At 35.7% G+C, this 131,812-nt stretch overlaps 3 protein-coding genes and 2 long non-coding RNA genes across 11 annotated transcripts; 3 read left to right on the forward strand and 2 right to left on the reverse strand.

Moving 5' to 3' along the window:
- Positions 1–33,675: 33,675 nt before the first annotated feature.
- LOC125665602 (phosphatidylcholine translocator ABCB4-like) lies at positions 33,676–88,976 on the reverse strand. 6 transcript variants are annotated; one of them, XM_048898315.2, is made up of 28 exons: positions 88,784–88,868; positions 79,835–79,904; positions 74,175–74,771; positions 73,748–73,902; positions 73,192–73,458; positions 72,318–72,489; positions 70,746–70,870; positions 70,012–70,189; positions 69,525–69,749; positions 64,791–64,916; positions 63,822–64,025; positions 61,766–61,936; positions 57,192–57,353; positions 55,251–55,278; positions 53,565–53,633; positions 52,160–52,326; positions 51,300–51,455; positions 48,776–48,877; positions 48,114–48,191; positions 47,806–47,889; positions 47,377–47,580; positions 46,402–46,502; positions 44,006–44,143; positions 43,404–43,560; positions 41,786–41,983; positions 40,821–41,027; positions 40,381–40,527; positions 33,676–37,391 (listed from the first exon to the last, which is right to left on the reverse strand). In XM_048898315.2, exons 3-28 carry the CDS (start codon positions 74,406–74,408, stop codon positions 37,191–37,193), a joined length of 4,056 nt encoding a protein of 1,351 aa, XP_048754272.2. In that variant the 5' UTR covers positions 74,409–74,771; positions 79,835–79,904; positions 88,784–88,868; the 3' UTR covers positions 33,676–37,190. The 6 variants fall into 6 exon arrangements, with proteins under 6 accessions (XP_048754272.2, XP_056008306.1, XP_056008307.1 ...); XM_056152331.1 differs by having other exon boundaries at positions 79,820–79,904; positions 88,784–88,864; XM_056152332.1 differs by lacking the exon at positions 88,784–88,868 and adding an exon at positions 81,507–81,667.
- On the forward strand, positions 39,453–40,119 carry LOC130051054 (uncharacterized). The gene is made up of 2 exons (XR_008799462.1): positions 39,453–39,591; positions 39,819–40,119. It is a non-coding gene; the product is annotated as an uncharacterized LOC130051054 (long non-coding RNA).
- Positions 88,977–89,013: 37 nt separating the features above from the next.
- On the forward strand, positions 89,014–104,462 carry LOC125665604 (UPF0047 protein YjbQ-like). 2 transcript variants are annotated; one of them, XM_048898321.2, is made up of 7 exons: positions 89,014–89,664; positions 92,664–92,698; positions 94,476–94,495; positions 95,291–95,330; positions 101,891–101,932; positions 103,006–103,123; positions 103,436–104,462. In XM_048898321.2, the coding sequence occupies exons 1-7, from the start codon at positions 89,487–89,489 to the stop codon at positions 103,477–103,479; spliced, it is 477 nt and encodes a 158-aa protein (XP_048754278.1). In that variant the 5' UTR covers positions 89,014–89,486; the 3' UTR covers positions 103,480–104,462. The 2 variants fall into 2 exon arrangements, with proteins under 2 accessions (XP_048754278.1, XP_048754279.1); XM_048898322.2 differs by having other exon boundaries at positions 89,014–89,634.
- Positions 98,557–100,266, forward strand: LOC130051053 (uncharacterized). The gene is made up of 2 exons (XR_008799461.1): positions 98,557–98,944; positions 99,415–100,266. It is a non-coding gene; the product is annotated as an uncharacterized LOC130051053 (long non-coding RNA).
- Positions 104,463–108,097: 3,635 nt separating the features above from the next.
- On the reverse strand, positions 108,098–115,834 carry LOC125665603 (serine/threonine-protein kinase TNNI3K-like). The gene is made up of 3 exons (XM_048898320.2): positions 115,773–115,834; positions 112,889–113,038; positions 108,098–112,159 (listed from the first exon to the last, which is right to left on the reverse strand). The coding sequence occupies exon 3, from the start codon at positions 111,971–111,973 to the stop codon at positions 111,152–111,154; it is 822 nt and encodes a 273-aa protein (XP_048754277.2). The 5' UTR covers positions 111,974–112,159; positions 112,889–113,038; positions 115,773–115,834; the 3' UTR covers positions 108,098–111,151.
- Between the last annotated feature and the right edge of the window lie 15,978 nt (positions 115,835–131,812).

Consider the following 131,812-nt stretch of genomic DNA (forward strand, 5'->3'; position numbering starts at 1 on the left):
ACTATGTATGAGGCTCGTGACTTCATCTACGCTCTATACAGACTGTGTATGAGGCCCATGACTTCATCTTCACCCTTTACAGTACTATATATGAGGACCGTGACTTCATCTAAACTCTATACAGTACTATGTATGAGGCCCGTGACTTCATCTACACTCTATACAGTACTATGTTTGAGGCCCGTGACTTCATCTACACCCTTTGCCCTTGGGGCCATGATTTTAACAAACTTGTATCTGCAATATGTCTAGAAGCTTTCGTGTAAATTTAAACATTTACTGACTAAAAGGTTCTTGAGAAAAAGATTTTTGAATGACCATACCCTATTTTTGTGTTTATCTCCCCTTTGAAGAGAGCATGATCTTCATTTGAATAAACTTGAATCCCCTTCACACAAGGATGATTTGTACCAAGTTTGATTGAAATTGGCAAGTGTTTCTGGAAAAGATGTAAATTGTGAAAAGTTGAAAGCGACAATGCCATCGACAGACAACGTACAACTTTGTTAAGAAAAGTTCATTTGAGTCCTCGGCTCAGGTGAGCTAAAAAAAAACAAACAAACCCTTAAGGTAGCTCACTACACCCTGAAAGCTTTTCTCAAATCAGCATGAAATGATTTAATTCTGAATGGTAGGATGATATACAAGGAGAACATATCTTAAAAAGGCAGAAAATCAACGATTTTGGATAAAAAACATGATTTTCAAAAATTTATTTCCATGAATATGAAGACTGGTGGATTTGGACTTGAGACCTACAGGTCACTAACCCCGTGCTTTATCCACTCAGTTACGATGATACGTATACAAAGAAATCAATTGATAGAAATATCTTCACAAAACATTTAAATTGCCGTCTTGTGACGTATTGTCACAAAAAGTTTTAAGTCTTGGCGTAATGAGCTGTATATGGAGTTTATATCTCTCAACTGATTCGATACGCAAGAGCTGGTTCTGTGTATAGTCAGGTTTGATGGTACAGGGGTTTCAACCTAACGTGTTTCATACCGACTGTTAGACCATTCTTGGCACACTGATTTTGACTACGCATATCTTCGTTTACCTGATCAAGATATAGGGCTCACGGCGGGTGTGACCGGTCGACAGGGGATGCTTACTCCTCCTAGGCACCTGATCCCACCTCCGGTGTGTCCAGGGGTCCGTGTTTGCCCAACTATCTATTTTGTATTACTTATAGGAGTCATGAGATTCATCAGTGTTCGTTACCTTCACCTTTCATGCATATATATATATATATATATATATGTGTGTGTGTGTGTGTGTGTGTGTGTGTGTGTGTGTGTGTGTGTGTGTGTGTGTGTGTGTTGACGCATATTTACAGGGACCACACAAATTGGCAGTATAAGATGGGGGTAATCGGTTCGTAATATAGAAAGGACAGTCAGGCCAGGGGGACGGAGCCAAGCCTGAATAAAACAGGATTAGATATTGGGCGGTAAGTAGGGGGGGGGGGGTAAATTCATCGACTTATTTCGAAACGCTGGGTACCTAGCTACCCTTAAAAATAAACCTCAATGTTTGCTTTCCTTGTGGGGCCAATGATTTGGTCCAAATTTAACTTTCCAAATTCTTGAATCAATTACTTTTGAGCATCGTTGATACTGCGCTGGTTGGTTCTCTCTACTTCCCCGTATTTTGTGGAGGCACTTCCATAATGTTAGCCCTATGGAACAGGCAGGAATAGACTGAATAGGGGAGGGGGGGGGGGGGGGCAGCTGAACAGGTATTTGATGGCGAGGGAATATCATCACTCATCCTCAATCCATAGGTAAGCTATACTACGTTTTTATTCGGTGGGGCCTGTTTACCCGACTTATTTATTTTCTCTTTACAAATAGGGGAAATTGAGTATTTTGCAGGTGAGAGTAAAGGCCAAGATTTCCCTTGGATATGATTTATCACAGGGGGTGGGGTGGAGTATAGGCAGTGGCACAGTGGTCATTTATTATTTGAAGGTTCCTACCCCACCATGTGGCGGTGGACAACCTCACTGGATTTTTTGCAAGTGCATAAAATTCATTAGGTTGCCCAAGTGGCGAAATCGTCACCTTCAAATTGTATGTTATATTGTGATGTTGACAGTTGATATGTGGATGTTGATTTATGAATTATTTGATATTGACAATTTCAATAAGGTTCAATACAAGTTGAATACAGTATTGAATACAATGTATGTTGATTGTGTCGGTAGCTTGATTGTGATTACCCAGCAGGCTACTTGCCCATTCGGACCACACAAAAATGTTGTTGTTGGGGGGTGAGCCCTGTTGTTCGGCGGTCCCACCGTTGTTGGTTGTAAATGTTGTTTCTGACCACGGTGGCCATTATCTGCCAAACAATACATTGTTAGCGCTTATATGTTGTGTTTCATCTCAATAATCCATGAGGAAGTATATCATATGATATATGTATAAACAATTCCCAATATAAGCTTATGTTTTGGGAAAGCTGAACTTATGATTTAATGCAGTCTTAGATAAGAAGAGATTCTCTGCAGATACTCTGTATGGATGATATCTTTGTGGTTTGTGGCCCTGGAGGCCCCTGTTTTTGTTATACATTTTAACATCCCATCCAGAGTGTGATTGTCAGCTTTAAATTCTTTGTTTCTTACAACATCGATGGACCTACCCAAATCCTGCAGGTGTCTATTTACTACAGACCTTAAACTTTTCAGGGTATTCTTGTGATAAGTCGCAGCTTGAACTTCAGTTAATTCTAAAGACCGTTTTTTTTATTCTTTAGGCTTTGCCTCACAATAAAATTTCTCAGTCTATTGGCAAGGAATTCTGCATTGACTGTCGAGAAGTCAAGACGTTCACCAAAGGCTTCCAAGTGCCAATCTAAAAATTGATTGGAAATATTTTTGTAACTTGCTAGCGAGATATTGTTCATATCCGTATTTCATTATTTGCTTTAGCCTTCTTTTGTTTTTGTTTAATTATTTATTTTTTAACTATTTTCCTCCAGTTAGGGCTTATTTGATTTCTAATACTTTTCGGTTTTACTATTATGTACATACTTTTTTACTCATGAATTTGTTGATCAAATAAACAGGAAAACAGCTAAAATATTGATAATAATATTATTTGATTTGCATGAAATGTATGCTACATTTCAACTGTACTTTGAAATAACTTGATCCCCCATTTTCTACTCCTCTTTGTTGATGCAGATTGCCTTGCATCCTGAAATTCTCGCATATCATTTTCAGAGACCGTTTTGAATCTTTTGGGTGGTGGGGGTGTTGAAACAGGCACACCTGAGCAGGACAGGCCCTCCATATCTGACATTTGCAGATCCTGCTCCATTTCATTAGTTTCCTCAACACTCTGAGGTGCCATAAATGAAAGATCTAGTAATGCAAATATATCATTCTTGCAGAAAGTACAATTCCACATCACCCATATCAAAGTCCCCAAAGTCGGCCATTGTTTACATACGAGTGATCAGGAGTCAGTGTAGCAGACGTGATTCTAGACATACATAAGTAAGACAATGTTGTACAGATATGTTTTTATTATTGATGAAAGTCCACTGCCTGGAATAAAAATGAAATCATAAATACATTTTGTGATGTTGATTTCATCTATTTATAGACTTCTGTAATAAGCGGAAGCGATGGCTTGATGTGTATTGCCTTAGTAAAAGTAGTATACCGGTAACCTACTTTTTTATCATCAAATATTCATACGCACAGCTGTGACCTCTGTTGACCCCGTAGTGGATTTATGCAGAGATAAATACACATTGCTCGTAAAAGTGTTATGTAGGAGAAAACAGTTGCAAATGTAAATATATAACATTAAATACATGTACATACAAAAATTAATTTAGATTTAAATAAATTATACTGCTCTACAGATAAATTAGCACTCCATCCCTGTTTTATCAACATCTGCACAAAATGATAAGGTAAAGATAGCGAACAATGATCAATCTCATAATTCCTGTAAAGAATACAAACTTCAGAGTATTGCAAACACGGACACTGTACATACCAGAGGTGGGATCAGGTGCCAGGAGGAGTAAGGCCACACCAATTTGTAAAACAGTTCTTCGGATTTTCAAACAAAAAAAGTGAGGCGAGAGGACGAAATTATTTTACAAATATTATTTTTAATTTTGGAGATAAAAATTATAAGGCGAGCGAATACAAGAAATATAAATATTTTTAATTGAATGAAGTGTGATTTTAAAAAGCGGGCGCCTACAAATAAAGATCTAAAATCATCAGATATCATTTGTTTACCACATAAACTTAATATTTTTCAACTTTGTTGATATAGTTTACAATAAATAAGAAGTATTTCAGGTTTCAAAGACTTATTTTCTTTATACCTAATGCATGTACTTTGCAACATTAACTGATAAGGTCTTTTTGAAGCATTTTATTTAAGTTTCATTTCTACAAACTTTCGATTCAGATATATGCATATTGCTAGGAACACATCCAATTTTGACATTCATTGCAAATGCAATATCCATTGCATCGCTTTGAGGATTTTCTTGAATTTTGATATGACATCACCAAACCTTTTGTGAATTTGTCGTTAACTGTCGGTCCGGTTTAAAATAGTCATCGATCAGTACCCCTTGCTTGTTGTAAGAGGCGAATAAATGGGGCGGTCCTTCAGATAGGACTGCAAAAACTGAGATCCTTGTCACATCAGGTTTGGCACGATAAAGATCTCTCAGTGCCATAAGCGCTGAGCATAGGCCTAAATTTTGCAGCCCTTCACCGGCAATGGTAACGTCTTCATGTGAGTGAAATATTCTCAAGAGAGACTTCAGTCAATATATAGGCTAATCAAACAATCAATCATATGCTATCAATGTTCTCTAAATAGTGGCATCGAATAGCGCTTCAAAAATTTCATCGGCTTCCAGTTCGATTCCAGCATAAGGAACAACTTCCAATCCAGTGTTATGAAGTATCGTACATAATAGACATCATGAATAACTAAACCGTATTACACTGTTAGGAAATTTCTCGAGAGCCCGCGCTTCTGTCATTTGTCAGCATATACATCAAGGTTATTTGTGTCCTTGTTGTAAAAACTAAAAAAAATATTTACGGATATGTTTGAACACGCTGGCGGATATTATTTTTTGATAATACATGTATTATAATTTGGATTTGTTACAAATAGAAGCGGCGATTCCGACGAACTAGATTACAAATTGGCATGGCCTAAGCATCCCCTGCCGACCGTGAATATTTTGCTATCCTTAGCTACCATAGTTCATGTGTAATTACACACATCATACAATGCCTTGTTTTCTTTCGCCTTCCTTGGAGATGTTTCAGTTTCTTTACACCTTTCTCAGCCTCTATCTTCTATTGGCAATCCAAGGACTATTGCCTCCTTCATGAGGACATAAACCATAGGTAGTACATGCCAAAACTGACAATGATAAAGAAAAACCGCTAATAAATCAATCAAACTTTGTAATGAATTGAAACCTTTCTGGAAAAAATACTTTCAAACCAGACACTTGCATATATTGTTAAAATAATCTAGAGCTGTCCCGGCATGGCTGATACACTGTAATCTAAATTACTGTGAAAACATTAACAAGAGATGTTTGTAAAACACATATGCCCCCCATGGTGCAAAAATTTGAAAGGGTTATACACATCATTTAATTGACAGTAGTATATCAATTCAAAATACTGAGCAGACAATATGTTCCTATGTCAAGAGCAGATTGACCATGTGACCTAAAAATCAATAGGGGTCATCTTCTCCTAAATATGTACCAGTGTACCAAGTTTGATGTCTGTCAAGCAAATGGTTCTCAAGATATTGAGCGGACAGTATATTCTTATGTCCAGAGTAGATTGACTCTTGACCATGTGACCTGAAAAACAGTAGGGGTCCTCTTCTACCCATAACCAACCCACATATGAAATATAATTATGATCAAGTGAATGGTTCATGGTGAACTGGAAATAAAGTCCATTTATCGGCTATAATCAACCGTCAAACATCGTCTACTGCTTCTCAAATGCGAGAAATCGCGATGTTTGACGGTTGATTATAGCCGATAAATGGACTTCATTTCCAGTTCACCATGACGATGCGAGAGGTACATGCAAGACCTTGACAGAGTTGCTTCTAAACGGTAGGGTTCTAATTATCATATTATATCGAACTTTTCGCCGAATTTTTTAAGCGATGTAGCTGATAAAAAATAAAACCAAGATGGCGGCGTGATAAGCCTTGTGAATATTATGTTTACAGGAAAACAAATTTTTTATTATAGATATTTAAAACGTCGAGTGCCTGTGTTAGAAACTGGTCGAAAAGAAGTTGTAGAATCATTCATCAGGCTGGAAAATATGGACTTATCTCCATGTTGTGTCTTTGACTAAATCGGACATGTAGCAAAAGGTAGAAGAGGTGGGTTGTGTGCCAGAATGCTCGATCCTCTCCCATGGGGACTCCGGACGTGGCTTGAAACTATGCTTTAAACAGTTTCAATTGCGTAAATACCTAAGTATTGAAAGATTTGTTGTATAAGAAATAATTGTCATATCTTAATGGGTGTAAATTAAATACACATGTATCACCTAAAGCATTGAATAATACCTATAAGATTAAATAAGGAATTCGTTGTAAAACTGATTTGTTCTACATGTATATCAGTTGTATAAGAAAGCAGCAATCGATACTCTTGCGTTTGTTTTCTCTCCAAGATAAATTAAGCCTATAACTTTCGAGAAGAACTATTTTTTATACAAGAAATATACACACTGATTTATATATGATGATTTATTAAGTCGCTCAAGAACGAGTCAAAAGAAAAATGTCAACAAAATTATGTGCAATACATACAGTGTATCGCAGTTGTCATTTACTTGAAGTTAATTATTGTTGCTTTACACAAATAAACGAGTGTACGATAACATAAATGGAATCAAACTTTAAATTTAATTAAGGATACAAACTGCTGAAAAATGTAATTGAAACTGAATTTATATTTACTAAAATCCTCCTAAAGCTTTTCCATCATCTCTGCATTACATGTAACTTCTTATATAAACATCAATGGCGAAGGTCATACATGGTGAAATAATTTTAGTCAAATGGATTGATTGATTGTATCTTGCTTAACGTCCTTCTCAAGAACTTTTGACTCATATGGAGACGTCACCAATAAAGAATTTAGAAAAAGTACACATAAACGGCTTACGTATTCAAATTATGTGTTTACAATCGGATTCACGGGCGTTTCGGCATTTGAGTTCACGGGCTTATACACTCTCCCTTGAAATACATGTATTTTTTTTATTATCACGTTTCAGACAAAATTGTTGAAATCTAATTGGTCAGATCTTGGTCATGCACATGACTCCGTGAAAAAAAACACCCGTATTATTCGAGGAAAATCCGTATTGAGCGAGTGGTGTGAATGCTAAATTGAACATTTTCATCAATAATTATCGATGATCAATATAATTTTCTTCATACTGGTTGTTTACTATATACATTTAGGTTAGGATTCTAAATATTGATTATGTTATGTAAAACCTTTCACTATTTTGACAAGAAACCGCTGGATAATACTAACCTTTGATTGACAGTAAAATATTTGCTAAAAACATGACTATAAAATCATTGACTTCGGTACTGTTTAGATTGTCACTACTTCGTTCATGGTTAGAAACTGGTCGAAAAGAAGTTGTAGAATCATTCATCAAGCAGGAAAACATGGACTTATTTCCATGTTGTGTTTTTGACTAAATCGGACATGTAGCAAAATGTAGAAAAGGTGTGTGTACGTGTCAGAATGCTCGATCCTCTCCCATGGGGACTCCGGACGTGGCTTGAAACTATGATTTAAACAGTTTCAATTGCGTAAATACCTAAGTATTAAAAGATTTGTTGTATAAGAAATAATTACCATATCTTAATGGGTGTAAACTACATGTAAATACACATGTATCACCCAAGGCATTGAATAATACCTACAAGATTAAATAAGGAATTCGTTGTAAAACTGATTTGTTCTAAATGTATATCAGTTGTATAAGAAAGCAGCAATCGATACTCTTGCGTTTGTTTTCTCTCTAAGTTAAATTAAGCCTATAACTTTCGAGAAGAAATATTTTTATACAAGAAATATACACACTGATTTATATATGATGATTTATTAAGTCGCTCAAGAATGAGTCAATAGGAAAATGTCAACAAAATTATGTGCAATACATACAGTGTACCGCAGTTGTCATTTACTTGAAGTTAATTATTGTTGTTTTACACAAATAAACGAGTGTACCATAAAATAAATGGAATCAAACTTTAAATTCAATTGATTTTGAGCGCGATGCTCTAACCACTCGGCCACGGAGGCCCCTCTCTGTCCTCCTATGAGGTTCACTTCCAGTCTATACTTAGCTGTAGCTTTATGTTTCCACGCACCATGTACATAATTGACATTAATTTAATTTAGATTAAAACAATACAATTCAATCCAAATATAAATGACCAAAAAAAACTAAATGCTGAATGATAGAATTGAATGAATATGGGTTGCTCTACAGTAACTTAATACAATTACACAAGTCGTCGTTCAAATCGTAGCATCCGCTGCAATGACTACAGCTAGTTAAAACTTTTGAAGAGAGTCAAAGATTCTAACTACCAGTACTGGCGCAGACGAAGGGTGGATCTCGATCGTATATGTAGTGGAATGATTGATTGTATACTGTTTAACGTCCCTTTCGAGAATATTTCACTCATATGGAGAGGTCACCATTGCCGGTGAAGGGCTGCAAAATTTAGGCAGACCTATGCTCGACACTTACGGCCTTTGAGCAGGAAAGGATCAAAAGAGAGTTGGACAAACACGGACCCCTGGATACACCAGAAGTAGGATCAGGTGCCTAGGAGGAGTACGTATCCCCTGTTAACCGGTCACACCCGCCGTGAGCCCTATATCTTCATCATGTAAATGGAGTAATCCGTAGTCAAAATCAATGTGCCAAGAACGGCCTCAAAATCGGTATGAAACACGTCAGACAACATTTGACCCAATGACAGGTTGTATTTGCCATTACATGTATAACGACCATAGAATTAGCAAAATAGTGACTTCAAACGAGACTTTTGATACCCCTGTAACATCAACTTAGATATCAGTAGCTTGCCTCGATTTGAAAGTTGATCATCCACAGGATCGAATTAGCTGAGAGACAAACACCATACAAAGGTGATCATATCATGAACGTGTTTTCCATGTGCTTGTAAACAATCTACATGTAAGTGCCCCCTAAGGATTGTCTTATCAACCTACGCAATTAAAAGCTTATTCTGACGTAAACCTTTTGTTTGAATTGTCTATCCTATATATTATTGTTGTGCTAACTCCATAAATAATCCATCAAGTTACCTGTGTCTATTCTTTTTTAAGAACTGTCCCTTCTTTTAAGAATGGACAAGTGGTTTTTTTTTTTAAATCGGAATAGACAGTTACAACAAACAGAATGGAGAGTGCAAGGTAAAGATTGGAAGGTACCCAAGGAGAAAACAACAAATACATTAAATGCCACATTTAATTTACGCATCTTCAAAACTTGAACTTAAAGGAACATTGCCAGATTTGATTTTCAATTCATCATTGGTATTTCCAGTCCCTGGTACTTTCCCTTGTTTCTCTTCCTCTGCATTTAGCGTGTCACTACTTTTAACATTTCCACGAATAATCTTGCTGATGTCTTGAAGTTGGATATCGTTTGTGCGTTTAAATGACCGTACAACACTTGATATGTGACCTTTTTTTCTCAGTTATGAGTTGCTGCTGTAGCACACAAAGAAATATTGGTAAAATGGCCTTCAAATCCTGCTTGAAAATAAAGCTTTCCTACTCTTTTTTGAATAACATGAACGCCAACATCTGAGTCTGCATACCATGCATTCTGGGTTGTGTTATAAAGCATCACATCGTCCATTTTCAGGCCTGAAAAATAAATGCTAAATTCAGAAAGTATGTAAAATACTAGTAAAGCAAGCCCATAAAATTGTTACAGGGTGATGTTTAAGACTATTTGCCTTAAGTAAGGTATTTTTCATACACCAAAACCGGACATCTCTCTATAGCATTCTTGCTATGGCATGCCCTGGTAACCTTTACCTTTACATTTCTGTGCTGTAATCCTCCTCTTTTGCTTTTGGAGACGTCCTCTTTGTATTCAAGATATTTGGTTCCATCAGTCTGTGTACAGATGGTGATTTGACTGTTCGGTCCAACTCTCAGGTTTCTGTGCTCTTGCCCAGCTCTATCAGTCTGTGAGCAGATGGTGATTTGACTGTTCGGTCCAACTCTCGGGTTTCTGTGCTCTTGCCCAGCTCTATCAGTCTGTGAGCAGATGGTGATTTGACTGTTCGGTACAACTCTCAGGTTTCTATGCTCTTGCCCAGCTCTATCAGTCTGTGAGCAGATGGTGATTTGACTGTTCGGTCCAACTCTCGGGTTTCTGTGCTCTTGCCCAGCTCTATCAGTCTGTGAGCAGATGGTGATTTGACTGTTCGGTACAACTCTCAGGTTTCTATGCTCTTGCCCAGCTCTATCAGTCTGTGAGCAGATGGTGATTTGACTGTTCGGTCCAACTCTCAGGTTTCTGTGGTCTTGCCCAGCTCTATCAGTCTGTGTGCAGATGGTGATTTGACTGTTCGGTACAACTCTCAGGTTTCTGTGGTCTTGCCCAGCTCTTAATGCGAAGTGTACTCCCAATAAATAAATGACTGTCTCCAACAATTTTTGAGGATTATGTGTGTGTAACATCTTTTAACACAATAGCCATTAAAGAAAATGCTGAGCTCCCTTAACTTAACAGTGACTATCTATTCTGTAAAAGATGAACTTACTATTGCATGTATGCTACCCGGAACAATTCATTCTGAATACAATACAAGTTTTCTATATTTTGTTTATTTGATTCCACCCCCACAGAAAGAAAATCATGTTTTAAGTAGGAGAAAGGCCTCAAACTGTCCATTCTGTGAACGAAAGAATTAATCACGAGCCTACAGTATTTCTCCTTTACATAGTTCCTTTGTAAACAAGTTATTATTTCTACAAAATTTCTTAATAAGGTGTACAAAATTTAAGAGAGAATAACGTCTCCATATGAGAGAAATATTCTGGAGAGGAACGTTAAACGATATACAATCTATCACAAGGGAGAATAATTCATTTCAATTGGTCGGTTACTGATGACCATGAATATTGACTTTGAAGCAGTATATATTCAATATCCGCCTATACACATACTGAGACTCGTAGGGCCGCACGTAAAGAATGGATGCATAAGTGCGGATTTGCTACGTTGAAATAGGTAAGGTAACTAAAGAAAGCTGTTCTCAACAAACAAAAAATGACTTAATTTTGACGTCTATGAAATTCAATAACAAATTACTTTTATCGTTTGAAATCAAAATATACAGGAATTTTCGAATTAAAAATGTAGGACAAAATGTCACAGGACAAAAAGTCAGTTTTATAAGAAAATAAGACAAAAATTCACAATCAAAATTTTTATGAAAGTAGGACAAAATGTCACAGGACAAAGAGTCACAGTTGATAAGAAAAAAATATGATTTTGATATATATTTCAAAACATATCTGTTTTTTTTGTTTTTTGTTTTTATAAAGTTTAAGAAATATATATGCAAAAGTTATATTTTTTATGAGAATCTATATTAATTTTAAACTTCAGATTTTGATAACAATTATAAAATTGTTATTCCCTTTTTCATATTTATTGTAAAATATTATTTTGATTCTTAAAAAGAGAGATTTTTTTTATTAAGATAAAATAAAAATAAGCTTTGACGTGATCATTTGGTTTAGTATACTACATACATGCAACCTGATGGCAGAATTATGGTTGGCTTCCTTTCACTCCAGATTATTGTCAAATCAAGAGGTAAACGAACTGTCAAACAATAATTGCTACCTGTACATAAACAAATTAATGATTGTTCATTTCTTATCATCTAATAATTAACTGAAAGTGCTAATTGTGGCAAAACAAACACCAATAAGAATGATGACGTACATTCCCTCCTACTTACTACCCACTGAAAGAAATGTCTGGTGTCTGATTAACAGCTTTAGTGAGCATTTTGGGTACCACCTGTTATTGTTAACTTAAAAGTATATACACATGTATGGGGTCTTATTTCTTAAGTCATTTTTGTGACTTGTTCTACCGATTTTGTGACTTTTTGTCCAGTGACTTTTTATCCTGTGATTTTGTCCGTATAGTGTGAAAGCGACGATCGATGTTTATTTTGTTAAACTTTTCTCGAGTACCAAGAGATTTGGTGTCCATCGAAGCGAGGGACCAAATCGAGTGACGAGAGAAAAGTTTAACAACATACCTACATGTAGTACATGTTTCACACGAGAAATGAAAACTCTTTGTGGTCTCTATTTAATTTATAATAACCCTTCCGTATTTTTTATCATTTAATCAAGAGCATCAGCATTTATTATGGGATTAAACATTCTTTTTGAAGAATTTATCGATGTGTAAACTCCGGACATTTTATTCACAAACTGAATAAAAGTGCGAAGCACTTTTATGTTAAGTTTGTGAGTAAAAATGGCCGGAGTTTACACATCGATAAATTCTTCAAAAAGAATGACATTGTTTGATTCTTATAATTCCAATTCATTCACTTCATTAACAATTGCAAAAATTTGAATAGTTTCCCCGCACTATGTTATTGGTTTTCAGGCGTGTATGAATACATCGCGTTTTCGGATTTATTGATGTATAAACTCTTGTTCAGCTTTATTTTTGTCCAATCAAAACACTTGTAATAAATAACTTTACATTGGAATTATCTTGATTTGGACAATTTTGTATTAGCTGGGTTTGATAATTTGTGTCCCCAAGGGGAGTTTCCCTGTATTCAACAGCCAGGTGAGGGTACACAGTGAGTAGTTTTCAAGTATTTTTAGGTTTTTTGTAAACATTCAAATATCTCCATCCATGTTTCAAGAGTGTCTGCCATGTCTTTTCAAATGGATTTAAGCTAATAACTTACTAAAACTATTCTTTTGGACATTTTGGGGCATGATAAAAATACTTCTATGCATTTCCTGGATATCATTTCTGAAAATGATCTCGAAAACAGGCTATTTGAGTGACCAACAAAAACGGATCAGATATTCTGATAGAGTGATATAAAACTGTCCCTGTGGCTTTTAAATTTGTATCAAAGGATAGATTGTTGGATGCATCAGTTTGTGACCGAAACCCGAACACAAGATGGTGAGAACACACCCTATACTATTTTCATGAAATGTTAGTGATGGAGCATAACAGATACGAGAGAGAGAGAGAGAGAGAGAGAGAGAGAGAGAGAGAGAGAGAGAGAGAGAGAGAGAGAGGAGAAGAGAGAGAGAAAAGAGAAGAGAGAGAGAAGAGAAAGTGAGTGATAGAGAGAGAGAGAGAGAGAGAGAGAAAGAGAGAGAGAGAGAGTATCATAAGTAGAACATGTCTGATCTCTTGTTTCTGTTGGTCGCCTAAGCTACTCAAGTTTTTGTGTTTTTGTTTTAATATTCAATGCTACATACTAAGTATCACACTGGTAACTGACGCACTGTATTCAGAAAGCGCGACGCCCTTCCTTGATTGTTACCAATCAATGATAATTATTGCATGGTTTACTTATTGTCAATACAATGGCACGGTTACTCGGTTCAAGCCCAGTATTCCGACGGTCCTATAGTCCGACGGGCCGGTAGTCCGACGGTCCGATAGTCCGACGGTTCAATATTCCGACGGTCTGATAGTCCGACATGTTGACCATCACCAAAAATTTTAATTAATAGAGTTAAATTTATTCATGCCAGGCATTATTTTATGGAAATTACCAGAAACCGCCAAAATCGACACGGCCTGATTATAAATCAGACAATCAATTTCTGACCAAAATCATTCAAGTGTGAACCTACGGCGGCGTAGAAAGGCCATATATAAATATATTATTCGTTCGGACGAATTAGCTATTTGTTTGGACGAAATAGAAAATCGTTCGGACAAATTAGCAATTTGTTCGAACGAATTAGCTACATGTTCGGACAATTTAGCTATTTGTTCGGATGAATTAGCTATTTGTTCCGACGAATTAGCTATTTGTTAGGACATATTAGTAATTTGTTCGGACGAAATAGGAAATCGTTCGGACAAATTAGCAATTTGTTCGGACGAATTAGCTATTTGTTCGGGCATATTAGTAATTCGTTTGGACGAATTACCGATTTGTTCGGACGAAATAGACATTCGTTCGGACAAATTAGCAATTTGTTCGGACGAATTAGCTATTTGTTCGGACAAATTAGTAATTTGTTCGGACGAATTTGCTATTAGCTATAAGGCAACGCCAATGCCGTAGTCAAACATCGTAAAGTGTTGGTAGGGGAGCACAAATGGGATTCAGTTCCAAAAATTTCCATATAAACGTCATGAAGATGGCGGCGGTAACCTACATAATCACCCCAACCCCTGAAATAACAAGCTAAAAATGGTTGGAATCCCTACACTCTGCTCAGTCTTAAAAGTTTGAAGTAGGTCTCAAGTCGCCCCCCCCCCCTCCATCCCCGGGCAAAAGTTTATTAAATGAAAATTTTCTGTATAACGGGGCATAACACAATCAATAAGGAAATAAATTTTTGTATGGGACGACAATGATGCAATTATGCGCCAATCAGAGCCTATCTAAGTTTTTCAACGCAAATCTGGATATCCGAATTTTATACCAATTTTATGGTATACCTTTCTTTATAGCAAATAACAATTTTTGAACAGAAATTTCTTGCACTAGAATTAAGGGGAGGGTGTTATCAAACAACATTATTATAAAGATGAGGATCTCGTTTGGGGTCCCAGAAGTGTAAGGAGGGGGCACATACAGTAAATACATACTATTGTCCCCACCCCTACCTTTGAAAGTGTTAAGGGGCACGAGCAGGCGCGTGGCCTCGTTTTTGAAAGGGGGAAGCTGGGGGCCAGCCAAAAAGGATTGGGGGGGGGGGCAGCCGGACCAAAAAAAGTTTTAACATGTAAAAAAAGAAGAAAGGGAAATTTTTTAAAAAGTGGGGAGGGGATCAGACCCTTCCCCCCCCCCTTCTGTTGCTACGTCCCTGACGAGTATCCGCTGTCATCCCTCCCTACAAGCCTATAGATATCTGTATATATATGTATACCTACATGTATCTACATAGCTCTCTATAAAGACACGATGAAAATGTTCCTTAAGTTCAGCATACATACATACAGACAGACACACAGCGAGTAGGAATGAATGAACCCACGGGTGATGGAGAAAGGAAGGAAGCGTAATTAACCGTGGGTTTCCGACGATGCCGAAATATATACATGTAGATGTAGGTGCGAAACGAAACGAAATCTACCGAAACGAAACCCACCGAAACGAAACGCAACAGATTGTATAACCGAACTCTTTTATCTTAGGTCCCTGTGAAAATTACCACATGTAAATAAAATTCGCCTCCCCTTTGATGTAGGCTTTCAGCTTGACAGTTTTAAAAGCTGGAAAGGGGGGAGGTGGTGAGTAAGCAAAATGTACATATCCGAAGTTGATTAAATACCATGTGCAATTAATTTCAGATCCATAAATTTCAGAACGGAGAGTTACAGTCTCAGAGGTCTGGCGGAACACACTAAACAAGGGGTGGGGTCGCTTGCGTTGGATCCGCCTTTGGGCATAGATACATTATTTGAAGAAACTGGTGTCTGAGAAATTTGAAAGCAGGAAGAGCTCTTAACCTTTTATTGCTGAGGTGCGAGTACTTTCAATAATGGAAAAAGTTACATAGTATACCATATTATATGAATGCAATTAGGTAAGATATATATACATGTGCTATTAAAAATTATTATTGATGTGAAGTGAGTCTAAATATAACTCTATACATTTGTAGTGTTGCTAAGACGGGGAATTGAAAACGGGACGGAAAACAGAATTTTTTATGCAATAATATCAGGAGGAGGTCAGCATTTTGTAAACTCAAAAGGCTTATGAACAAGGGAAGCAGAAATTACAAAGAGAACGGTAAGACATACTCAGAATCCACAGTTTGATATACTACTTACAAATACACAATATCCACATGTAAACATAGATTTGTCTTTAGAGCAAAAAATACTGAAACGTGTATTTATGCCGAACTGTAACCTTCTGTTCTAAAATTTATGGATCTGAAACTAATTGCACATGGTATTCAATCAACTTCGGATATGAACTTTGTGCTTACTCACCCCCTTCCAACTTTTAAAACTTCGTATCTGTCAAGCCGAAAGCTTACATCAATGGGGAGGCGAATTTTATTTATATGTGGTAACTTTAACAGGGGCTTAAGATAACATTTTTAATTATTATAATTAATAGAGTTCGGTTATACACCATTTACAAGGTTTGTTTAATTTTTTAAACACCAATCTGATTCCACGCACAAGTACTCTGAAGTTGAAATAAAAATATGCTAGAGTTCCTCATTGACAATATCTTCGTGGTATTTGGTGATCAGATCTTTCAGCAGTCCGTTAGAATTCCCATGGGCACGAATTGTGCTCCTTTGTTAGCTGACCTGTTTCTATATTCATATGAAGCAGAATTTATTCAAAAACTTCGAAAAATGTCATTTTTTTGAAAATGACGAAGTTATATAACAGAATAGCTAGTGGGGGTCAGAATGAGTCGGAAACAAATATACAAGAACATATGTATCACATAGGTATGATTATGCAATCTGACCCCCTACAACACATAATGAAATATCGAAATAGAGCTGCCTGCAATCAAATAAGGTGGGTTTTACAAATAAAACAGCTCACACAAATCAAAGTGGAATAACAAAGGAGGATGTGTATCAAATTAATTTTCTTTGTGTACACAAATACTTGAGCAGTCTTTGCACTCCCAGCAAGCAAAGAGGAATGACCAATTTTGAAAGCGTCCTTACGGCGCGCTGTGATTGGTCATCAATGTAATAGGCTAAGTATGGGGCCCTAAAACAAAACATTACATCACCTTAAGTTTGCCTGATCGGAAATTTCCACCCAAGACAGCGACGATAAGAAACACACCAATGTGAGGCATCCCAAAAAAAGGGAGCCTCAAACAGAAAAAAATTCATACCCAACATCCATTAAAAGTGAAAGAAACAAATTTAACATGTTATACAAAACATATATTTACCATATTTTACTTATCCAAAATATACACAATAGAACATACACAATTAACACGTTACATAAAAGTCATCATCTACCATAATTACCTATTTATATTCCTTAGTTAATGTTTATATTCCTTAGTTAATGTGACTTGCCAAGTAGTCTTTGCTTGTTACTTGATAAAGGCAGTGGAAACAGGACAGTGAGGTGAATTGAAAAAAAATGTCATGTATTTTGAAAATGACGAAGTTATATAACAGAATAAGCTAGTGGGGGTCAGAATGAGTCGAAAACAAAAACACAACAACATATGTATCACATAGGTATGATTATGCAATCTGACCCCCTACAACACATAATGAAATATCGAAATAGAGCTGCCTGCAATCAAATAAGGTGGATTTTACAAATAAAACAGGCCACAATCCAATTGCAAATTGACTGATTAGACAGCGATTCCATGTAAACATTTCCCCGCCATTGCCGATTTCATACTCGCTTTCTTCGCTACATTCTTACTAGGTATTTACATTGCTATTTGTAAGCACTGGTGCCTAAACCAAAAGATACTGTTTAAATGTTAAGACTCGGGGAATTTGTCAACATCGAAATAAATGTTGTCCATGGTGAATAAAAGTTGAGCTTTTAAAGATATCTAACACTATTTTCACAATCATCTGATCGTCGAAGGTCGCATGTGACGTCAACATACCACGTGACTATCTAATTAACGAGACTTTTTTTATATTAGAGCTTAGATTTAAATCCATATTGTGATTAATTAGCCTATCGCAAAATTTCGGCCAACTAACAATTAGGTAAGGTGAAGAAAATGAACAGTGATTAATCTCATATTTTCTATCAGCAATACAAAATAGAGAGTTGGGCAAACAAGGACCCCTGGATATACCAGAGGTGGGATCAGGTGCCTAGGAGGAGTAAGCATCCCCTTACGACTGATCAGTTACTATATTCATAAGAAAAACAAAATGCATATAATTTTGTATATTTTGAATACATTCGATATGCCCGATTAAATGCATATTCTAACGAGCTTAAAGTACGTCAGGAACATTAGAAAATAACTTATTTTCAATAGAAATATTGTTTGAACCTGAAATCCAAGAAACAAAAATATTTTTTATTTTTCTAGAATTTGAAGAAGCGTTTGAATGTTTGATAATGTCTGTGATTTAAGTCATTTAAACATTAAAATGCTTTCTTTGTTATTTCATTGACTGATGAGGTACATGTAACTAGCATTGCAGAAAAAATGCATAATTCGCGTAAGCGATTGATGCAAATCTTACTGCAATGATTGCTACCTTCAGCACCCGATGAAACAAAGAAAAACATTTTAATGTTTATATTCATACTTTTATGCATTTTTTAAAAACACACTAGAATTAACTACTAAAATATTATATGGTTGACCCATTCGTACGCTAAAGGGAACTGCCAATGCACCCTTTGACCTTAACGCTCCATATTTGGAAATGGTCATGCAGACAGGTTATTGTCATATAACATACGAGTAAGGGGCCAAATATACGATCTTATTATGCCTCCTTCAAAGAAGAGTCTATCCATTCTGGACATAGGAAGATGATGTCCGCTCAATATCTTGGGAACCCGTTCACAAACATTAAACTTGTTACACTTGTACATTGTGAGAAGAATATGACCTCTATTGATTTTAGGTCACATGGTCAAAGGTCAAACTTGACATAGGAATATGCTGTCCGCTAAATATCTTGAGAACCTTTTGCTTGACAGACATCAAACTTAATGGACTGGTACATTGTAAGAAGCAGATGGCTCTTTTAGATTTTTAGGTCACATGGTCAAAGTCAAGGGTTAAACTGGACATAAGAAGATACTATCCGCTCAATATCTCGAGTACGCTTTGCCTGACAGGCATCAAACTTGGCACACTGGTAAATCCTAGGGAATAGATGTCCCCTATTGATTTATAGGTCACAAGGTCAAGGGTCAAACTGGACATAGAAAAATACTGTCCATTCAATATATTGAGAACTATTTGTTTGACAGACACCAAACTTGGTACACTGGTACATCATAAGGATTAAATGACCCCTATAAAATTTGGGTTCATATGGTCAAAGGTCAAACTTGACATAGTAATATATTGTCTCTTATATCTTAAAAATCATTTCTTTGTTGACACCAAACTTGGTACACTGGTACATCCTGAGGTGTAAATGACCCCTATTGATTTTTAGGTCACATCATCAGTCCACTCTGGACATAAGAAGATATTGTCTGTTCAATATCTTGAATTGGTTTGGCACTTCTATCAATTAAATGATGCATGTGTATAACCCTTTTCAATTTTGCATCATGGGGGCATATATGTTTTTCAAACATTTCTTGTTTTGTATTTGCACTGCATTCAGATCAAATTAAGAATTTCATGTACATGTATAACAATAAAACGCCAGAGTATTTCTGATATGAAAATGGTTTTTGAAAGGATGAAAATATGTCAGCTTTTTTGGTTTTCTTTGCACCTCAATGATCTGTGATGTTTTCTGAATGAATCAGGTATTCAGTGTTCAAACGAAAGCTGGCTGCTTTTCACATTATTTGTTATTTTATATGCAGACGACACTACACTGATAGTAGAATCCGAAAAAATGGATTTACAAAAACAACTGAATAGCTATAAATACTCCAAAAACTGGAATCTAAAAGTACATGTTGATATATCTAACTTATTCATATTTAGCACAGAGAAACAAAGAAGTTGAGGTTACTGATGTATTTCAATACCAAGTGGTAGACCGTTCTTTGCACACTGATTTTGGTTCCGTTTACGTGATCAAGATAGAGGGCTCACGGCGGGTGTGAACGGTCAACAGGGAATGATTCCTCTTCCTAGCTACCTGGTCCCACCTCTGATGCATCGTTGTCTACATTCTCTTCAGTCTTGAACGAGGTTGTAGACAAGGAGATCGATTGGCACCATATATCTTTATTATTACAGTAGAACTGTTGGCAATAACACTTAAAGAAAATCGAAATATTAAGGGTATAACTGTGGCTGGAAGACAAAACAAATTAGGCCAGTATGCAGACGACTCTTTTTTAACGTTAGATGGCAGTGAAAAATCACTTAGAGAATCTATGAGAGTTATTGATATGTTTAGAATGATTTCTGGACTACAGTCAACTCTCGATAAACCGCCACCTTTTGTTCTTATGAAATTATGGCATTATAACGAATTTGTACGTTTAAATATTTCATTATCACAAGCAGTTTGGTCGGGTAGCAAATCAGGTTCGACTGAAACTTTGTGTAATAATCTGAAAATAAAATGGGGAAATAGCAAGTTTAAGCTCCTCGGAATAGTATTTACAAAAAATCTGGAAGACATGATTTCATGTAATTATCAATTTAAAATCAATGCCATTAAAAAATTGCTAGGTTTGTGGACTAAACGAGATTGAATTGGTAAAATCACAATTATATCAAAACTTTAGCACTCCTAAGGCTTATACACTTATTTTCAGCATTGCCTGACCCACCTAAACAACTACTGGAAGAGTTCAATAAAATATTTTTAAAATCTATTTGGGGATACAAGGTAGAAAAGTTGAAAAGAAATACAGTCGCGGGTACTTATGATGAAGGTGGACTAAACATGGTACATTTCCCATCTTTTATATATTATATTAAGCTGAAATGGGTCAAAAGGTACCTTGCAGATAATGAGGGTATATGGCAACATATGTTGCATAGTATTTTAAATCTTGGAAATTCTGATTTCATTTTTGACCTATCCAAAGAAAAACTCAATGAATTTGTAAATCATATTGACAATGTGTTTTGGAAAGATGTGTTTAAAGCACTGTCAAAAGTTAAAGAAAGCTCTCTTTGTGTGACAGATTATTTGAATTTAGATATAAGAAACTTTGTTGATGTTACAAAATGGAATTTTTACACAAATAAAGTTGACAGAGGCATTAAGACCTTGAATGATTTAGTTTTGCAGAATGGATCATTCAAATGTTTTAATGATGTAAAAGATGTGGTTGGTACAAAGAACTGTTTGAGCCATTATTGTCTTATTTATTTCAAAAATACCCCAAAAAAACTAAAAGACAAATTGCTGCTTTCAAAAACAAAGTAAATCATGAATTGTTGAGTCCAAATCAATGCATTGTACAGAACATGAAGTCTAGTTCTAATGTAATTTTTATATCAAGTTTTAAAGGAAAAAGAAAGGGAGCCCCACAACTCAAAAGAGAGAAGTGAGAAACTTTTCTCACATTATCACCAGTGTGAGATAGACTTTACCCATGTGAGACAGCCATGTGATATTTTTCTGTCTCACACTGCTGCGACGTCATTTGATTGTGACGTAATATATTTTCTATGATTTACGTTACACGGTGAAGATTTACGGTACACGATGAAGCAAAAATATGTTGCATTGTTATCTTTAAATTTTAATGTATATAGCTTTCTGGTGAACATCCTTAGTTTTTTTTAGTTTACACTTACAGTGTAAACCATTTTCGGGTATGCTCTTTTTGCCTATCTAATTAGTTTTTGCATCGAAGTTCAAATGAGGATTTTGATAATTTAGTATTTTCTCAAAGCTCCTAAATTTATGCACTAAACTGTAGGTAAAATGTGAGAAAAATAATCCTTCATTATTAACTCGTGTGGGATAGGGAAATTCCACCTCTGGAACAAGATTCACTGTCTAGGACTCGGCAAAGCCTCGTCCTAGACTGCGAATCTTGTCCCCTCGGTGGAATTTCCCTATCCCACACTCGTACTAATGAAGGATTCTATTAATCTCAGTGAAACTATTTCAGAAAAATGTTGGGAATTTTATTATATGAATGCATCATTATACACAAAAGAATCCCGTGGGGATCCAGGTTAGAATAGGTCCTCAGTACCCCCTTGCTTGTCGTAAGAGGCGACTAAATGGGGCGGTCCTTCGGATGAGACCGCAAAAACCGAGGTCCCGTGTCACAGCAGACGTGGCACGATAAAGATCCTTCCCTGCTCAATGGCCATAAGAGCCGAGCATAGGCCTAAATTGTGCAGCCTTTCACTGGCAGTGGTGACGTCTTCATATGAGTAAAATATTCTCGAGAGGGACGTTAAACAATATTCAATCAATCAATCAATGCACAAAAGAAATAAAATTAATTTATCTTCAATACCGTATTCTTATGTGTTATATAGCTACAAACTCTTTCCTTCGCAAACTTAAACTTGTAGATAATGACTTGTGTTCATTTTGCAAAAGTGAAAGAGAAACAGTCACTCATATTTTTTATGACTGTGTGTATGTATCTGCCTTCTGGAGAGATTTTGTGAAATGGTACAATGCATTTCAAAAAAATTATAAAATCACAAAAAGAATTGTGTTACTAGGCAATATTGGTGGAAGTTGTTTGGAAAATGTTCTTCGTTTGTTAGCAAAAAGGAACATTCATTACACCAGATCACAGGGCTCAAAACCCAAAATGTCGGATGCAATTTGTTTAAATACTAGGAATTTATAAAAATATTGTCAAGATGTATTTCATAGTAAATCCAAAATGCTTGGTCAATGGGCATTGTATGATTATATAATGGACAAGTAGTTTGCTGAAAATCATGATAATACATTTATATGAGAAATAAAATAATGACCTTTATCTTTGAATGTATATATATATATATATATATATATATATATATATATATATATAGTAGTTTGCTGAAAATCATGATAATACATTTATATGAGAAATAAAATAATGACCTTTATCTTTGAATGTATATATATATATATATATATATATATATATATATATATATATATATATATATATATAGCTAGGTCTTAAAGTTTATGGTTATTTCGGATTTTAAAAATGTCGGTTGAGCATCACTGAAGAGATATTATTTGTCGAAATGCGCATCTGGTGCATCAAAATTGGTATCGTATATAAGCTTTATGTGTGTGTGTGTGTGTGTGTGTGTGTGTGTGTGTGTGTGTGTGTGTGTCATTGTTGTGGATGCAGAAGGTGCACAGAATAATTGCAAGTGTGAATGAGTGAGTGTGGATTACAGTTTGCATGTTTGTATGTATAAATGTGTTTAAAATACAAAAATAAAACATTAAAAACAGAAGTTTATGTTACTGATGTATTTCAATACCATGTGGTAGACCGTTCTTTGCACATTGGTTTTGGTTCCGTTTACGTGATCAAGATAGAGAGTTCACGGCGGGTGTGAACGGTCAACAGGGGATGCTTACTCCTCCTAGACACCTCGTCTCACCTCTGATGTGTTTGTTCTAAATTTTCATCTTTTGATAGGATTTATAAGATTGATCAGTGTTCGTTATCTTCGTTTGTTATACCGATATGTTCGCTGTATCTTTATTCGTAATAAACGAGTTTTACTGTATTCGTATGTTTGGATGATTATTTGTAAAACCTTTAAATCAATGTCATTTCAGTTTGGGACATTTCCACTTTTTCGCCAAAAGACGGACTGTGGTCATTGGTGCCGTGCTACGTGGAGGACGTACACGCCTCGATTTCACAGAAGCTGCAAAACGGCAAATATGAATGAATCGGTCAGCCAGGGGTGTCGACAGAATACTCCCTTAAACTGTTCCCTTCATGATGAACAACAGAACCATGGCTCAGTACCTGTCATTTTACTCATATTGCTCATTGGAATTCTGGCTCTTCTGTTCAACAGTGGTATATTAGTTGTTATTGTCAAGGAAAAAAAGATACGACATACATGTAACCCGTACCATTTCTTCGTTGTTATGTTGTGTGTGAGTGATTTCATTGTAGGACTGGGAATCATTGTCGCTGTTCTTCGCCATTTCATTCCAGCTTTTCAGAAGAGCAAAGGTGTTACGATATTGAACACTCTTTTGATGACAACAGGCCTCTATCTGTCGCTCTACCACACATTCTTGATAAGCTTACAAAGGTTTTTAGTCATATGTAAAGAAAATTGGAATTCTCATATCTTTTGTCAAAATCGGAAGTACTTTGTATGTGTTGGTGGTTGGATCGTCATAATGATAAGCAGCTGTGTCCTTATTTCGCCGTCTCCGAAGGAGATTTTCCCCCTTGATAGTTTCAACATATTGAAATATGTCTACAATGGTCATTATAAGGCATACACAGTATATATAAGATTTTTAACGATGTTTCTGTTATCTTCTACATTGATTTTATACCTAGTTACAATTGCGTATGTGCACAGAACATACGCGAAAATTAGTCCCATCGGCGACTCCAACAATTTAAGTGTTATTAAAATCAGCGTTCAACCGATTGAGCCACGCCCCACTGGAAATATAAGTACACCTTACATTGTGCAGAAACAAGTCAACGTCGGTATAGGAATATCACGCGTTCAACATTCCAATCAGATGGTTGCACTTAAACGTAGAAAGGTTGTTGGTACATTGCAGCTGGTGGGTCTGCTGATCATGGTCCTTCTGATTTTTACAGTACCTCTTATTGTAACACTGTCATGGTTTGATATTCTCTCTGCTAGAATCAGGGGAATATTATATGGTTTGTTTGGTGTGAATTCAATGTTGAATCCATTCATATATGTGTGGAAGTTGGTGGATATCAGGAGAATGGTAAAATCAGCACTGGGTTGTTTCAACAGATAGAAACACAAATATGTACATCAAAGTCGCGTTCAGCAGACTCCATTACTTGTCAAATAGAACGATGTGGTGTAAAGTATTCTCTTTAGAGAAGTCGAGAGGCATAGCCTTCATCGACTTCTCTTCGCAAGCATTCATGTTTTGATTCTGGAAAACGTGTAAATGCAGGAGTTGGTGACGGTTTGTGCTTCGACCGACTTTTCAACTCTGATGTGCCTGGATTTACGTATAGACAAGTTGTTTTCAAACATTTTTCACAGTAATGCACAAAACTGTCATAAGGAAATCAACACTTACGTGCTTTTAATCCATTTTCAACATGTTCCCTGTCCCGGGATTACGTTAACTTTGTCACAATAGGGGACCAGTTAAGAAATGGCTGACGTAATCAGATGCGATTTAAACCCGGGACAGGGGACATGTTGAAAATGGACACGTAAGTGTTGATTTCCTTGTGACAGTTTTGTGCATTTCCATGTTTCTCGAAGGCTCCAATTTTGTAATAATGTTACATGAAAACATATTTTACTTAATATTTGCATTTGCATCTATGAATTGATATTTGATTGTGTGAAATTGAAATGACCTTGAACTTGTAACACGTATCGTCATATATTTAGAGTTTTTCAGTATGTGAATTGTATACAAATGTACCATAGTACCACCGTTTTAGAGACAGATTGACATGTACATTCCAAAAACCCATAAATGGCAATAAGGTGTGTGTTGTGAAAATGTGTAATTGGTTGGGTTTTTTTTATCCTTTGTTCTGCACGATTCAAAGTTGTTCATATCTTAATGTCTTCTACCATGGCAACCAGGAGTCAAGGACACATACATGTTACAACCTTTGTTTGATATGTTCTTTTATTGTCAAGTCATAATGACGTGTAAACTCTTATCCTGATCAATTAACATATTTGCAAATTATTTAATAATTATACACAGGAGAGAATTAAGAAAATGTCCCACTTGAAGTAAAAATATTTCCATTTGATATCTAATAAAACAATATTTTTTTTACAAACTTAATACATGTAATATCGGTTTGATGTTGCATTATTCTATTTGACACATGTAATGAGGATTTTCAGTTGGTTATATAAACGGTTTTAGTTGCTCAGAAAAATTATACAATGTACATATGCCATGGAGGTGGCCGCTGGACCCCAAAAGATAAAGGGATACCTCTTAGGTACGACCCCTCCCTCGAAAAGGCGGAGTTTTAGCACGCAATGTATATAATGCGCCACCTTTTTGGTATTATTAGTGGTTTTATATGTCTATTGACCGGGATCAATTTGTGTAATTTACATGTTTATTTGCTCATAAATTTGCAAACCTAGTCATTAATAAGCGGTTGTTTGTATTAAGTTGTCCCAGCCAATTAATTTTGTATATTTTGGTCTATTACGTCATTTTGTTTGAACTTGGTTTATTACTTCATTTGTTTGATCATGATAATAAATGACATGTTCACTTAAAATGTTGTGTTTTTCATTAGACATTTCAAAGATTATCCAATCACAAAATCTGACTACGGAATGCCAGAGTTTTTGCTCATATTAATGGGGTTTTCTATTTCAAAATTGCGGAACATAGATGATGTTTGGTTTCTTTGCCTGAGTAAGCGATACACAGTCTACTCCACCTGTATATTGAAATCTCTTATATTGAATGATCTGTTATACCGAAGTCTCTTATATTGAATGATCTGTTATACCGAAGTATCTTATATTGAATTATGTGTCATATTGAAGTAAATATAAATCCCCAGTAACATTGTTTATGAAGTTCAACATGAGTTATACTGAACTTTGGATATAATGAACAATTCCGGTCGGTCCCCTGAGGCAGCAGGGGACAGTTTCGCACTATAGGCCCGTTTAACTTTTTCAAAAAATAGAAATACCCCATATTTGAAGTGATATTACATGTGTAAAAATGTATACAATAATTTTAGGATGCATGTCAAATGTAGCTGAGTGCTTAATAAAAATGTTGATATACAACATGTAGGTGTCACCATGATTCCTAACATATAGATGGGAGCAAATACGAAACTAAGACACGTGGTCAGTTGCTGAAGAAATTCTGGTGAAAACATGCAGGGTCCAGCAAAAGATATGTAGCTGTGAGGGAAGGTGGGTGGCCCCATATGAGAGGTAGATTTTTGAGAAGGGCAGATAGGGTTCTTGATTGTGCACAGTGTCTAAATCCCCATGTTTGGTACTGTGGGGGTGGTGCGGATTAGCCCAAATGAGTGAAAATCAAAGCAAAAAAAGGGGAACCTGTTCAGAGCATGTTTTGTGCACCAACACCAGTATTTATAGATGACGTGTAAATTAGGGTCATAATTTATTAACTACACTAATATGAAATACAAGTATTGACATAAAAGGGAAATGTGATTTTTCATTAGTCTGTCATAATCTGACTTTGGTGTATACCCCCTATCCACATGTTTCAAAACCAAAGAAACTGTCCCCTGCCACCTGAGGTAGCAGGGGACAGTTTCGCACTATAGGCCCGGTCAACTTTTTCAAAAAATGGAATTACCCTGTATTTGAAGTGATATTACATGTGTAAAAATGTATACAATAATTTTAGGATGCATGTCAAATGTAGCTGAGTGCTTAGTAAAAATGTTGATATACAACATGTGGGTGTCACCATGATTCCTAGCATATAGATGGGTGCAAATACGAAACTAAGACACGTGGTCAGTTGCTGAAGAAATTCCGGTGAAAACATGCAGGGTCTAGCAAAAGGTCTGTAGCTGTGAGGGAAGGTGGATGGCCCCATATGAGAGGTAGATTTTTGAGAAGGGCAGATAGGGTTCTTGATTGTGCACAGTGTCTAAATCCCCATGTTTGGTACTGTGATGGTGTGGGGGTGGTGCGGATTAGCCCAAATGAGGGAAAATCAAAGCAAAAAAGGGGAACCTGCTCAGAGCATGTTTTGTGCACCAGCACCAGTATTTATAGATTACATGTAATTTAGGGTCATAATTTATTAACTACACTAATATGAAATACAAGTATTGACATAAAAGGGAAATATGATTTTTCATTAGTCTGTCATAATCTGACTTTGGTGTATACCCCCTATCCACATGTTTCAAAACCAAAGAAACTGTCCCCTGCCACCTGAATTTCAATATATCCGGAGTAGACTGTACATGTAATCATTCGCATTATGTTTGAATCTGCGTGACATGATCGGGGGAACTTCCGGGAAGCTCTGGGATTTTATTTAAAAATGTCATTTTGTTGCTTGTTGTCTAGCTTAACGTAAGAAACGTTATTCACGAGTCAATCACGTTATAGCACACGTTCAACGAACCCGATGGCATTTTGCTGAATGTTGTATACCTCTCGTCCATACTTAAGACTGATTGTTTGAAAGTAAACAACAAAAATTAAAAATCAACAACATGCGAATCGCAATATTACAAACAAGCCATTATATACAAAAGAATGCTCGGGGCTCGGGGGAGAAAAAGCTTATAGTTACATGTATATATATATATATATACTGCGTTATGATTCAGTCGTTTAGTAATTCACGCGAGATTTCTGTAGATATTACAGATTACAATATTATTAATTAATCGCGATGCCAATCTTGACTGTATCTATCTAGGCCATTTCTTTTGTGTGATTGTGGATCATTAACGAGGGTAGTAATATATCGAATTTCTTACAACAAAATGCAAATTTTTGTGTGACGCATGTACCCAGTCACATATTTTTGTCCTGTTTTCCTGATAAATTATTTTAAATATGAAAGAATACGATGTCGTCATGACCTTAGAATATACGCACAATCTAACGCTATACAACATTGTACACCCTTCTTATGAAATATTTTTGATATTCATTTACACGACAAAACTCGATTCCGAATATGTTTAATAAGCATACCTCTAATCATAGACGGTTATGCACTGATGTGTCTAATAATTTCAGGGCGTTCAACAGGATCATCATCTTCGCAAGCCAAGTGTCCGATTCGCTTACTCTCAGATGCAGGATCATGCGCCGACAGATTTGTAATATTTATCTCTAGGTGTCGTTTTTGTTCTTGTACACGTATATATCCATGCATAGGCGGATCCAGGAATTTGTGAAAGAGAGCGAGGGGTTCTAGCACTTGATCTTTTAGGTACTTTTCACAACCTCCAGTCCCTTACTCCATTTGTGTACATAACATCCTAGGGAGATCTTGAGACAGCTTATACATGAAAATGCTTGCTTTGTCTACTACCTGTTTCCAGTAATGCTAATTGTCATATTCAGATCTGATTTCTCTATGACATTCAAAAAACAATGAGTTAAAAGTTTCTCCAAAGAAGCCGAAGATCTGCGGTAAATGGTATGGTGGCTGATTTGTGCCACTTTACAATTTGTCGTCTTTTCATCATTTCGAGGCGTAAAGACGACAAAACGAAAGACGACAAAACGATAATTAGATACTTTTCTCCCCGAAATAACGAAAAGTCGACAAAAAAAAAGATTTCCCCATTATTTTGCTATCTGATATTCTAGGAATTCAATATGAAATTTGCTGTGTTTTCGATAATTATTAATTACATATGTACATATACAAAAAATGAAACATCTAGAATTAAATCATAGTTCGTATGTACTTGTATTCTACTGAAGAAATCTTTTTTTTTTTTTGTAAATGTTATACCAGGCATGTTAAATTGGAGGTTGGGGTGGGCAGGGGCCCTGGTCTCTCCCCCTTTTACAATTTACTTTTTCCGTTATTATGATGTAACCATATTTTTTAACCAATCAAAATACTTCTAGTGTAAAAATGGCGGAAAATGTTTGAAGAGATGGTTGGGGAAACATAATTTGGCGTAAATGTAAATCCAGTCTAGCTCGCATATTTTATCAATTTATTATTTTGTTGTTTTTTTGGGGTTTTTTTTTGTTTTTTTTTTTTAAATACCTGTATACACTTCACATGCGGTAAACGCAAAATCTTCACCCGGGATTGCTGTAAATGGTAAGATTTGCTTTGGCGGGCTTACGGTTTAGGAGAAATTCCTTAAGTATTCAAACTAATAAAAAATATTGGAAAGAGAAATCTCTTTTTCTTTGAGAGATATCTCTTTCACTTTGAGAGATATTTCTTTTACTTAGAGATATATCTCTTATATTTTAAGAGATATATCTTTCAATTAGAGAAACATCTCTTTCACTTTGAGAGATATCTCTTTCACTTAAAGAGATATCTGTTTTACTTTGAGAGATATCCGGGCTCTTTTACTTTGAGAGATATCGCCTTCATTTAAAGAGATATCTCTCTAAGGATGTCTCCCAAAATATAAGAGATATCTCTTTAATCGTTGTGAAAGACTTTGGAAAATTATTGAATAACGGAATACATGTAAGTATAGTTTAAATATATGTTAGTAAAGAACTTGATTTATCAATTTTCAGATTATATAACTGTATACTGTTTAAAGATATATATGCAAGAATTACTAATGACTTAAAGGTTTCTCGAGCTAACAAGAGACGTTAGCAATGCAAATTATTGATCAAATAAGAATAAATTGAGAAATATTTGAACATATGAGAACTATTTACAAATCTAACATGAGAAGAAATATTTTAACGATTAGAAATTATTTGAACATATGAGAACTTTTGAGAGTTTGATAAATATTGATTTTGCATGACTGATATGTCAGATGATTGAGAAATTGACATCACATGTATATTTGAGATAATTTGAAAAAGAAAATACATATACATGTATACAAGAGCAAACACGACAAACACACTCTGCCTGAGTCAAGATATCTTCTGAAAACTTGAGCATTTCGTTAATGATTTATAAGACTTTATTATTGAAAACTGTGATACTACAGCAATTAGAATATATACAATATTTTTTTGATAAATGAGATTCATAAAAAAAATGACTATTTCAAACATATGAGGCATATTTGAGATATCTTTTGAGAACTTCACCAATCTATTATAATCCATTTTGAAATAAAATAAGATTAAAAAATCCATATGAGAATATTTGAAGCATATGATGAATAATTAATTTCAAATATCTTTTGAAAAACAGATGTGATATTCTTTTATCCAATCTATACACACCGGTACACATAAAAATCCAACATATCTGGTAATCATATCATGTAATAAAAAAGTTCATTATCTTGACCAGTAATAAGAAAAACAACATCTATGTCTCTTCTCAGGTTAATATTTATTCTTTTTTTTTTTTAAAGGAAGTTAGTTTCTGAGCTTTTGAGCCCAAATGCGCAGGATGCTACAACTAAATATTTAATGGTTCAATACTGATCCCACTGGTACAAACATGTTACACATCTTTTATTGAACCCTATCCGGTTGAAAAGAGAAGTGTGTCCATTCATTTTGAAAGGGTTTTGCAGGGACTATATTTTGTTTTAAAAGGATTGATTAATCAAAAAGTTCTAAATCTGCATATTACAGTTTCTGTTTCATGCAATATCTCTTCTATTCTTATACTCCTATACCTGTATTTCAATTTTAGAATTTATGATACAAATAGTTGAGACTTTGAACTAGATATAATGTTGCAATTAATTAATTTGGTTGGTATATTTTTCCAAACAGAACAGGTTTTCAAAAAAGTTTAAATTAATTTACTCGAAATTATGTATGAAAATTCAGTATTTTCGCCAATAATTTAAAAATCTGGTCTCTAACCCCCACCTTTGTTTTAGTTCCATGTTTTAAAATTTCAATACAAGATCTTGAAAATTATGTGAAATTTTAAAAATTGACCTTAATCCAAATATGTCCTTTTAAACTCTCAAATTCGATATCATGAATTTTTTCATATATCAAGTCTAAAAATGTCATAATTTATTTCCATTAATGGCATTAAACTTTTTTTTTTTTTAAAGTTTAATGGCGTTAGAAGACATGAATATGTATCTATTTTGTGTAATGATTGATTTATGTTGTTGTCACCTACAGACAAATCAAGTTTAATTGAATAAATTTCAAGTAAGTAAGTAAATAATTTTTATTTAAAGTCGGAACTATATACAGGTAAACAATAAACATGAGCTAAGAGCTCTTTAACCGACTATATAGCATTAAAAAAACCCACAAAGCACTAATGATATATAATTGCATGCATAGACATAAAAACAGAAATTTGAAATAAAACAGGACGCATACATGTATACAGACATCACAAGTCATGCATATATATATACTAACAAGTGCAGAAAGTTCATGTTTAGAACACTGTAGCTCAATAACAAGCGTTGGGACCCCAGTTTTTCTTTTGAATTTTCTAATTCTCCTTCAATATAGAAAAAAAACACTTCCCAAAAATTGACATTACTCCAAATCTCCGATGCAAACTTCTTTAATGACACAGCATGCTGGAGTTACATGGCTATGTCAAAAAGAATAGGCCAGACTTTAATGAAAAGGTGAAGATAACGAACAGTGATCAATCTCATAATTCCTATAAAATATACAAATGAAGAGGTGGACAAACATTGACCCCTGGATATACCAGGTGTGGGACCAGGTGCCCAGGAGGAGCAAGCACCCCCTGTCGACCGGTCACACCTGCCGTGAGCCCTATATTTTGATCAGGTAAACGGAGTAATCCGCAGTCAAAAATCAAAGTGTAAAGAACGGCCTAACAATTGGTATGAAATACGTCAGGCAACATTTGATCCATTGACAGGTTGTATAATATGCCATCATCCTCAATCATTTTTTTCCTGGTTAGAGTAGGTCCATTGTTACTGCACCCCTTGCTTGTCGCGTAAGAGGTGGCATAATGGGTCGGTCGATCCTTTGGATGAAACCGCAAAAACCGAGGCCTCGTGTCACAGCAGGTGCAACACAATAAAAAAAAAACTCACTGCTCAAAGGCAGTGCATGGATACGAGTTTCATGTTCATTTTATTCTCTCACGAGAAAACAAACTGCTCATTTATATGGCATGATCTCAATTCAATTTTGGGAACTGCACTTTTAAACTATTATGTACACGTTACCTCTTTTGGATTTAATAAACTCTCCATGAACTGTTTTACCATTACTAAGTATTATTACAAAATGAATCGCCATTAATGATTCTCATTTAGGCAGTTACTATTTTAAAGTCACTTTAGCCAAGATTTTCCCCAACACACGCCACCACCGTCTATCAGTACTTTGATTCAGACAGAGATTATTATCTCACATGATTCATTGTTTTAGTTTCTTGATTATTTCATCATTACTGAATACATTTTCATGATTTATTATTGTTCCCTCACAGACGGCGTTTTCGTGAAAAAGTGTTAAAACAAGGGTACCCCCTACACCAGATCTAAATCAGTAGCGCATCTGCCTACCCCTGGCTTCTGTCACTGCTTACTCTCCTCCACATTGACCTCATCAAGGTGTTTATTGACCTCATCAAGGTGTTTATTGACCTTTGAGGGATATTATTCCACGCATGAGTTGATATGGGATATAACCCTACTGTCCATTCTTCACCTTTTCATGCATTGCAAGTGAAACTAATATACATGTATTCAAGACATAGGGCTCATGGCAGATGTTACCGGTCGACTAGGGATGCTTACTTCTCCTAGATGCCTCATCCCACCTTTGGTGTGTCCAGGGATCCGTGTTTGCCCTACTCCTGTATAGGATTTATGATCCATTAATCACTGTTATAGCGAAGACTATAAAAATAACAATTATCATAATCCTATTTATAAACATCAGATTTTTATTGTATTTTGTACATAATAAATAATAACAATCATCCTTGATTATGAACAAAAGAGAAACCAGAACTAAAAGAAATCTCAACTAATGACTGATATCTAAACATAAAATTCAGAACCAAAAGAAATCTCAAATAATGACTGATATTTAAATATAAAATTCTTGAACAATACCGAGGAAAAAATACAGATTTCATGAGGATGAGATTGTTAGTATGTATGAACACAAGTACACTATAATATCATATTAATCAATGAAAGAGATGCAACATAAACAAGAACTAAGAGATTCTAAATCCTCAAGTCAGAGAGACTCCTCAAGTTTGCTAAAGTTCACATGAAATACAAGATATTTGGAAATCTGGGGTTTTGCAGATAGAGTGCATACAAAAGAGTGGGAGAACCAAAAATGTTACACCCCTACCCCCCATTCTTAATTACCCAAGAACACCTTAGGATGCAGACAATCTGAATCACCAGGAGTTCTACAGGTTGCACCATTCAGCCAGGTGGTAGCCGATAAGGCTTGCTTTTATTCACAGGCAATAGTATCGCTTAAGGTTCGAAATGACTATAGCAAATTCAAACCCAAGCGATACATTTGCCTGTGCTTTTATTGAGGAATGCTGTCATACACATTAAGCACCAAAACACTCATCTCGTACATTGAGACGCATCTCACCCAAAACACACATCTCACCGAATCGTTCATCTCACAGAGACACATCTTGTACATTCAGATACATCTCATACATATACACTTTACTTAATGACAATATTTGATCAAATAAATTTCAGTTTTGAAAGAACATGAGAGTATGAACTTCAACATTTCACGCCGTCACGCTTCGTGAAGCGTATTCCGTGATTTTTATGACATCTTTTTGCCTTTGATATTTTTTTTTTTACAAATTCTAATGATCGCCATTTTCTCATGCATGCAATAGAGAACAATGCATTAGACCTCGAATGAAACACAATACTTCTATTACAATGGTTGAGAATTCCGAAACAAATACAATGTAAATGAAGAATTAAAAAAATGAATTTCACATATGGAGATACACGAGGGTAAGAACTGCAATGCTTCAAGCCGGTATGAAGCACCACAGTTCATAACCTCATGTATTTTCAAAAATGAAATTTATAAAAATAAGATAAAATTCTGAAGTTATTGTGCGATTGTTCATAGTTGTACAACATATAGGATAACATCAAGCATGATGTGCTGGAGAAGTTGTGTGAACATGTAAAACATGCCCCAAATCATGGCCAACACAGCAAACTGACATTTGACCTTGATCTGTCTCAAAGCTCTGACCTTGACTTTTCAGTTTAACATGCTGTTGTCTGAGTGCAGATACACAGACACACAACCTGATCTTTGCTATTTGGGACATGAAAATGGTATTAAAGAGTAAATGATACAACTTGTACATGTGTTTGTAAAAAAAAAAAAGAAAAAAAAAACCTGGATACAAATTAATACTGGTATACATATATATATGTACCATGTTTTGAAGCTAAATATCTAAAGTGCGTATACATGTAGCTAAATTCAATGCTGTTTTCAGACGATCTTGTAGACAGATTGCAGCATACATAAGACATTAAATGTTACAGCTGTATATGCGACTATAAAAATATAAATAATTCCTTAAATATATCACAAAAGATCTGTCATTTAAAGTATAACAAAACAGTTGCACACTTTTGACCAATAAAACAGGCCCGGTTTCCAGTCTTCACGAAAACATTTAAAACTTGCTGGCCAGTCGGACCAGTGAACTGTCTTAATTTACTGGCCCACAGTGAAATTTACTGGCCCCCCAAATTTTCATAGTACATGTTTATCATATACATTATGGAATGCATTGTAAAATTGTACAATTAATTTACTGAAACTATGGTTATTACTCATATTCATATCCACCCTAAGACATCCTTTCTGTCTATACCAGGAAAACGACACCATACACGGTATTCTCTCTCTCTTTCGATTTCTCTCTTCACCCGCAAACAATACTACAAATTCACGTATTTTTCACAAACATGAAAACAGCCCGAGTGCACCTTAGGGAGTAGCCTTCTCTACCAACATCAAATGCAAACAATTGATTGATTCTATATTAAACTATAGAAATTGCATAACATCAGAGATAACTGCAGTTGACCAAGTTAATTTTAATTGGACAATGCAATAAAGCAGAATTACCAGTGTGCAGCCAGTGCGATACAGAATGCGGCCATTTTTGTTGTTTCAACAAGTTGTTCGTTGAATATTCACGCGAGCAACGTACAAGTTATCTTGACAATTACAGTCTTTACTTTAAAGAAATAAACAAACCACGATGTCTAAACACTTACTCTATGTGCTATTTATTGATTTATTTTTATTTTGATGGTAAATTTAAGCAAATATCTAAATCCAACATTATATTTAATGTGACTTACAAAAAGTCTACAAGCCCATCGGACTTCCTGATTTTTATTTTCACTGACCCGACTGTAAAATTCACTGGCCTCGGTCTTCGGACCACTGAGTTTTCGTGAAGATCAACAACAACAACAATATGCATGACTGTCATAAAAAAATTTAAGTGTTCATTTCGGTACCTGTCATTCAAAAGTGCATGTCAAATAATTAAATACGTAAAAAAGGCACATAATGCTGAACACTTCAACATATAAATGCACGAAAACCTGAGAAAAATTATTTCTTTGCACGACACAGATTTCCATTATTGTGGAATCATCATTGCTTGGGGGGATGGGGTGTGTGTGTGTGTGTGTGTCAATATTTGCAGATTTCATAGGTCACCCTTGCCCACGAACATTGAAACAATTTCAAGTTTCTTTTTCATAACGTTAATTTTTTAAAATCCCAATTACATGTACATTAGGTATCTATACATTGTTATTTGACACAGTATTTAGTTCATGGAGACAATAATTGAGTTGTTTATTCCCCAAAAAATAACAACTTGTTAATTATTATCATAAGGTATGTACAATGCAAATACAAGCAGTATGTGTCTCATTTTGATTGGACAGTCACAATTATAATCGAATTACAGTCTAGTGTGTCAGAAAGTGCCTGGAATTGCATCAGTTTTCGCTGCAACTTTTCTGGGACAGGTCTATCAGAGAGAATTAGCATGAATTGGTTTTAGGGTTGAAGATACTTATGAAATTACATCCCCACAAACCAGTAAAATTTTGGTTACCCACAAACAATGATGATTTTACAATACGGGATATACCTCCAATAACACATAAGCATCACACACAAAACATGATTCTCCAAGAATAAAACTTGAAAAGTTTCAATGTTTATATATATATTATGTGTGTGTGTGACATTGTTACAGTATTTGTCTTTCTGACCAGACCATTTTTTGTCTGATCAGGGCAGCTGAACCATATTTTGACAGAACACTCCTTTAAAAAAGAAAAGAGCATTTTGTGTGTTGTCATTGAGGGATATCAGGGACGTCTAACTTTTCTTGACATTGTGCTGGTTCAGCTTCCAGTAAACGCCCTTCATCGACAACAGTTCGGAATGCGTTCCTAATTCTACAACGTTGCCTCTATGTATGATGGCTATCTTATTGGCGTTCTGTATTGTAGAGAGTCTGTGGGCAATAACAATACACGTTCTGCCTTGTCTGGCTTTGTCCAGGGCTTCCTGAACAATCTGTAAACATAAACGAACAATACTGTTAAAACACTTATTTTTGTGTTACACTGTAGAAACACTTATTTTTGTGTGACACTGTAGATATAGAAACACTTATTTTTGTGCGATACTGTAAGAACACTTATTTTTGTGCGATACTGTAAAAACACTTATTTTTGTGCGATACTGTAGAAATACAAACACTTAATTTTGAATGATACTGTAGAAATAGAAACACTTATTTTTGTGTGACATAGAAAAACTTAATTTTGCATGACACTGTGGAAACTTATTTATGTAGGACACTGTAGTAACTCTTTATTTTGTGTTATACTGTAGAAATACTTATTTTTGTACAATATTGCACAAACACTTATTTTTGTGCAATACTGTACACTTATTTTTGTGTGATACTGTAGAAACACTAATTTTTGTGCAATACTGTAGAAATACATGACCCCCCACCCCCCTCCTCCCCCCACCACTGAATTTTTTTTTGAAAAGAATCATTCAATGTGAACAATGTTTTCAATCTTGTGCAGGGTTTTCTTTATTAAAAGGATATTAAGATTCTGATGTTTATGAAAAATGCATTTTATTTTTTCATTCTTTAAAAATTTGTCGATTAACTCATGTGAACTTACATGGTTTTGAGTAGAACTACACCAGAATATTTAGATTAGCAGGAAATTTTTTTTGCTTTGATATGAGGTTATCAAATATCCTGTAAAGTGATGTGTGATTACAGATTTAATTAGAAGGCTATATTTAGCCACAACCTCGGCAGACTCTACAAGTTAAAACAACTAGGGTAAAAGTCACTGACATAAATATGGACATAAAGACACGCAGCCTGTCTAAATTCTGTACGACTTACATATTGAGTAACTGTTTAGATAGTGGTTTATTGTTACAGCAAACTTTAGAAATTGTGTCATTATAATTGTTTTGAAAGTCATATACATTAGTTACATTTGTATATCTAATCTATTTAAAAAGATTTTGTAGTAGACCTACATGCAAGTTATTTCATTACTAACGCATTACAATAATTAATCTGTCGCACAAGATATCGCAAATAATATTGCTGATTCATCAAAACTGCAATTTCATGATATAACAAGTTTTTGCCTTTCAAGTGACAGTTTATTACTTGCCCCCTAATTTAGACATCTTTTAAATTACAAAAACTTGGTATTGATGCTTGAGGTCACTTCAATTTTGTTTATTTACATTTATAACACTTCTGATTTTTTCATTCCATTGTTAACATTCAGAATACCTTGGATGACATCCCATGCATAAAGCAACTACGCATTCATGGTAAGTACATACATGTATCTATTCACAGTATAACTTGAAAACTTATATATGACCCAGAATAGCACCAGGACTTTATTATTTGGATAAACAATAATTCATTTGGTTAGAATACGTCTTGATATATTGTTATTTTGTGATTTAGAATCACATCATGCATCACATTAAAGAAAACACGAGCTTGGGATTATCAAAGTGGCAACACTTTTTCGGGTGCCTGTGCTTATATTGAAAACCCTGGCATACAAAGTGCTATAGGCCAAAATATGAATTCATGCACTTGAAATAAATCCATATATATGATAATAAGATATTCTTTTTGTGATAATATGATTAATATTATTTCCAATTCATGATTGTTCACTTGATAAATTTCCAAATGCATACGAAACCTTGAGAAAACTTGTCAGACTGAATACTGCACAAGTAATATTTCACTGGACAAACACATACATGCCAACTTTCCCGATTTAGGCGGGATCTTCCCGATTTTACCCTCTGGTCCCGCTTTCCCGATCGGGAAAGCAAAATTACCCTAAAATCCCGATTTGAAATTTTTTCCGACCAAAATTTCCGATTTCACGATTGAAAACGAGTTTGAAAGTGGGATAATCGTGAAATCTCGTGACCAGAATTGGAAATCCCGCGTCATTTCTGAACTGGCCAATCAGAAATCGGGACAATAGTCAGCCATTGCTGTTTACCTGTGTCGCATGGTGTCGGGTTGGTCTGCCTGTGTCGGGGTGTTTATTGGCATGTTTTGGTAGTAATTAATCGGGAAGACGGATTTCAAATTGACCTATCCTTTACACAAACGTGAATGACAACGATGCTAGTGTCACCACCAAACAATCGGACATTCCGCCTCTCGCTGACAGCATCCAAAATTTGCAATAAGGTACGTCAAGTATATATTTTTTCCAACTATAATAATATAGGCTATCCAAATCTATCCGTCTATAGCGATGTATTATATAGTCTATATAGTGTAGTATTCATTAAATATACTTTGTGATACGTAATTCGCACAAGTCTGTACTGAATTTTTTATTTAGCAAGTAGCCTTAATTTACAAGTAAAACGGAATATTTTGATGTGTTTTTTTTTTCCTGGTAATTATTTCAGATGTCATGGGTGCAAAGGTTTTGTTCGCAAACTTCATAGCAGTGCAGATCACTCCTTTTTTGGTTGCAATGCAGATTATTCCACCAGTCTCTGCAAGCCCATGTTTACAGACAAGCAAGATCGCCTTTGCAGTCGTACCTAAATGCATGTGCTTTAATTTAAATTTTGATATATAGACCGGCCAATGTTTATTGTATGGTGTAAAAGGATGCAACCTTAAATATTATTTGATATTATGTATGTGACTTGTTGGAGAAGATTTTTTGCTGAATAGATGATTTTAATAAAATATTAATGTATATCTTTCAAAGTTTTTTTTATATAGTTAATGGTCAAACACATTTGATGTTGTGTTAATATATGATACATTTACAATGATTTGATTGATATTTTATTTGAAAGGACAAATATTTATTTTCATGCTAAAATGTCGTGAATTTTGAGCTTTGAAAAAAGGTCGTCGCGCGCAAAATCCCCCATGGGGATTTTTAAAAGTTGGCATGTATGCAAACATGAAGAGAATTTAAAACATGTAATTAAAACACACTTTAATTTTATTTACCCTTTCACTCTCAGTATCTAAGGCTGATGTGGCTTCATCTAACAATAAAATACAAGGATTTCTGACCAGTGCTCGGGCTATAGCTATTCGTTGTTTCTGTCCCCCGGAGAGTTGTGTTCCCTTGTCTCCAACACTTGTATCATAACCCTACAATTAATAGTAGCATCATCAGCAAAAATTCTCAAAGACTATATCATTCTGTAAAACACATCATCATTATATTCTATATTCGAGCCCACTTTGGCTCCACTGGTAGAGGACTAATATTAAGCTGGTTCCCCTAATTTCAATTTATCTGGAGTAGACTGTATTTTGGTCAAATACAGATAATCTATAAATATTCTTCCTTCTATAAATATTCTTACTGATTTTGGAGAGAAAAAATACATGCAGACATGAAATTTAAAGTTCACATTAATTTCAATTTAGACCAGACTCACGTGAGGTAAACTCTCAATGAAGTTATGGATATTGGCATTTCTGGCTGCAGTGATAATCTCGTCCATCGGAACCTCTCTAGAGTTATCCCCATAAGCAATGTTTTCAGCAATACTTGTGTCAAACAACATAGGTTCTTGTGATACAATCCCCATCTGTGACCGTAGCCACTTCAAGTTCAGTGATTTTAAGTCAAGGCCATTTGCTGTCTGAAATTCAAGTCTTTAATCTATAGATATGTACCATTCATGAACAGTGTACATGTATACCGTATGAGTGGAATTTTAGGGGTGACACAAATTTAGCAATTTTCCCACAAAAATGGGTAATATACTGTTGAATCACTTTAATTCGTGGGGGCCAAAGTTCGTGGGTAAGCAAAATTTTGCTGGTTCGTGAGGACGTAATTTCGTGGGTAAGTGAAACGATGTCACTAGGAGAGATAACTTTACTTGGTTTAAAAAAAATGTTCCGAGGACACGTAAATTTGTGGGTAAGAGTGACCTACGAAATCCACGAACATCAATTCCCCACGAACAATGATGATTCCACAGCTAGCTTACAGTATTTAGCAAGATAGCGACTTTGATTCCAAGAAAGATAACTATTACCTCCGATATGGAATAAATTGTTAGTGATATTCAATTTTAGCGATCTTATCGCACACGCTAATAATGACAAAATTGAATCCTTGCTAAAACTTCTGCCTATACGGTATACACATGGCTAATACTAAATGAAAATGGACTCCAAGAAAATAAGATCGATAACATTTAAAGTATTCCTCGGAAACAAGAATCAATTAAGAATTTGCTTTCAATTTCCTAATCTTTAAGGTTATTGACAATACTTTCATTGTCCTATAGATTTATCATAATTATGCATCTTCCTTGAATGATCTAATTTGCATATTACGTTGTTAGATTAAGAATAGATATTAAAACTGCAGTATTTTATTTTATCTCACCACTGAACCACTACTTGGGTCATAAAATCGTTCTACCAGCTGAACAGTCGTGCTTTTGCCACAACCACTGGTGCCAACCAGAGCGAATGTCTCCCCTGGCTGCACAGAGAGACTGAGGCCCCCTAGCACTTCGACGTCCGGCCGGGAGGGATAGGTGAAATGGACATCCTGAAACTTTATCTCCGCAGTGAAGGACTTCTGTAAACAAAGAGAATTTTTTCAAAAAATGAAATAATGATTTGAGAAAAGTCATTTAGGGCCCTGTTAGAAAGTTAAGTCAGCAATTACATGAGTATTTTGGCATATCTAAATTTGGCGAAATTGGGCCTGACGCACTATTTAGCGTAATTATGATATACCCTTTGTTCTGTGTTTGATAATTAATGGATAAATAGATATTTTCATATTCTAACGCAGCTTTAAATTAGTACTCTTGTTTTACCGACAAAGGTGCTAAAATAAAAGAAGCCCACCAAAATAAGCACTTGTGCAGTATTTACTGCTACCGTTACCTTGACATTAAACCTACACTTCAGAATCCATCATATACCCATCAACGTTTCATTTTTTGATATTGTGGATTTCACAGAGTGTGATCCGATTTTCCGGATCACCACAGTGCTTTTCTGATTCCGTATCAGTATCCTCTGAAACGGTTGACGTCACAATGCATCAACACAACATTTTTTGGTGGAAAATATCGACCGCATCACAAACAAAAATGTGTATACAAAATATCATTTCACTGTATGTCTGTGTTTTTGATAATTTGGATTACATGTATTATCTTACAAATGTGGAATTAAAAATACATGAGGAGGTATTTAATAAATTGATCATTACTACAATTACTTGATCCCAAGAGTTGGATCACGTCTCGTTTACAGGCATGGATCATCAGATCAAACTCAACGCTTCGCATCTTGTGTGATCTGATGATCCATGCCTGTCAACTCGACATGATCCGACTCTTCGGATCAAGTTAATGTAGTAATACTATATATTTACAACACACTTTATCAGACAGGAAATTTAACTTGAACAAATATCAAACAAACTTTAGTATATTAAATTACATGTACATGCCATATTCATGATTTTGTATAAATTACATGCTATATTTATAATTTTGAGAATGCATATCTGATTCAGTTACTGCATCTTCACAAGTCAAGGGTTATTGATTCGTTACCTCGCACTAACCCTTGACATCAGTGACTATATAAAAGTTAGTGCGAGGTAACGAATCAATAACCCTTGACTTGTGAAGATGCAGTTACTGTAGAGTCTTAAATATACACGAGGAATTTATTATCGCATTATTCCGTGAGAAGCATCATTCATGAAATAAAATTTGTTTTTAATTAAATTTTCTGTTGCTAAAATACACAAGAACTCTTGATTAACAAAGAACTAGCAAATTCATGATCACGTGATTTGACGTATACGCATGATTTCACCATATTAAGTACTCGCATAAAATAATGAATCTCTACAGTACCGGGTATTTTATCACGATTCCCCATCAGCTTTCAATATTTTGTTCTCAATGGTTCAATATGAGTTCTGCAAAAGACCAGCATTATTTTGTTATTCTGTGTCCCTACAAACACATTACCGGTTTTTGGCCTTCTTCTGTTTGGGCATCAATGAGAGGTCTCCTCTCGATGATGGAGAAAAGTCGGGCGGCTGCTCGTCTCCCCTTGGTGAAATCTGGTGCATTAGATCCAGTTCTTCCGACATGCATCCCACCAAATATGATGGCTCCAAACACTCTGTATATATATCAGGGATTTACAATGAAGGCAATGTTAACAGTATCAGGCAACGAAGAAATAATAATAACAAAATAAAACCATTAGGTGTGGGTGGGGGTGAGTGTTCAACTTTCTTAAACTTAAGACAATTTTGACATAAAAATGTTTAAAAAGATATGCACCATTTCATTGCAGTCTTATACATTAATTACAATGCGTAAGTGGCATTTGCACAGTGCTCACAAAACGTGGGTGGATGCTACAGGTCTGAATATAAAGTACCATAACTCCAGAATGACAAATTGGAAAATCGTCAACAAAGGATATGACTATATGCATAGGACAGTAAGCCACTGAATTGGACAGATGGACATACTGATGGAAAACTCTAGGACTTGCACACATCTTTAATGCTAAGCCCTTAATGATTACCATAATTTCCTTTGTCAAACTACACCCTTACCTGAACACATCCTGGAATTCCAGTCCCCCGATCACCAAGTAAGCACCAAAGGTAAACGATGCCGCATAGGCGAAGTATATAAAACACTGGGACACAGCAAACACCAGACCATACAGGGCCGCTCGCTTAATCCCAGACCTGTTAAACATAACAAAAATACATACAGGGCCGTTCGCTTAATCCCAGACCTGTTAAACATAACAAAAATACATACAGGACCACTCGCTTAATCCCAGACCTGTTAAACATAACAAAAATACATACAGGGCCGCTCGCTTAATCCCAGACCTGTTAAACATAACAAAAATACATACAGGGCCGCTCGCTTAATCCCAGACCTGTTAAACATAACAAAAATACATACAGGGCCGCTCGCTTAATCCCAGACCTGTTAAACATAACAAAAATACATACAGGACCACTCGCTTAATCCCAGACCTGTTAAACATAACAAAAATACATACAGGGCCGCTCGCTTAATCCCAGACCTGTCATATCAAAATTACTTACAGGGTTGCTCACTTAATGCTCCTTTTCAAGATGAATGAACCATTCAAACCCTCATGTGAGATTTCCCTATTCCAGATGAATGAATCATTCAACCCCTCATGTGAGATTTCCCTATTCCAGATGAACAAACTATTCAACCACTCATGTGAGATTTCCCTATTCCAGATGAATGAATCATTCAACCCCTCATGTGAGATTTCCCTATTCCAGATGAACCATTCAAACACTCATGTGAGATTTCCCTATTCCAGATGAATGAATCATTCAGCCACTCATGTGAGATTTCCCTATTCCAGATGAATGAATCATTCAACCACTCATGTGAGATTTCCCTATTCCAGATGAATGAATCATTCAACCACTCATGTGAGATTTCCTTATTCCAGATGAATGAAACATTCAACCACTCATGTGAGATTTCCCTATTCCAGATGAATGAAACATTCAACCACTCATGTGAGATTTCCCTATTCCAGATGAATGAAACATTCAAACACTCATGTGAGATTTCCCTATTCCAGATGAATGAAACATTCAACCACTCATGTGAGATTTCCCTATTCTGGATGGATACTCATGTTGGACTCTATTATTCTTAAAATCACAACACAATGAAGAGCTAGAAGAAGCCATGAATAAAATAAACAAAAGTACCATCATAGGTCCACAAATACACAGCAAGCACATTAGCAATAAACATCCACAATCATACCGATATACATACAGAAACTACATCCACAATCATACCGTTATACAGAAACTACATCCACAATCATACCGCTATACATACAGAAACTATATCCACAATCATACCACTATACAGAAACTACATCCACAATCACACCGTTATACATAAACTACATCCACAATCATACCGATATACAGAAACTACATCCACAATCATACCGTTATACAGAAACTACATCCACAATCATACCGTTATACAGAAACTACATCCACAATCATACTGTTATACATACAGAAACTACATCCTCAATCATACCGTTATACAGAAACTACATCCACAATCACACCGATACACATACAGAAACTACATCCACAATCATACTGTTATACATACAGAAACTACATCCACAATCATACCGATATACAGAAACTACATCCACAATCATACCACTATACAGAAACTACATCCACAATCATACCGATATACAGAAACTACATCCACAATCATACCGTTATACAGAAACTACATCCACAATCACACCATTATACAGAAACTACATCCACAATCACACCGTTATACAGAAACTACATCCACAATCATACCAATATACAGAAACTACATCCACAATCACACCGTTATACAGAAACTACATCCACAATCATACCGATATACAGAAACTACATCCACAATCACACCGATACACATACAGAAACTACATCCACAATCACACCGTTATACAGAAACTACATCCACAATCATACCGATATACAGAAACTACATCCACAATCACACCGATATACATACAGAAACTACATCCACAATCATACCAATATACAGAAACTACATCCACAATCACACCGTTATACAGAAACTACATCCACAATCATACCACTATACAGAAACTACATCCACAATCATACCGTTATACAGAAACTACATCCACAATCATACCACTATACAGAAACTACATCCACAATCATTCTGTTATACAGAAACTACATCCACAATCATACCGTTATACAGAAACTACATCCACAATCATACTGTTATACAGAAACTACATCCACAATCATACCGTTATACAGAAACTACATCCACAATCAAAGCACTATACAGAAACTACATCCACAATCACACCGTTATACATACAGAAACTATATCCACAATCATACTGATTTACAGAAACTGATGGACCTACCTGTATATACTGTCTACATGCCCCGAATACTCGTCCACAAATGTCTTTTCTCTTGTAAGTGATACAACAGTCCTTACATTGTCTATGGTCTCTGTGCAGACCTGTCAATAATAACGTTATAATAATTATACACCTCTTAATTATATCAGTAATTCAGAAACTGCTTTAAAATAAAATTGTTAATCTAAAACTCAATGAATCAAAAATGAAAGTTGAAAGTAACAAATTTTGCTTGTGAAAAATCATGGCTCCAAATCTGATCAAGTTCATTTGATTTCATAATAAGGGGGGGGGGGGGGGGGGGGGGATAAGAAGTTCTGCAACACCAAGCCCTGCTGCAGGTATAGAGAGTGTATGAATGAAATACACAAAACATGGCACTAAATATACACATTCACATTAAGCTTTTCATTGAGAAATGCCTCTCTGTCCTGAAACCATTTAATTAGATACATTTTATTCCATTATTCTCTTCTCACTATATATAAAGTGGCGTCGGTGGCCTAGTGGTTAGGCCGTCAGACTCTCGATTGAAACACAGTACTCTTTATATAGTAAATTCGACCCCAAGCGATGCAATTGCCTGTGGATCGAAAGGTCGTGGGTTTGAGTCCTGGCCGTGGCAGGGCCGACGTTGTGTCCTTGGGAAAGGCACTTTACATGAAATTCCTCACTCCACCCAAGTGTAAAAGGGTACCTGGCTATAGACAGTGAAAGATATTGTTAGAATGTTAGTGCTCTAGTGCTTGTAATGGCAGCTTGCACTGTATGCTACCTAGGAGGCTGAGAAAGTTCCAGATTGATATAAGGTCTGCCGGGGTAATAATGCATTGTAAAGCGCTTTGAGCAGCATACGCTGGAAAAAACGCTATATATAAAACCAATCATTATTATTATACACATTCGCAAGCTTTTCATTGTGAAATGCCTCTCTGTCCTGAAACCTTTAGATACATTTTGTTCCATTATTCTTACCTTCCCGGCCTCTTCCATGGCTTTCTTATCTCCCTTCGCAAAACCAGCCACCAGCCTGGACTGGACGGTGCCCACAGCCACCATAAGAGGCATGAAAGCCAGAATGACCAGGGTCAGTTTCCAGCTGAAGATGAAAGCGACGATGAGGGCAGTGATGATACAAGCCAATGACTCCAGCACCTGACCTATCTTAGTTCCTGTGGCCTGCAGGCAAAAATACAATCATGTCAAATTTTGACACAACTCCGATTACATGTATCTGGATACTTTACATTTATATATAATTATACATGTATATAATTTACGACATTTCTTCAGAAACATTTTTTTTTGCTGCATGTATCTATTCATTAATGAAAAGATAAAGTTCTTTGATTTTGAGATTTGATGATTTAGATGGAGATATCGAATATATTTCACATGACTTACCCCCTGAACAAGTGCAGCATCACTGGCAAGCCTCGTCGTTAACGCACCAACACGGTTCTCATGGCAATCAAAAAAGCTTATATCCTTCAAAATGATTAAAATATTTCTGGTACAGCAAATGTTATATCCATTGTGATAATCCGAGGTCAAAGTATATACTAAATTAGCAAACAATTCTACCTGTATATCATATTCCACATAACACAGATTTCTCATGTATTATTCATCTAATCTGAGAACAACACTTATCATAATTAAATTTGAGTACTTTGCCATACGATCCACTTGATTAGATTACATTAGATTACCTGCCAAACGATCGACTTGAATGCTAGTTTCCTCATCCTCAAAGTTAAATCAGAGCCGGCTTTCACAAAACTAATGGACTGTCAAGGAAATATAAAACATCTGTGAAAATACTTTTTAAATTTTATATGCCTTCTTCAATACACATCACCCTGACAATGATTTTGTGAATTTGGAATTATTTCTCTTATATACATGTCAAACAGGGTAGGAAATGATGAGCTCCTCATACTGTACTGGTCAGTGTGATTCTCAGACAGGCACAATGGCCCAGAGGTCAGGCAAACTTTAACAGCCAGACGTGTACAACCACAAAATTCCATTTAAGTATTAATAAACTTCACAAAACTGAAAATCATGACTGGCAAATTTTGAAAATGGCAGTTTACTTTTACATCTACCCAGATCTGCAAGGCTCATATAATTTCAAGGAGTTTCCAACCCTGATGTAGAAGTAAATAAAGTTAACTGCCAGGAATTACCTGTATTGCCAAATTCATTATACCGACACATTTTTAAAATCACAAACGATTGCACTCAGTTGAATGAGAATCAATTACTCTATATCTATGCATCTGTGACGTATTTCCTTCGGAAATTTTGTGACAATGTATTATTCATTCTTAAAATGACAGAGGAACACAAATTAAATTGAAAACATTACCAAGATTAATCGAAGCAAGGAATTGAAGACAGCAATGCCGAATACGACACCCACTAATATTCCCGCTATCTCGTCCTGCTCCTCTTTTGTCATCGAGAACACCTGAAAAAAGTACAGACAATTTAATATTCCTCCAACCTCGTCCTGAAAAATTACAGACAAATGACGGTAAGAAAAAGATGTACAGGTAACTCTCGAATTATCGCCACTCAATTCATCGCCATTTTCGTTATAATGCCGCATTTTTCTAGGAACATTTTCCCTGTTACTTAAAACTCTCGTTAAAACGCCAAATTCGCTATCGCCATTTGCCACAGTGTTTTCATTACAAAATTCCATTTCAACGTGTTAATTATCTCGATAAACCGCCATGGGTGTACATGGTCAGTGAAGCAGTAAATTGGTCATTATCGATCTCCGGCGTACACCTGGACAGAAGGATCCCAGTAATTGCTGTATTGAATAAATAACTCGAGATGAACTGTAATAAAGTTGTTTATACATCATAGAAACACATTTCAATTTAGCTATGGCTTCGCCACGAAAGAGGCGACATCTTAGCAGCAAAGGATGCAATTCTTGTCAACCCTGAGTCCCTGATCCAATCTCTAAAGGCTCGCCTGCCAGGAAACGGCACTGCAGTGCACTCAATACTGACTTAGAAAAGGCGTTGTTTATGTGGTTTACGCAAGTCAGGACAAAAAAACCCCAACATTCCTGTTACCGGGGATATGATAATTGAAAAGGGAAAACAGTATGGTGCAGAGCTAGGAATATCCAATTTCAAATATTCTGAAGGGTGGCTAACTCGTTTCAAACAACGTCATGGAATTTCTTCCAGAATTATAAGCGGTGAAAGTGCCAGAATTGATGTGAGTTTGATAACTGATGGCCGGAAAGAGGCAATAGAAGTAATGAAAAATTATGATTTGAAAGATATTTATAACATAGACGAGACAGTATTGTTTACCAAATGTTACCCGATCGCTCACTTACATAAGTATTGTAAATAGAGGAAAGATAACTCTTACATATACAAGAACGGTAACTATATTTCTTCAAGATGGCAGTAATTCAATTCATCGCCAAATTCGTTATAATGCCATAATTTCATCAGAACAAAAGGTGGCGGTTTATCGAGAGTTGACTGTACGCAGAAATCTGCATCAATTCCATCGTCTACAGTCCCTTCATATTTGACAATAATTCATACCACTCATAATGCATTAATACCGCTCTTAATAATTTATGCAATAAATATCATAACAGTTAATTGCTATTATAGGATTAGGAAATCTCTAATTCATTCAGAAGATGCTGATGCTTAGAATGATCATGCTGCTGGTGGAGACAATGTTAAGGTGAACACAGCAGATTACCTTCTATGAGTTACCAACCTTGTGAGAACTCTCCTCAGTTTAACCGGCACCATCGATTTATCATTATGTACTGATGTCAAATGGAAGATATACAGTGCTCCCTCGAAATATTGCCAGCTTTTGTTCAAGACGAATTTGGGTAAAAAGTTGGGGTGGCAATTAATATAATAACGTATTCACTATTCCTGACAATTCACTGACCAATCAAAAGAAATTCAATTCTGTAAATTATTTGGGCTCCATTCTGTATAAACATTTAGATAACCTTGAATCTAATTCAGCAATTATTAGTAATTAACCTGAACATCTGAATATCTTGTCCAACCTGTTACAATTTACAGCACCACTTTCAACGTAAAGGTGTGATTAAGAATGGGTGTTACGTAATATTGCATGGCATTATTATCGATAGTAAACCCTAAAAAAGTTGACCATTTGTTCGTGAAAATCACCTACATATGGCATTATGCGGGGTTGGCATTATAACGGGGTTGGCATTATAACGGGGTTGGCATTATAACGGGGGTGTTAACATGGGAGGAATCTGTTCTTTAGGATTTTCAGGCAATAAGTGGGTGTGGCATTATAACGGAGGACAATGTATCAAGGGAGCACCAGACATACAGTAAAACCTCGTTATCCCAAACTTGATAGGACTGAGAAAAAAGTTCGAGAAATCCAAGGATTCGAGGTATTGAGGGTAAAATACTTAAAGAATAAGTGGTTGAGACTTCTGAATCACTTCAACATATCCCTGGTATTTGAGATATCCGTGTTCTAGATACTGAAGTTCAACAGCTACTGTATATCGAAATGTGAAGAGTGATGCCATCTGTCTGGCTTTAATTGGAAGACTTAAAACTGGTTCTCTGTTGATTAATAAGACACATCAATCAACAGGGAACCAGTTTACTGTAGAACTTAACTATAGTTTACAATAATTTTCACGTAATTTTACTAAATTTAAAAATTCAAATTAAATCAAAATTTCTCCTGAATTCTGTGAAGCTTAATACTCAGAATTTCCCCTATTCTCACACCGTTTTAACAACTTGCAGTACTCATTTGAAATAATGGTACAACGTATACAAAAATCATGCAGTGTTATATTATAATTTCTGATTGGGTGTTACATGTATACATACTTCCAAAAACTCTGCCATCAAGAAGGAGAAGGCAGGCTGCAGAGCACCCACAATTACAGAACATATACTGCCCACTGTAATGTAGAACCACTCAGGAGAGTTCATCTTCAGGATTTTTCCAATCGGAGCAAGAGACGTATCGCTTTCCGCTTCCTCCTAAAATTAAAAAAAAAATGTTTCTCAGCCCCTATTAAAAGATGCTACATACCAATTTTGGTGATACATGTAAATGATTGAGTAGTTTCCGAGAAGGTGAAACTATTCAACAGCGAGGCATGAATATTCAACAGTGAGGCATGAATATTCAACAGTGAGGCATGAATAACAGTATGGCAACCACGTGACTCGGGTGATCTTAAGAATTCAGTGTCTGCTGACAGACAAATAGTCCCGCACTGTCACACAGACAAAAGTCAAACATTTTACTACTGAGAAAATTTAGGGTATACCTTTCCCCCTTTGACAACAAATGAATATTTCCCCTTTCACATGTAAAAATTTACCTTCAATTGTAGAAACGACACATGATAGTATGACAATTTTAACAGATATCACTTATTTTATATATTCAAGTCATTTTTTATAATTATCAAAGCCTTAAAATATAGATACGTCTCAGTAATCAATCAATTTAATATATTCCTGTTTTGAGATATTATAATCTGAGGATGTCCTCCACCCCACCCTCCTCCCCTGGAAGCTCAGGACTGCATTCTCAAAAATTCCCCTTCAATTGAAATGGGAGTAACATCTAAAAGCTGGATAAAACCTGAATTTCTGAATCAGTTAATACATGTATATAACAGATGCAATTAATTCTGTCAATTTCCTGTATGCTACAGCGATTGCTATGAACTTGCCTCCTCTTTGTCTTCAGTACCCTCATAGTGACTGCTTTTGCTGTGGTGACTCATAGCCGACATCTGTCTTTCCATGGGCACATGTTGAACTTTGACCTTGTGAATTAATGAAGCATGTTCGTCTGGTTCTTCCTCATCAAACATCCCATGTTCTAGTTCATCAGCCACTAAGGAGACAGAATTCAAAAATAAAATATAAAAATACTTTGAAATTAACATAGGAAATACCATCAGGCTTTGTCACAATGACGTACATTTATGATCAAAGTTTTCTTACCACAATAGATACATACAGTATATCGTACACAATTTAATTTTTACCTGTGACATAAAAATCACTGGAAAATTTTGAAACAGAAGCCCAGCTGCATAAGCAGTCATATTTTCCAACCAACCCATTACTCAATTTTTAGAATTAATTCCCTTATTTGAACAGAGTATTGAGCATTTTTTATGTACACATATTCCTATGAATTTCTAATCATATCTGATTTGATAGTGTCATTCTACGTGAACTAAATCTAAAAGTAGATTTCAAGAAAATTAGTGTGGCTTCTAGAGTGCAAATTCTGGATTTTCTGGTGACAAATGCTACAATAAGACTAAGATTGACTAAATAAAGCATTGTGAAAGGACTGTGGTCACAGATCTTTTTCTACAACATATAATGTGCAGTTACTTACACAGTACAGAATAAAGTGGTACTTGTATAATGTACTACGTGACACAGATGTCTCCTACTGCCTTCTCACATTGACAAATTTCATTATCATGCAGACAGAATATGGCAAAACCTATTCTCAATCAGCATACATGTGCTTAATGTATCAGTGAAATGAAAATGTTCACCCTCATGCAAGAACCTGAATTTTTCCTTGTGTCATACATGCAACCTTTGACCCTAATAATCAATTCCACATGCAAGATCCTAGTAACAATGCTGTAGATGTTCCAATGATTGATGGATAAAAAACCGATTCTGACATGCCGAATGCTTCCATTCACTTACTAAACAAGGCTTTTCATGCACAAATGACATCACAAGTTGACGTAGCTATAAGCTGGGAGTGGAACAACAAAACATACAGAAATCAAGGTTTATGCGATGTGGAAAACAGTCAGAAAGGCAACTCGTTACGCAATAATTAACACTTAATTTTTACTGTAAACCAACTTCTAAAATCAACTGCATTCGTACATCTAAAATCATTGATTTTGCAGAATGTTATTTCCGTAAGTACACAAAACTGTATTCCGCGAGTACATGAATAAATGGTTTTTGCATGACCATTGGCAATAACTTAAATTAATTGAACATTATTTTTGAAAAATCTGTAGCCTTTCTGACCATCATCTGCAGTCTCCATGCTGTCACAGACTATAAACATGAACATGACACACTTACCATGTTTTGAACTCACCCACGCCAGAAATGAGCTCATGTTAGGTGAGCTTTTGTCCAGAGATAATGCAACTAATCAGAAATATGAATCGAGTTAAAAAAAATGGTAAAGAAAGATTTTTTTTTGGACATATTAATTGTGGCAGTGCGGATTTTCATGCAATGTCGACCTGCTACAAAATTCCTCACCATGATCATGACAGACAGGTGATGAAATCAGAGTGTCATAATGATATCATAACAAGAGGCCCATGGGCTACATCGTCAACCTGAGTTAACTTAACCCATATTTAAAGATTTTCCTTATATATTCGCATATAATAAATTGATCCCTATTGTGGCTCCAACCTACCCTCGGGGGCCATGATTTTTACAAACTTGAATCTGCACTATGTCAGGAAGCTTTCATGTAAATGTAAAGTTCTTTGGCCGAATGGTTCTTGAGAAGGAGATTTTTAAAGATTTTCCCCCTATATATTTTTATGTAAAACTTTGATTCCTTATTGTGGCCCCTCCCTTCCCTTGGGGTGGGTGGGGTGGGGGCATAATTTTAACAAACTTGAATCTACATTATGTCAGGAAGTTTTCATGTAAATATAAACCTTTCTGGCCCAGTGATTTTTCAAAAGATGACTTTTTAAAGATTTTCCCTATATATTTGTATGTAAAACTTTCATCCCCTATTGTGGCCCTATTCTACCCCCAGGAGCCATAATCTTAACAAACTTGAATCTGCACTATGTAAGGAAGCTTTCATGTAAATTTGTACTTTCCTGGCACAGTGGTTCTTGAGAAGAGTTTCAAAGATTTTACCTGCATGTAGATCTTCACATAAAAAACTTTGATCCCCTATTGTGGCCCCAACTTACTCCCCGAGGGTCATGGTTTTTACAAATGTGAATCTGTACCATATCAGGAAGCTTTCATGTAAATTTCAGCTCTTTTGGCCTAGTGGTTCTTGTTTTTTAAATGACCCAACCATATTTTTGCATTTTTGTAATTAACTCCCCTTTGAAGAGGGCATGGTCCTTCATTAGTACAAATCTGAAAGCCCTTCACCCAAGGATGTTTTGTGCCAAGTTTGGTTGAAATTGGCCCAATGGTTCTGGAGAAGAAGATTTTTAAAAGTCACCAACGTATTTTCACTATTTCATTATTATCTCCCTTTGAAAAGGGGCGTGATACTTCATTTGAACAAACTTGAATCCCCTTAGTTCATCCAAAGATGCTTTGTGTTTGATTGAAATTGGCCCAGTGGTTCTGGAGAGGAAGTTGAAAATGTGAAAAGTTTACGATGACAACAATGACGGACAACAAAATTTTGATCAGAAAAGCTGACTTGAGCCTTCGGGTCAGGTTAATAGCTACAAACTGAAAGAATTAAAATTGAAATAGAAATCTATCTGATAAGCATTATAGGTGTCTTTTTCATGATAATTATAAAGTTTGGCTTTCCATTGAACAAATGATTGTGATAAAATCTACAAAATAGTTTCTTGCGTATTATTCTTCACAACCACGTGTGTTTAGTTACAATGCTCCATGTATTTCATAGACGACAATAATTTACTGAAGTTCAAAACAATTTCAAAAGAAATTTAATTCGCAAGAAATGGTTCAACATTAGTCTAGAAAATAATGCTTATAAAAACTGTTACAATTATAGCTCTTTTGATTGTGGTACTGTACCTTCTTCAATTTCTTCATGAGGCTGGGACTGTAAACAAAGAAACAAAATTTAAAATTCCAATAAATTAAATACATTTGTGGTATTCCTTTATTATATAAACATATACATGTATACTAGGGTTATCAATATTTAGTAACCGGTTCCTCACCTGCTTTTCTGATTGAATACTCATAATTTTTTAAGTTACAAACCTGCATAAATCATCACGATTTTTTTTTGTGTACGTATTTTTTGAGATCTTGATCATTAGAAGAGGGGGAAAAGTCATTCAAACAGTATTGATGAACATCAATGAAGTTCAACATAATCATAAAAAAAATACAGAATTTTTAAATGCAACTTTGGTTTTATTGCTAAATTGTGAAGTGAATGAGATAGGACCTTTGATGTCATCATCCTTGATACGTAAATTGTACGTTGCAAATACATCATACATGTACAGTGAAACTTCTCTAAACCGGCCAGCTGTCGGACCGAAAAAAAAAACGGCCGGTTTAGAGGGGTGGCCGGTATACCGAGAATTTAGCATTTAAAGACATTTCAGCTCAATTTTTATTAGATATTTCATTGATATAACACAAGCCATATAATATGGTGTTCAAGGACTATTATTTCACTATTGGAAATAAAACAAAATAATTTACTAACATGTTTATTTTCAATTTATAGCACTAAAACTAATTAAACATGAAGAAACATTTTTACATTGACATGCATAAATAATGGAAAACATTTCGTTTAAATAAAACTGCATTTGATATATGTATAGAAATCTGTAGACTAGCAGCATTTATGTAGAATTTCGGCTTATGTTTTAATAAACAAACACATTGCAATTTGATTGCTGCAATTAATACACAGAGTAGGTACAGCTCACTTTGATATGGGGATCTATGATCAATTATCGACGGAGATCAAACTAGTCCGCTTGTACATGTACCTACAGGTAATTATTACAAGAAAGAGTCTTGCTGCAATCATCTAATTTTAACTAAAAATTTATAACAGGATACATAAAGAAAACACAGAGGCCTATTATTGGAATTCCTCTTACCTATAAAAACTCTACGTCCATTGCTTACATGTATATCGTTAAAAAATTTGTGTTTTGACATTTTTGAAAAGTACAGTAGTAAATATATAATTTTAATTTAGATGTTTTTTAGGAATTTTAAGTCTATGAAAACCCCCCAAAAATCATTTATCTATTGAAAATTATCATTAACAGTCATGGGTTTGTTGTTTATTCACTACCGCTTATAGCCATGGTGCAACAATATAGCGTATTGATTGTATTCATTCAATATGTGCATATCTGTTTATAACATTTCGTACAGAAATTTGAAATGGTCACTTGGATTAGCCAAGCACCAATTAATACCCTGGACAGCACAGGTAAACTATAGAACTTATAGAGGACATTTGTGTTTTTCACACCTCCGGTTGATAATTTCCCACCTGGCTGGTAGGTCAGTAATTTTTCGCACCTGGCCGGTCTTAATCACCCCTCTGGCCAAATTTTCTAGTCTTCAAATAGTGGCCAGTATTATATGGGTAATTTACACTTGTTTGTTAACAACTGTACTTTAAAAAGTGGCCGATGTCCGGTTTACAGGGATGGCCGGTTTTGTGAGACTTTCTTTGTAAGGAAATGTTAAGGTTTCTGCCGGGACTTTGAAAATCAGCCGATATTCAGGGAGAACTGGTTTTCTGAGGGGCCGGTTTGGAGAAGTTTCACAGTATATCTTGTACCATACCTTCCCAATAAATCAGTTCAACTTCACAAAATTGAAATTTAAAGGTTTTGAACAGAGGTGTTTAATACATATCTGTAGCTTGACCAGTAAACAGGTGTTTAATACATACCTGTAGCTTGACCAGTAAACAGGTGTTTAATACATACCTGTCGTTTGACCAGTAAACAGGTGTTTAATACATACCTGTAGTTTGACCAGTGTGTAGTACAATCCTTTCCTGTTCATGAGGTCATCATGACTTCCTCTCTCCTGCACAAGACCATCCGCCATACTAAATATAACATCGGCATTCCTAACCGTGGTCAAACGATGAGCAACAACTATGGTGGTCCTACCTATTTCTGCCTGGAAGAAAAATCAAAACACTATAAAAAGAGATATCTACATTTAATAATCATATAAACACTTACAAGTCTTAATTCGTTTTAGGAAGATATTTCAATTTTCAAAATGCATGAGGGTATGAACTGTGATGCTTCACGGCGGCATCATTCATGAAGTGCATTGGTGCTTCAGGAAAAGTATGACGACTAGCATTTAGTCTAGCATTTTGCGCCCTGATGTATTTTCAAAGTTTGTTTTTAATATTTACATTCTACTTTCATTTCTGTCACTCCCAGCCATTAAAATAGATGTCCTACGGTACTACATCTATTGGGCTGATCTGTATTCATGCATGTTCATGCCTTGTTTACATCTGTAGCGTAGTGTTCAGGAGGAAATGCATATCATTACAATTTGTAAATGCCCATCCCTCACTTCACAGCTTGTGTGTACTTAAAAACAATTGATAGTTCGCTGGAATTTCTTTGCCAATTAAAATATTATTAGCTAAAATTGTTCATGTAATTAGCAACTTCAATTCTTAAAATAATTTGTGATGTACAGTCCTAAATAAATCATATAAGTTTTTTTTTCAATTTACATGTACAGTACAAGAAGTCTTAGAAAGTTTTCTTAAGCGTCAATAATCACTAATAGTCTATAAGGTAACTGATACCAAGGATAGTCAACCATATGAGCCCTAACTCATCCGCAGTAACTGTTGTTTATTTTCAGTATACTGGCCATCCTTCAAATTCGGCCAGTTCATTTGTCCCATAGTTGCCCAGACTGTGTATGAAGGATGCTCACTGTATATACCCTATAATAAACAATATATTTATTGCCGGTAGATAAATCTAACGTTTTCATCGAACACATGTTTGTCTATTTATAGTTCATAAGACTTAATTTATGCATTGTACACCTGTAAGATCGGTTTTGTAGAGCATGCCTGGCATGATCCGTTTTTCAAGCTCAAGCTCAAGACTTGGCGTTCTTCATATGCTTTACACCACCACTTTACACCACCAACCCTTCCTCCGCTTTACACCACAAACCCTTCCTCCACTTTACACCATCAACCCTTCTTCCACTTTACACCACCAACCCTTCCTCTACTTTAAACCATCAGCCCTTCCACCACTTTACACCACCAACCCTTCCTCTACTTTAAACCACCAACCCTTTCTCCACTTTACACCACCAACTCTTCCTCTACTTTAAACCACCAACCCTTTCTCCACTTTACACCACCAGCCCTTCCTCTGTTTTACACCACCAACCCTTCCTCTGCTTTATACCACCAACCCTTCCTTCACTTTACATCAAACAACCCTTCCTCGGATTTACACCAACCAACCCTTCCTCCACATTCACCACCAACCCTTCCTCTGCTTTACACCAACCAACCCTTCCTCCACATTCACCACCACCAACCCTTCCTCCACTTTACAACACCAACCCTTCCTCTACTTTACACCATCAACCCTTCCTCCACTTTACAACACCAACCCTTCCTCTACTTTAAACCATCAGCCCTTCCACCACTTTACACCACCAACCCTTCCTCTACTTTAAACCACCAACCCTTTCTCCACTTTACACCACCAACTCTTCCTCTACTTTAAACCACCAACCCTTTCTCCACTTTACACCACCAGCCCTTCCTCTGTTTTACACCACCAACCCTTCCTCTGCTTTATACCACCAACCCTTCCTTCACTTTACATCAAACAACCCTTCCTCGGATTTACACCAACCAACCCTTCCTCCACATTCACCACCAACCCTTCCTCTGCTTTACACCAACCAACCCTTCCTCCACATTCACCACCACCAACCCTTCCTCCACTTTACAACACCAACCCTTCCTCTACTTTACACCATCAACCCTTCCTCCACTTTACAACACCAACCCTTCAACCACTTTACACCACCAACCCTTCCTCCGCTTTACACCACCAACCCTTCCTCCACTTTACAACACCAACACTTCCTATGCTTTACACCACCAAACCTTCCTCCACTTTACATCACCAACCCTTTCTCCACTTTACACCATCAACCCGTTCTCCACTTTACACCACCAAACCTTCCTCCACTTTACATCACCAACCCTTTCTCCACTTTACACCATCAACCCGTTCTCCACTTTACACCATCAACCCTTCCTCCACTTTACACCACCCACCCTTCCTCCACTTTACACCACCAACCCTTCCTCTACTTTACACCACCAACCTTTCCTCCACTTTACACCACCAACCCTTCCTCCACTTTACATCACCAACACTTCCATCACTTTACAACAACAGCCCTTCCGCAGCTTTACACCACCAACTCTTCCTCCACTTTATACCACCACCAACCCTTCCTCCACTTTACACCACCAACCCTTCCTCTGCTTTACACCACCAACCCTTCCTCCACTTTACACAGCCAACCCTTCCTCCACTTTACACCACCAACCCTTCCTCCACTTTACAACACCAACCCTTCCTCTACTTTACACCACCAACCCTTCCTCCACTTTACACCAACCCTTCCTTCATTTTACACCACCAACCCTTCCTCCACTTTACAACACCAACCCTTCCTCCACTTTACACCACCAACCCTTCCTCCACTTTACACCACCAACCCTTCCTCAACTTTATACCACCATCAACCCTTCCTCCACTTTACACCACCAACCCTTCCTCTAATTTACACCAAAAACCCTTCCTCCACTTTACAACACCAACCCTTCCTCCACTTTACACCACCAACACTTCCACCACTTTACAACAACAGCCCTTCCTCAGCTTTACACCACCAACCCTTCCTCCACTTTACACCATCAACCCTTCCTCCACTTTACACCACCAACCCTTCCTCTGCTTTACACCACCAACCCTTCCTCCACCATAAATCACCAAAACTTCCTTCACTTTACACAACCATCCCTTCACAACCATCCCTTCCTCTGCTTTACAACACCAACAACCCTTCCTCCGCTTTACACCACAAACCCGTTCTCCACTTTACACCACCAACCCTTTCTCCACTTTACACCACCAACCCTTTCTCCGCTTTATACCACCAACCTTTCCTCCACTTACAACACCAACCCTTCCTCGGCTTTACACCACCAACCCTTCCTCGGCTTTACACGATCAACCCTTCCTCCGCTTTACACCACCAACCCTTCCACCACTTTATACCACCAATCCTTCCTCCACTTTACAACACCAACCCTTCCTCGGCTTTACACCAACCAACCCTTACTTCACATTCACCACCAACCCTTCCTCCACTTTACACCACCAACCCTTCCTCCACTTTACACCACCAACCCTTCCTTGGCTTTATACCACCAACCCTTCCTTCCTCCACTTTACATAATCAACCCTTCCTCCACATTCACCACCAACCCTTCCTCCACTTTACACCACCAACCCTTCCTCTACTTTACAACACCAACCAACCCTTCATCCACCATACACCCTTCCTCCACTTTATTATACAACGTATAAATAAATGCACAAGTCTTTTACCCATAATCAGTGTTGTTATGATTTTGAATTAGGGTAGAATATATTTTATGTTCGTTTGAGACTGGGTTGAATTAGAACATCATTTACAGTACAAAATATGTTTCATTAAGATGAAGTTTTTCGTGTTTCCAGGAAGAAACGTTTTACATAGTTACCGGTTTCTGAGCCATTATGCAATATTTAAAATATTTACAATGTTTTTGCCTTCCATACCTTTACAAATTGTCATGATAGCCATTTTCTCATGCACAAGCTGCAGTTATGAACATTGCATGTATGAATCTTGATAAATATTAGGATGTCTATTTCAACAGCTGGGAATTCCGACAGAAATGAAAGTAGAATGTAAGTATTATAAATGAATTTCCTTAATTTTTGAAAATACTATAGGATTAAACATTCTTTTTGAAGAATTTATCGATGTGTAAACTCTGGACATTTTACTCACAAACTGAATAAAAGTGCAAAGCACTTTTATGTTAAGTTTGTGAGTAAAATGTCCGGAGTTTACACATCGATAAATTCTTCAAAAAGAATGTTTGATTCTTATAATTCCAATTCATTCGCTTTATTAACAATTGCAAAAATTTGAATAGTTTCCCCGCACTATGTTGTTTGTTTTCAGGCGTGTATGAATACATCGCGTTTTCGGATTTATTGATGTGTAAACTCTTGTTCAGCTTTATGTTTGTCCAATCAAAACAATTGTAATAAATAACATTGGAATTATAAGTGGGTATGAACTGCAATGCTTCACTCCAGCATACGACTTTTCATGAAGCCCTAACACATAAATGAAGAATACTGGTGAGAAGACAAAGTTTATGCTCTCATGTATTCAAAAATTTGAATTCATGTTTTAATTATCATTTAATGAAGAATAAATGATTTGCATACCCTCTCCAAAGCCTTTTGAACCACAGCCTCGCTTTCATTATCCAATGCCGACGTTGCTTCATCAAGAAGTAATATTTTGGGGTTCCTGACAAGAGCCCGGGCGATGGCTATCCTTTGTTTTTGTCCTCCACTGAGCTGGGCCCCTCGGTCTCCAACCAAAGTCTCGTATCCCTACAAGACAAATTATTTCGTTTTTATATATCAATAAAGATGAGCAGTCATTCAGTTTAATCATTTGGTTTAATCATGATGTGTAGCACATGTCTCACAAATGCAGTGTTAGTGTAACATGGAGATATCATTAAAGGCTTCAGGGATCTATTAATTGTTCCTGTAGGTGTACTTATTTTAGAGGTAATCATATCGTGCTGCTTCTTGTTCACTAACTCATGTTTTTTGCTAAATACAGCCAAACCTCGTTATCTAGAACTTGATGGGACCGAGAAAAAACTTTGAGATATCTGAGGATTCGCGATATCGAGGATAAAATACTTAAAGAATAAGTGGTTGGGACTTCCGAATCCCTTTGACATATTCATGGTATTTGAGATATCAGTATTTGATATACCAAATTGTATATGATTGAAACATCAAGATATCGTGATTTTAAATCAAAATTAGGTTACAGTTTATTTCCATTGATCGGCCATTTTCAGTTTCATTTAAGATAGAGTAATTCATACTGGCATTCTTTATCATATAAATATGTTAGGAGGTTCATACCACATATCAAAATGATGAAAAGATATTTTACAATGAAATACACCGCCACGGCACAATATGCCCGTTAAATGTTTGTTAATCAAAACAGATGAGTGTACACTGGACAAAATCATGTCAACCTTGGTAGGACAATTCACTTGTCAATACATGTAGAACTCATAAAGTACTCAGTCAACCTTGGTACGACAATTCACATGTCAATAGATCTCATTAAGTACTCAGTCAACCTTGGTATGACAATTCACATGTCAATAGATCTCATTAAGTACTCAGTCAACCTTGGTACGACAAATCATATGTCAATAGATCTCATTAAGTACTCAGTCAACCTTGGTACGACAATTCACATGTCAATAGATCTCATAAAGTACTCAGTCAACCTTGGTACAACAATTCACATGTCAATAGATCTCATAAAGTACTCAGTCAACCTTGGTACGACAATTCACATGTCAATAGATCTCATAAAGTACTCAGTCAACCTTGGTACGACAATTCATATGTCAATAGATCTCATTAAGTACTCAGTCAACCTTGGTACGACAATTCACATGTCAATAGATCTCATAAAGTACTCAGTCAACCTTGGTACAACAATTCATATGTCAATAGATCTCATTAAGTACTCAGTCAACCTTGGTACGACAATTCACATGTCAATAGATCTCATAAAGTACTCAAATATTAAACTCCATTTCATTTCAAAACATGCTTCATTTCATTACATGTACATGATGTACCTAAATTTCTTTCATATGATATTATTACATAAAATTTTGGGTTGTACAAAGAAATGTCCTATAATTAAAGGAGTGACAAATTATTTCCACAGCCGTCTTACATTCTACCCATAACTAAAGGAGAGACAAATTATTTCCACACCCTTCTTACATTATACCCATAACTAAAGGAGTGACAAATTATTTCCACAGCCTTCTCACATTATACTCGTTAATCAAATTTAAATTGGACAGATTGCCTCTTATCAAAATGATCTTTGCATGTCCAGCCGAACTCTCTAAAACACCATGGCTTAGATCATTACTTCCAAGGGACAAATGGAATCTTAAATGGACAGATCAAAATGATCTTTGTATGTCTGAACTGAACTCCTTTAAACACCATGGTGTAGATCATTATTCCCATGAGACAATTCCTCTACCTGTTGTGTGATATTTGTGCTTATTGAGTCTTTGCAAATTTTGTTGTAAAATAGTGCATATATTCATATCATCCATGTTAAGAACAAGTCTGGAAGCTACATTTTATTAAAAAACGTGTAAACTATTTTTTGATGTAAGGGTACTGCTCCATTATAATCACATGTCTATACCTGAGGAAGTTCCTTGATAAACATGTGGGCATTGGCCTCTTTAGCTGCCTGTTCTATTTCCCCCTGCGTAACGTCCATCCGACCATATCGAATGTTCTCAGCAATGGTAGTAGCAAACAACACTGGCTCCTGACTGACCACCCCTATCTGCTGACGAAGCCAGGTCACATTCAAATCACAGATGTCAACTCCATCTACACATACCTGTAGGTAGAGAAAGCACCTTTCAGAATAGAGAAATTAATTCGCACATGTGCATTCCATTAAAATTCCATGAAATTAAAATGTACATTTGACCTACGGTAATAATACTTCAATTCATCATTTAAAAAAATGAAATCTTGATCTACGTACTGTAAAAGTGGTTATTTATGCTGGGGGGGGGGTTAAGTACGCGTTTTTCCATGTCCAACATTACATGTGGGGGAAAAAAATATGTGGTAATTGAATATAATATGTATTATATCAACTATTTATAAGTATACACATGGGGAAAATTTACATGCGTATTATGTGACCACGGAATTGGTGTAAATTTCCCCCATATGTAAATAACCACTTTTACAGTAGTTCATAAGTTAAGACTGAGGTTAAAGCTGACGAAAACATGTCCCCCCCCCCCCCCCCCCCCCCCACCCAAATCTTTAAACTCCCGGTATAAACAAGGCAGAGAGACAGAACTGAGAATCATACAGACACAATTAGTTAACTGAAATAATAACAGCATCTACAACACAGGAAAAAAAGCGACTAATTTACAAGTGAGATTCAACACTTCTTCCTATTCAGAGTCCAGAAATACCTAAATTAATGTCAAGGAAAGTAGTGTAAAAATTGACACATTTTCCTTTCCCTGCTTTGTTACTTCCCTATAATACATCCTGTGACATTTCTGACCTGTAGTTTCTGCTGCCTATAATGACATACATAACATGTTTATTTCATGATACTTGAGCTGATCAGAGTTACCTGCCCTTCCTCTGGATCATAGAATCGCTGCAGCAGCTGTATGATGGTACTTTTACCACATCCTGACGACCCCACTAGGGCAACAGTCTGGCCCCTTTGTACTTCTAAGTCAATTCCTTGTAGGATCTGTGGATTACACATAAAATTTTATTTTACCATGTGTTGAATAACAGCAATGTGAAACCATGCATCTTTTAGATTATTTATTTTTCGGCTGTTTGGACTTTCACATCTATAAGACTTATATATAGATTTCTCCAGCGTTAGGGTTTGGCCTATGCTATATGCTCCAGTCCATGTAAGAGTGTTGTTGCTTACTGTAACACAGGACTTTGGTTTGAAAGTTACATGGCATCATCAAACTTTCAATTTCAATACCTGTGTGGTAGTATCGGTCTATATTATCTCCATTTCATTATTTTCTACTTACTTGTCTACGTAAATTCCTATCTTCGTATTCGAGTTGTTTATTTCATGAAACAGGAAGAGAGTTATCTTTTATTTTCAAACGTATTTTATTACAAAACTTCTCATTGGTTACTTCTAGATTTATTATCAAATCACATTACAGGTAACTTTTACTTTCATTCTTTTGTTAAGAATAGTATTTAAACCCGATCACAACCGTGCTCGGGGCTTCTGCTGAGCCATTCCTTGCAACAAGGTAAATATCAGGAGTTGCCTCACCCTGTATTTTTGATTATTGTTTCTTTATTTTTCCTATTTAGTTATATTTTTCTCTCAAGCCACATTCATTCCCCGGGATTATTATTTTGGTATTTATCATACAATTGTTGAACTTTATTAAAGGTTTAAAACTTTATTTATTTATTATTTTATTGCTAGCCTCACTCTAGGCGGACTCAAACTTACCTGGAAATATCTAAAGGGTTGAATACTTTATATAACACTTATCATCATTTAAAAAAAAAACACAACGCAAAGTAAAAAAGAACATATCAATAGTAGTGGCAGAATGCCCAACTACTACAGTGGTGCCGTTTGAACCAGGATTTGAGTCAAGTTTGAATGTTGATTGAATGTTAAACTTAAAGTGAAGGTCTAATTTGTTTGAAAATGGCAACATTTGGTCCTTCGGGTAAGGGCAAACATGATGAATCAAATCACGATTTTGATAAGTATGTTGACGACATATTAAAACAATTAAAAGACAAAATCGACAGGAAATCCCCTTTTGATTCAGTCAGCGGTGCTAGACCAAAAATTGAAAAGACGCCTTCGAATGCGTCCGAGAATAGAGACCTGTCAAACAGGTTTGTTAGTCAGTCAGATCGGCATCGTTTTGATGACAATAGCCGTTTTGTAGATCCGCCACGACGCCGTATTATTTCGGATAGAACTCTGCACGAGGAGTGCAACACTCCCAGACAAACAAGTCGAATATTATTCAATGATAACAATGCTTTGGTAGATCCGCCACGACGTAGTATTGATCGGCACGTGGAGTACAATACTCCTATAGATCACAATAGATTTCTAGATCCGCCACTTTATACAGATACTGGAAGATTATATCGGGACGAGGAGTGTTACACTCCGATGCGAACTTTGCATAGTTATTCACCGGGCTACTCACTTAACAGTGACAAAATTCTTAAAGAAAAAGAACCCGAGAAATTTGATGGTACATCAACAGACTGGCAAGATTATATAATTAGCTTTGAACAAGTAGCAGACTGGAATGGCTGGAATGAACGCGAACGTTCTCAACAGCTCATTATGTCTTTAAAAGGCAACGCGCAAAAACTACTCAGTGAATGTACGTGGTCTGACTTGCAAGATTATGCTAGGCTTAAATCTGTTCTGGGCAGGCGATTTAATCCTGTTGAAAGAGAAGTAGCGTTTAGGTGTGAATTTAAAAACAGAAAACGCGAGAAACAGGAATCTGCAGCAGAATTCGGTTATGCCTTACGCAGATTAGCATTAAAAGCATATCCCCATGTCGCCTACTCTGCTTTAGAAGCGCAAATTATAGACCATTTCATTCATGGTTTAGGACATTATGAACTCAAAAAACATGTCCAATTTCACCATCCCTTGTCACTAGATCAAGCGATCGCTTACGCAATGGAATATGAGGCCTTTGATGGTTCTCTAGATCATGTAAAAAAGCCGTGTAACGAGTTCGGGACCGAACGCGATCAGGGCATGATACCCATGCACACGCTTCAGAAGAGAGAAACTTCTGTCCATCGAGAGGAAATGGAGAAAATGATTGATCGCAAACTAGAGAAATTCAAAATAGAAATAAAAGATTTACTAAAAAGTACTCAAGCTTCCACACCAGAGCCTAAGACCAGATCTGAAATTATATGCAATTATTGTAAAGGTGTAGGGCACATAGAAAACCGATGTTACAGGAAATTTCCCGATCTTAGACCGGCAGTTACAAAGCCCGGGCAAACCCCAAAAACTTTAAACTAATATCGGCTGACATTGAGGTCGGAATGTCAGCCTTGAAAAGTGACAAACGATCATTTGCAAACGAAAAGTCAACAGACCGTACTAGTGACCCAGTTTCAATTGAGATGAAATCACCTGCGGTTTCTAATGAAAACCAAAATCCTGATGTCAAATCTAAGACAAATAGTCAGTTACCAAGTAAAACTGAATCAAAATACGCGAAAAAAGATAGTTCTTTGAAGTCAGTGAATGTGGAGAAAAATACCCCATGTTTTTATGTAAAAGCAAATATAGGAGAGCAACATTGCCAGCTACTAATAGATACAAGAGCACCTGTTTTAGTTCAAATAGAGGTGGACAGTCAGGGACTGCAACAGTTCCATGCACTTGAATCTGCAGATAGAGACCATAAGGAACTGTCACAGTTCCCAGAAGAAAATGATTCAAGGAAGCAGTGGTGTGGCCTGGGAATGGAGTGCCAGGTTCCGGAATGTCAACCACTGGGGAAATTCTCAAATTTTCGGAAGTATATGGCCCATTGGGCAAAAGTCCATCGGAAATACGTTCCACTATATAAATGCACCTTATGTGGCAAGCAGTTTGCCATCCACTCCAAAGGAAAAGGTCATCTTAGAACCCATGGAGGACAAAACGGGGTTCTAGAAGTTAAGGACGTCCCTAATCGCTTCTACATAAACCCAGGAACCTGTGCTCCATATAGACTAGGATCGAAAGAGGAACGCATACGACGTTTGGACGAGGAAAAATTGGAAGCACAAAGGAAGAGGAGGGTGCAAACCAAGAACTTATTCGCGCCATTTCCGTTAGCAGGGGAAAATAGGACCAACTGCAGAGATGAGGTGATAGATATTTTTCCTGGCAAAACCAGTGATAGTACACTTGTGATTAAAAGTTTGTTAGATAAGGAGAACAGGAAGATTGCGTGTACAATAATGGACGAAACGTGCACAATACCAGATTTTTGAATTCACTGTCTATAATTATTTTGTGTTATGATTTACATGGACTTTAAATTTTATCTACTGTATATTATCATTATCTATTGTCAGAAATTCTGTTATATTCAATTATATATTTTTATAAATAAAAATATAGTAATTGTCTAAGGGGGGAAGAATGTGGTAGTATCGGTCTATATTATCTCCATTTCATTATTTTCTACTTACTTGTCTACGTAAATTCCTATCTTCGTATTCGAGTTGTTTATTTCATGAAACAGGAAGAGAGTTATCTTTTATTTTCAAACGTATTTTATTACAAAACTTCTCATTGGTTACTTCTAGATTTATTATCAAATCACATTACAGGTAACTTTTACTTTCATTCTTTTGTTAAGAATAGTATTTAAACCCGATCACAACCGTGCTCGGGGCTTCTGCTGAGCCATTCCTTGCAACAAGGTAAATATCAGGAGTTGCCTCACCCTGTATTTTTGATTATTGTTTCTTTATTTTTCCTATTTAGTTATATTTTTCTCTCAAGTCACATTCATTCCCCGGGATTATTATTTTGGTATTTATCATACAATTGTTGAACTTTATTAAAGGTTTAAAACTTTATTTATTTATTATTTTATTGCTAGCCTCACTCTAGGCGGACTCAAACTTACCTGGAAATATCTAAAGGGTTGAATACTTTATATAACACTTATCATCATTTAAAAAAAAAACACAACGCGAAGTAAAAAGAACATATCAATAGTAGTGGCAGAATGCCCAACTACTACACCTGCACTTGAGAAGATACTGGACATTCCATCGGTCTCTATTCTTTGACTGAGGTCTGTCACAGCATGGGATTAAATATAGACCTCCCACTCGCGCATTACTAGAACTTTGTTCACTGACTGATGGCAGAAGTCAAATATTAATTTGTATATGAACAAAAAAACTGCCATAAACTGAGAGATATGGCATTAGTAATTTAACACTATTGTGGAGCATCAATTTTCATTGGTTTATGATAACTGTGTGAGAACATGAAGTTCAACTCAAAACTCTAGTCATCAATGGAGTTGTCTTGACTAGGAAATAAAGTTCTAGAAAATGACATATCACTGATAAACTCAACATGGCACTATGTAAAGTGCTTTACAGCAGCAAAAGAAATCATTATGGAGTTCAAATTTGTTTGTAAAGCCCCAACATTTGATGTCTACAAAAATACTTGAAACTACAGAAACTCTGGGTATGAAGAGATTTCTTGAACATGATTTAAGTTTAGGGGTATTTCTTCCACAAACAAGAACAATAACTCATTAATTGACCACAAATTCTACATTCATCTTACTGGTATGTCTGGCCTGGCAGGATATCGAAAATGGACACCCTTGAACTTTACGTTTCCCTCCATTTTTTCCAGCTTTGTTCCCTCATCTAGTTCATAATTAATCTTTGATTTCTGTTCAATAATGGAGAACACTTTAGTGGCTGCTCCGCGCGCGTTGGAGATGACCTCGAGAGTGGGGAAGGCGTGGCCTAATGACATGGAGCCAATCATTACTCCCAGAAAGACCTGTCGTGTAAGATGTAAAAATGGATGTAATTCTAATCAATGCATGAAACTGAAGGTGAAGATACCAGCAATCAATCTCATAACTCCTATAAGGAATACAAAATAAATAGTTGGACAAGTTATCATGTTAAACTTCAAAATGTAAATAGAGAAATAACTCAATATTTCCGATAATTGAATTTTTTTCTGATTTCACTTCACTTCATATACTGTGTGCCTCAATCCATTTCATTTTTACTTCTTTGATAATCCATCAACTCACAGTTAAAGTTTTGCCTGGATCAAATCCTTCATCAGGGTCCTGCATGAGCTGGATGCCGTAGTAGAACGCCACACTAAAGGCCGAGTAGATCAGGAACCAGAAGGCACTGACCGTCAGCCCCAAGACCAAACCTTTCTTCGCTGCATTGTTCTTGGCATGCATGAGGTTAGCATCGTACCTGTAACGAACAACTCTGAAAAGTCAGAGGTTTGCTCTGTGAACAATCTACATAAATGAACAATTCCGAAAGTGTGAACATTCTACACAAATGAACAATTCTGAAAGTGTGAACATTCTACACAAATGAACAACTCTAAAAGTGTCAACAATATTCTACACAAATGAACAACTCCGAAAGTGTGAACAATATTCTACACAAATGAACAATTCCGAAAGTGTGAACATTCTACACAAATGAACAACTCTAAAAGTGTCAACAATATTCTACACAAATGAACAACTCAGAAAGTGTGAACAATATTCTACACAAATGAAAAACTCTAAAAGTGTGAACAATATTCTACACAAATGAACAACTCTAAAAGTGTGAACAATATTCTACACAAATGAACAAATCTAAAAGTGTGAACAATATTCTACACAAATGAACAATTCCGAAAGGTCAGCGGTTTGTTCTGTGAACATTCTACATAATTTAATGATAAATTTCTTTTGACATTGATTTGTAGTTTATGCTTATTTTTGACTGGATCACCTGTGTGACATATTTCTACCTTTTACATTCCTTGTCTTGTCCATTGAAGGCTGTCACCGTTCTGATGGAGGAGAACACTTCCTCCGCCACGGCCCCCGCGCTGGCATAGGCCTGCGACTCCTCGGCCGACAAGTTACGCACCCACTGAAAAAGCCATTCATTGTAACAAATCATAACTTTAAAAATCATCATAATACTGATGGAATTGTCCAATTTGATTGGTGAAATCATGTCACATTGGGAGTATAATACTATTTGAGAAATAGGAAAACTCTTCGAGAGTAAATTTATATATATCTGTTACTGAACCATCACACCACCTTGGTTGGTATGCATAGATTTAATACAATCCTCCACAGCTGTTCAATCAATATTTTAGAGTTACCTCCCATTTATGAAATGGGATTGTACTTGAAAACCTCATAGGATATATTTATGTTGACATTTGCAAAGTGAAAAAAGGCTTGTTTCAGGCAAAAAACTATTTCTTGACATCATAGAGAAATGTATTCTAGTTGATGAAAAAGGTCCTTACTGCAATAAATACATTCTGTTGTCTGTTACTGACCTATACTCATGTATGACAGAACCAGAAAGGTCATTAAAAAATCAAGAGGAGGTAAGGCCAGAATACTCTACAAATTTCAAGTCAAACTATAAATAAATCCTTTATCAAACTAGAACTGTCCTAATGGGACTAATACCCCCCGCGGGGCATATAAGATGATGGGAAATATTTAATGCAAGCACATTGGATATTTTCACATTATCTACAGGGTAATCAATGTGAATGCAGAAGTGTATATTCTACAGTACAGCAGTACATGAAATATTAAAAATATGTTTAATATAAACAATGAATACTATTTGGCACATTTTAGGCTGTATGATTACAAATCCCTGGTCAACTCTTCTAGTCTTTAGTTTATATTCACTTTGTTAAAGATCATTATGTTATGCCAACTTTACTTTGTCATTGATTTTGTCAGTAAATAAAGGACATTAGCGTAAAACAGTATTAGAAATAAACTCTGGACAAATTGTGTCTATTACTACAAGTACAACCAAACCAGAAAATGTCCGTAACTTCCATAACTGTTAAAATATTTCAATGAAAATAGAAGATGCACAACTACATTATATATATAAGATGAGAATAAAGTTTGAATCAAATCTGTTCAACGGTATTAGAATTAAACTCTGGACAAAGTGCGCAACCCCCAAAATGAAAAGAAAATGTGCGTAACTTCTATAACTGTTAAAATATTTCAATGAAAATAGGAGATGCACAACTACATAATATATACAAGATGTGCATAAAGTTTGAATGAAATATGTCCAGCGGTATTAGAAATAAACTTCGGACAAATTGCGTCTACCGACAAACGGACGGACAGACGGACAAAGTGATTACAGTATACCCCCCCAAACTTCGTTTGCTGGGGGTATAATGATAGCAGAGATATGGTCTAGACAATGTTCTTTATTACAAGTGAAAGAAAATATCAGAATAAAACAAATCTGCAGTCCTGAAGAGGAGACTTAAGTTATTTAAAATTGTTCCCGATGCTTACTTCCAGACAACCCTCACCTTAGTTAAAGTACCCCCAACAATGATAACCAAAGGACAAAAGGCCACCGTCGCAAGGGCAAGCTTCCATCCCGACACAAATGCAATCACAAAAGACAGCAAAAATGTGGTCGTCCACTGGAAAAAAGTGGCTACCTTGTCTCCAATCCCATCATAGATTAGGTGCATGTCTCTAAAAATAAAATTTAATAAAAGTAGTTTTTATCGTTGCCCTTAATGGAGAGTGACATCACAATTTTCTTTATCAGATTCTGGAATATTTTCACCCTCTTCTCATTTCATTAAGAGTAAATGGCGAGCAAACGGAAAAATGGAATCTAAAGTAGACCGTTTCAGGTGCTGTACTTTGAGTGTCAGAGTTGGCAGTTGTGCATTTGCAGGTATTGATACATGACAATGACGCTGTAAAACAATTGTTACCAAACACTCAAACACATCAACTCGTGTTATCAAATGAATTCCTCCACATCATCACTAGTGGAACTTACAACACGTCGAGTTTATTTCAATAAATTCACCTTTCCAATAATAAAATACTAAATTGTTTCTTTGAAAGATCCTGTCATTCACTAGTGGTACAGACCATTTTGTTGGTCCATATAGAATTTCATGTACAGTGTAACAAACTCAAATTAACAAGCTGAAGATCCTGTCATTAACAAGAGGTACGTACAGACCATTTTTTGGGGTCTATATACATGTATATGGAATTTCAAGTAGAGTGAAGCAAAATTAACAATCAGTGACAAATAAGTGATATATGTGTACATAGTCACAAAATATTGCTGCATAATCTACAATTTAATCTTGAATGTACAATGTACAAATGAAACACTAAACTAATACTGATTGAATTCAAGAAAGCAAGCCTTACTCTGAAAATCGTGTACTTAATTCACTGCTCTCATGTGTATCAAACCATTCCATGTCTTGACGCATAATTGACCGAAAGAAAAGCTTCCGGATGACTCGGATTTGTTTCTCTGCAGACAGAGTGAAACAGAAGATGCTGATGAACCCAAGAGCGAAGGCACCGACAGCAATAAGACAGAAGTATAGCGCATACTCCTTAGCGATGTCCAGAAGGTTTAGACTATTTAGTAGCGCCTCACGACTAAATAGCAGAGTCTGGTTCGTATCACTACAATTTACAAAGGAATAGAGGTTAAAGGTCATATCAATGGTATATGCCCAATTATTAGGAAAAATCCCCCAGAATTACAAAATATATTGTATGCAATTAGATAATATGCATGTATGGGTAAAATACTACTACAGAAATTAGAAATGCAGATTATAATTTGCTACCATTTGGGCATTTATGAATCAAATCGCAAAAATTTCCAACCACAGATTCTGAAAATACCCGTTATACGGTATAACACCACTGGTGTAGAGTACGTGCTAATTATAGGAACACTAAATTTTACCTGAAATTCGTTTTCTGGGCCACATCATACAAAATGAATGTGTTCGCTAGTTCTCCATACACAAAGAAGTTTAGCGGTGTCGCACATCCAACGCCCATTGCACATAATATTCCAACTGCAAAAATCAGCTTGTCAAAGGCACTGCCATATCGGAACTAGAGAGTAAATTCAAATTATTTCCACACTATAATGTTATTCCTTTCAATACAGGCTGCAGGCATAAAATATATTAGGATGATATATTATACCTTTTAGCATATAAGCAATAAATTTGAATCTTTGACAATTGACAGGCGTTTTTAAAAACTTGAAATCTCACTGAGCAAATTTAGAATGATACATATTCTGGGGTCAAATCGGACAAGAATCCTTAGTTATATAACCACAGAAGTTATGCAAATGAATATAAAGGAGTTGAATAATTTACCAGCTGAAAGAAGCCAATATTCTGCACTTTTTCCTTGTGGCTGGGTGTCTTGACCAGCTTCACCTGAACATCACTGTTTATCGTCACCTTGGTCTGCTCTTTCTCAGGGACAGCTGCTTCATTCTCTACATCTCCATTTTGCTTTGATAAACCATTTTGAGTCCCATTTTTTTTCGTATCCATGACAACATCAGTCATTGTTATGGTGGAGATTTCGGTGTTTTGTTTCTCCATGATGATGACAGTTTATACTCAAAATGGTAAAAAATCTACGAGAATTGTAACAATTCTATGTTACTTTTATATAAAAAAAAAAATCACACTACAGAATTCAATCCTGAACCAATACAGATGTACATTCAATTTTCCTCTTTCTAAATCCTGTTGTGTTAACACCTTGAAGTTAAAATGTTATCAATTTAGAATAATGATAAAATCAATGCTCAGCCTTGTATCATGCTAATCTGAATGACAAAGAGTTAACACCGGGAAATTGTTGGATCCTCCTAAACTGCATGATTGTGCTTTTTCTGAACATGATGCCACAGCACGTCCCAATTATACATTTATAGCATGGTCCTTTTATCTAGATGGTCCCTGCAAAAAAAAAAAAAAAAAAAAAAAGATATGAAAAATGAACATATATACATAATATATAGATTATGGCAATGTTCAATAAAAATTATAATTAATGTTATCATAATACCATTACTTACAACATATGTAACAGATTAGACTTAATATGTACTTAAGCAGTCACTTAATGTCGAAAATGATACTAAATTCTAAAAACAAAATTTAAATGTATAAGGACATACATGTATATACAACATTTTTCAATAATACAATGTGCATATGATTTTTCATTATATTTAATTAACATATAATTCATTTGAATTCTATCTCATTTCTACAAACAAGAGGCCCATGGGCCATACCGCTCACCTGAGTCACCTTGGCCCATATTTAAAGATTTTTTCCTATATATTTGCATGTAAAACTTTGATCCCTTTTGTGGCCCAACCTACCCCCAGGGGCCATGATTTTTACAAACTTGAATCTGCACTATGTCAGGAAGCTTTCATGTAAATGTAAACTTCTATGGCACAATGGTTCTTGAGAAGATTTTAAAAGATACTTGTATGTAAAACTGAGATCCCCTATTGTGGCCCCATCCTTCCCCAGGGGGCCATGGTTTGAACAAACTTGAATCTGCACTAATATGTCAGGAATCTTTCATGCAAATTTGTACTTTCCTAGTCCAATGGTTCTAGAGAAGAAGATTTATAGAGATTTTCCCTGTACAGTACGGCCAACGCGGATCCCGTATTTACCGCGCTCCCCCCGCGGGATAGAGCTACCGCGGTATATCTCAGGTAACCCTGCATATCCCGCGCTCCCCCCGCGGTCCCGCTGTCCTCGCCGCGGTCTTACCTGTAGATGATTAATGCCATCAACAAACGCGAGTTATCTCCCGTTAACGTAAAAATAAATACTGATCATCAACTGAAAACAGATCGTTTGTTCAGCAATACTATAAATAAATCAATTGCCATATACATGTGCATGCACCGCTTGTAAAAACACATTTTACAAAAACTTCTCATGTTACCTTTATTGAACCATACATTCAATATAAGGGTAGATTACCATATATACCAATGTCGGAAGATGACCATATACAAGTGCATATATATACGCTTTATCCGTAAACCGGCAAAGGTAACTTCACGAAAACTGATTATCCCTGTCAGTATCAATCACATATTTGTGGTTTCATAAATTGTTTTTCAGGAATTTAATTCTATACAATGTATTTGTACAAATATTTAAAAACAAAACAAAACATGGACAACATAAATTTATATCAAAGTAGGGGAAAGAAAACCTTGCATCAGCAAATTCTAATCTTTATAAAATTTGAGAGAGAGAGAGAGAGAGAGATTACTATTTAACATAGCTGACTGCACTGTGAAGAAACGGGCATGGGTATGTGTATATCTGTTACATAACACGCCCTGTCTGCTTCAACGCCTCAGACATCGATCGGCGCATGCTTTACCCGTGAAACAGCAAAAGTAACTTCACGAAAACTGATTATTCCTGTTAGTATCAATCACAGAGTGGTTGTTTCAAAAATTATTTTTCAGGAATATAAGTCTATACATGTATTTGTACAAATATAAAAAAACATGTATCACGCAAATATTAAAGTAGGAAAAGGAAAGCCTAGCATCATTATTTGAGAGGGGGTGGGGGGGGGGGGGGGGGGGGGGGGAGAGATAAAACGTGTAAAGTGAGGACAATTTTTAACGATTTGATAAAAATCTGCCCAAATTACGTCTCCATAAACGTGACCCGCAGCATAAGAAAGATGTAGATACAAAATGTTAGATTAGAGGGGACAAGTGGTGTGAGGATATGTTCTAATTAATATTCTCTCAAAACCATTTTTTTTCCCAATTCGAAAGAGAGTATTAGATAGGTGTCCCTATAGCTATATAAACACAGTACATATTTGCCTTTACATCAACATGCGTGTAATCTCTTCTAGACATTGTGAAGACGGTCCTAACTTAATAGGTTTCATTGTGTTGAGAACGTCTCGGGTATGTGTATATCTGTTACATAACACTTCCTGTCTGCTTCAACGCCCCAGACCTCGATCGCTCTTACCCGTGAAACTGCTAAGACAACATTAGACTAGCCACACAAACACCGCTTGGTAATCAATACAAATAAAGCATCAATCTAATTAAGTTGGATCCAAATTCTCAAATTTTAATTAAATTTTTGGGGCTTTGAATATAAGAGAGAGAGGAAAAAAACCGCAATGCATATTTTAAGGGATATACTATAATACCAAAAAGTAGATAACAAGTAAAACGCAGTTTTGGGGTATACACCACCCCTGTCGTATATGTGTGGCCTTACTCTACAGCGTATATTAAATTTTGATTTAACATGCAATTAGAGAGTAATTTTGATGATACTGACATTCATATGAACCGTAATAAAAAGGAATTAGGAAGTTGTAAGCGAGGAAACCAGCACATGACGAAGGAATTAAAAACAAACACCCTAGTTTAATTACTGGTAAAATTTGTTGCGTATAGGTAATTGTAAGTTGATAAGTAGATCCCATGTCCTGGAGTAGAGACATTACAATTTTGACATCCTGTATTCGACGCGTTGAACATATACACACAGGGTCTTCTCCCCCGTGTGTTGTTTTAAGAACACGGTCAGCAGGGACCTAACAGGTGTACATATAAACGATGTTCGATTGAAATGAGAAAACAAAAATCTTTCTTTTAGCATAATATAAAATTTACATTTTTTTTATTCATAAAACATACAAAATAATATTTTGTTATTAATAAATTTTTGAACCAATTCTCGAAGTCTACACAAACGCCATTAAAACAGGCAGAACATATTAATCTTGCACTCGTATACGGTCATTTGTAGATCTATTTGTATTATTTTTTCACTGTAAAAAATATTAGGACACAGCTCCTAATCCTTAAATGTAGCATAAATAAAATGTTTTGTGTTGGGGGTTTTTTAGAATAAAAAAATCGGAGGTGTATTAAATATGCTAAATCCTAAGTATATCTGGTTTTAGTAGGTCCCTGATTTTCTTTTTCTTTTTTTCTTTTTTCTAAAATGATTTATTTAATATACCGGTATGTAATGCGAAATAGCTGGCCATAAGCAAGCCGTACTCATTTTCTGCCGACGAATAAAATAGCTATCGTACAGTTAGTTTGTCCCTGTTAGGAAAATAACGGTACTTCACACCACAGCGGTGTAAATCTGCCCCACGATGAAATCCCGCGGAGGGTTAGCGCGGGAAGGATTAACATACCGCGGGGGGAGCGTGGTCTAATACGGGATCCGCGATGGCCGTACTGTATTTCTATGTAAAACTTTGATCCCCTATTGTGCCCCCGTCCTACCCCCGGGTGCAATGATTTGAATAAACTTGATTCTCCACTATAACAGGAAGCTTTCATGTAAATTTCCGTTCTTCTGGTCCAGTGGTTCTTGAGAAGAAGATTTTCAAATGACCCCGTCCCTATTTTTGCATTTTTGTGGTTATCTCCCCTTTGAAGGGGGCATGACCTTCATTTGAACAAACTTGAAAGCCCTTCACCCAAGGATGCTTTTCGCCAAGTTTGGTTCAAATTGGTCCAGTGGTTCTGGAGAAGAAGTCGAAAATGTGAGAAGTTTACAGACAGACGATGGACAACAGGTGATCAGAAAAACTCACTTGAGCTTTCAGCTCAGGTGAGCTAAAAACTCTTGGGGTATGTACTGATTATATTACCATATGTTTGTTTGTTTTAGAGTTACACTGTAGCATATATCAATTTGATAGTCCCTGGTTGTAAAATCAGCTCTCACTGTATGTAATAACAGTATAAATGGACAGTACTATAGCAAAGAAGGAGACAAAAATCTTTGGAGTAATCACCAGTTACAAGGCCGAAGCCCTTGTATTACTAGTTACTAAGTGAATTTACCACTAGCTGAACTACATGTATCCATGCCGATGTACAAAGTATGGTAATATTACTACGTAATATATAATATAGGCTTAAATCTAAAGTCGCTCTCCTACTAACCTGCATGTTTTTGGTTTTTTTTTTATTCTGTGTATTATTTATTCAATGTTAATTTTTTACCTGAACAGGTTGGGTTTTTTTTGTTTGTATTATCTATTCTTTCCCGTTGGGATCCAGGTTAGAATAGGTCCTCAGTACCCCCCCCCCCCTTTTTTTTTGTATTATCTATTCTTTCCCGTTGGGATCCAGGTTAGAATAGGTTCTCAGTACCCCTTGCTTGTTGTAAGAGGCGACTAAATCAGGCACCACAAAAACTATATATGGCCCCGTGTCACAGCGGGTGTGGCACGATAAAGATCCCTCCCTGCTCAAAGGCCATAAGCACCAAGCATAGGCTTAAATTTTTCAACTGTACACCGGCAATGGTGACGTCTCGATCCATATGAGTGAAAACTTCTCAAGTGGGACGTTAATCAATCTATCAATTATCTATTCTTCTCAATGCGTTACTTTTAGCAAGAATTAATATACATTCAATTTGATTGTTGTATAATATCAGCGATAGTCACATAAATATCACCTATTATTCTATATTATTTAAAATTAATATATCAATTAATTATAACATTTTTAATTTATAATTACCAGTGTAATTTGCATACCTTAACCTATCTGTCTCCTGGTGATTTTAACTATATGTAGATTACACACAAAATCCGAGTCACAATTGAAGCCTGCTCTCTTCACATGCGTATAATAGTAAGGTATGCATTGGGCTTTAAATATAGGTTTACAGGTCAGCTAAGTTGCTTTTGTAACAGGAGAGGTAAAAATGTCACTGTATATTATTCACCGAAATCCAGTGAGAATTTTAGGCCTCAATGGGGACCTTTCAAAGACCCATATACCCCGGTATATCAAATTTCTAATTTCACTTTTTAAAAAAATGAAGAAGAAAACCTTAAAAATCCTTTTTCCATATGAATGAAAAAATTCTCTATCTCAATCACCATAAAGATTAATGAATATAATGTACAATGCCCATGGTCATTTAAAGCTTTAATATAAACTTACATAGAATTTACTCACACAAACACAGCTGTCGATCTCTTCCAAGTTAAACTATTCAATCTTTGTGATTTTCAAGCACGATAACACACTACAATAATGAATTAATCCAAACACAATCAAATGTCCATCTAACTAATTACGGGTACAGTGTATATTAATTAATTCTTATTAATTGTATACCTGAAAGTCTAAATTACAATCTTTACTATATAACTGAAGATACAATCTTCAATCTTTATATATGAAATCTAAAATTTTATGATGCAATGATAATACATCATAAAACAGATGTTCCCCTAGGTTGAAAATATAGAATGAATATTTAGAATATGGAACAAAGGAGGTTAAATTGTAGACTGATTTGGCTAACCAAACTGATAAGGAGACTTCCTGCCATACAACACAATTCAGTTCACTAAGTAGAACACCCTTCAAGTCATTTAATATGTCACACGTAAGTATGCGAGAACTCTACAGGGTCTCGAGGGTTTTTTAAATAACATCGTGTATGTGAAACCGAATATCGTTACATTCACAAATCTAAATATATTATTTGTATGTGATATAATTTTATGATTGTCAGTTTCTATAGAATTAAAACATGCCATATTAAAAGTCCACTTCATTAGACAACTTTTTCTTGAAATTACAGTTATCAAAATCTTTCTTTAATTAAAACAACTATAATTCTGCCAGATTCTTTAAATTATTATAAATCTGTTCTTCAACTATTTTGGGAAAATAATTCAAATTGTTCTCTATTACAAATGTAATTCTTTATAATATATCTTGAACTCATTATAAAGATAGATCTACAAATATCTGAAATCTTGAAATGTTCATAAGATGTTCCTCAAATTCATTTTCAAATCAGTGATTAGAAGGATTTTCAGGAATTTTTTTTTCTTCCTTTCTTTTATGAATTTGAATTTATGAGTATTCTAAATTTAGAACTTGATTATTAATATTAAGAACCAATTAAATCATAATGAGCAATGAGGGTAATTTTTCAATGAGTATCACCTGAGTATACTGAAAGTATCACGATTATTAAAATGCATCAGTCCCAGATTCAAACCCAGTGTCCAAAATAAAATACATGTATGTGTAATATGTAAATATTTTGCTGAGCTTTCTGCCCATCTGACGGCCAGCATGATACAAACTGTATTAATTATTTTTCAGAGTTCTTCTGCTGGTCAACATATTGTCAACAACTTGAAATCAAATTACAGACTGCGAAGCCCATAAAAAATTAATCTTTTTTAATTCATCTCATACATGTCATATGTCACTGCATGGACAAAATGGAAAATAACCCTACCAAAAATCTCATCTCACTGGACAAAAGGACTGCAATCACACACCCCCAGTTTAGGGGATACTGCCTGTCACTCAAACACCATTGATGGGGTTATTAGGTCAACGCACCGTGACCCTTTAATACATGTACTTCTTTATACTTTTAAAATTTGTGACAGTCACACAGATGTCATCCAGCTAGGTCTTTATATAACCATCCAAATAAGCAGATTTTTAAGCACACCAAGGTTTTTGTTATATAATATATCTTAAGTTAATACTTTAACATGTTCAACCTTTACTATGTATTATCATTATATTCATCATTCAATTTGAATAAAATTACTAAATATATAATAAATAATAACATTATGAAATGCAAACTGACCTATAAGATAATTATACTTTCCCAAATTATTGATGTTTTCCAGCACTGATTAAAAACACGCATTGAAAATCCACACCTCCTCGCTATAAGCACTCTTGATGTTCAAATTATACAAAAACATACACCTGCAGACACAGGAGCTGGGTCCAGACACATCACAAGACGAATGGTTATAAAATTATACAGCATGTGTCTCCAACAAAAAGATAACTACACATATACTACAACACACCGATCTGAACATCCTTGAGGATATATAATGCTGCACATGTGTACTAAAAAGAATCCAGACTTATATTGTTTATAGGACTAATGCCTCATTTTTCTGGCATTCAAATTAAATCCCATCATAATCCTTTTTGTACATATTTTTTTTCTTCTAATCATTTAACTCATGAATGAAAGGAAGGAATAAATGTACCTTGTATGTGTGGTCTGAATATATATGTAGGTCAATGACCATTTCTGTCATGGCTACATGTGTGTATAAATCACATAATGCTCTTACATTAGACCTGTCATTGTGTATTTTACAGTATACATATGCTAAAGGTCAGGAAATGGAACAATTAACTTGCCTTCAGGCAAAACGAATTTTGTAATCCATGCCATTCAACAAAGCAATAAACTAAGATTTATATGTATGACATGTACCTGTGGGTGACCATTCTACATGAGAAATATACGAAATAAAATATACAATGTACTACATGCAACAGCTGGGAAAAGGGAAAATGCAACAGGCCACACCAGCGTTTAAAGCCACTGGGTCCCCGAATCTGAAGTTAGTTGTTCCAACACCTGGGCTACCTAGCCACTGGCAATCAACCACGACTAGCCAGTCACACATGTATATACAGGTACTTTAAAGCAGGTAGAGAATATGTTATATAAAATTTAAGCTCCGACATATGATATGGTTCTGTAGTGCAATACCACTCAATATCTGCAGATTAATCTAATACATCTTTATAGTATATATCTAGACCATAAATAATAAAGTCCATCCTTCAGGGTGACAAAAAATGAATAAAGTTGAATTTCAAAATGTAATTTTCCCCCCTTTATTGTGCAGTTTTCCCTGTAGTATTACATTTTGTTAGCATACTAGACAAATTAACATTCCGCGCCATTGTAAATTATTTATCATTACCTTAACAGTGAATTAAAAGAAAACAGAGAAAAGGCTCTGTGTTTCATCAGTTTTTACTCCATGCGGTGTCTGTTGACTTGTTTCCTGAATAACAAAATAGTTATATGGTTGAAATGATTATAAAAAAGAAAAAATTGCTGCAGTGTATCCATCACGCCATTTTCACAGTATTGGTGATAATTCATACTTGCTAATTAATGTTATAATGCATTCTACATCAAGATATATGATTAAACCCATAACAGATATGACCAAATATTGACCAAATGGTACCTTTAACAAATCCAATGATATATAACAGTCCCATGTTCTATTAAAAAAAAATATTCAAGATATACATCTGAAAAAAAGGATATTTTGTGTGTTATGCTGTTGCAGCTCAAAAATGGCTTTATTTTCAAGCTTTTGTCCAAAGAGATTTATAGAAGAGAAGAGACTTTTGGTAATAGAAACCAGATCAGTAAGAAATTATTCCTCTTTTATGTGCAATTTACTGTAGGTAAATCGAAAAAATATTAGCGAAATATAATGTTTAAATATGTGAAAATGCTTGTACGTTATGCAATTTTATAAAATTCCAATGTTTAAACTTACAAGTAAAAAAACTACATGTTAATTCATTATTTCAACTTTTGTTTTGCATTGAAAATTGAGTTGAATACTAAATGAAACATTATAGAAAAGTTAGAGAGGATTATTCAAAACTTGAAAAAATTACGCATTTTTCTCCAACTGGCATAAAAATGTCCCAAAAATTCTGTAGTGTCCGCAACATGTGAATATTTTGGAATGCTTGATGACTTACACTTCTATACTCTTACTGGTAAGAGGCAATACAGTTACTAATGTGTCTACCTAAGAAACATACTCTAGCTCAGTATTGCTAAGTTTTCTGACAGATATATTGTGTTTTGTAGTGTCCGCAACCCTGTAGAGTCCGCAACGGCTTTTTGATTTCATAGATTTTTTCAAGAAAATGTATTATGATTTATCTTTATGATAAATATAAATATTCAAGTATTTACTTTAAACATGTAATGGATTAAAATATTGTGAAAATATATGTTCAAACTTGGAATTTACACCCATAACATCTAGGTATACATATTTAAAATCCTTCAATTTTCAGTCTAAAGTAACATATTTCAAGTGAATTTTCACATATTTCAAACTGAAGTGGAAACTAATTATAAACAAATATATGTCAAGATGTTAATTGTTAAATGATAAATCTAAATATATTCCAATTTAATTATGTTGTGGACACTACAGCAATGACATGTATTCCAAATTTCTTAAGTGTCTTAGACTAAAAGATCTCAATGAGCCACTAGCTAAGATGAGCACCCCAGAGAGGTTAATGAAATCAAGGGAGAATATAGAAGAAATAGGGTGAAATAAAAAAAACAGTGAAGCTAAAGAAAGACAAAATAAGGAAAAGGAGAAAGAGAGAGAGAGAGAGCCAGAGAGAGAGGGAGGTAAAAACAATCCCCAATTTCTTGCCACAAAAAGAGATTACATGAATGAAAAAATACAGACAGAAAGAAATCTTGAGAGAAAGTAAAGGTTGAAATTGAATATAAAATGCAAGAAAAGGTGAACACAAAAAATTGGAAAGAAAAGAACAACTTTAAAAAGGAAAAGAATTAAAACCAAAAACCAAAAAGGGCAGAGAAAGAAATGTTATTTGTGACAAACATAATTTTCAGATCATAGTTATTGACAAGGAGAAAGATGAGGTTGACCCCCACCCCCAAGTACTGCTGGATATCTGAATACAATTTCTGTTCACATGAAATACAGAAAGTAGATTCCTACTGGGGAAACTAATGATAAAATTAGCATCATACTTTCTGAGCCAATTTTATCCCCAAACAGTACCAATGACAAGTTATTTCATTCTTTTGATAATTAGTACTGTTTATATGCAAACATTATTTTGCAATCAACATTTAGTTCCAAGTTCAAGTTTGTTTGAATTTGAAAAAATAAATAAAAGAGTTGTTCATAAATTTATCTACAGTACTTGCAGTGTCTATGTTAGCATTAATTATCATTTCACTTTTATTTCATTACAATATTTCTGAAATAAGTGAATATAATAAAACATCTCTAATATTCTATTCTTTAGATGATAAAGTTGGATAACTTGATTAAAAAAAACAAATGGTTACTTTGAAAGATGACACTTCAAACTTGTATACACTTTATAATTGATATATAGGTATTATTTCCAAAAGTATCATTCTAGCCCCCCCCCCCCCCCTTTTCTTTATTTTCCCATCATATTATACCATTCACTAACATAGAAAACAAGTTAGAGGTTAAGGTTTTTAATTTACTTCATTCAAATCAAATATGGATTCAATCAGAAATACTTCAGTATATTTGTAGTGTCCGCAACAATATAAAATCTGAGACAAAACAAATAAGAGTCCTCAGTAAATTCTTTAATTTATGAAATTTACTCTATAAAATTACTCCTTACATAATGTTTAATAGAATGAACATCTGTGACACCATCAATAATTTTTGAAACTGCATAACAATATACAATGAGGAAAAATTAATGGTCAATGTTATATGGTAATTCCCATCTCAAAAAAAAACCATTCTACAACTTTTCATATCTAATTTTCCAGAGTTGATCCTATATGGCACGTGAATTAGTCGAGAAAGAAACATTTATCAACATTGATTTTGAAATAAATGACAATGTATTAGATATGTAATGTAGGATAACCTGTAGTGTCCGCAACAAAAATATCAATGTATTTTCAAAATTTAAGAAGAGTGAAATGAAAACATACAGAATATTCTGATAGATTTATTTGAATTTAGGAATATTCAATGTCATTTTCACATGATAATCATATAGGTCTTATGAGTATTTGTAAATGTAATAAACCTAAAAGATTGGAGACAAATTGGGCAAAAATATTAGTAGGACATTTATATGAAAATTTTTCTTGTTTTCAAAGAAAACCGTAAAATTTTCTTTTTAATTTACTTCTTTCTGGTACATAGTCCAAACCAATAAGAAATTTGGCCATGAACATTATCTTTGCATAAGTTTACTAGTTGTAACAGGTGTAATTTAGTGTCCGCAACACAGGTTCTTTTCCAAACTTTGATGTGGCATAACATTTTTTATAGGAATGTTTATACAAAATAATTTTGTTTCTTGTATGCATACATATTGCACTTCCTAGGCAACAAGTCAAAAATGTGCTATGTGGATTTTTATTTTTTGCTCCAAGTGCAACATAATTTGCACAAATACTGTGAAAATGGCGATTAAGGAGTTAGCTACTACATTGTCGATAATGACTTCGTTTTAAAACATGACTGGAGATATGAATATCAGCAATATTTGCCTCCAAAGCGTATATTGTATGCTTGCCTTAAAACCCTAAAATAAGAAGGGTTAGAATGTTGAGCCCGTCCATGAGGGTCTATTACTCAGGTGGGAGGGAATGAAATTTCACCAAAAGTCCGACAGACGAACCAATTTTAACATTAACATTCAGTGTACAATAATAAATAAGAATTTAGTAATTCATTTAATATTACAAAACTGAAAATCAGGACTGGCAGAATTTGAACAGGACGCAAATAACAGTTTTATAAAAGTGTATCTAGCCCTGTGATTGGCTCATAATTTCATTAACTCTCCAACCCTGCAGTTAGCACAAATGTACTGTCTCGTATTTCAAATGTGCAATTTTAGTGTGATGTCACATTTGGGAAAAAATCTACACTAAATGTAAATTACACATATCACTTATATAGATGCCCTTGGTATTGGATAATAACCATCAAAACTTGGCAAGTGATATTAACTGCCAAGGTCTATAGGAGTTGATCTTTTCAACTTGAAATCTATAAATACAGCATTTTCGGTCTAGTTGGTACCCTTTAAATTTGTAAGCAATGGTAATCTTACCTGGATGTATAATTTACACTGTCAATAATAGGATGTAAAATTCATCGTGTCTGAAATTACAGGCTGCATTAAACCCTTTGACAACCTTTTAAAAGTTTTCAATTTAAAAATGAACTTGGGTTTTTTTTTTAATGAGAATTAACACCAAAAATTGAGCTATCAGTAAATTTTCTATACATAGAAATGATAGTGAGATTCTAATATTATGATAATAATACATAATAAGAAAATGTGGTGCAAACGCCCTCTCTGACGTTTGAAATATTTGGAAGTCTAAGGATGTGACAATTAATAACAAGGTGCAAATAAAACAAGAAATACAATGGCCACACATTGCTCATCGGAGTCACCTTGGCGTATTCCAGCATGCTAGAGGTTCACGGCGAATACTTTCGACTTGGCATCGCTTATAAGTAAATATTGAGGCTCTAACTTGTTGAAGTAACCTTGGCCTCTGGGACAAACTTGCTATGTACAGGGGAACTTATGTCAGACCATCCTTATATAAACTTTTGCTTAGGAATATTGTTTACTTTTTTTTCCTGTTGTGTCATATAATGTAATGTAGTATATAGGAGAGAGGAGAAAATCAATGGCTGGACTAGGAATCGAACCTGGGACCCCTGAATTACTAGTCAGGTGCTCTAACCACTGAGCTACCCAGGCCGATATCCATGGTCCATATAGCCCTAACTACTACAGAAAATAAAACAATTTATGTTACAATATATCATTCCCAGTTCTTTTTATATCCGACCTTTGTCCCTCTAATATAATAAATCAATAAAGGATGAAAAAGAATAAAATGAAATAACACAGTACTTATAAGAAAAATTGCACAGTATTTACATATGCATTGATTAATCTTTAATATTCATTATATCATCTGTGATTTTTTAAGACCCATTTTAAGTCTGAATATCAGCCCTTTCCCCTCTCAAAAATTACCAATTTTTTCCATATTCAACTTGGCATGCACTCTTCCCAATAATAAAAACTGGCAAAAACGTATTTGTTAAAGAATAAGTCCGATGTAAATAGTCTAACATACGACATGATAAAGACGAAATTCTAGACTAAATGATTTAGATAGAATATTAGTTGAAAATTTTAAGAGCTTAAAGAAAAGAAAGTCAAATACGTAAAATAAAGGAAGAATAACGACACCAATTTGTGTTTGATTACTTTGATATGATACATTGTATATTATAATTATATATAAGCTAATATTTACAATGATACTGGTTTCCCCCAATTTAACCAAAATATCGACAAATGAATTTTTCCCAATTTGAAAGTCACAGGACCCTGTTGAAAAATCACTGATCATTAGGCTGAAGTGTCAAATTATGTACTCAAAGTTGTAGAGTCCAAAAATTAATTCTTTTGTTGAGATATCATATCTAGTGTGGAGCTCAGAATGCCTAACAAATTATTACATGCATCAATACATGCTAGTACATCATTGTAAGGTCTATTAAGAGTTTATGTCAAAACATTTACTCAGCCTTAGGCATTTTAGGTGACAATCTAGAACAATTATCATGTGTGAGCTTTTTGTAAAAACTAATCATGCTAATAGGATTTTATCTTTTGCTATCCTGAACTGATCGTCATAGATTGGAAAATACCTTTCATCACAGACAAATGCACTAAATAATTAGGCTCCATGTCGGTCTCTGTCGAACATCTTATTGTCCCTTATTTTCTAATTTTAACAAGTTTTAATGTTAAATGGGGGTTAAAGCTTTTATATATCAGTAGAATACACCACCACAAGTGTAAATTTACAAGTTATGTTAAGTACTTTCAAATTTATCTGTCCTTTGCGTGAAACATATGACAAAGATGGCTTATTATGATAAAAATTCCAACAGAAAATTACCCCATGAAAAAAATTACAAAACTTAAAAAGTTGGGGGTGTTTTTCTTTTTTTCTAGTAAATGTCACAGTCATTTGACAATGTGTTGAAAACTTACCCAACTGCTAAATAATATGTTTGTAAATACTGTGTAAATGAGTTAGTAGGCCCATAGGCATGGACTCCTGAGTCACCATCTATAATAGCATCGAACAGCTGTCGAATATAAAAGAGCGAATCGCTGCGAGTCCAATTCGCTCATATTCTTTGTACAAAAGAATTGAAAACACATTACACATGATCATTCATCATTCACCTGTTTCCTTTAAATTATCCTTTTAAGCCTAAACTTTTCGCCGTTTCGTCAGTTTCGCCGGCTTCTGCTGCAAAAGGATTAGTCTAATGACCGACTTCGTATTCGCTGTACATGCATGCACATGAAATTTTATCCAAAAATTACAAATAAAGTCTTAGATTTAATTTTTTTAAACCTTAAATACATTATTGTATTTGTATTTATATTTACATAGAGGGGTGATTATTTTTTTTTTTTTTATCTAAAGGTTTATTTTGCAACTTACAGATAAAAATTTTCAGTTTCAGCTAGGTGCCTGCGCGCTGATCAATATCATAACGCGAAGTTTGATACGACAAAAGATAACATTTGAGTGTCGTTATTGACACTCTAGATAAAATGGAAATCTAAGAAAACCCTTTTTTTCTGTAAAAAATGTCAATGTTACAGGCCGCGAAATTCGCGAAAGTCTTGAGTAAAATATTATCAAACAACTTTGTCCCTCATCGAAATGTATATACTAGATCTAGATATCTATATAAAAATAATTGTACCGTTGGAAAATAAATCGGTATATCAAAGAGAGAAAGGGATGATCTAGTCAAATAGACGGAAAAAGCCAAATTATCCACAGGCTGAATTAAAACAGGTATGGAGTATTCTACCCATTTGGCAACCCCCAGTGCGTGATCTCTGTCATTCAGACGTTTGAATATAACCCGAAATGTCTCAGATGTCAGAAGGGAGTGTGTGGTATCAGAAAGAAATTGCCATTTCTGCCAAAAAGCGGGGATGTCACTTAATCACAGATGATGTCCTGCACCAAGTCCCTGAAATTCAAAGAATAAAAATAGGAGTTGCTAACATACACAGTATGTATACAGTACAGTCTTTCTCAAAAAGTAGGTCCAAATGGCGAATATGGCATTAAAATCGAAAAAATCATCTTTCATGTTATTCATGAAATCATATGCCATTTTATCGACCAGGTTTTCACAGAATCTGGAAGTAAAAGATTTTATACAACATTTAATCCGTCTTTGTGTAGCACCGTGCTGATTTAGGGTACCTGAAAGATGACTTTTTTAAGCTGCATGCTTATCTTTAGGTAATATCAACATATTCGTTAAATCAATTAGTCAAAACTGACTTATATTAAGTTTTATCTTATTTCTTGGTTATACAAATACTTTTCGATAAATTTAATGTTTTGAATACAATATGATGAAAAGTTTGTATAAATGACAACATATGAGCATTGTGCAAGGAAAAATTGATAAGAATTTAAGATTAATCGTATCAATTCATATTAATGAAAGGTGAAGATAACGAACAGAGATCAATCTTATAACTCCTATAAGCAATACAAAATAGATAGTTTAATTGGCAAACATGAACCCCTGGACACACCAGAGGTGGGATCAGGTTCATAGGAGGAGTATAAGCATCCCCTGTCGATCGGCCACATCCGCCGTGAGCCCTATATCCTGATGAGGTAAACGGAGTTATGCATAGTTAAAATCAGTGTGCCAAGAACGGTCTAACAATAGGTATGAAACACGTCAGACATCATTTAACCCAATGATAATTGTATTGGTAAACTAGGTTGAACTTTATAACGGCATTTGGAAAAGAAATTAAGATTAGGTATCATTTTTAATGTTTATTTTAATACTTTAGGACTTCTTGAACCAGAAAATAACAAGAGGTACTGTGAGCAATGCTCACTAAGAATACCCCCCGCTTACCCCAATCTCCCAAAGGTTGTTGGTAATAGGTTAATCCGAGATTCCTCTGACTCTTACCCCCGCTTTTATATTTGACATGTGCGGGGGAGAGTCAGAGCGGACTCCATATTGAAAAGTGGGAATTCAGCGACACCAGCTGGTGTCGCTGCTTTACTTACCTCTTACAACTTTATTTCGCGGATCTATCTTCCAAGACGTGAGAATTCAGTTATCGGAAGATTATTCTACAAATACATCATGATTAATACGATGCTATCGCCGTTTAAACAACCCTAACACCGACAAATGGAGCATCACTTGAATTAGGTCGCCGCCTCGCCATTTGATTTCTTTGCACATGACGTCAGCACATATAAACACAAAATTCCATCGTTTAAACGGCGATAGCATCGTATTAATCATGATGTATTTGTAGAATAATCTTCCGATAACTGAATTCTCACGTCTTGGAAGATAGATCCGCGAAATAAAGTTGTAAGAGGTAGGTAAAGCAGCGACACCAGCTGGTGTCGCTGAATTCCCACTTTTCAATATGGAGTCCGCTCTGACTCTCCCCCGCACATGTCAAATATAAAAGCGGGGGTAAGAGTCAGAGGAATCTCGGATTAGTAATAGGTATAAACTACCTCTTTTCTGAGTGTAAAAAACAAATGGCATGACAAACCGAACCATATTGCTACTTCAATGTCCAGTGCGCATGACTTTTGACCTTTTGACCCCAAAATCGATAGGGAACATCTTCATCCCATGGGTAGTCCATATGTATGATATGGTGACTGTAGATGGAAAGGATAACGCTTTAGAGCCCGGAAACCATATTGCTACTTCAATGTCCAGTGCACTTGACCTTTTGACCCCAAAATCAATAGGGAACATCTTCATCCCATGGGTAGTCCATATGTATGATATGGTGACTGTAGGTGGAAAGGATAACGCTTTAGAGCCCGGAAACCATATTGCTACTTCAATGTCCAGTGCACATGACCTTCGACCTTTTGACCCCAAAATCGATAGGGAACATCTTCATCCCATGGGTAGTCCATATGTATGATATGGTGACTGTAGGTGGAAAGGATAACGCTTTAGAGCCCGGAAACCATATTGCTACTTCGATGTCCAGTGTGCTTGACCTTTGACCTTTTGACCCCAAAATCGATAGGGAACATCTTCATCCCATGGGTAGTCCATATATATGATATGGTGACGGTAGGTGGAAAGGATAATGCTTTAGAGCCCGGAAACCATTGTGTCTACAGACGGACGGACGGACAGACAGACAGACGGACAACCCGATTCCAGTATACCCCCCCCCCCCCCCCCACAACTTGTTGCGGGGGGTATAATAATTTCAAGTCCCAATTGGAGTATCAAATTATCTACATCTGTACATTGAGATATTACTAAAAAGGCCAATCGTCTCAGACATTTCAGTATTTTGGACCCGATATCAATTTGGCATTTTGAAGACATACATTGTATGCCTCACTGTCTTTTTCTTTTAAACTTTCTTTGCATGCCTTTTGAATCTCCGTTAGGAATTTTCCATGCTTTCCATTAAATGGTTCAATTCTGAAAATAAATTTAATGTTCGCTACCATTATTTAAAACATGTTACCATTATTCTGTAGGTTATAGGCTAGTCCAAAATATCTGACGTTTTCCAGGCTTTTTTATGATTTTGATATTTACTGTGCCTTAAGGGGGGATAAAAGGAGTGTGGAATCAAATGTCTTCCGTGTACACTTATATAACTTATGTGTAATATGTGGAACGGCATGACTGTGTTTGAGGACGAAGCAAAAAGTATTGGCATCAGTATCTATATCCATAACAGGACAAAAAATACCCCAAAGTTAGCACCTAACGTGTGAAGACAGAGCTCAATCAAAGCATCTTAACTTTGGACATTTGATCCGCCTATTCATTGAACGCGGGAAATATAATGCAATTTATGTAAACAGTGCATTGTGACGTCATATTCAGCATCAGTGTTTAGCAAATTTACAAGGTACAATCGACTTAATGAAGGAGTGATTATATAAGATTAAGAAATATTAGTTTTTATGTATTTTATGTAACATCTCAGAACGAGAACCTGCAATGTTTGTAAATACACTGAATCTGTAATGAATATTTGATTTCTTTACTTTCAGTCAAACATACATCTGCAAGTCTTTGCTTAAATGAGGTTTGTAACAGATCTAACTTGAACATTTTGAAAATCAGAAAATTTGAGTGAATATTATTTTCAGTGCACTGATAAAATGCTGATGAAGTATGATTAGAATTTAACATGTAATTTATTTACTTGACCAGTGTTTTATTCAAATTATACACCCCCTTCTGCATGAAGGTTTGATGTGGGGGGGGGGGGTGTTCTACTGGAATGACCAGTCTGTGTATTTATCTAAACTGTGACAGAGGATTAACAATAGTGCTTAATACATATAGCACACACCTTGGTATGAATACTTCTTCCTACTATAAAGCAATTTGTGCTGCAGTGACAAGACTTTTGGTCCTTAATTGCATCAGATCACGGGAAATCCAAATTAAACTTGCTTATATACGTTTGAAAACTTCTTCCTACCCATAGTCTGATTGAAGGTGACTGACATTTTGTGCTTCAGTAACTCTGGTCATGAACATCATTTAATTAGGTCAGTAGAAGCACTTCATGGCAAATGGAATTTGAGTGACCAAATGTCAAACATATGGCACATCTTGGGAAGTTAATATACAGGAAGGGGGAAATGCAATGACAAGACCGGAATTCAAACCCAGGCCCCTTGAAGATCTCTAGCCAGGTGATCTACCAACTAAGCTATTTGGCCACCAGCGATCGAACACAGCTGACTACTACAATGAAGGGGTCTTATATTTAGGTGGTCACTGTCACAATGCTTAGTGATTGAAGTGATAAGAAATGCTGCAAGACACAGTGGATAAAAAGTGGGATTATGAAATCTTCGTAAAAACACTAATTTGGTAATTATATTCACAGATATCTATTTACAAAGGTCAAGGTCAGAAGGGGTATGGATATCAAATACGCATGTACCGCACAGTTCAACTTTGATATCTCGAACACTGATGTCTCGAATACCATGGATGTACATGTATCAAAGTGATTCGGAAGTCCCAACCACTTATTATCGAAGTATTTTAACTTAATGAGGTTTGACTGTATATCTGGTTTTGCAAAGAGCAGTGACAATAGTACTGCTAGGATAGCTCCAGTTCTGGGTGTGTTTAGGACAGCTCCAGTGTTTGGTGTGTCTAGGACAGGTCCAATGTTTGGTGTGTCTAGGACAGCTCCAATGTTTGGTGTGTCTAGGACAGCTCCAGTGTTTGGTGTGTCTAGGACAGCTCCAGTGTTTGGTGTGTCTAGGACAGCTCCAGTGTTTGGTGTGTCTAGGACAGCTCCAGTGTTTGGTGTGTCTAGGACAGCTCCAGTGTTTGGTGTGTCTAGGACAGCTCCAGTTTTGGGTGTGTCTAGGACAGCTCCAGTTTTGGGTGTGTCTAGGACAGCTCCAGTTCTGAGTGTGTCTAAGACAGTTTCAGTTTTGGGTGTGTCTAGGAGAGTTTCAGTTTTGGGTGTGTCTAGAACAGCTCCAGTTTAGGGTGTGTCTAGGAGATGACCCCTCTTGATTTTGAGGTCACATGGTCAAAGGTCAATGGTTGAACTGGACATAGTAATATTATATTGTCTTCTATATTTTAATAATTATTTGATTGATTGGCACCAATTTTGGTACACTGGTACAGCATAAAGCATAGATGACTCCTATTGATTTTTAGGTCACATGGTCAATCCACTCTTGACATAGGAAGATATTGTCTGCCCAACATTTTGAATTGATGATACTACTGTCAGTTAAATGATGTGGGTGTATAAACCCTTTTCAATTTTGCACCATGGAGGGCATATGTGTTTTACAAACATGTCTTGTTTTAAATTGTAGAACTGGGACCCAGATGTTAGGTAAGTGAATATTACATGTACGATTCACATTAAGTTAGAACAAGATTTTTACACTTGTAACCATGGTAACAACATGTATCTCATATTATCTTCTTTTTTAATTACCCATATTTTATTATACATGTAATAGGATCTAAGGCAGCAGGTATTAATGTCTATATGAGCCTTCTCCTTATGATACAAGGTATACATAGATGTAGTAATAATTTCATAGATTCTATAGATTGAAATGCTTGCATGATGATTGATTGAATATTGTTTAACGTCATTCTTGAGAATATTTCACTCATATGGAGACATCAACATTGCCGTTGAAGGGCTGCAAAATTTCGGCCTATGCTCAGCGCTTATGGCTTTTGAGCAGGGAGGGATCTTTATCGTGCCACACCTGCTGTGACACAGTACCTCGGTTTTTGCGGTCTCATCTGAAGGACCACCCCATTTAGTCGACTCTTATGATAATCAAGGGGTACTGAGGACATATTCTAACCCGTATCCCCTTGGGATTGCATGATGATGTACATGTACATGTATATTATTGCATTTATCATATGTAAAGGTATTCGACAGAATAATGTAAACTAGGGATTCGACAGAATAGTGTAAACTAGGGATTCGACAGAATAGTGTAAACTAGACACAGACAACACACATGATTAACTACCATACAAATAATCCCAAAGATTTCACCTGACCTTGACCTTGACCTTATTACATGTATCAGTCTCATAGTCACCATCTCACAGAGGGATATATTTATCAGCATTAAAGTCTGTGTTTTGCTTGTTTTGACAGAGTGGACATGGAAATGATGATCAACAAATTAATACCAGAGGTGAGATATCCCCTCTGAAAATACAGCAGGATATCCCAGGAAGTCCCAAGACAAAATCCCAGGATTTATCAGGATTGTCCTGAAAAGTCCTGCTTTTTTGAAACTGAGATTGACAAGGAATTAGAGGGACGGTATTGGCAGTGGGACATTTCAGGACTTTTAAGGATAATTTCCCCATTGAAAATACAGCAGGATATCCCAGGAAGTCCCAAGACAAAATCCCAGGATTTATCAGGATTGTCCTGAAAAGTCCTGCTTTTTTGAAACTGAGATTGACAAGGAATTAGAGGGACGGTATTGGCAGTGGGACATTTCAGGACTTTTAAGGATAATTTCCCCATTGAAAATACAGCAGGATATCCCAGGAAGTCCCAAGACAAAATCCCAGGATTTATCAGGATTGTCCTGAAAAGTCCTGCTTTTTTGAAACTGAGATTGACAAGGAATTAGAGGGACGGTATTGGCAGTGGGACATTTCAGGACTTTTAAGGATAATTTGAACACTTAAATTTGCCTTTTATTGTCCTGCAAAGTCTCACTTAATCCTGCAATCTGAAAGGGGAGAAAGTGGGATTATTCTGGACATGTCTTGGAAAGTCCCAGTAGACAGGACTGGGATTTTGCAGGATTTTATTGGATCTCCCTAAAAATCCTGCTTTTTGAGTTGATGCAGGACTCCTGGAAAGTCCCAATTTATCCTACTAACCTGTTTTGGTCTTGCCCTACTGTGGAATAAAACTCGAGATCCAGGATATGTGATATCTTTTCTGTAAAAGTGGCAATTAAGAATGAAATTATGAATCAAAATGATAATCTGATAATAAAATTTATTTAACATACAAAAACATAAATTTCAGCAATACTTATTTGAACTTCCAAAGCAAGTACTTTGAAAAGTTCATTTAAATTATGGTTGGGGTGAGCTAAAAAGCACTATTTCTTACGTAAACAAATAATTAAACAAGAGGTCCATGGGCCACATCGCTCACCTTAGTCATCTTGGTCCATATTTAAAGATTTCCCATATACTTGTATGTAAAACTTTTGTCCCTATAATGTGGCCAAAACCTACCCTTGGGGGCCACGATTCAGGGTTGTCACTAGAAAATATTGAAGACGAGTCCCAGTATCATGGTTTGTAAGCAGCTTGAGTCCCATGAAAATTTGACGAGTCCCATGAAAGTTGAATTAAAGAGTCATTTAGATTTTTCCTACACCTTTATTTATACCGAGTGAACACAAGCTAATGTCGTACCTCTGTTCACTTTCATCTTCAACAAATGGCAAAAATCAGTTAATTTTCGCCAAGCCCATGCATAACAGTGCAGTGATCACTTTGTACACATGAAATTAAAAGTAATCATTCACGACTCGGTCTCATACAACTAATTGCCCATTGCAAACAGAATTACTTCCCCGAATCCTCTATCATCGTTACAACCCTATTCAGTATTAAACAAAATTTTAATTAAATAATTATTGTGATAAAATAGATGCGTACTAATTTTGTTTGTAAAATGATGTAAAATCTACCAAAGTTTACAAACTACGCTACTTTCAATTCCAATAAAAATGGCTACCGGAAGACAAACATTTATAATTAAATATAGATCCTGATTTGTAAAAAAAAGAAAAAGAAACATATATAAATAACTGCCTGTGAGTGGCAAAATGTTTTTTACTTTGTATCTAAATTTCAATATTATATTCTAATTTGCACCTAATTGACTGCACTAAACAAACAAGTCGGATTGGGACACTGTGAACTCGGTGGTATCATCTCGGTTCACATTAGAGCGTAACGTTTTACCTAGATTTTTTCCTATGAGTTTTAATTAATACACAAATCAGGGCTTCTAAGTAAAATTATGATTTTTACTCAGAGTCCGAGACACATCTGCGGGACTCGCCATATCAGACAAACCCCAATGAAATTTCTGTGATCCTATTCTTGCGTTAGTGACAACCCTGTGAATTTTACAAACTTGAGTCTACACTATGTTGGGAAGCTTTCATGTAAATCTCAGCTTTTCTGGCCAAGTGTTTCTTGAGAAGACAATTTTCATAAAGATTTTCCCTGTATATTTGTAAGTAAAACTTTGATCCCCTATTGAGACCCAATCCAACCCCCCCCCCCCCCCCCCCCCCAACCCCCGGTCATTGGTTTTAACAAACTTGAATCTGTACTATGTCAGGAGGCTTTCATGTAAATTTCAGCTTCTCTGTCCCAGTGGTTCTTGAGAAGATTTTTGAATGACCCCACCGTATTTTTGCGATTATCTCCCCTTTGAAGGGGCATGGCCCTTCATTTGAACAAACTTGAAAGCCTTTCACCCAAGGGTGCTTTGTGTCACTTAGTTTGGTTGAAATTGACCCAGTGGTTCTGGAGAAGATGAAAATGTGAAAAGTTTTCACTGACGACAGACAACGAACAAATTTTGATCAGAAAAGCTCACTTGAACCTTCGGCCCAGGTGAGCTAAAAAAAAAATTTTAAACAGGTATTATCAAATTGTCCCTGAAGTTGAATTTTATTTATCTTGATGTCACGGGTAACCTGGAGTGGTTCAAAGATCTATTTCTTCGACTCGTGGGTGGGGGAAGGTGGCTCCAGACCTAAACAACTTGAGACGGTCTCTCATCTTGTTTCTAACTTCTTTGAGGGCCATCTCTGGATTTTTCTCTGGTACAGAGGCTTAAAAGATAGCATAATGAATTATTTGAGAGGTTGCATAACAGGTTTTGTAAATGAACATCATGCAAAATTTAAAATATTTATGTCTTGAACTTGTATATATGCACCTTCTGCATCGTCTTCCCTTTTATCTAAGCCATCTTTGGTCTCACGGGCGTTTTCCTGTCACACTGCATGATGTCGGTTCATCCACTGAAAACATGCCTTATTAAAAGTCACTTGATGATATTCTAAATTCATAACTATCTCTTCAAGTCCATGCTACAATGAAAGAGAACATGTACTAGATAAAAATATTGGAAACAGGATGATAATTTGTTAAGGTGTGACAATTCCACTAGACTACCAAAAAAGACGAATTATTACAAACCAAAATTAAAAATACTAACCAGCAACGCCGTGTATTTTGAACAACTAGGCCTATCCCCCAGTTTCTGAGTGTAAGGTGAATCCTATATTCCTATCTGGAATCCATTCCATGCTTGATTGCATACTGATTCTGTTGAATGTTCTCCATTCTTGCGAATATTTCCCTGACTTCGCGCCCAGAAAGGAACATTGAAAAAAAAGCGCTTTGATCACTTGCGTGAACGTCAGGTCGTACACTGACTGACTCGTCCCCAGGTCAACACGTAACCAAAAGACGATCAGTAGAAAGTTATACAATCGACCAGTGGAAACCCAGTGTATAAGACTTCATATATATACATATGATATATTTTATACATGATATATCTTATATCGAATAAGAACGGGGAGAAGAAAAAAACACGACAAGCTTCGTACATTGTACAAGTTGACCGAAACGACATCACCGGAAGTTACAACTTTCAAAGAAGTCATTTATGATTTAAAGATTTGTGAATGGAAATCAATAACATCGGAATGAAAAAGGACTACGGGTTAACGGATGACACTCTGTAAGTACCATATGCTTTATTTTGTTTACGTTTGTAAATGATTACATGCATTGGAAAAATACACGCTTGATCGCTGGACCACTCGAAATTCCTCGATACAATCATTCTATTTACAGCTTAACATATCAAAACAAACTACTCTATTTTTTAACGTAAACCATTGACTGGTTCGATCTAGATGGAAAGGGTATAATCACCAGAACATTGTATCATGGATATCCATCATTATGATTCTGTTTCGATCAGTTGACCTTGTTCTGTAATTATTACTGCTTCGTAAAATAACTACGGACAGTACGGTTACAAAATTTAGCATGGCAAGCTGATTGTATCCATCAGTGATAATTTATTGCTATTTGCACCTCAAAACATTGATGTGTCAAAGAAACTTTTCTAAATATAAAATTTTTAATCAGTGTCTTGAAAATTAAGTTTCTTCATTAATAATTTGTAATTAATTATTATTGCAGGAGATTGAGAACCCAAAAGGTACATGCTGTGCAAGAAAGATGTAAACATGCGAATTCCTAAATGTACTAAATATTAAAACATCAACTGCAATCTTCAGTGGTGACATCCAAAAGTTGATATGCCATTGGTACTTCAAGTGATACGACCGTGACATTGGAAAATCCTTTTAACTTATCATCACTTGAGCCTGAATTGCAGTCCTTTTGATACAGACATTTTTTTAAGTTCAGTTTCGAACATTAATGCCGCTGTGTCATCTCTGGAAATGGAAAAGCCTACCACAGAATCTGATGAATTTTTGAACATTCTTTCACAAAAAGGGATCTTCTTTATTTTGAAGAAGGTAGCCCAGGAACTGGAAATCTGTTATCAAAATGATCTTAATAATACACTGGACAATATTCTAACCTAAAAAAAAACATGACAAACCCGATTGAACTCCTGTGATGAAGCATCTCAAAACTCAAATTATGGTAGTCTTTCAAGTGACATTGAGGATTTCAATAGCGCATTTGACAGTAAAGTGATTTTTATTCAAGTTCAGATTGTTGTCATTATAAATTTATAAGAAGTGTTCTCATAGCCAACATTTTTCAAGTCTACTTTTGATGAAATATAGTCTTTTCTATTACAACTTATTATGACATGATTGTTGTTGTATACATAAATGTTCTTATCCACGAATCATTCACTGTTCTTATAGGTTTTTTTTAGCCTGAACTATGTAGCAATGACATGTCAAGGTAATCCAGAAAATGTAAAATCTTTTCTTTGATATGACAAGGATTTAATTTTGTAACAATTAATATCTAAAAGTCCTGTAACCCTCATTAAAGTCCTTTATAATCTGACTTCACTGGTTGTAAGATTTTGAGGGTAATTGCAAGACTTCTCTCTTTGCATACTTTTAATACGAAGTCCTGGAAAGCAATGTAAAGTCTTGCATTATCTTGAATGTATCAAGTATGAGATTTTTAGGGAATTTCTGGGACGATGTTTTCGTCTTCATTTTATAATAAAGTCCTGAAAAACACAAGAATGTCCTAGAAAAACCTGCTGCTATGAGAGTGGGACTTTGTAAGACATTTAGGTAATAAATCTGTCCTAGAAATTCTTGCAAAGTCACTCTTGATGTAAGTGGGATATTCCAGGACAAATGCAGAAACATGAAGTCCTGTATTATCCCACTGCATTAGGACATGGGAGAAGTGGGACTTCACAAGGAAGTCCCAGGACTTCCAGGGATATCCTTCAATTAAGCAAAAAAGTGGGATTTATTTTCAGAGGGGCTGTTTCATCTGCAGGTATACATATGTAGTAAGACTGCAAAACATTTAATTTAATTAATACCTGACAGAGGTGAAAAGTTTCATCTATACATGTACATATTATGTAGTAAGGGGCAAGATTAAAAGTTCAATGTCTGACAAAAAGCTAAATTCACATAGTTTTCACCAAGACCCCCCACCCCCCTTAAAACTAAATATGATGAATGTTGAAACAACTCAATCTAAAACATACAAGTATAAATAATACTCTTTATATACCTTTTCTACTGTTTATTCACAAATGAAAGTATACTTAAAATCTATTTTAAAAATGTTAATACACGCTTGTACATGTATGTAGTTTTTAACAATCGATTGTCTTTTTCCTTTTTCTACTAAAGTGTAAATGATGTCAGATGACAGAAACTTACGGGAGATTTCATCCCCCTCCCCCTAACTATTTGAATTTAGATTTTATCTGACATCGATCTTTTGATCTCGCCCCTAAGACTGCAGAATATTTAATTTAACTGATAAGATTTGCAATGTACAACATTCGTTAGTCAGACGCAAACATATGCGACATCTTTTGTAATGTGTTGATGGTCATTAAATACGTTTAGTAAATGTTAAGACATATATTTGAATATCTCTCATATAAAAGAAATAACTTAAATTGAAATTGTCACTTCACAAATTAAAATAAAAAAAAATATCTCAAAGGTTTTTGAAGAGATCGTTAAGATGGCAAAATTAACAGGCAAGATTTGGAAAATACTGCATTTGTGAGTGTCTAAGCATTTGACTTCACAACGAAAAGGTCAGGTACGATTCGGAATTATGCAAAATTTCTTGTGTTTCTGAATGATTTTAGTATTACATGTACTTAATGACCGCAGGAATGATATCTTGTGCGATGTTGTTAGGGAATGTCCTAGATGACTAGAGATTAACAGCGAGATACTTTTGACTTGGTGCTGCTTATAATGCTAGGTATACAAGGGACAGATAGCCAATCTCTAACTGTTGTGGAGCGTGTGTTTGTCTGTGGAAGCCAGTAACTCTATCACCATTAATATATTTGTGTGCTCTCTTTGATTTGGATATTAATTTTGAATTTTTTCTCCCAATCTTTATTGCAAAACTTGCAACCAAGATATATGTATATCATAGAAAATATTTTTAAACTGGAGTGATTATATTACAGAGTACGCCATTTAAACACAGCTGTGAGGGGCCAGATGACATGGTATGTGCATATAAATCACTTTAATCAGGAAACTTTCTTTTTGCATATATTTGTAGTGTCATCTTGATGTGATATTAAACTTACTCATGAATATTTCAATGTCATAATACAATCAATGTCATAATAATGTAATCTTCTCATGAATAATTCATACATGTAATACAGTACTGTACATTATTCTATGTAAGCTTCCCATGAATAATTTATAATACAGTACTGTACATTATTCTATGTAAGCTTCCCATGAATAATTTATAATACAGTACTGTACATTATTCTATGTAAGCTTCCCATGAATAATTTATAATACAGTACTGTACATATTCAAATTGAATATGTTAAGCTTCTCATGAATAATTCATAATACAGTACTGTACATTATTCTATGTAAGCTTCCCATGAATAATTTATAATACAGTACTGTACATATTCAAATTGAATATGTTAAGCTTCTCATGAATAATTCATAATACAGTACTGCATGTACATATTCTATGTAAAGCTTCTCATGAATAATTCATAATACAGTATGTACATATTCAGTATAAGCTTCTCATACCCGTAAATAATTCATAATACAGTACTGTATAGAATGCATATTTTGCTGATGAATCTGTCAGACATAAGACAAGATGGGAGAAAATTATATACATGTATATTATATGATATACAGTCTTAACTTTGAATGCTAAAAACTATGATAATTAATACTGAATTCGAAGATTTTAAAATCGTGTGGTAAGTTTATAAATTTCAGCACATTTGCGAGTTCTGGGAATGGGGGTCAGCTTGCATATGATGCTAAATTGATATGTCCAATGTTTACTAGTCTCCTGACCCACCCCCACCCCCCACCCATATATCACAGGCACTCAATGTTTTAAATATCTATAATAAAAACAATTGTCTAGATCAGATCGTGCCTTAATTAAACTATCAAAGCCCAACAAAACAAAACTAGTCCCATGAGAATAGGTCCTCACAATATTGTCTCCATTATCATTCATTATTCATCAATTTGTTGTCAGTTTATCACAATATTACTGTCTCCATTATTGTTCATCAATTTGTAGCCCGCCCACGTGAAGGCGGCGTTTATTGGTACAGGGGTCAGTATTCCCATCACCAACGGCAACTTTAACCTTGGCACCTGGCAAGGACTCTGGCTCTGCGAACACAGGAATGCTGCAGGTTGGGGGGAAAAATAACAAATACATAATCATATTCTCTATAGATAAAGCTGCAGAACTGTAGCTCTCCTGGGGAAAAAAAATGTCTACGGTCTGTCAACTTAATTTTTTCAGAGAGCTACAGTTCTGCAGCTACTCTAGATATTGATAAGTAAATCACTAAGTTTAAAGTTCAAAATATCATTTGCTTTCCAGATGTATTAATTGTAAGCATTTATATCTCATACTTTAATTCTATTAATTAAAATTGAATATTTCCAGTTTTTTTCAACTCTGAATATTCCATATTTTTATTGACTTTTGTTTCTTTCAGGGAAGAGAAATCTCGTGGTGACGGTCAATGGATCTCTACGTTGATTAAATATATCTGACAGTATCGGGTCAGCTGTTTGTTCTGCGAAGGCTGTGTAGAGTATTAAAATTACGAAACCCTTGATTTAGTTAACGTGTAGCTGTGATATATACCGTTACAATTTTATTACCTCGTGTGTGTGGTTTTTTTTTATCAGCACGAATAAAAAAAATGTGACCATTTCCACGACAATTTCATTTGAAGATGTCAAATCTGTATCCTATTTTTAGAGATTTCACTAAACTTTTGATTTATGATAGCTTAATTGCGACCTTTACTGCAAGAATTCAAATAAAAAAACATCACAAGGTTCTAGGATGGATTTTTAAAGAAGTTGACAATTATGACCATATCTAATATTTCAATTGTATTCAATATAACATTGACCATCCAATGTTTCTTTTATTAATAAATGGAAGGGAAACAATAGCATACCCTGGGCTTTATTTATGAGCTCCATTACATACAGTAGTATATTTTGCACTATATTACATGCATGTTTGTATCTTAAGGTATTCAATGTATAATGACCATATTTCATATCTCATAAATGGATGGTGGAATATTTGTAATCATGGTATCATTTTGAAGGGTTCATCAAATAAACATAATCCACCATAGGAATTTTCAAAATTTTGTTTACTGCTTGATTTATTTCACCTAGAATTTAACTTTGAAGTATATGGGAAAACCATGTTTTAATTATTACAATATTTTAAAAACAAATTATATTTTCATAATAATCTCTTGGTAGAAAGTTACATACACTTTCTTTTTAAGAAAATATGAAATAAAATTAATCATTGACCACACACATTTTTCGAAAATTAGATTTTTCTTATTTTTACAAAGGGTAGACAACTCTTCCAAAAAGTCTTAAGTGCAGAAAGGTCAGCTTCTAATCATTTACCAGTCATGTGAATTTCATCTGCTTCACTTTCATCATTATTTAACAATAAACTTTTATGTTGATCTAAATCCTTCAAAATTGTTCATTATCCTTTCATTATACATGGAATACCTTAAAATCATTTTTACATCTATATCGTCATAAGATGGTACTGGCCAAGGCGGTCAAACTGGCAAATCCTTGTAGATGGGGTGTTTTAATGGATAACATTGTTTTAAAACAGGCATTTATAGTTCTTGAATGAAAAACCCATTATTCAACCCCAATAAAATTGAAAAGAACATAATTATTGTTGCAAAACTATGTGCATAAAATTAGATATGACATGTGTGCATTTACTGTTTCGGGGCATATCGAGGAGAATCATGGGTTCACAGGTGATTGTTCGGAAAAATTTCCAGGGAAATTTAAACATCAGTTCTCCGGATTCGGAAAATGCAACATTTGTAGTGGAGCAATTCGGATGTATACTCAAAATTATTTGAGTATTCTCAGAAAATTATCGTGGATGTCTCCACAATTTTTTTTATATACTCTTCCACTGGATTCTGAATTTATAGGATGTTGTAGTCAAATTGGAATTCCTGGAAAAACAAGAGGTACTGTGAGCAATGCTCACTAAGAATACCCCCCGCTTACCCCAATCTCCCAAAGGGTGTTGGTAATAGGTATAAACTACCTCTTTTCTGAGTGTAAAAAACAAATGGCATGACAAACCGAACCATATTGCTACTTCGATGTCCAGTGCGCGTGACCTTTGACCTTTTGACCCCAAAATCGATAGGGAACATCTTCATCCCATGGGTAGTCCATATGTATGATATGGTGACTGTAGGTGGAAAGGATAACGCTTTAGAGCCCGGAAACCATATTGCTACTTCGATGTCCAGTGTGCTTGACCTTTGACCTTTTGACCCCAAAATCGATAGGGAACATCTTCATCCCATGGGTAGTCCATATGTATGATATGGTGACGGTAGGTGGAAAGGATAATGCTTTACAGCCCGGAAACCATATTGCTACTTTGATGTCCAGTGCGCGTGACCTTTGACCTTTTGACCCCAAAATCAATAGGGAACATCTTCATCCCATGGGTAGTCCATATGTATGATATGGTGACTGTAGGTGGAAAGGATAACGCTTTAGAGCCCGGAAACCATATTGCTACTTCGATGTCCAGTGCGCTTGACCTTTGACCTTTTGACCCCAAAATCAATAGGGAACATCTTCATCCCATGGGTAGTCCATATGTATGATATGGTGACTGTAGGTGGAAAGGATAACGCTTTAGAGCCCGGAAACCATATTGCTACTTCGATGTCCAGTGTGCTTGACCTTTGACCTTTTGACCCCAAAATCGATAGGGAACATCTTCATCCCATGGGTAGTCCATATGTATGATATGGTGACGGTAGGTGGAAAGGATAATGCTTTAGAGTCCGGAAACCATTGTGTCTACAGACGGACGGACAGACGGACAACCCGATTCCAGTATACCCCCCCAACTTGTTGCGGGGGGTATAATTATTGCTGTTATTGAGAAGCTAAAGGATTAATTATAGGTCAAAGCTTAACCGTTTGTGTGATATTTCTTATTTTACGAATTTAGCAGTTCCTATGCTTTATTTGGATTACAGTATTTTGTTTTATATACAAATGCACGTTTCTTCTCTGCTGTCATTTTATAGACTGTTTAACTGTTTGTTATCTTCACCTTTCATAGTACAGCAATGTCTGTACATCCGTCTGTTGGTTCTTTCGGGGTTTTCTGTTTCTAATTTCATTTCTCTGTCACATATCAAGCTGAAACTCGCTATGTAGATTCTTTGTGGATCATTTTAGATCATATTGATATTTTGACCTTTCTTGTAGGAGTTGTGCCCCTTTATTTAAAAATTATTGTTATACGGAGGGTATACATACATGTCATTTGTCCGGAGAAGTCCTCCCACAATGTCCAAGTAAGGACCATCTTGTTTTACAGAGTGTTTGTATGGATATTGAAGATGTACATGTGGCAATGATTTTGATTTTCTTCAACTTTTGAAAAAAAAAGATACCTGTTGTTAAACTTAGTCTTTTTTGAGGAAATATTACAAAGCGAGTACATGATTTGTTCGATGAATTCCTCTCTGTTTTCAAGCGGGAACCTTCTTATTTTACAGAGTGTTTATATGGGTATGGATGGTGAGCCTGTGGCAAGGGTTTTGATTTTCTTTCAAATTTTGAGAAAATTGCTGAGCTTAGTCAGTTTTGAGGAATTATTGCATACAGAGTACATTATTTGTCTGTTTTTCCTTCCGTAGTTTTCAAATGGGAACCTTCTTATTGTACAGAGTAATTGTATGGGTATGGAAGATGTGTGTGTTGCAAGGATTCTATTTAGTCTTTTTTTTAGGAAGTATTGTATAGCGAGTAAATGATTTTTCAATTATTTTTCCTTCCACGGGGTCTTATTATACAGGTATTTGTATGCATGGGTATGGAAGATGAACATGTGGCAAGGATTTTGATTTTCTTCAATTTTTGAGAAAATTACAGGTTGTTGAACGTAATCCAGTTTGAGGAAATATTATATTAAACAAGATATGATTATAATCTACCAATTGTAAAGTCTCCCAAACGAAATACTGGTTGTATAAAAGTGGCTTTTTCTGAGTACTATTATTTTCCTCCCTTGAAAAAATCCATGCCATTTTAACTTCATTTTAAAAATCTAGATCACAAAGACTTTGAATTTGAAATTTTTCAACAAATCCCCCTTTTTTCCTTGATTAAAACTGGTGTCACTTGACCTTGATCCTAATTTGCAGGTCCCAACATCCTCTTATCATTTTTGATGATCCCATGTCTGTATCCATCCCAGTTCTAAACTAATACCAGACTTATGTTTAAGGTCAGAGGGCAAGGTCACTGGAGTCACTTGACCTTGATACCAATTTGTAGACCCCATCATCCTTCTTATTATTTCTGAAGATTCCAACTCTTTAACAGACCTAGTTTTTAAGTAATAAGTTTATGATCTAAGGTCAGAGGTCAATGTCACTGGAGTCACCTGACCTTGATACTAGTTTGTTGATCTATCTTACCAACTTCTTATCATTTCTGAAGATCCAATGTTACTATCAATTCCAGTTATAAAATTACACAAGTTTGTATGTTCAACATCAGAGGTCAAGGTCACTGGAGTCACTTGCCCTTGATATATATTTGTATATCTCATCATCCTTTCTGAAGACTCCATGTCTCTATCTGACTTGCTTCTTGAGTAATACCAATTTTATGTTCTAAGGTCAAAGGTCACTAGTCATTTGACCTTGATACTGCTTTGTAGGTCCTGTCATAATCTTGCCATTTCTGATGATTCCATGTCACTATTAGTAATGGTGTAAAACAAGATGTTTTTATATGTTTTGTTCAACCAACTTGTACATTTTTAAGATAGTATTTTCATAGCCAAGGGTATTGGTACACAATACTGAAATGATACTAAATATGTGATTCAGAGATCTTTCCATGATCTGTATGAAACGTGTTGTGTCACAATCCTATGTATTACAGTGCATGTGCACTAGTTCAGGAAACCTTTACATGCCAAGGAGATTTTCCTTGCTATTATTCGACACTGTACTGTCAATCATTGCTGATAAAAAATCTGCGAATCTCTTCATTTCATTGGCTTTGTCCTCAGCCGGAACACAGAAGTACAAAAACTCTTTTCACAATTTTAATATTATATAAATAAATACAGCTGAAACTTCAAATCAAAACTCGTATTTTCACTTTCCAAGGGAATAACATCATCGAATACCATGTCAATACCAGATTTCATACAATTTACAGAAAATGTTCCAAGTCAAAAAAAATTCTTCATCTTAAGAATTCCTGCAACACTAAATTAGCTGTCCTTGGATGAACAAAAGAATTCAGTTTTTACTAACGAAAGAAACAGCATCTTTCTCTATCCTTTTGTCTAGACTTATATAATGGTTTTAGATAGAATATATTCATGCTTGAATTCCTCTCGTGTTGTAGGTAACTTGTGCACATTTAAATGGCAATATTTTAAGTATGGTATATATGCCTCATACAGTTATATAAGTGAAATTATCATACTGTTTTTTGCCCTAACAGTTAGGGCTGAAACAATTCACCGAAATATCCATACTGTTCAATATAAACCCTTGATTCAATGTTCAATTCATTGCCTCAATTTTCGGTGCAATACCTTTATTATAAACTGGTTCAGTAAAATACATCAGGTTCGGACTGATTTTGTTACCTGCATGAGGGACAAAATAATGTTAAATAACATTCAGACTGTTGTTTACCTTGAGTCTTACGAAAATAATAATAAACTTTATCAATTTAAACTACAGAGCCAAAATGCATTTTACCATTTGGCAATTTGGAAACATTTTGCTTTTAAAATTATGAATGTAAATCTTGGTAATTAAACTTTTCTGCAATATTATCATTGGTTTCTTCTGTAAATTGTATCATATTGAAAGTATTGAATCATGACATAAGTATTGCAATATGTATCGTATCGTGAAGGGGGCGTATCGTTTCAGCCCTACTAACAGACCTTGAATACTGAATCACTTGTATTCAGCATATATCCATTGCTTACATGTCCCCTCGCGAATCATGGACACTTACAGGGGGAGACTTCTTTGAATTGCGAACTTGTCACCGGCCCCTTTTTGGTATCGATGATACACTAGGTAAAGCGAACTTATCTATAAATACATATAAACTAAAGAACTGTTTGTCTGATAGTCATTAAGTTTCAGACAGGATGGTCATGACTAGTTGCTGTAGATTACCCGTATTGATTATTTTATAGGTCACTGGTCACGGACCTACAGTTGTACTGGCAGCAACAGATGTCTGACCTTTGACTAGAGATTGTCACTTTCATGTTTTGTTTGTCAAACTTCATAGGCAAGTTGGCTACATGTAAGACTTGTAAATAATATTCCTCTACTGATTTGTAGGTCTCGAGTTTAAAGTAGGTCTCGAGTTTAAAGTTGGGGGGGGGGGGGGGTGGGGGAGGGGGGGTGTGTGGTCTTAAGGCACATACATGTAGCAGAATAATGACTTTTGCACTGATTGTCTGAAAATTCTTGAAAAACCCCAAAATATAAAAAATGAAAAAATGTGTTTGCCCATACTTCAAAATCTCTCATTTCTAGTACTACCAGTTCAAGTCTGCTATACACAATGTACCAACACCACCACCCCCATCAGAAAATCACACATTTACATTAAACAGCAGGATAAAAATACGTAAAAACTAGCTAAAATGACAAAATATTAATGTCAACAGTTTCTTACAAAAAAATGAAACTTTATAAATATTTATAAATCAATTGACCATTGTATAATAGACATACAACACAAAAATACCATCATAAGAGTTATTGCCCTTGATAACATTTCTTGTAATATAAATAATTGATTACTCAAAGAAAATAAAAACCTTTTCAATATCAAATAGAATAATACCAAACTTTTAAAACTATACCCAGTGAATAAAATTCCTCCAAGGGATATATTTCTATCATACTCAAATTTTGATAAAATAAACATTTTACAAAAACCATATGACATCACAGAAAAACACAATACAAAATGTTGTATAACACTCCTATTAATTTTTAAAAAATCTCTAAAGTACTTCACACTAATAGCTTACAATCATAATCTAAAAAACAAATGTCCTGTATTAAAGTAGTATTATGAGCTGGTAAAAGTCAAACAGTCTTTAAACTATTATGTAAAAAAAACAAAAACAACTAAGAATTTACATTTTCAGTTAAACATTAAAAGCAATGTTAAAGAAATGAGGATGGAGCTATCTTAACCTGATAATGCATGGAGAGTCAGTGGTTGATTACTTTGTAAAGTAATTGATTAAATTACAATATTGATAATCATAATATGCAAATACATGTAAATCATAATTTTTGAAAGAAAAAAAGTATAAATGGAAAATAATCATTCATTACATCTAATTACTTGTGGGAAAAACCCCCAATAAAATAGAAATTTCACAAGTTCCCTAAACTTTACAAACTTGATATCTGTACTACATGTAATTACAATCAGAAAAGGTCCAGAAAAATATATCAACTCACACATTGATATTTTTGTTTCTAGCAAGTGTCCTTAAAAATTAAAAGTCAATAAATCTGACTTTGATTAGAAATGCATAAAATTATGCAAAAAAAGATATATACATCATACTTAATATTATTTTCGTTGTGGGTATCTAGTTTGTGTAAAGTGCTTTGTGGGCAGTAAAGCGCGTACAGTGTATGTATCACGTGATATGGTCATGTAAATTCTTCAGATCATTTAGAACGTAGAACCGGGTGGTGATATGGAAATCAGTAAATCAAATATGTATGCAAGGTATTACATGCAATAATATGTGTCATATTTTGTCTTGGCGGTGGGATTAGATTACATACATATAAAAAATAAATGTTCAAACAAACAGCATTGCAGATTGTGTTTCTATTGTTTTCCAGACCACTACTTTAAAATATCTTGGAGTATGATTAATTTATATGCCAACGAACATAGTGAGGGAGAATATAAAGTCAACAATGATTACTGTATACAGTCTTATTTTCCTGCTGTGTAATTATTACTAGCTAGTTTCATCAATCATACATGTAGCTTGAAATTAAAACCAATTAAAATACAAATAAATGATGAGACTGGGAAAATATCTAGCAGTTAAGCTGTACACGAGATCATTGTATGGACTGATTAACACTGTCAAGTTCTGAAATTTCTAAAAATCCCTTCAATGGTTTAGGTAGAGCTAGCTCCCTTACTTTTTGCAGGAAGTGTGGTTTGAGGAGGTGCCTGATACACACTCTGCACTGCTGTTGTAGGTACACCGGTCGAACCTCGATATCCAGGTTGTCTTCCACTGTCTTGTAGTATTGGGTGATGGTGTATGAGTGGTAAACTGCAGGGTCGCAGAATTTAGCACCAGCCAGCAACAGCATTTTGGTTATTTTAAGATTTCCACGTACCAGGGCAAGGGTCAGAGGCGTGGTACTGCGCCCAGACACCCAACCTGACAAATCCACATCACAGTTGTGCTTTATGAGTAGTGCTGCACAAGATCGGTGGTTTTTGTGAACAGCAAGGAGAAGTGGTGTTTTAAACATCCTGTCCTGTGCATCAGGATCGGCACCATTTTCCAGGAGAAAGCTTGTGAAGGCCACACTCCCCCTGATTGCTGCGGCATGCAGTGCGGTCTGACGATATCTCAAAGATGCATGGTTAATGTCACTTCCTGCCTCAAGAAGGGTCTTAATCACATCTGTCTTTGATGAGTACATCACTGCCCAAAGAAGAGGAGTGTACCCACCCCATACTATAGCATTGGTATTTCCTCCACTCCTCAACAGGTGCCCAATAATTTTCAAATGTCCATAGCGACTAGCCCAACACAAGGCTGAATCAATCGTGTACTGCTCACAGCCTTCCTTCAACAGTCTAACCACCCTGTTTTCATCACCTCTGTGAATGGCATCAAGAAGATAAATGTGTTTGGTAGTCATCCTTGTCTTAGGTCACAAATTATTCTTGTCTGTAATATTCTCTCCTTTGCCTTTCGATTGCTGTTCCCTCCAATTCTTTCTTAAATGTACCTGTATTGATAGGTGTTCAAATCAACCTTACTTGTGTTTGAGTATTATGTTGATTATTTACACCAGTCGGCCGTTTTTCAAAAAGGTTTTGGCTCTCTGAAATAAAAGAAACGAGAAAATCAGTAAAACTGATGGATGTTCCATGAACTGCTTCTAACTAATGATTAAAAGTACTTCATACAATGAGTGACAGTGATCAATAACTGTTAAATGAAGGTTTTTTCATACAGGTATATGTTCTGACTGGTGAGTGACCTTGACCTTTCCAAAATGACCTTGAGTGACATTTGGATGAGAGCCAGTTGCTTGTTGCTTATTTTTGTGATAAATGGTCAAATTACCTCTTTAAAAAACTGTTGATTACAAAAATGAAAGAACTTTTTATTTATATAAGGTATGTATATGTTCTGAGTGACCTTGACCTTTCCAAAATTACCTTGGTCTAAAAATCCCCTGTCCCCAGGAATACTTGTGGTCATTTATGATCAATTTCTGATGAAAGGTTTAAGAGATGGGAACTTTTTTACATCAAAAACTCATGAAATAAGGAACTTTTTTTATGTTCTGAGTGACCTTGACCTTTAGAAAATGATCCATTTTGATCGATTTCTGATGAAAGGTTTAGGGAGATATGAGCTCGGATGGACAGACATGACAACGTCTAGTTATGCTTCCCCCAATTTTCTCAGGGAGTATAAAAAGATTTGCTCCCCCCCCCCCCCCCAAATTTCACAGTGAGCTTAAAAAGATAATTTTGATTCTCAACACTAATGAGATGCACTACAAGGAAATAATCTCTCTCTCTCTCTCTCTCTCTCTACATACATCTATACATTTCTGTATATCTCCCGCCTCTGTAAGATGTTGATTCTTTCTGAATCCCTCAATCACTCTCTTTGTCGGTGAATACCAGATCTTTACCCCTTTCAAGAAATTTTCTGTATGAGGAAAGTACCTCCACAAACTTTTACATATCTGAAACAAACAAACAAGTCTTAACAAACTCAAATAAATTACATGTACATCTACATTATTTATATGTATTTTTCAATTAGAAGTAATTTAATGAAAATGTTTTAAATTTGTGCTGTTGTCTTTTTTTTTTCGATGTTGCGGTCTATGCTATTGATAAGGTCTATGTTATCTTGTCAGAGACCTGTGGTCTATACCAAGTTTTGAACCAATTTCGAACACTGCAGAAATAACGAAACAATTTAATTATTATTTATATCAAGTCTTAGATATAGTGTTTTCATAGTATAGTTATAGAAAACTGAAAGCTATTTTAAAATGAACCAGAATGCTTTCTTTATTCTTGTGACATATATAGCTAGGGGCCTATAAGTGACCTGAATATTTTATTAATTGTGATGATAGTAGCCACAGGGTTTTGACACAAAACCCTGTGATAGTAGCTTAAATAATTATGAATGCTAAGAGCACAGTGCATTATTGGAAATGCTTTTAAACAACACCCCTCCCCTAATTTTATACCCTTCGCCCCAAATCTTGTATCAAGGGGGAATTGCCCACAGGGTTTTGACACAATATGAGCAAATTGGTATATATAGTACAATAGTCACTTTTATTCCATATATACCAATTTGCTCATATTGTGTCAAACCCCTGTGGAATTGCCCGGGGCCTCATTTCTAAATTTCTGGAGTAAACAAGTTTTATTAACCTCAGTGATTCAGATTGGAGTTAGCCATCGGCAAATGGCCAATAAATATTGAAAATGGCCGACAAAAATTCTCCAGAAAGGCCAACATGGCCTATGAAATTTTTGGTTTTTCGGTCAGTACGGCTGATCGTTTTTTAGTGTTTATCGGCCACAGGAAAATAACCGCTATCCGTCCGGTTTGATGATCATGATTGGCAACAAACCCTATTAAACATCAGATTTTCCGGTTGCGTTCGTAACTAGGAGGTCGTGACTTCGAGTCCCGATCATGACATAGCCGCATCAAACATATTAAGAAGTAAACATGGTTAGTGATTGCTCCTTCGCCAAACACTCGTCATTTACTAGATTTAGAATCACGGGTCTTTCGGATGCGACCTTAAAAATGGAGGTACTGTGTCGCGGCAGGCGTTGGCACGTTAAAGAGCCCTCACTGATATGGCCCTGAGCGCTCAATATTATATAGGTCTAAATTTGTGATACTTCACCTACAACTGGCGACGTCTCAATTATCGACGGGATGAAAAACAATCAAACAACAACACAGGAACGACCGAGAAGAATTCCGATACAGTTGACTGCAGTCATGATAATTAAACTGAAGAATTGAAAACTAAAACGTCAGTTTAATTTCAAAGTTTTGAGTTTATTTTGCAGTATTGCTTCATATGTATTTAGGGCCTAAAGTTTTCATGGAGTTAGGCCAAAATGGCCTATAATTTTTGTATCATTTTGGCCCTCTGTCCTATCAAAATTGCATTCCAATCTGAATCACTGAACCTACATAGCTTTGTAAATCTATTTCAAATGGCTTCATTGAGCTAGTTCAGATCGAATGGGATTGAATGTCTATTTTTTAAAAATCACAATGACATGCCTGTAATGTCTATATCTTAAATAGTTCATTCAGATTAAATGTTTTCCCACACTTAGGAATGTGCTCTATCAGCGAAAGCTATATATTTAGTATTAAGTCAGTAATTGATGTTGACAGCCTCAAGCCACCTGCGTATCTAAGAGACTATGTGACCACTTGAGGAAAAAAGGGACCTGACTTATTATTAGATTATAATTTTCTGACTTCTTAGATTAGTTATTAGATTATAATTTTGTTTTGATGTTATAAAAATGAGTTTGTTAGCATTTTAAAATTTAAATCAACAGGCTGTCATTTCTAAAATTTTAAAAATTTGCTTTTGTCTAAGGTGAAGAGGGATGTAATGTCTATATCTTAAATAGTTAATTCAGATTAAATGTTTTCCCACACTTAGGAATGTGCTCTATCAGCGAAAGCTATATATTTAGTATTAAGTCAGTAATTGATGTTGACAGCCTCAGCCACGCGGTTTGTGAAATTGCTTAGTTATGTAGTTGAGAATTAAAGAATGGAATTGGACAGACGCGTTCCTCTTATGAGTGTCTAGAGCACGACAATTACGGACAGTACAATGCCAAAAAGTCGCATTTAATAATTTTGAACATGTTTGTACTATGAACTATAGTTAATCACAATACTACATCATTTTAAGATTCAAGAAAAGAGAATTTCTGTTGTGTTGTTTTAAAAACTGCCCACTACCCTGTGTGCATTGAAGCATAAATATAATTACTGCGGAAATGAGGGAGTTATTTATATTCGGTCTTTCCTATCCCCAGGGGATGACTTTACAACGTGCAATATAAGATTGCCAATTAATCCATTAATTATTCTGTTGACAAGTTGTTGATCCTCATTGACTTTTATTCTATGCTGAAAACTGGAGAACTGTCGCTAAACATAAGACAATTCTGAATCAAACTTCTTCCTTAGGAATGCAATATTAGAAAAGTTTGTTTTTTTTTCTTTGTTTACACTGAGTTGCACAGCTGTTGTAAACACTCAGAGATGTACGATTTTTCATGCTTTTAGAAATTGCTTTGAGAAACTGATTTAAAACAGCTAAATCAAGCTATTTCAAATATCTTTACAAAGCTATATAGAAGTTATGCTGGACCTGTGAAAACATCAACAGTAATAATATTTACCACACTACTGCGCAGATCAATCCTTCCAGAAAGTTTGTAAACATACAAGCGTTTAACTGAGTATGATCGCAAAGAGATTATGGATAGTGTAAAACAGGGATCATGAAAGGACGAGAATAGTATCGACAAGCTTTAATATCCTTAAAAAAAGTTTACAGTACTAGTGCTATATCTATTATCTACTGTTGAGAGTGTTACGTGTGGTATTGCGGGGGGGTACCAAATTTTTATTATGGGCGAAGAGCGATAACTCTATTTTCTTTTTATCGACTGTTTCACTGAACTCTTTTTCGCCAGAAGTTAGAATCTGGTGCCCTGCAGACAATAAAGTTGTATAGACTATTACACTCTTTTCTCCAGGTAATTATTTTAGATTATCACACTTGTATGCTATGTATATCACCAAGGGTATTATTTGAGATCCAGTTAATATGTTTATTATCATTATATGTTAGGTCACACAATTATTTACTTGAATTATGAAAGTTACTTGTTTCGGTCAAGCACATGTGAAGCACATGTTCCCGCCATTTGTATTTTTCTATATTTTTCCATTTTGAATAGGAATGCAGTGTTAACATTTATCTATAATGCATAAGATGCCATTAAGTGTTAGGTTGTTTATGCATAAGGAATTGTTATCATGCTTTATACACTTTTATGAATGAATTATGGAATTACCGTATATGTTCATATAAACTTCATACCATTTTATTACACTATATCATGTACTTGTAAAATTACCGTAGTTCCTCTAGTAAACACAAAATTTGTAAACTTTGCCAGAAGTTAGAATCTGGTGCCCTGCAGACAATAAAGTTGTATAGACTATTACACTCTTTTCTCCAGGTCAAGTGGCAAGTGTAACATTTGGGGGCTCGTCCGGGATTTTCCATAGCCATGGGAGAAAAGCAAGAGTTGGAGTTTGAGGTCTTGTCCAAGCTGTACCAAGCACCAGTTGAGACTCTTCAGGGTATTTTAAAAGACAACAAGATCATCACAGAGCCAAACAAGGCAGACAAGGTCCTGGCAGTGAAAGCCATCTTGACATGGCTGGATAAGGAGAACAGTAGTGATGACGGCAACACGACTGCTTTATTACTACTGAATGATGCATTGACAGCAAAGAAAATCACAGTTAAGACAGATAAGGCAGAAAAGGCCCCAGAACCGAAACCAAGTGACACCAAGAACAAACATCCACCCTTGTGTCATAAAGACTTCAAATTAAGTGGTGAGATTTCAGACCGCCCTAATAGACTTTCATTTGTAAGCCTAGTTCGACAAATTGAAGCCGGACTTCGCAAATCGTACAGTGAAGCAGACATAATTGATGGGGTCACCCGAGCTATCTCACCAACTCTACCTTTGAGAAGTTATTTGGAGGGACGTGAAAAGTTGTCGTTGTCATCACTGCGGAAGATTCTCCGGTCCCACTATGAGGAGAGATCTGCAACTGAGCTCTATACCCACCTGACAAATTCAACGCAGGGGAAAGATGAACCTCAAGATTTTCTGTTAAAACTTCTAAGCCTGAAACAAAAAATCTTGTTTGTATCGAAAGAAGAAGGGGCTGAGGTTCATTATGATGATAAGCTCGTTACACCCGTGTTCCTACACACTTTGTATATAGGACTCAATGATGAGACACTACGACGTGAAGTGAAGCCAATTTTAGACTCTAAAGTTGAAGATGATGAACTTATTCAGCAATTCAGCACAATCGTCGCCAGGGAAAAGGAGAGGAAGGGACGATTAACCAAAGCAAAGGTTAACTCTGTCACAGAGGAGGCTCAAAATCCTCCAAAGAAGGAACAGAAACAGAAGGATGTCAGAGAGGGTATTCTTTGGATGGAACTTCAGGAACTACGTGCAGAAATCGCAGAGATCAGGAAACAAAATTCTGCGCCTTTTAAGAGTCCATCAGATACAGATGCTCCTCGCAGATTTCAGTTGGGTTGTGAGAAGTGTAGGCAATTAAACACAGCATCATCATGCACACATTGCTGGGTGTGTGGCAGTGAGGAGCACTTCAAAGCAGGCTGCAAACAGAGGAAAAGGTCGGGAAATGGGAGGGGGTCACGTCGAGGGAGCCGTCAGTGACTCCGCAGTTTGGAAGCTCCCACTGTGTTGTGAACGCCATTCATTCTGATTTTGAGATGCCAAAAAGTGAAGTAGAAACAATATCTCCTAGTGTAAAGTTAAGACTGGTTAAACTTATTGGTGATAAATGTATTGTGACTTGCTCTCTGGATAAAGTACCCGTACAAGCATTATGGGACACAGGAGCCCAAGTGTCCATTATTTCTAGTCAGTTTCTCCAGGCCCAGTGTCCAAGCTCTGATGTGCGCCCTGTAAGTGATCTAGTGTCCAGTGATTTGATTCTTACATCTGCTAGCAATGATGAAGTTCCATTTGAGGGGTGGACAGATCTGGAGTTCCAGCTAGGACATGGTACTACCTCCCTAAGGGTTCCCTTCCTAGTATCCAGCTCACCATCATTAGTTAGGCCAATCATTGGTTACAATGTCATTCGTCATTACATCAATTCAGATGAATGCCTAAACAACGCCCTTACTGGTGCACTACCGGGAATCAGCCCAAAGACGGTCAACATGATATCTCAGATGTTGCAGGAGACAGAGACGGTATATAATGTATATAGTGGATCGTCAACGCAGGAAATTTCGCCCCAGAGTTCTGTGATCATACGTGCCTGTTTCAGAATTGGTCGGAACCATGGAGGGCAGTGGAAGGGATTGTTTACTCCGGCAGTTTTTGAGGGCAATGGGTTAATTATAACCGAAACACTGCTAACTGTGAGTGAAAATAAACATTCTATGAGTTTCGTTAGGATTCCTGTCCAAAACTGTACAAACTCTGTTGTGATTCTGAAGAAGAATACTCATCTAGGCACGTTGGAGACTGTGTCTTCCGTTGTCAGCATGAACTCAGTGACGTTGGAACCAGTAAGAACACAGACACTAAACACTGACACAGAAAAGTGGAATCCACCTGTTCTTCTACCTACAGACAAGCTCAGTGCAGAAGACCTAATAAAAGTGAAGCAGGTATTATATGAGTATTCGGATATTTTCTCGCGTGATGAGGCGGACATTGGATTTGCTCCGGATTTGAAGATGGACATTAGCATGCATGACCCCAGCCCAGTGCGACAGACCTATAGATCCATTCCAAATGCATTGTATAGTGAGGTGAAGGATTACATACAGGATCTGCTGTCCAAAGGTTTCGTTCGCAAGTCAAAATCTGCATTTGCCAGCCCCTTGGTGTGCGTGCGGAAAAAGGACGGCAGCCTTCGTCTCTGTGTAGACTACCGAAAGATAAACCAAAAGTCAGTGGCTGATAGTAGACCCTTACCGAAAATCCAGGATGCACTTGATAGTCTCGGGGGCAGCAAGTGGTTTTCCCTACTTGACCAAGGAAAGGCGTATCATCAAGGAGTGATGTCAGAAGATAGTAAAAAGTTTACAGCCTTCATAACACCTTGGGGACTCTATGAGTGGGAGCGAATTCCTTTCGGTTTATCTGGCGCTCCAGCTGCTTTTCAAACCTTCATGAATGACTGCCTAGAGGGGATAAGGGATCGGTTTTGCCTGCCTTATCTGGACGACACTCTAGTTTACTCATCCACGATTGAGCAGCACTTGTCACATCTAGAACAGGTTTTCCAGCGTTTCCGAGAGAGAGGGGTAAAACTGAAACCTTCCAAGTGTCATCTGTTTAAGCAGGAGGTGAGGTACTTGGGTCATTTAGCTACTGGTGAGGGCTACACTATGGACCCAGAGGACAAAAGAGCAGTTTTGATGCTAAAAGAGAGGAAACCGACTTGTATTGGAGATATGAGAAAACTTCTTGGATTTCTAGGGTTCTATCGGAAGTATATACCAGACTTTGCACGTCGTGCCCGACTACTTTATGACTTAGTAAAGAATCCAAAAATCAAGAATCCTCTTGCAGGCAAAGGAAAGTCGAGGGTAAAGATGAAGAATGGACAAGTATCTTCCCAGGTGAAGATCAGCTGGACGAGAGCCCACCAAGAGGCATTGAGTGACCTTGTGGATGCTCTTACAAACCCACCTGTCATGGCTTATCCACTTTTTGACAAACCATTTGATCTACATGTGGATGCATCAGGAGAAGGATTAGGGGCCATACTCTACCAGAGGGATGACCAAGGGATACCTCGAGTGGTTGCATACGCTTCAAGAACACTGTCACCAGCGGAGAAAAACTACCACATGCACTCAGGAAAACTAGAGTTTTTGGCCATGAAGTGGGCTATAGCCGATCGCTTTCGTGACTATCTGTATTATGCTCCACACTTCACAGTGTACAGTGATAACAATCCATTGTGCTATGTTCTCACCACACCTAGGCTAGATGCCACTCGACTTCGGTGGATTAGTGAACTAGCAGACTTCAATTTTTCTGTGAAGTATAAACCAGGGCCAAGGAATAGGGATGCAGATGGACTGAGCCGTATGTCTCTAGATTTTACCACCCTACAATCTGAGTGTACCATGGAGTCTACAAAGGATGAAGTAGAGGCTACAGTTAAAATGGTGGAAGCTCGTACCAGTAACAAGCTGCAAGGATTTGTTTCACCTGTATGTCCAACACCAGAGTCCACTTCTAATGTACCTGATGATGTCAAGGTCAGCCATGAAGCTCTGCTAACAGCACAAGAAAAGGATGAAACTATTTCATTGGTGATTAAGCTAGTAACAAAAGGGAAACAACCTAGTGCAAGAGAAAAGAAATCCTTCTCTGTTCAAGAAAAACAACTGTTACGGAGCTGGAAGAAACTCTACGTTGATGATCAGGGACTTCTAAAGCGCCGTGTTAAATTACTCACTGGCGAGATCAAACATCAAGTTGTCCTCCCACCTAGGTATAGGGATTATGTGTATGATGAACTCCACGCTAAGATGGGACATTTAGGAACTGACAGGGTTGTCGCACTTGCCCAGGAGCGATTTTATTGGCCGCGGATGGCATCTGATATAGCAGAGTTTATACAAAAAAGGTGTCCATGTATCAAGGATCGAAAACCAAATGTTAAGCCGGTTGCACCTCTCGAGCCAATAATAACAACCTACCCTTTTGAGATGGTATCGATAGACTTCCTGCATTTGGAATCGTGCAGTGGCGGATACGAGTATATTCTGGTCGTGGTAGACCATTTCACACGCTTTGCAGCCGCTTACCCTACTAGGAACAAATCTGGACGCACTGCTGCCGAGAAAATGTTCAACGATTTCTTCATGCGGTTTGGGTTTCCTGATAGATTGCACCATGATCAGGGTCGGGAGTTTGAAAACAGTTTCTTTTCTAGATTACAGACCTTAACTGGGGTGAAACATTCTAGAACCACACCCTACCATCCCCAAGGTAATGGTCAAACAGAGAGACTGAACCGTACACTACTTGGTATGTTAAGAACTCTACCTAAAGATCACAAGCGCAATTGGAAGAATCATCTTAACAAGATGACCCATGCATACAATTGTACGAGGAATGACAGCACAGGATATTCTCCTTTCTATCTAGTATTTGGTCGTCATCCAAGATTACCAATAGACCTCATATTTGGACTGGATGATCAGTTAACAGCGAAGAAATCAGACTGGGTGACTGAGTGGAGAAATAGATTAGAAGAAGCTTATCGAATAGCAGCTAAAACTGCAAGCAAAGCCAGTCAGCGTGCAAAGGATCGCTATGACAAGAAACCTCAAAGTGCTGCATTAGTCAAAGGGGATCGTGTTCTTGTAAGGAATCTATTGGAACGTGGTGGTCCTGGAAAGCTGAGGTCTTACTGGGAATCTGAAGTTCACACAGTACTACGACGAATAGGAGATTCACCAGTCTATGAAGTCCAAGCAGAGGGCAACAGAGGGCGACTGCGTCGACTTCATCGTAATTTGTTATTACCGTGCAATGACCTACCTGTGATTGTAAAACCACAACCGAAGCGCAAAACAAGAAGTAAGATAACACATGGTCAGTCACCAAAAGAATTGTCGAGCGACTCCTCCGATTCTGATGAGGTGTGTTGGGGGCATCAGTCTGAAGCAGCAAGAAGCGATCCTAGACTAAATCCTACAGCAAAAGAGTTTGTGCCAATCACTCAGCAAGAAACATCCACAGTTGCCACAGAAAGTTCCTCACAGTCGTCAATATTGACTGGGAGCTCGCAAGGTCCTTCGAGTGAAGAGTTTATCTCGGTTTCAGATGATGATGGGGATCTACCTACCGGTCGACCTGCTCGTGTCATCCGACCTCCAAGAACCCTGACATATGATAAACCTGGAGAACCAACGATCCGTGCAGTTCAGAACAGTGTCAATACATATCTACACCCAATATATGTATAAACTCTAAGGAATGAATCTTATCTATTTTGTTAATATGATGTCAAAATATGTACATCTCATGCCAGCATTTATACGTTATGACGGTGTTTTAAGTTAAGAGTTAGTCAAAGTTAAATGTAAGGTGTAAGGTTGATTTGTTGTTTCGTCGGAGTCAGAGTAGATGTAATGTGTGTGGTATGATTTTGTATTAAAATGCTAGTCATTTTTATTTTTGACATTGTTGAAAACCACTGTATGAAAACTCTTTATATTTACCATCTTAACATTTCGTTAAGGAACACAAATGCTTGGCCAGCTATGTGTTAGATTTTGCATTCATGGAATGTATGTAGATTGTGAAGTATACTTATGGTATACAGTACTCTCATGATGAGATTTATTTAGTGGTAAACAACAGTATTGTTCTGAATAGTTCATGTATCCTACTTGGAAAACTTTTATTTTTGCAAGTGCATGCAAGTAGATATCATTCATTAATATTTGATGTTCTAGTCTCAATCTGATCTAGTCAAAAGAAAAATGATTTCTGTGTTTTTTGTTAAATGTCGGGACGACATTTGTTGTTCGGGGGGAGAGTGTTACGTGTGGTATTGCGGGGGGTACCAAATTTTTATTATGGGCGAAGAGCGATAACTCTATTTTCTTTTTATCGACTGTTTCACTGAACTCTTTTTCGCCAGAAGTTAGAATCTGGTGCCCTGCAGACAATAAAGTTGTATAGACTATTACACTCTTTTCTCCAGGTAATTATTTTAGATTATCACACTTGTATGCTATGTATATCACCAAGGGTATTATTTGAGATCCAGTTAATATGTTTATTATCATTATATGTTAGGTCACACAATTATTTACTTGAATTATGAAAGTTACTTGTTTCGGTCAAGCACATGTGAAGCACATGTTCCCGCCATTTGTATTTTTCTATATTTTTCCATTTTGAATAGGAATGCAGTGTTAACATTTATCTATAATGCATAAGATGCCATTAAGTGTTAGGTTGTTTATGCATAAGGAATTGTTATCATGCTTTATACACTTTTATGAATGAATTATGGAATTACCGTATATGTTCATATAAACTTCATACCATTTTATTACACTATATCATGTACTTGTAAAATTACCGTAGTTCCTCTAGTAAACACAAAATTTGTAAACTTTGCCAGAAGTTAGAATCTGGTGCCCTGCAGACAATAAAGTTGTATAGACTATTACACTCTTTTCTCCAGGTCAAGTGGCAAGTGTAACAAGAGGTTATAACAAATGTTTATCTAGTCACAAAATTTTTATCATAGTAATTGGAATTTAAATTTATAGATTTTTTTAATGAGACACTTTACAGCTCATTTTCCACATAGATTTTTTTTAAACATGATATCAATAGTGACCCTCCTCCCTTTTATAGCCACAAATGGTGAGTAAAACTTCAGAATTGGCATCCAAAATGGCTGAGTACTTTGGCCATTATTTGACTTTCACATCCCCCTTTCGGAAATCCTATATCCGCCACTGAGTCCTGCGTGCGTTTCTCAAGGTGTCGGGACTCCTCGAATGTCGAGTGCGCGAAACATTCGAGGAATTCCGATTGGTGTCTCCTAGCTCTTTGTTTTCCAACGCAATCGTAACAACTCAACCATTTCCGTAACCGACAAATAACGACCGAGCGTGTTCCGATTGTTTTCCAACAGTCATGCTGATCCCAAAGTAAATTTTAGTTCACGTATGAGTTTTATCTCATTCTATTTTTACCTCTTTACTCGCAGAATCTGTCAAAATTCTGGATCTATCCACAACGTTTTCTCAAGACCGAAAGGAGGAGACTCGATATTTTTTGTATAGGCCATCAAAAGGTATTAATTTTTACGTTAAAACGAGAATTTTTAACTTTAAAAAAGTGTTATTTTCGCAAAGTTCATACATTCAACTATGCAAAAAAAATTTTAAAAAAATTGAGAAAGCGCTTGGAAAATTGTCATTTCATGATTTTTGCGCAAAGTGAGCTGTAAAGTTGTCTCTATAAAAACCTTTATTTTTTCTGCAAGTGATGTTTGGATTTTTATCGGTTGGTTTACATTATGGAATACGTGATAGAAAGATAAAATAAATTGGGATAGTGCATATAATTACATTGTAATATAAAATATTCAAATAGAATAAATGATTCGACGCATGCCTGCTTTTGACAGTGTAGTATTGGAGAGGAGAACAGTGGCTGGACCGGGAATCGAACCCTGCATTACTAGTCAGGTGTTCTAAACCACTGAACTATCCTGGCCGATATCCACGGTCCATTTAGCCATAATTACTACATTCCTCCCTCCTTAAATTTGTATTCACCCTCGAAGACACACAACCCAGATTCTGTTTGGCCCCTGGCAGGACAAACTGCAGTGCAGGGGTGGTCATCGACACCAACTGTAGTATATGGGAGAGGAGAAAATCTTTGGCTAGACCGGGAATCTAACCCGGGACCCCTGTATCTCTAGTCAGGTGCTCTAACCACTGATCTATTCACGGCCCATATAACTCTAACAACTACATGTACAACATCTTCGCTAGCCAAGGGTGACGATACACGGTGTTCCTCTTTCAGAAAGAGGAACACCGTGTATCGTCACCCTTGGCTAGCGAAGATGCATGTACAACTGTTTTAATGCAGTTTAGAGTGTTTATAAATGAAAATATAAATAAATGTAATGTAGTTTACATCATAAAATGCTGAGGTTTGAACGAGCGCAGCTACATATATATTATGTAATGTTCAGGATTTTGATAAGGTTCAATTTAAGGTAGATCGATCCTCATGTGATGTCATAGGTTTTTGCAAAAATCTTTATTTAAACTTTGCACATTATAGAAATACACATGTACATCTTTCAGATGAGTTTTATTCACTGAAGAAAAAAAAAAAGAGCAAACTATTGATTATGGAAAAAGCTTATACTTTCCATAGATAATCTTTAAACATGTTGTCACGGGCTATATATAACTCCTATGCTGATATTTCCTCTACTGTAATATTATATTATACATGTACAATGATTTCCTAGCGGGTTTTTTAACTGTCGACAATAAAAATTTATTGTCATTTTAACAAGTTTTTATCGATTTTTTATTACTCTATTTAACGGAAATATGTAATTTTCTTATGTTAACATATACTTCAATTAAACTATATTGATTGAAAGTTAATAGTTTATTCCACTTTCAGCCATAGATATTGACAGGTCACATGAGGATGGAGCTACCTTATAATCCGTACATCAATGGGATTGAGAAGCAGAAACAGCCCATTATAGCTCTCTCCCAGGGTGTTATGTTAATAAATCCTGAACAATTAAAGTCCTAAAATATATGTATTTTGTTTTGCTAAATTTAGATTACTCTACAATACCCGGTATGTAATAATACAATCATTTACATCAATGTTGAAATATTTAGATATATAATCATTATTTTAATATTCCTGTTGCCTTCTACTGCCTTCGTTGTGACTTACTAATTAACCTTTGAACTGAACTGTATCCTCTACTACTGAACCGCCGTGGTGGTTCAGAGGTAGAGCGTTCGCCCCGCATGCCGGGCTTCGAATCCCGGCCGCGACATACATGAACCTAGGTCCTTAAAACAGGTAGTGACAGTTCCATCGCCAAACACTCGGCATCAGGTGTGAATGTCACGGGTCCTCGGAGATGAGACGGATGTCCCGTGTCGCAGTAGGTGTGGCACGCTAAAGAACCCTCACTGCTCAATGGCTGTAAGCGCCGAGCAAAGGCTAAAATTTGAAGCCCTTCACCGGTGACGTCTCCATACAAATATATAAGGAAAATCTTTTAAAATCTTCTTCTCAAGAACCACTGAGCCAGAAAAGCTGATATTTACATGAAAGCCATCTGACATATTTTACATTTCAGTTTGTTAAAACCATGACCCCTAGGGGTAGGATGGGGTCACAGGGGGGGGGGGGTCAAAGTTTTGCATACAAATATATATGGAGAATTTTTAAATATGAGCCAAGGTGACTCAGGTGAGCGATGTGGCCCTTGGACCTCTTGTTTAATATGTTTTATATCAAAGCTTCATCATAAACATATATCAAAATAAAAAGAATTCAATGGTTAATTTCTTTTTAGTATCAATTTCTACCTTTATTGCTTTTTGGTTGACAGACCACGGGATTTGATATCAGCAAAATTTAATGAGAATGCAATTGTTAGGTTTTCCCTTCCCTACTGTATCAAATGCCTGTTTTCATTTTAACAACATATGCACCGTCTCACCTTTCGTTGACGTTATCAGTATCTCGCTGTGCAAGCACAAACTATGAACGACATTTATGCAGGAGACCATTGCAGAGTCCCACTAGGACATTAAAACGTAATCACTTGCAATTTGTCAATTGCATGTTTTCCCGAAAACACTTCGTTCGTGAAATTTGTATTTTATAGTATATTAAGGTATGGAGACTATGTTGAATATTTAATACTTCAAATATCAACTCAAACCTCAATAGAATAAAAGGATCAGAATTCAGCAAACACGATATCTTATGACACATAATTCTCCTTTCAGTACGACTAAAAACTAATCGAATTTCAGAGGAATCCATTTGCAATCATGCATTTTACCTTTTAAAAAAAACCTAAACTGATGATCATGATATCTGTTTTTGCTTTATTATACAATATTGCATAAGGCCAAGAAAATCACAACAATGTTTTATCACTATGTAAATGATAGAACATGCACTTGATTTTTTTTCTACATGCAATGTTAGCCCCTTCCTACCTATAGCTAGCCAAAACCCTTTTCTGCATAAATTTCCATATGTTGGATAAGGGAGAAGACAGTATTGGGGAAATACTGGGAAATGCCGATTTCTAGTCATACACTTCTAAGGCATGTCAAAGTTTGAAATACTTGATCTTCCTTAGTTTTATCTTGTACTGTATATTTTCCATTTGTATCGTATTTTTTCTTTCTTTTTCATTTTTTAATAATGATAATGATGTTTTCTTTGTATTGGATTTGCTATGAAGGGCTTCAAATGTAAAGTTTAAGCCTGTGTCATGTTAAAAACAATTGAGATGTCTCGGACGCTTAACCTCATTATAATTAGCGCTTTATGATATGTATATCAGTGTGAAGATTTGCAGTTCAATATATACAATACAAATGAGAGGGGGAAAAAATGTGTAATACAAATTGGAGAAAAAAATATAATAATATTGTAAATGAAACATTTTACAATACAAATGGAAAATATCAAATATTGCAAAGTTGGACATGCCCTACACATCACAAAATTTAATGAAAACATCCCATATTTAGAATTCATATTTGCATTCAGTTAATTGAGAGACATAATTATTTTACATTTTGCAATATTTTCGTCTTTGATATCTTTACCAGTTGCAATGATAGCCATTTTCTCTTGAATACTATGCAGTAGTGAACAATTCGCGGATGAATATTGATAAAATCTAACACAGTTCACCGGTGACGGTGACGTCTCCGCAGGAGTGGAAAATTCTCGAGAGGGACGTTAAACGATATACATATACAGCCAACCAGTTCGTCTATTTCAGCGGCTGGGAATTCCAACCGAAATGAAAGAAGAATGTAATTATTAGAAATAAATTTCAGTTTTGAAAATGCATAAAAGAATGAACTGCGACACTTTAATGATGTCGGTAACACGTAAATGTTATATATTAGGTATGTCTTTTATCTAATTACAGATGTGTTTCTCTATTAAGTAGTGTGAGTAAGATAATGAAAAGAATCATTTTAAACATGTCTATAATCATTTTCATAGTAAGAACTTGTTTTATAAGTACCAAACTGGATTTTTGACTAGTCACACCACAGTTTACCGACTTATTGACACATATCATAGTATAGTGAAGAATAATGATGAAGGTAGATCTTGCTGTATGGTTGTGGTTTGGGGGGTTTTCTCGATCTTTCTAAACCTTTTGACTAGGTTTGGCATAAGGGATTTCTTTTTTAATTACAAATATATGGAGTGTGTGGAATTTTTTTTCAATGGTTTAGAAATTATTTGTATGATAAATATCAGAAAGTGACGTATAAGGATTTGTTATCATCCAATTGGGTCAAATGCTGTCTGACATGTTTCATACCGATTGTTAGGCCGTTCTTGGCACACTGATTTTGACTACGGATAACTCCGTTTACCTGATCAGGATATAGGGCTCACGCGGGTGTGACCGGTTGACAGGGGATGCTTACTCCGCCTAGGCATCTGATTCCACCTCTGGTGTGTCCAGCGGTCCGTGTTTGCCCAACTATCTATTTTGTATTGCTTATAGGAGTTATGAGATTGATCCCTGTTCGTTATCTTCGCCTTTCATCCAGTTTAGCTATCAATGCTGGAGTGCCACAGGGATCTGTCCTGGAACCACTTTTATTTTTAATCTATGTTAATAATGTAGCATAAAATATGCTATCGTTTTGAAGATTGCACGCATATATTAATTCAATTCAATATGTAGATAAGAATATAAGTAATATGAATCACTATCTCAGTAATATAGAATATGTTATGAATCACTATCTCAAACTACTTGAAGAATGGACAAATAAGTGGCTTTTGAATTTTAATCCTAATAAAACTAAAGTTTTATTTTTACCAAGGCAAAAAACAATGAAATTCCAAGTACGCTTTTTTCAAAACTGTCAGTTAGAAATAATTTCTTTTCACAAACATCTTGGTCTCACTTTTTTTTTAAATGATTTAGCATGGTTTATCTATACCTACGGTAAACAATACATATAAAAACTAGGACTTCTAATGAAACTCAAATTCACTTATTTAGAAACAAATTATCTAAATTGTATTTGACCTTTGTTAGACCTATACTAGAATATGCTTCAGTCGTATATGGGGTGGATGTTCTTCTGCCGAAATTGAAAAGTAAGAAAAAGTACAGTTCCATACAGATCGAATTGTAACGGGACTGCCAATTCTGGCACCTATCATTATATCTAGAAGCAGGCTGGGAACTTCTATGTAAAAGACGGGAAATCACTAAATCGATGACAATGTATAAAATTCACTTTCATTTGATGGATGAAGAATATGATTTTACAAAGCATTCTCCAATACTTTTCCTGTAAGTAAAAAAAAAATCTCTAAAATGTGATATTTTTAGTGCAACAACCACAGATCATTACATGAAATGTATATAGTATGCATCATTTTATTTCTGATGTCAAGTTACATAAAATGACGCAAAATTATATCCCTAAAATTATACTGGCATATAATTCTAACGGAAATGTAAAGAATCCAAAAGTATGAATTTTTCTCTCTCGGAATTTCCATGGATATCCTCTTTGAATTTTATCCCAGGCAATACTCACGGTGTCTGGTTCAGGACATGTGGAAGAATTTTGTTTTTAAATTCGTTCCCACGAAATAAAGTTTGTTCCCACGAAATAAAATTCGTTCCCACGAGATAAAATTTTGTTCCCTCGAAATAAAATTCGTTCCCAGGAAATAAAATTCGTTCCCTCAAAATCGGATTCTCTCAATATTCCACTTGTCAAAGGACTACTAAGCTCATTAAATTCTTCATAACATTTAATCACCAGTCCAAATAAAAACTTTAATTTCCTTCATTATACATGTATATCAATCATCTCTTGGTCAAAATCAATGTGCCAAGAACGGCCTAACAATCTGTATGATACATGTCAGACAGCATTTGACCCAATGATAGGTTGTATTGTAAGAATCCATCGCTATTTTCTACTTTGTAAATGACAAATACTTTATCAACATGCATGAACTAAATGAAATAGTTTTTTCTCTCTCCTGATCATTTGTAACAGTTTTCTCCTTAACAAATGAAAGCTCTTGTCTTTTTTCTATGAGTAGAGAACAAGCAATTCTCTGTGTTTTGTTTTGTTTTAGAATCCATCGCCTTTTCTCCGCTTATGACAATACGGGGCTTTAGTGCATGTTCACCAAGTGCAGCCCCAATAATATAGACAGGTATTTTGTCCGAATGCATGAAACAATCTTGCAATAAACGAAATAGGTTTTCCCCTTAATTCCCACAGTTTTCGCCGTAACGAATGGAAGCTTCAATTACGTTTTCAGCTCTCCATTGTCTAAAACTGGAGTCACTGAAAGTGCATGTAAGGCCTATTATTTTGATGCTCACAAATGGCAACTAATGATCATCGCACTCCAAAATAAAAGAACACTCAAAATATATACTCGTATATGATATATGAACTAAAGTTACTAAACTTACTAAAAAAATATTTTGGATTGCAAACGTGTACATTTTGAAATAAGTTTATAACAGCAATACGATATATATTATGAGTGTTTGTGTACATATTGATTTACAGTCGTGGGAACAAATTTTATTTCGTGCAAAGGGGTTTTATTTCGTAGGAAAAAAATTAATTTTATGGAATCGAATTTGTTTTAAAAAGTCACTTCCACCAGTTCTAAGCCAGCCATCGTAAATACTACACGCATGTGCAATGTACCACGAAAATAACATCTTTAGATACTTCAGGGTATTACTTAAGGGTTCCATTTCTGATTCAGGAAAAGTCCTTTTCCTCTTCATCAGACTCTGTCTCATAGCCGATTTCACTTCCGGTGATGTTTGTGGTCGTCGTACAGTAGTTCTTGATTCTTCCAATGTTTTTCTAGTCTATTGTTGAAGGTGTTGACAGTTGGTGTATTGACTATTGCTTCAGGTAAGTTGTTTCATATTTTTACCACTCTTATGGCGAACGAGTTTTTCCGTAGTTCAGTTCTTGGTCTTTGTAGATATATCTTCAAGCTGATTCCCCTTACCTCTGTTTTAGTTGACATATCTTTCCATAATTTCACGAACGGTATTGTCTCTCGATCATACTTCCCATCGAAAATATTGTCAAGTTCGACCGTACCTCCACGTGCTTTTCTGAGGCTAAGTTTTGAAAGTTTCAGTTTTTTTAGTCTTTCAGAGTAAGTCAAATCCTTGAACCCCGGTAATTGTTTTGTGGCCCTTCTTTGTACATTTTCAACCACATCCAGGTGCTCTTCTTATACGGATGCCAAACTGAGATTGCGAATTCCAAATGTGTACAGACCAAGGCCTTATATAAAGGTACAAATGTTGTTGTATCAAGGAACTGAAAAGTCCTTCCTAGCATTGCAAACATAGAGTTTGTTTTATTGACTTTTTCACTGATATGTCTGTCAAAGTTGAGTTCAGAGTCAATAATAACACCAAATGTCTTTCTCTTCTTTAGTGTGTATGTTATATCTGGTTCTGGTCCGGGTTTACTATTATGTATGTGCTTACATTTTTCCGGATGAAGGTTAACTTACCATATTTATGTAGCAATATTCCATTATCACCTGCATATGGTGTTTATATCTATCAACTGATTCCATACGCAAGAGCTTATTCTGCGTATAGTCAGTTTTTAAATCGAGGCAAGCTACTGACAAACAAGTTGATGGTACAGGGGTTTCAACAGTCGATTGAAGTCAGCATTTCGCAAATTATATGGTCGTTATTACGATCTAGTTCGTCAATACAACCTATCAGTGGGTAAAATGCTGTCTGACATGTTTCATACCGATTTTTAGGCCGTTCT

Source organism: Ostrea edulis, chromosome 10 (assembly GCF_947568905.1).
Source record: "Ostrea edulis chromosome 10, xbOstEdul1.1, whole genome shotgun sequence".
NCBI lineage: Eukaryota > Metazoa > Mollusca > Bivalvia > Ostreida > Ostreidae > Ostrea > Ostrea edulis.

Coding starts and splice junctions, on each gene's coding strand:
- LOC125665603 (XM_048898320.2), bottom strand. CDS start 111,973: ATGACTACCAAACACATTTATCTTCTTGATGCCATTCACAGAGGTGAT.
- LOC125665602 (XM_048898314.2), bottom strand. CDS start 74,408: ATGGAGAAACAAAACACCGAAATCTCCACCATAACAATGACTGATGTT. Junction 44,144..46,401: donor CATGTAGACAGTATATACAG/GTAGGTCCATCA, acceptor TATGTTTAACAG/GTCTGGGATTAAGCGAGCGG. Junction 37,392..40,380: donor TAGATACTGAGAGTGAAAGG/GTAAATAAAATT, acceptor TTATGTTTACAG/ATTGTTCAGGAAGCCCTGGA.
- LOC125665604 (XM_048898321.2), top strand. CDS start 89,487: ATGTCTCAGATGTCAGAAGGGAGTGTGTGGTATCAGAAAGAAATTGCC. Junction 92,699..94,475: donor CAAGTCTTTGCTTAAATGAG/GTTTGTAACAGA, acceptor TTTAAATTGTAG/AACTGGGACCCAGATGTTAG. Junction 94,496..95,290: donor AACTGGGACCCAGATGTTAG/GTAAGTGAATAT, acceptor TTGTTTTGACAG/AGTGGACATGGAAATGATGA.